The 144,179-nt window shown below is 32.6% G+C and overlaps 2 protein-coding genes across 2 annotated transcripts; one reads left to right on the forward strand and one right to left on the reverse strand.

Annotated features, from left to right (window-relative positions):
* Positions 1 to 20,890: 20,890 nt before the first annotated feature.
* On the reverse strand, positions 20,891 to 73,136 carry LOC133195026 (uncharacterized). Its single transcript, XM_061330912.1, has 5 exons — positions 73,106 to 73,136; positions 32,608 to 32,727; positions 23,614 to 23,740; positions 21,166 to 21,305; positions 20,891 to 21,042 (listed from the first exon to the last, which is right to left on the reverse strand). Exons 1-5 carry the CDS (start codon positions 73,134 to 73,136, stop codon positions 20,951 to 20,953), a joined length of 510 nt encoding a protein of 169 aa, XP_061186896.1. The 3' UTR covers positions 20,891 to 20,950.
* Positions 73,137 to 109,533: 36,397 nt separating this feature from the next.
* Positions 109,534 to 112,616, forward strand: LOC133195648 (uncharacterized). The gene is made up of 2 exons (XM_061331537.1): positions 109,534 to 112,291; positions 112,534 to 112,616. Exon 1 carries the CDS (start codon positions 109,611 to 109,613, stop codon positions 111,546 to 111,548), a length of 1,938 nt encoding a protein of 645 aa, XP_061187521.1. The 5' UTR covers positions 109,534 to 109,610; the 3' UTR covers positions 111,549 to 112,291; positions 112,534 to 112,616.
* The last annotated feature ends 31,563 nt before the right edge of the window (positions 112,617 to 144,179 follow it).

Genomic DNA, 144,179 nt, shown 5'->3' on the forward strand with positions numbered 1-144,179 from the left:
ATCTATATATATATATATAAAGACTTTTGCAGATAATCCACAATAATTTCTTCAGAGGGATTCTAAAGCAATTATCCTTTTATAAACTGATGTAATTAAAATACGTTGAAAATCTTTAAATGTTTTAAACACACTCCAAAACCTTTTTTTTTTTTTTTTTTTTTTTTTTTTTTTTTTTTTTTTTTTTTTTGCTTATAAGACAAATTCTCAAAAATTTGCCGACGACAATATGTGCTGGAAGAAACGCAGGGTAAACTTTTGAAGTGATTTAATGTTATATTTTCGAACGTATTTTCCAGTATTGTTGTCTAACATTATACCCATCTTTTATCAACAAGTAAGAACAATCTCATTTGATTTTGACCGAAAATTCATGAGTTATCGAAACTCAAATGACCTTACCCCCCAAAAGTGTAAATAAAAAAATGTCATTATCTCTTATCTCCCTCGCGCATCTGTCACAGCCTTATTTCTCCTCTGGATGGAGTTTATAAGAACATTTATCTTTCTCACAGGAATATTATTCAACCCTTTCGACAAGGCATCGCTTCGTTGGTCAGGAGTAGCTAAGGCATTCCGAGAACTTTAAATTCTACCGTCTAGTTAGTCCCACAGATGTTCGACTGGAGAAAATAGTTGTATTGTACGGAAACCATTCGAGTGGATTAATGTGAATGTCTGTGAGAAAGTCTGACTACATTAGGCCGTGGGTTCACATGCTGAAAAATTAGGCATAATGTGCACATGTGCGCAAGTGAGAGGAACGGTACATTGATGTAAAGTTAACGAGCTCACAAACCAAATGGGTTTCTTTCAGTTTTTAAATGAATGTAACGGTTATGATTGCCTACTGTAGTAAAAGTGGTTTCAGTGGTCGTAAATGACGATTGCACAGATGGCAGGATGAATAGCCCAATGTTGACGTGGCCCTGCTATGCACCAAAGTCATCGTCACGCTTGACTGGAAATGTTTCCAGCCCCTCTCTGACAACGGATAAGACGTTCTATGGTGACAAAATTCACAACAAGCTGTTCTTTCTTTTAACCTTACTCAGGCAATGCAATAGCCAAACCCCATGGATCTTCCGTCAGCTACACCATGATTACGAAAAATTCAAATTGTCTTTAAATACTGAAAAACAATTTGTATATCTACAGTGCATCAATTGGTATAACAAGATGTGTTGACAAAACTGTCATCATAAATATGCCCGTCTTTTTGGCTTTATATCATTTCCTTACTACACGTCATACATTTCACGGTTGAATAATTCTGAACACCTATTTCAGTGCACAGCTACCAAGATACCCCTTTGACCATTTTTGGTAAAATTAGGCCATGCAGTCAAAAGGTTATCTCATATTATGTTACACTGCGTTTATTTTCCTTTTCAGTATAGCTGCAAAATACACTCCTAAATAATTTTAAAGATATTCTTCTTCTAGAGGTTAATTTTTCTTTACATATATAGTAGGTGCATTCTGTATATGTCAGTCAGCCTGACTCAATGTTATTTCTTATCTGTTTTCCGTAAATTATAAAAAAAAAATGAAGTGTAGTATAATAGTGAATTGAATATAATTCACGAACAATAACTTAAAGATTTAGTTCATTGTAGATTCTATTAAATGTTCTACCAAACCTATTTCTTTGCTCCTCAGCAAAATATTAACAGTAGTGATGGAGTTACTTCATGAGTACTTATTAGATGTTATTAGATGTGGATATTTAAAAACTCAAAGAAACTTTTTTAAGTTTTGAAATCACATATTTTTACCAGTTTAATAGCATCAAAACGCACAAATTTTCAACACTTTATGCAACCATTCCCCACGATTAATTAAAAGGCCGGGAATTTTGATATCATAAACAACTTTTTTTTAATAAAATTGAAACTGTTAAATTGATATACCTTGTCAATGGTAAAATTATTTTGTTAAAAACATTCTAATTCTACACACATGTATTCCAATGTTGTTATTCAAAAATGGTTGATTTTCTGATCAACAAAATTTACTTATGTTTTGGAGATCAAATACTCTACTGGAATTCTCATGGGTCAATGCGCTTTATTTCACTATATCTATACTGTGCGTAGTTTTGCAGAATGGAAACCCCAATCGCCTCAATTTAAACATTATCAAAAAGGTTTTGAGAAATAAAATTTTTAACAAAAACGCCAATTGCTGCATGTATTGTTGCAAAAAAAAAAAAAAAAAAAAAAAAAAAAAAAAAAAAAAAAAAAAAAATAGAAAAAAGTAAACAAACAAACAAAAACGACAAATAAAGATTTGGATAATAATAAAAAAAAAATTAAAAAGATTTTCAATTAATAGAAAAATTGCTTGATAATATTTTCTAATTTCTACATCCGCATTTCAATCTTTGGATTAACACTTTCTTTTGAGTAACGTTTTGCCCTAGGATGAGCTACAGTAGCTTTGATAATGTTAATTTGCATAATTTTAAAACAAAAAATGTATGTTATTAAATAATTCGGTATCTAACCAACAGTAAGAAGCTTGCTTATTATTTAATGACATGGAGCAAAATGCTTAATCATACAATATGTACTACGTATAGAGTACTCAATATATTCTAATTAAGAATTAGTTATCGAGTAAAAAACATTTCTGAATTTAGTACCGGTATATGCTGTCGTAATGTTTAAAGATAATTTTATTGTTAGATAAAAGCAAGAGATTCAGTGGCCTAACAGTCACCTATCATAAAGCCACTTGATTTTGATAAAAATTTGCTTTCAAAACATAAAGTTTTCTAGACCATGATTTAAAAAAAATTACAGGAAAAACAAGTATGCTTCACAATTTGTGTTTACAGAACGAGGGCACATTTGATCGGCATTCACCAGGAATTTGGGCGCAATTGAAGATTTCACTGATCTGTCAAATGATAATTTAGCATTCTGTAGAAATAGGAAAAGGGAATACTTTGTTTTGATTGAAAAATATTCCTTGAAATATTGAAATAATAGACGAGTCCAGAGAAGGAGAAAAGACACAGAGACAAAAAGATATGTTTCCACCCAAAAAGTCCATTGTGTAATTGCTTTGCTTTATTATCGCTTTAAAAACCATATTAAATATGTACTGACGATAGTTCAGTGGTATTTATTACCTGTCATGACAATGAGGAATCGATAGTGTTTTGGTTCGATTGTCCAAGTGAACTTTTTAATCAAAGAATCAAGTCGTTTTTCAACTTAATTTTGTTTACTGATTTATTGAGATCAGAAAAACAAAAGTGAATGTAAATCTTTCAACCTACTGAAACTTTAATTCATTTCAATTTTACTTATACCCTATTTTCTAATAGCTGTTTATAATTTACTTGAAGTGCCACAATATTTAACTGCAAAGATAAGCAGACATAAATATTACAATTTGACAATGCATTTCAATGTATTAATGGAAATTTGCCTACGTGTATAACTTTCTAAAGTCTGTACAGCTGTGGTCAGGGAACCGAATCATCAACTTTACTGGATATTTAAACTATGAATGTTTTTTTTTTATATGATTTCTGCAGATCACACGCAAAACACGCCCATTTTAAAATTCCTATGTTAAGCAATAGAATATATACAACCACAACCCTCCTGTCAGATGCTTGTGACCCAACAAAGCCCCTTTTGTCAAGCATGTATTGGGAATATTTGAGTCTAAGTAACATGAGGATTACTGTACAAAGCTTCAAAGATCTTGTAAATTGAAAGATTGTTGAATTAAACCCTGCAACCAATATTTCTAGAATCACAAGTATAAAAATGTTTTATTCAAATAAAAGTGATGAAATGAAAATGTGTGGGTTACTCAGGACATTCAGATAATGTATATTATACCCTGCAAAAGACAGGACATATACTATTTGAGAGAAGAAGTCTACTTACTTATACATTTTTCTTCGGACGTATTCCAAAAGTAATCTGCGCAACATTTGTAACCAAATTCTCTTCAAATAAGCAAAGGAGTAATTAACATCCAACAAAAATCTTTGTCAAAACATGAGTGTCTACAAAATACTAATACGTATAACATTCTATATGAAAATATTTAAATCACTGCTTACTTTTCCTTACAAGGAGAGACGGTTATAAAAGATGACACAGTAAAAATCAACGCCGGGAAATCCATTAATTTTTGTATATTACTGAACACATCAAGGAAATGTTTCAGCTATTAACACTATTGAAATTTGTCCGTGTATAATTATATAATAGAAGACCAATCAGATTCAAGAATGAATTAAAATTTAGTGTAATTGAATTTGGTTAACAACCACATTGATGTGCTTTCCAATGCCCTTTGCATTCAGTGTATCCTGGTTGTCATTGGAAATACTACATGACAAAGATGAAAATACCTAACAGTGATCGAATCCCAAAAACCAAAAAACAATATAGATCTTTAAACAGAACTTAAATCAGGGATTATTCCAGAGGTGGGATAAGGTGCCTAGGAGGTTTAAGCATCGCCGTCGACCGGTCACACCGCCTTGAGCTCTACATGTATGCATTGATCAGGCAGAAGGAATAATCCTTAGCCAAGATTAGTATAAAACAATGGCCTAAAATTAAAATGACACATGTCAGTCAAATTAGGACCCATTGATAGGTTGTATTTCCAAACAAGGTCATTATAACAACGATAGGATTTACGAAATACTGTATTTAAACGAGATTGTTGAAATGCCTATATATCAACCTATTTGTAAGAAGCCCACCTCGGTTTAAAAATTGATCATTGATCTTACTTAGAGCATAATCTTGCGTATCGAATAAGTTTTGATACATTAACACCATACACAGGTGATAGTGGAATATAACTACAAAAATAAGAAAAGTTGACGATGGAAAAGTTGAATTAATATTGTTGTTTGTCATACAGTTTAGTTGTTCATCGCTTTTTTGGTATTATCAGTAAAAATCCAAATATGAAACGGATGTGTCATTCTCTAGACGACATATATACGGAAATAATTATTGTAAATTTAAATATATATACAACCAAAAAATTGTTGTATAAAGTGTAGCTTAGTCATAGTTTTTCTTTTTTTTTCTGACTTTTGAAAAATTTTATGATTTTTAATTTTCTAAAATAGTTTTTTTTTTGTATGTTTTTCAGATTCCACATGTGTTTAATACCACATTTCGAATATGGTATAGCGCAGTGCGTTTGAAGTTACTCCAATACAGCATTTAATATTTTTTTGTGATGAGTAAAGATAGACTTGCGTGACGCTGGAATGTATCTTTATTCTTAAAGTTTTTTCTTGTGAATTTGGAATTCTAGTTAAGGATAAATAACACAAACATACTTTTTTCTTCAAAAATTCAGATATCTTTGCTAAATCAGGTGCTTTCTCACTGTGGAAATGATATTTGTTTGTTAAACAACTTAATGTTTGGCCAAGGCACACAATTTGGCAAAAAGTTCAAAAATGCAACTTTACAGTTCAATAAATCTTTTGAAAAGTTTATAAAATGTATTCAGTTTTCTTGATTCAAAGTTTCTGGGGACATTTTCAAGGGTGTACTTTCACATTCTACATAATTAAAATTTACTAATTACTTTTCCATTGAAAGAAATTTGAAAAAATACCAGTGTAACTCTTCTGTATGGAAGATAAGAAAATTTGTTTGTGGTATGTATTCTTAAGGCAGGATAGATCGAACTCACTTTCGCTGACAAAAATGTTGGAGTTACATATTTCTAAAAGACTCAAATTTGATTATGAATAATCCCATACTGATAAAGTGAACTTTCATTATAATTTGGCTTTCCAGATGTAGAATCAAAACCAAATTCTTCTGAAATACAGCTTGAATAATGAGAATTACAAGCAAAGACGATATCCACTTACATGTACAAGCCTTGTCTAATGGCACCATAAAATATTGTTCAGGAAGTCTTCCTAATTATTTTAACACTTTTGATTTACTGAAAACGGGAGGATAGATGGTTTATATCTGGCCTTTTAACTTCCTAATAAATTTCAAAGTATTCTGAAACACATAATTCATTCCGAGAGTCTCCAGATCTTCTCCTTCATATTTGCCCATCGTTTGACATAATCTTCGTCTGAATTCATAGTAGAAATGGAGTTCTGTAGCCATTTGAAAGATCGAGGTGTCGTGTATTTAGGACCTTCTAAAATTATTGCATTTAGGTTGCCATTTTCAACTTGATTTTCATCACCAGTAATGAAGTGTCCAGCGGGATCATAGATGAAAGAAGAGTAAGAGCAAGAACACTTTAGAGGATTTTTTTAGAGGTTCAATATCTAGGCACTTTAGGGATTGTTTATAATTGAAAAGTTTGAAAGCAACAGTTTGGTAATTATTGTAAGAATTGCAGGGTGTAGACTTCAACTTAAATGTAGTGGAATGCAAGAACATTTTACTATAAATTTTACTAAATAAATGTTTGCAGACTACATTTCTCTGTTGCCAAGTTTAAGGAACCGACTGGTTGAATCGGAATTATTATCTTCCGAAGAACAGCGGCTTAAAGAGCTGTGATATGCAACATGCTATGAGCTTATATTCTGCAGTTGATGAATCCATGTATGGACTTGTTTTGACTACTTCAAATAGTCAATTAAAAAATTTTAAGGAAACCGAGTAAAGTTTAGTGCGAATGTGATGAAGACTAAGCTGTATAATTAATGGTAAACTAGACTTTGACCCGTGCGTGCACGGGTTGACTTAAGGAATAACTGTCTAATTTTTTGGATTCATGATGTGATCAATCGAGTGGTTTGCTTGATAATTTGCATAAACGCCGAAGGCGTTTATGCATAAAATTATCACGCAAGCCAATCGATTGAACATCGTCATGAATCCAAAAAATCTGACAGTTATTCCTTATATTTACATGCTACTGATTCTGCAAATTCCCGTGCTAATAGCCCCGCTTCTGTCTCTATTTGTCCCGCCCCGTACGTGATTTTTTTTAACCGCGCCTATCGATGAACCAGTAGATTTATGTAGAAATAAAGTATTTTTACAATTTGTATAAAGACATTGGAAATGTAAATATATTGTTATGATGCATCCATGTGCATATCGGACATTTACAAAATAGATACATCTACACATTCATATTGTAAGGTATTTTTGAAATAAACAAATGAATGTTAATATAATTCTGTTTTTTTTTTATTGTGTTTGTTTAGTTTTGTTTGTTTTTTTTTTTTTTTAAATTGTTGCGTAACGACGTAGCGCAGAATGGGTTTGACCACCAGTTAGCTATAAATCAAGTCTTGAGTTCGAATCACGCCGGAGCTTACATAAATTTCACCTTTCCAAACAAATTTAATAAAAGAAATTATGGATGTTCATTGAAAATATGACAACAGCAAAGAGTTGAGCACACTGCTGATACATATCAAACAAAGTAAAGAAAATGAAGAAATGTGCTAAGCTGGTATTTTTACACAATCAGTTATTAAAGTAAAGGTGTAAAAAATTTTGTAACAATTTTAACACAGCAGGTCTCAACTTTTTCAAAATATGACCTCAACAATAAAAGAGTTAAGCACTGCTAATACATATACTTTATATATACACAGGTAATAGACAGGTATATATAATCTGTAAAAGACTGTCTGTTTTGATAAAAATTAATGTAATATCCTTGAATAAGTACTTAGAAAAAGTAATGAAAATAGAAGCTTAATTGAGAAAAAATAAAAACAAATTGGTAATCTTCAAGTACCAATGATGTTTAAAATACATAAAACAAAAGACAGTATTCTTCCGATTTATCGGTATTAAAGGCCAAAAATTCGAGTCTATAATTTTTATATAGTAGTTATTGTAATTTTTGGCTGAAAAAGAATGCCTACTTCGCTAAGATGTGATTCTAACTGGAGTTGTAACACCCCCCCCCCCCTTCAGTTCCCCTCAAAAAAGCATATAAGAAAGGAAGGATAAAATAAATCGGGTAGTTACATTAATGTTGCTCCTACGATCATGAGCTTTTTGCCTCCCTTGAGATGGCCAGAAATATAAATAACATATATTAAATGTGTCTCCGAGATGGCGAATGATTACCCACGTGGCCACAATATCACATTTGTATGGATATAAACTCAGAAACGATTACGATAATACAAACATATAGACGTCAGAAGCAAATTGAAAGTGGGGTGGCTATTTGAAAGTGGAAGGGGGGGGGGGGCTAAACCAACGAAAAAAGATAAGCCCCAGTTTTCAATGCCCATATTATGCCTATCTTTGCAAAAAAAAGTGTGGGGGGGGGGGGGGGCTAAGCCTGAGTGCCGAGTAAAGGTCAAAATTTGAAGCCCTTTACCGGTATATGGTGACGTCTCTATATGAGTGAAAAATTCTCGAATGGGATGTTAAACAACATACAATCGATCAATCAATGCAACAAACTATTGTATATATAATAAATGTTGACCTTGAGAACAAAAATGAGCAAATATGTAAATAAGTCACTGTCATTAACACTATGTATATGATGGATCGTGGCCATAGCATTTTTCACACGCACTGAGATTTAATTTTTTTTTTTTTCAACATGAGCACACTCGTCACCGCAAAATATTTTCATTGGAAAATGTTTCTGGAATAGTTATTATTCTTTATCTGTTTTAATATTTTGCGGTAACGAGTGTGCTGTATGTGTAAATCAATATTAATTGTGTAAAATTAGGTATTTTCCCGGAAAACCTCGAACCACAGTGAGATTTAGAATTTAGTATGACATAATAAATATCCGGTTTTGACGAAAGTGTTGTACATGTGAAATGTGTTAATGTTCTAGGGTAAGAATTATCAAAAACATATATTCTGAAGCTCTCTTAAATTTTTCCATATTTACTAGGCCAAATAAGGCATATTGTGGGTCGTGTTCTTTAAAGGTTTAAATAAGATTTTCCAAAAATGCTTCCTAAATAAAAAATACACAACTAAAAATACATGTATTATACATGAAAACTTTGTCTGGATGTCAAGATGAAAAATATGAAATAATATTAGGGTTGCCATGGCAACGTTTTCCTCACTGGTTGGAAAAAGAGCACAAATAGTACAATATTTGTGACAAAAATAATTGAAAACTTGACTTCAATTCTTTATAGTTTTTGCTGAAAGTAAAAAAAAGGCAAAACTAACCCGTTAGACAAATAGCCCCAACATTCATGTTTTCATAAAAAGATATTTTTTTATGGTAACCAATGGAAACACCTTTTAAATTTATGTTGCTTAGCAACTAGTACATATGACCAAAATTTGAAGTTTTCCACTTTTTTAACAATAATCTTTGTTTTAACACATCATTTAGCAACTATTATTATAAAAATGTTAAATTAACATTACTATATTCAAGAAGCATATGAGTAGTGCATGAAATATTAATTGATGTTACCATGGAAACAGAAACATATGACTACAGACCTTGTTTTGAAAAGAAATGGAATTCAATAAATTTTTGTTCTTTAATAATTGTTATTTTTAGTCATTGAAATGCACATTAATAATTCAAACAAGTATTTTTGAAACATATAATTTATTTCACATTTCTGTTGCTTGGCAACCATATCAGTTAGTATGAGATAGAAACATTACAGCCCCACAATCCAAAATCTTTGAGGGAAGGGGTATGTAGAATTTTCCCTTTTGTACTTTTGTTGTGCAATGAAGTGCAATTTAGTTCGCAAGAGGTACCAGAAGTTTCTACTTGACAAAGAGGATTTTAGTGACCCAAAATGTGTAATGACCTAGACCTGAGGTAATATTGTTAAATTCAAGGTTATTTGCTAAAAAGTGTGTAAAAATTACTTCTGGTCCTCAATTTTGATATGCAGATATATCCGATATAAACATTTGCCACTTGGAGTTTGAGAGTAGCCATGACCTAGACCTTGGGTGAGGGGCAATCTTAGTCAACATTACTTTTTCAGCATACACAGTCTCTGTGGTTTTCTGATGTCGTTGTTAAGCAATGATCATCACAAATGTTAGCATGGGAATGCAGTTCGTGATTCTCAACCATCAATGAAATGGCAAGACTCTAACTGTATTCAAGTTGGTCAAAGGTTGCTGAGACCCCGTGAACTGAACATTCAGCATTATTCTTCATGAATTCCTAAAGAACGATGAAAAATTCACAACCATGATATCTATACTTTGAAGAGACAAAACTTTCTCCTATGAAAGATCGACTTGATGCAGCATGGATGCTTGGTTGGATATGTCAACACTTACCCTGTTACTGTTGTAATGCTGAGCACTAGCTACTTCTTCTTACAGTCTGATCATTAATTTACAGTCTTTGACAATGTTCAATTGCACACCTATTACAGATAGAAGAAATTGTAGTCTCTCCACTGACACACTTTCAAGCAGTTCAATGTCTTTAAAGCAACAAGGCATAGCACTGGTTGTTTGTTTAGCAGCATTTATAGATAGTTTTCTTCTGTAAGAGATCTGTAGCCAAATAGGTGGTGAAAAATGAATCTGTATACATGGTATGAATTCTGTATACCTGGTTAAGGAGTTTCCTATTCTATTGCATCACCAATTGTATGCAAGTCCTGTAATTCTGCTGTTAAATTCTGTTCTCTCCTTGCCAAGGCAAAAATGGTTTGTCACATGAATTCCATGACTTCTGAGAGGTGATGCCTTGATGCTACCATCCATTTGTCTCCAAATGTCTATAGCTGAAACAAGGCCCTGAATATGGATTTCACTTGTTCCAAAAGACAGTGCTCTGTTGTAAGCTTTTCATCTAAATAGAAATAAAGTGATGTTTTATATACAATTTATACAAGTATGAATTAAGTATATAATTCACTTCCATTTCTGTCCTTTTTCAAAAGTTGCACAAAGGAGACTTGCAAAAATACATTCCCAAGTTATCATGCTTGTTGGAGTCAAGAACAAGGTTAAAATTGTTGCCCTTCACTGTTAATTGATGTCAGATTTAGATGTGCAAAATAATCTAGGTACATGTATTAGGTTAACCCCCAGTTAGCTTACAAAAAATCTAACTGGTGATTAAGATTGTTTGTACAGACCTAGAAATTTCCTCATGAGAAACTTATTTGCTTACCTCAATCGGCATCAGCATGGTTTGCAAAAAGGAGAAATAATGATGCTCATGAGAGAGAAAATAAGATTCTTTTTATACAAGGTACACTGAAATAGATAGAGATAACGAACAGTATTAAAGCTCCATTAAACATTACAAATTAGGAGCAGAGCAAACATGGACCTCCAAAACATCAGAGGTGGGATCAGGTGCCATGGAGGAGTGAGAATCCCCTGCCGACCGGTCACACCCGCCGTGTGCTCCTTGTCATGATCAGGAAATAACGGAAAAATCTGTCGACGATTCAGTGTGTATATAATGGCCTAACAATCAGTATGAAAAACGTCAGTCAGCATTTGACTCATTGATAAATTGTATTTGCTGACAAGGTCATTGTATCGACCATAAAACTTGCGAAATGATGACTTTAAACTAGACTGCTGATATTCTTGTTTCATCAACTTGTTTGTCAATAAATTACCTCGTTTTAGAAATTGTACATACGTAGAGTATGCTCTTGCGTATCGAATCAACTGAGAGATAAAAGATACGAAAGGACCAATATCTCTCCAATGTTTGGCGATTCATTACAGACGTGTAGATTGGAATGCCCACAAATCTGAAATTGAAAATGAAACAAACCATCTTACTAGATTTACAAATCAGCACCAAAAAAAAAGACTTTTGAAAATATGCTTAAGCTAAAAGTGCATAATTTTAAGAAATTTTTGATTTAGTGTGGCCCTGCTACTCTGATTTCTTTTTTCCCTTTTCATTCTAATGTAGAACTTCGACCCCCTTTTGTAGCCGAACACTTTTTTAACGCACTATCATTTGGACAAATTTGCATCTGCACTGCCTTGGGATGTATGCATATTAATGTTATTAAACATTTTTGAAAGGATAATTTTAACAATCTTTCCTACTGATTTCCTGTTGTGAGCTCTGGGGTCATGATATGAACAAATTTGAATCTACCATATGTAAGGAAACTTTCCATCAGTTTTATCTTTTATTTATAATTTTTTGTGTCAGTTGAACACATCTTTTTCATGTTGTTATCAGTTATTCCTTGTCACCAAGCCATTTCTACAGATAATTATTTATTCCTTGTCAACAAACCATTGCAACAGGATATTGATAATTATTTCTTGTCACTTTTTTCTGTAAATATTATCCATGTTCTTTTGTATCAAAAAGTTATACTGCCCAGCTGTAAGACAGTTTGTCTAGTATACACTATAACTTCATAATTCACTTTTGTTTAGTTCTAAACATAAGTTACCTGTACACTTCTTAAACAGCAACCCTTGTTAATGTACCCATGCTGTTGGCATATGATAAAAATCAGAGCCTCTGCATGATGGTCGGTGGCAATACACATACCTGGCATTATTTCTAGGTCAGAAACATAAAAAAATCAATTGGTTTCTGGAATCTTCAACTACCTGTCTAAAAAGCACAAAAATATTTGTATTGATAGTAAAAATTGAAAAGAAGATTCATTCAAGCTACGTAGACTTGAAGATAAACAGACAGTTGACACAAAATGTCTAAATGACTTTTATTTGTTTATTTATTTTTTGGTAAAATTTGTGTACATTTTCACGCTGTCATACTCAACTATTTTGCCTTAGTTTGGTTCTTTATACAAGAATGAAGTGGATAGAATGAAAATAAGTGCATTTTTTTTACTTCCTGATTAAGAAACCAAGCTGAATGCCAGGTCTTAGGAGGAAGATATGAGTTAAACAAAAAAAAATCGGGGGTCTCTCATTACCATATCACTGTCTTCCGGATATCTGCAACTGGATGCTGACTAGCAGAGCTATCTGTACTCTGGGGCAGTAAATCTGGGAACTGCTCTGAAACAATACAACCCAAACCACTGCTTTTCAAGAAACTGAAAGTATGTTTTGGAGTGTGTATTAATCTTAATTCATCAAACTGAAAATTATCATATTGACCTGAAAAATAGTTTGGTAATTAACATGTAAAGCCCACTACCAGAGCTCCCACTGGAGCGAAAAAAATTTTTTCGCCACTTTTCGCGATGAAAGGAATCGCATTCTTACATCTCGTCTCGATAAGTATATACTGTATATATATATATATATATATATATATATGCTAAACACTCCAATAAAACCACTATTTCAATTTGTTTATATCACAGGCATTATTTTAAAATTGTAAAATTTAAGGTTGTATCCACTTACAAAACTAATATAGGAATTATTTCTACATTTATGCAATTAATTTGATACTGATATTAGACAACTCTTTACAGTAGATGTCCTCTTGTTCATAACAGTTATTTTTAGCCTAGGGATCGGGGTTAAAGACGTAGTAAATATTTATAGCAGTTTTTGAAAATGAAAAAAAATAAAATAATAAGTGAAAAATTAATCATATCAACAATTTACTGTGAAAAGAAGTAATTAAAATCAGGTTTAAAACCTGCCTTAATTTAACAACATGAACGTGTATGCATGTAAATTCATATAACTGAAATAATTCAGCCACAAAAGTATTGTTTTGTTTCCAGGTCAGTATCTCTTTCACTCTTTGTCAGTTTATGGTTTAATGAACACACTATTTTGATTTTAATCAGGTAAAATAAGCAGCCATGCTCTGCAAATTTCGTCATGATTTCCTACTTTCAGTTTTAAAAAACAATCTATATAGATCCAGATTTTATTGATTAAAATCTTTTATTAACTAACTTCATCTCCCAAAAACACTTCGTCTCTCCTTGTTTAATCCATCTTATATTATTAGGGCTTTTCACCTTTCTGTGGAAAGTCCTATTGAAATTGTTCTGTTTATTATTATATTATTTTTCTTCTGCTGATTTTTTGTTTCCCAACTAATCGAAGAGACGTATCTTTAATATTTGTCGACTGTTTAAATGATTCTCAGATTTGACCCAACGACTTCGATCGATGACCCTTCAAGAAGTTATTGCCCCTTTCGCAAGAATAACTTGTTTTCGCTACTCCTCTGAAACCATAAAGCGTTGAGATACAGAACCTTCACCAATGCTTTTGACTAATCGAGAGGGCTTTTCAGTCTTTTCATTGCGAAAAGATTCATCGAAGCCTTTTACGAATTATTGCCCCCGAAGTTTCTTGCTGTTTACGTAAACTTGAAAAAAAATTAACGCATTAACGTAGAGATATGGGGCCAACTGAAATGGATTCTTGCATTTTTGTTCTTATATTTAGGTCAAGGTCAAGGTCATCCAGAATATGAGAAATACAGAATATATGAAAGGGGGGGGGGGTTAAACCAATATAAATGTATGAAATAAACTATTCCACGCTTTCATTATCTTGTTTTCTTCTTAAAATGCATGTAGAACATTTTATTTATTATAGGTGCATTAAATATAAGCCACATGGAAGCTTGTTTCAATCAGGAATCTTCTTTCTGAACCTGCAACAATCTTAAGATCCGCAGTCTGGCTGCTTTTAGTCCAATCCATGTTTTCCCATATAACAACCTATATACTAGTGAGCCTCGAGAAAAATTTATTTCATCGGCATTTTTCTAATTAGTTTAACTTAATCAAAACATTTAACACTTCAAATTTAACCTTCGAATGCATAATGAACACAAATACAAATACGATATGTACAGTTAAACACATGCCAGGCATAGTGGGCCACTACTTTTATATATGTCAAGTGCCTGACTGATAAGAATATTTCATCTTAAAATTAATCAACCTTGTGAACATTTGTGAATAGGTTAAAACAAGTATGGTTGTTAACTTTTCTTTTCAAGAACAATATATTGTATTTATACGAAATGTTTAGCTGTGTAGTGAAAAGGGCACCTGTTTTCACATTCTATCAGGCAATATACATGTACATGACAGTAAACACTATCCCTCAAAGTGTACCTATTTATACGTGGAAAGAAACCTAAGTAAAACGATCTGTTAGATCACAAAAATATTGTCCGATATAATCATCTTTCAAAGTGGCCACAGTAAAAAGTATTTCCTTGCTGTAGTTCTCTCCAGCGTATAACATGTATCACTGTATAAAGATCTACTTTCACTTTGAATATTACTTACCCGAAATGATAGGAGTTTGATCCTTCAAACTGTTCGTCATTTTATTCTGATTTTTCAAGAAATTTTCCACTCAACAATAAATCAAGATAATCTTCTTCCTTTTCTAACAGAAAATCGCCACAATCCATTTTATATGCCGAATGTTCAGTTGTTTACCTCTCAGCAACAATGCCGTAAGCGCTTTTTTCTTCGCGCGAAAATTCAAATGTAATTGGCTTTTCATTATCGATTATGTATAGGATTTATTCAACTGACAACATTAAAAAATATACCAAATGAAAGCTACATTCTTCTACTTTTCAAAACTTAATTTACATTTTCCTATTACGCTTTCACTTTTTGTCGATACCTTTTAAAAGTCGATTGTTTATGTTTTACGCCAATACCAATTTGACCACTGCATTTTTCAATTCTCTCATTACATATCTGTGAAAAAATTATATAAATAGTTTCACAAAAGTGTCCTGATAATTAGGTAATAAGTTTTTATTCGAAACATTACTTTTGTTTTTTTCAACAACGAGGAAAGTTGTAGAAAACGCACATTAAAGAAAATCCTAATTTCGGAGTTTTTTTCCTCGCAGTTAAGTCAGAGTTAACCGTTCATTTAGATATTAAATATTTACCTTTCATAATTATTTTGTATATAATTAAATTCTACAGAGTCTCACAATTAAAATAGTACCTGATTTTTTTAAATCCGTTAATTCTATTTTTTTCAGCAACATGTAAGAAAAAAGAATGCTTATCGGTCAGATTTGACCGGTACGAACGTGAAAGGGTTAAGAAAAAAAGGGAATTAGATACGTACTTACAACTATCATTAATGCAAAAAAAAAAAAAAATGGCTTGAACCGGAGACCTCAAACACAAAAGCGGTTCAGCATACACCACTAGGCTACGCAGACTTGTAAAAAAATTTGTGTCTTTTAAGTATCTTTTATGTATATTTAGCCCCGAGTTAGAGTCTTTAGGAAAACAGGATAACTTAGGTATATAATCATTTTTCTAATACGAAGACCAAGTTTAACCATAAAGATTTTAATGTAACAGTATACTATGATATAAAAGAACAAAACCCCTTCAAGTTGTCTCTGGTTAAAGTTGGTTCAAATATATAAATCTTGTTTTTGAATGCTCACTCGATACTTCTCGATATATCCAATAAAAAATTCTGTAAATTTCGTTAGTCCTGTTCAAGATAATTATGACTATTTTTGCCAGGTACTGGTATAATTTGTATTTATTTATACCTAGATTTACTTAATATCATAAAATAATGGAATATTTTGGATGTTTTTAAATGCGCTATATTGTAGGCCATTTGGTTTTCTAAGTCTATACCTCTTTATAGTTAAGATATTACAACGATAAATTTGTAAGCATAAACAATTCTTAATTGGATATGTTAATATAGAATGACTGGTCTGCGATAAAAGTAAAATTCAAAATGATGGAGAAACACGAATACCCCTCTTATTGTCTACGAAATGGAGAACTAACAGTTGGATGGTATTTTTTTCCCTAAAATTCTAATCCTCATTGAATGGAAAAAGTGGTCAGGCGAAGTGAAATGATTTTAAAGATGTTTATTTCCTATTTAGCTCGTAACACAAGATTTGACTGGTAAGTAAGTCAAGTATAATTTCCGTACACCAGGCTAAAGCAGGGGGTAAATAAAATGACGTCACAATGTGTGTGTTTGGTTTTCTGATTTCAAAAAGCAAATAACATGACGTAACTTTGCACATTGTAGCACGTATGGTAAATTTTATCAATAGTTTAAAACACTATATAATGAATTCGTTATCCAGGTTCAATCAAGGACTTTCGGCCTTGGGGTGCATGGAATAAAACCCGGGGTAAATCCCCATACACCGTTGATTGAACCTAGATATCTAATGTGATATCTTCCATTGTTTATGTTTCGCCATGCGCTTGGCACTTTGAACTGAAAGTTGCGGGTCCTTCGGATGAGACCTTAAAAAACCGAGGCCCCGTGTCACGGCAGGCGTTGGCACGATAAAGATCCCTCACTGCTCAATGGCCCTGAGTGCTGAGTAAAGGTCAAAATTTGAAGCCCTTCACCGGTATATGGTGACGTCTTATACGAGTGAAAAATTCTCGAATGGGACGTAAAACAACATACAATCAATCAATCCATTGTTTATTTCATACCTTTGCCCCGACATTCTCTTACTGCGTTTACCTTTTGTTTCTCCAATATAAATCGTTCTAAATAAAGTACATTCAATTCCAATGACAATGTTCGAAGTTTTTAAAATATATATCTACATGTAATTAGAAGAATTTTTGAAAAAAAAAATGTCTTGAAACAATCTCTCTCAACGTACAAATATACTAAAACATATCTCTCTTAGCTTAACGTATATTTCATCATTTTGTTCTTCATATTTACATAATCTGGAATCAAGATGGCAATGAACGGGAGAAAATAATGACTTAGTTTCCATCCTGTTCAACAGTCAGCACTTTTCGAGTCATATGTCATAGTTCACTATTTGCGATTTAGAGAAACCAATACACCCATCGTTCTTATTTTTCGTTTGTTGTGTAATCGGTTAGTTTAAAAATTGAAGAGAAATTTACATTCCAATAGAAAAACAAAAACAAAACAATAACTCAGTCTAATGCTTTAATTGTGAATCTTAGGCAAATTATAAATGCAGAGCAGATTTGTATTTAAAGGTTGAATTAGGCACAAAAATTCCTGTTGCCTTCTTACATTATTACTTTTTTTCCTAAACAATATTCAAAATAGTCATAGAAGTATTTTATGTATATATTAGTTTTAAAAGCTTGAATTAATTTTGATAATCCTCGTTAAGAATTGAGTTATACTCTTCATATAAAACTCAAAATGAGTTAAAACAAATGTATTTAAACACTAAGACAGAAAAATTTGTATCAATATCAAATAGTCTGATATTTTGTTTTTTAACTTCCAAATTTATATCAATTTTGTACTCATTTATTCCCTTTCAAAATACGTGAGTCTTGTGACATTACTCATTTTATGCACTTTTATCTCTCAAAAACTATTTTTATCCTGTACTAGGAGCATGGAGTTTTAGATTTTGAACTCGAAAAAAGGGATATATTCATATTCAAAGCACTTACTGAGTGAACGCTTATACCAACTGATCAATTGGAATCCATATCTATTTTGAAAGTGCATTTTTTATCAACTTGACATTTGACTTTTAACAATATAGATATTTTTTTAGATTATTTGTTATCTACTGGTGAAGTAGGAGCTTAACAGAGCAGTACATTCCAAACATATCACCGTTCACAGTAGCTCATTCGGTACAGCGCTCGCTCTGTGATCGGAAGGTCGTGAGTTCGAATCTCAGCCGCGACCTACTTAAGGCGTCAAAAATGGGTAGCAACTGTTCCTTCGCCATGTGCTCGGCACTTTGAAGTGAAAGTTGCGGGTCCTTCGGATGAGACCTTAAAAACAGGCCCCGTGTCACGGCAGGCGTTGGCACGATAAAGATCCCTCACTGCTCAATGGTACTGAGTGCCGAGTAAAGTTCAGAATTTGAAACCCTTCACCGGTATATGATGACGTCTCTATTTGAGTGAACAAATTTCGAATGAGACGTAAAACAACATACAATCAATCAATCAAAACATATCAACTTGAATGAATCGGGATGCCTACCCACCCGTTGATCAATTCGTTAACGACTTGTAAATGTAGTATTAAAAATTGTTAAAATGCATGAATACATTCTGCAAACCGAATAAAAAAGGCGCATATTAAATAACAAGAGGCTTTTTAAATCACAACGCTCAACTTAATTTCTTTGGCAGAGCAGTATTTTTTTTTCATAATATCCCTCTTTTATTTCATAAATATTTTGACTCTATGTTGTGTACCAAAATCTAGACTTAAGGTATTTAAATTGATTCAAAGTTAAATCAACACAACATTGGGATGCTTCAATTCCAATACGATCAACATGGACCTGCTCCTTTGTTGAGGTGATTCTTGTACACATGCCTTACATAAAGAATCTCTGATTTCGGCTCAACTCTAATTTCAGGGTTCAAATGCATGATTAAAAAAAAAATCTACTACAGATCTGAATTATGTTTGCTTATTAATAAGATTAAATGTGATCTTGCAACTCTATACAAAGATTTTGTCCTATGTACTCCTTTGTAAATCACTATTTCCCTATTGTAGTCTCAACCTATTCTTCAGGGTTCTGAACTAATCAAACTTGAATCTAAACTGCTTAGCAGTATGTTTTGATTTGGTTTTCACTAGAGAAAAAAATAGATTTTTCCTTCATATTCCTATGTACATGTAAAACTTTGATCTCCTGTTGTGGCCCACCCTACAACAAGCAGAGTCATTATTTGAACATACTTGAATCTACATTCCCTGAGGAGGCTTCCATATAAATATGAATAATAATGGCTTTGCTGTTCTTGTGAAGATTTTATTCCTATATATTCTTGTGTAAAACGTTGTTCACCTATTGTTGCCCTACGCTTACCCTGGCGTTATTGATTTGAACAAAATAAAATCTATACTACCCGAGGATGCTTCCACATTAACATGACTTTACATGGCCTTGCTGTTCCTAGGACGTTCTGTAACTTTGATCTCAAAGTGCTGCCCCACCTTAGCCCATTGTTTGATTTGAATAAAATCGAATCAAACCTTTCAGAGGATATTTCCATAATAAATATGAAAAATCATGAAATTGCTGTTCTACGATTTGTTTCGAATATATTCCTATGAAAAAAAAAACATTCATTGCCCGTTGTCCAAGAACTATGATTTGAACTATGATTTGAACAACCTTTAACCTACTCTACTGTGGATGCTTCAGTATCAAAATGACTAATAATTGCTTTGTTGTACTCGAGAAGAATTTACAAAACATCTCTATATATTCCTCTGTAAGACTTTGATCGATATATTCCTCTGTAAGACTTTGATCGCCTAATGCGGTCCGTCCTATCTCTGCGTGGTCATGGTTTGTTCAAACTTGAAACTACACTAACTGAGGATGCTTCCATTGAAATATCAGTAATCATTGCTTTGTTTTTCTTGAAAAGAAGATTTTAAAACATTTCTTCCTATACATACCTTCGTAATACTTCGACACCTAATATGTCCCCACCCTAGCCCCAGGGGGTCATGATTTGAACAAATTTGAATCAATAATATGCACGGCCTTAGTAGGCTTCCATATAAATACATGTCTGAGGATGGTTCCCTATCAAGATGGCTAAACATCACTTTGTTTTTGAAAAAAGATTTTTTTTAAGATTTCCTAGATATTCCTATTAGGTAGACAGTGTGTAAAACTATGATCCGTTATTGTCGCCCGCTCTATACCCGGAGGTCATAATCTAAACTTGAATCTCATTATTAAATAAAACTTTAACATACGTTTCATCTTTCCACTTATTTTTAATTATCTCCCCTTAAAAGAGGATTTGGCCCTTTATTTGAATAAGTATCAATAAGGATGCTTTGTGGCAAGTTTTGCTGCAATTTACCTAGTGTTTTTGGAGAAGAAAACAAAAAAGCGAAAAGTTTGCAGACAACAGGCGACAAATGAAAAACGGACGCCGTATACCCTTTGATCAAAAAACCTACTTAAGCTTCGACTCAGGTAAGTTAAAAGCAACCTTTTGTGTTTTTTCTACAGTAGTATCACATGAATACTTCTCCAGAACCACTTAATAACGTTTAAGATTTGTTTCTTTTCTCTTTTCTTTAAAGCAATGTCCTCCTCACGAAACTGACTTGTCCTTCATTAACATCATTTCTTTTTCTTGCAAAGGTAGACTATCATTGTCCTGGCTAATGTTTTCAATTCCTTTCCCTGAAAATCCGAACGAGGTTATCAATACATTTATAATCAAAAAGGTAAAGATAGCATATACTCATCTATCTTTATGAATCAGTATCAAGCATGTAAGTAATGTTACCAAAAAAACCCGCATACCATTGGATTGCTTTTTCCTCTTTTTATAACACCAAAGGAAAACCAGAGTTATTGTAATAATTACAATAACTAATATTATAATTATTACTACTGCTGTTGTTGAGATATTTGCGTCTTCTTCACCAGGCGTATTACTTGTTCTGGAAAAAAAAAAATATAAGTATATCCCAAGAAATAAATACTTTTTAATCTGAATGAACCTATCTCTATCAGTTTAATCCTTGGCTTTTTAAAAATACTTAGTGGATTTTCTCCTTATTATCTTAGGCACTCAAGAACACAGCTATAAAATTTTAAGATATTGTTATGATACATCAAACATGAATGGCTATATTTCTGCAAAATAATATAATTACTAGTACGATATTTCGTGATCATATTTATGCACGTGCAAAAACATACGCTAACTTATGCAAGTATTTTTATTTTTTCTATGTGAAAATTAATTCATCTTGCATGATTATCATTAAATCTATTCAAACTGACATGATTTTTTAAAGGTCCAACAACCCGCTGATAGGAGATATAACTTCCATAGAATGTTACCCAAAAATTCTCTTCTTCAGTGTTACATATTTACCCAAATGTAAATTCATTTACTATATTTCACACCTGTTGAAGAAAAAAATTAATGACACAAACATTTACTTTTGTTATATGATTGAATGATTCGCAGTTCTCTGATTGGCTGAGATCCTACATTGTAGAAAAAAAATCACTACGTTATATGCACCTGCAGGTGACTTTCCAGTGAACATTAGGATCTATTTTTTTCTCTTTTTTACACTGGACTAAAATAGATCGAGATCTTTTGAATTGATACAGATAGTTCTGGAAAGTCATTTCACTTGTACCAGACTTCAGCTCAGGAGAACATTCAGGCACAAAGAATCGGAGTGTGTGTTGGGGGGGGGGAGTGGCCTGTCTCCTCCATTTCATTTTTTACGTATTTTTTTTTTACTATTTATTTAGTATGAAATGTTCATAGACCCCCCCCCCCCCCGTTAATGGATCTTAACATCCCCCTCAAAAATAAAAATTGTTTTGGGAATTCTCCTCTTTTTCTGGGGCTAGCAAAAATTTTATTCGGGTAAGCTGTCATTTTTTATAATGCCCCCATCCCATCCCAATTTCAGAATAGATCCTACTTGCGTGCTTGACATTTATATTTTTTTTCTACATTGCAATTTGTATAGATATATGTAATCCAAATTATGTCATCGTTAACTGCTTATGTTAAATTTTAACCCCATTTCTCTAATTGCGTTTGGCTAGGACTTCAGCAAATGTAAATAAGTAAGATGGTGTGGATAGTTTAATTAGTTTGTATCATTTAATTATTGAATCATAAAATAACATGAAAATTGTATTCCTTCAGGTGGGTAAATCATCGTATTACTGATAAACAGCAATTAAGTAGACTTTTATTTGCCAATGTTTTTTATTATTATTTATGATATTTGACTTAAACATTTTAACTCCCCTTTTTTAACTGTTACTAAATTAGAATATATTATCTTTTTTTATATAAAATGTAAAAAAAAAAGAACTTCAATAATTTATCAACTATCGTGTATAGTATTTTTTTTTTTTATTAATTACCTTTATTACAATAATAAAAATTTAAAAAAGGTGACTCTTGCTGATGGACTCATCATTTTTTACCAGCATATAAAAGAATGTGATAATCTGACTTCAACGGCATCGTTTTTTTTTTTTTTTTTTTTTTTTTTTTTTTTTTTTTTTCATGTTTTGATAAGTTACTGTTTTTTTCTTTTCACTGTGTCAAGTTTTCAACATATCAATTTCTAAGAAAGTAAGCCGCGAGTCATGCTTTAATTTTTTTCCCATTGGAAGCTAAAGCATTTGTTGTTGATGATATTAGTGTTGTTAATTCTTATTTATTTATTTATTGGGGGTGATGAAATTTGGAATAGAGGGTCATTAGGCCCTAAGTTTGGGTGCTTAAATAATATTGAATATAATCCTGTTTCAAGTGCGTTATTTAAACAGACCCTGCAACAACCACCACTTTTTAATCAGTATCCCTTTTTTGTTTATTTCATATTCAACTCAAATTACGGATAGTTTGTTACAAGAAGCGAAAACTCTTGGTAAAAATCTCACAATATGAAAGAAAATTTTATGCATTACACATAGTTCAAAAAAGGGGATAAAAGAATTTTCCATCTGATACTGCATAAACAAATCTCACAATTAAAGGACATCAATTTTATTAAGTTACCTTCTATAGGATGAAATTTGTAAAACAATAATAAAATAACATCACAAGCCGCAAATCATGTCAATCGTGATATCGAATATATTGCAAATTACGGCGAGACAAGATAGATAAATAAAATAACATACAGTATTTCAAATCTGTATGTTCCGACCATTTTATTGACAGATGTTAATAAATAAACGTTAAACATCAACACAAAATACCTGTTTTCTGGGGGTTTAGTTCTGTTTTCCAAAGGCGTAGTTCCAGTGTCCGCTGAAGGTACTGTAGTCAATTGAATAGTCGAAGCTGAGGATGATGTTGTTGATACCATATCATAACATTTACCATCTACAAAAACAAGAAAAACAAAAACAAGAAAAATAGAATGGTTATCTTAAATCTCGCATTATTAACAATTACCTGTGATTTATCGATCAAAAGAGTCTCCCTTTATGATACTAAAAACAAGGTCACATCGTAATTGAAGTATCGTAGTACACATGTAAATATACAAATGTATTTAAAGAAGATAGGCGAAAAAGAAAAGCAAAATGCCTATCGTTCGACAAATAAAAAAGTGAAAAATTAAATCTCCATTAGGACAAATTTTCTTTGATATTTCATTTAACATTAAAGTATGCTTAAATGTAGAATCTCCATAAATCGCAACAATCTCACAACAAGTGGCCCAGGGACCAAGTAATACTCACCTGGGTAACTAATGGTCCTTCTGTTCTCGATCGGATGCCTTCCCATATATTCATTCATAAAATTAAGATAATGTCATATAATACTGTGGAATCGTTTTTATTCGTGGGGTCAAAGTTCGAGGCTAAGCAAAATTGGTATTGGTATGTGGGGAGGTATTTCATGGTTAACTCGTACATGTACATAGAGAAGGAAGATTCAATGAATGAATATGTTCATGAACATTGGTCCCCCTCCCCACGAACATTGATGATTCCACAGTACATAACATATTGTGGCCCCACCCTACCCTCAGTTGTCATTATTGGAGGAAACTTGAATCTGAAGATGCTTCCAAATAGATTTAGAAGAAGAATTTTAAAGATTGTTTTTCTTTTTATTCGTATGTCAAACTTTGAGCGCCCATATTGGTCCCATCCTATCTACCCAGGGGGTCATGATTTGAACAAAATTGAATCTACACTACCTGAGGGTGCTTCCATATAAATTTGACTAATCATGACTTTGCTGTTCATTATAAGAAGAATTTTAAGGACTTTCCTACGTATCTTGTTTAAAAATATGAACACCCACAGTGGCCCCACACTATCCCCGGGGGTCATGATCTGCAAAAACTTGAATCTACACTACCTCAGGATGTTTTCATACAAATTTGACTAATAATGACTTTGCTGTTCTTCATAAGAAGATTTTTAAAGATTTTCCCTATTTATTCCTTTGTAAAATTATGATCGCCAATAGTGGCCCCACCCAACCCTCTGGGGTCATGATCTTCACAAAATTGTCTTACACTACCTCAAGAGTTTTTTATACAAATTTGATTAATAATGACTTTGCTTTACTTGAGAAGATGTTTTTTTCCCCTTTTTTGCTTTCCTATATAAATTTAATCTCCCATTGTGGCCCCAATATACTCGTACCATCGGGGTACGTCATGATTTGAACAATCATGAATCTACACTACCAAAGAAAGCTTTCACAAGAGTTTCATTTTTACTGGCCCACTGGTTCCCGAGAAGAGGATTTTTAGATTAATTCACCCAATTTTCAGTATTTCTCAATTATCTCCCCTTGGCAGAAGGTGTGACCTTTCATTTGAACAAATTTGAATCTCCTTTACCCATGACACTCTGTGCCAAGTTTGGTTGAAATAGTCCCAGTGGTTCAGAAGAAGATGATGAAAATATGAGATATTTTCAACACGCCAACGCCGACAAGGACTGAAAACGGGCAAATTTTGATCAGAAAAGCTCACGAGCCTTCATTCAGGTGAGCTAAAAATATTGAAAATATTCATCTATGAAATAGCATACATACACCAAAGAGGGCAAAATTTATCAATTCTTGATATAATAAAACACAATTCTCCCATATGAGTGGGGCTTCGCTTATTTTTTTTTTTTATTTGAAAGATTTTTTATAATTCTATACCTTTCAATGATTTATACACTTGAAGCGTTTTTTACACGCATTGTTCGCCCATCTCCTTTCGTTTTATGGAAGATTTAAATGAATTATAATTGATATATTACTTAATAGCTAAGGTTTAGATATTGCCTATGCATGATTCCACAGAGTGTTTATTCAAACAAAAATTAGGTAAATAATTTATAGAAATTTACAAGTTAAACATATAAACGATCAAGTTTCTATTCCGTTTAATGGCATTGATGTAAAACTTTAAAATCTTACAGGGTATAAAGATTTTGAAGTGTTTGGATCTCATTACTGTACCATAAGCGATGGGTCAAACTCATTGTAGTGGTAAACACTATTTCTGTTGATATACTGAATAAAAAGATTGTTTAACTAATGTTTATAAACATGAGAGATTTGTGATGAAAGATTAAGTTAAAGAGGTACACACCTGAAAGTATTTTCAGGAAGTATGTGGAACATTTCAACTGCCATATGTCGAAAACATTCATGTTGTGGTGATATTTCATCATTGCATCTGATACTTTTACATTATAAGCTAAAATTTTAACATTATTTGTTGAAACTTTAACATTATATGTTATTACTTTAACATTATATGCAGATGCTTTGACATCATACGATAATACTTTGATTTATTGTGTTGATACTTTAACATTATATGCTGATACTTTGAAGTAATATGCTGATGCTTTGACATCAATCATATTTGAACATTAAATGCCGATACTTTGATATTATATGCTGCTACTTTATTATCATATGCTAATACTTTAACTTTGCATGCTGATGCTTTAACACTTTATGATGATATTTTAACATTACAGTACCAACCAGACCCAACCTGACACCTAAGCAGTCCCAGAAAGCAGTCCCCGGGACTGCTTTGGGACTGCTCTGGGACTGCTGTGGGACTGCTCTGGGACCGCTGTGGGACTGCTCTGGGACTGCTCTAGAAAGCAGACCCAGCAGTCCCAGCAGTCCCTGGGACTGCTTTCTGGGACTGCTTTGTTCACTCATGCATGAAAAAGGTTCTGAGTGACATGATAGCTCCGCCCCTTGTGTATTCTGAATTTGCAGGCTCCCTGTTGTTGTTTTGTTTACTTTCAGCAGAGAGGTGTTTAAGATAAAGAATTAAAAAAAAAACCCAAGGATTTCTTAGAATTTTTTTAATAAGTAGAGATAGATTTACATGTAATTACTAAATGTCTTCAGGGGCTGTAAATTTACTCAATTGTAGTCTAGAATTAATTTTAAAAAATGAAAGTAGTTAAAAAGGGAAGTCAGGAGATGACTTTTATTCCTTAAATTAAACTTTGATACAGGTGTCTGAAAAAAATATCTAGGCCTATTTAATTAATTAATGCTGTCAAATTATGTACTCAATTTTTGCATTAGCACTATTTAGAAAACAAACAAACTTGCCATTACAGTAAGATATTCAGAGGGACATACTGTACTGGATTTTTTTTAAATTGAAAAGGCTAAAACCATGCTAAAAAGAGCAGGTTATTTTTTTACCGCCCTCAAATAAAGCCTAATAATTTTTTAAATGACAATGAAATAAAATTATTCTACCATTCTTTAGTCATTTAAACAATGTGAACAATTATTGGGGGATTTATTTATGAATTTGTTTTTGATTTATAAACAAGTTATTAAAAGAGTAAATTTATAAAAAAAAATAAATAAATAAATAAATAAATAAATAAATAAACATTTGAAAATATTGGGAATTGTGACTTATTTCTTATTTGTTTTGTTTGTGTTTTCCTGGCCAAATAATAAAAAGCAATACAGATGTATAAAATGGTGTCAACACCTGAGGTTTATCGCCTTGGGCATGATTAGCAGAAAGTAAATGCATGTTATTTTGGGTATCAGTGTTACACATCACTGAACACGCTGGTCAACAATGACACTATTTTCAATCTATGCACTGCAAAAATCTTTGTTTCAATAAATGTGTATAAATTTATTTCGGGATTAATTTATTTTGAACATAATCTGAGGGTTCCATTCGCGTGATTTACAGATGTACACTCGAAAGTTTATATAATAAGAGTGTTATTATTTTCTGTTACATAGAGAATCTAACGATAATAAAATTAGCAAGTCAGTGAAAATAATCATAACTGAAATATAATACTCGGCAAAATTTGACAAAGAATTTTTCAAAAGCTCCAGTACTTAAGAAAAATGCATTCAGAATATAGTATGGGAATCGGCCTTATTCTATAATTATAAGATTTATTTAAAGCTAGTTCTGATAGAAAATAAATAACTCAAGTTTAATTTTCTATAAAGAAAAAAAATAAATAAATATGGAAACCAATATCAATCACAGTAAATTAAGAAATTGATTTATTTTGGTAAATTAATTAATTTAAAAAATTAAAAATTAATATACCACATAACTGATTTTAAATATTCAGGTTATTAGTAGGTGTGAACGTCTTCTTTGTTCAATATTATTTGTTTCTATACGCCTAGTGTTATTTTTTAACAGTTCAGAAATAGTTGTAGTATGAGAATTGTAAACATTTGTTGACACTGCTCAGAAAGAAATGCATCATCAATTTCAACTGCCTTTTATAGTTACATTGTTTATTGGTAATCTCATTTCTGAGTAAGCTCCGCCCATTAAATTAATTAACCCCGCCCACTGGGACTGCTGGGACTGCTTTCTGGGACCGCTGGGACTGCTTTCTGGGACCGCTGGGACTGCTGGGACTGCTCTGGGACCGCTCTGGGACTGCTCTGGGACCGCTCTGGGACTGCTCTGGGACTGCTTTAGCAGTCCCAGAGCAGTCCCAGAAAGCAGTCCCCGGGACTGCTCTGGGACTGCTTTGTGTCAGGTTGGGTCTGGTTGGTACTGTATATGCTGATACTTTTACATTATATCATGAAATTTCATCATATGGTTTTTTTTTAAAATTTGGTTTAACATCGTAACCGTGATATGTTAAAAACGGAAGAGCGATGTAACTGAGCGAGTGTGAATACGATCATAGGAACTTTCCAGCGGAACTGTTGAAATATGTATCCGTTAAACTATAATCGAAACAAAACATAAAACTCGTCTCCATTTTGGATTCCGCTTGGGGCACTATTTGATAAGCAAAGAAAATTTCTTTCTCAAGTCGGGCTTTTCTAAGACATCGGAAGCTGTCGTTTATTAAAATAAAATCAGGTTGAAACTTGCAGAATGTTCCGTGAAATCTGAGCACTGTGCCAAGATTTTTTAATGTTTTTGAAGAAAAAGAACTATTCAAAGTAATAAAACGTGGCTGTGTTTTTGAAAAAGCAATTATGATGGTACAGAGACTTAACACAGAATAATATAATTTATGGGATGACCATTCAATTCGTTGAAAGGGGGAGGGGTTCAAATAAGACTCTCTATTTTCGTGTCAGTATGTGCAGGACAGATTATTAATTTCCCAGATGACAAGGGACAGATTATTTATTTTCTTACGCACTGAAAAAAGTCTACCAAACTCGAAAACTCTATTTCAAGGTGAAAAGGGGTGGGGCTACCACCACTCCAAAGTCAGAATATTTTCTTCGCAGCTGAGGACAGATTATTTATTTCAGGCATGGTCCTTCATTTAAACAAAATTGAATTTCCTTCATCTAAGGATACTTTGTGGCAAGTTTGGTTCAAATTGGCTTAGCGGTTCTTGAGAAGATGTCGAAAATGTGAAACGCTTACAGACGGAAAGACAGTTCGATATGCTGACAGACATACGGACAGACGGACGCCATTCAAAATGTGATCAGAAAAGCTCATTCACGGGTATGTTAAGGCTACATTCAGATATTCTACTTGCCTATACAATATGAAGTCATAGTAAGCTGCATGACGTGATCTTTAGAGATATCGATTTCTTAGTATCTTCATTCAAAGTTTTATTTCAGGTCCAAGAAATGAATAGAAACATGTAAAATATAATATAAACTAAATCTTGTAATTTTTGGATGGTATAAATAGCGAAGTAATTGAAACGGGGGTAAAATACCGAACTCATGACGTCACACCTGTTGATAAAATATGTGCTGAGTGAAAATGAAACTAGCGAGAATTCATGTTAACAAATATATGAAGTAGGAGTTTAAAAGTTTATTCCGTGAATATCATGTGTGATTCATAAGGAATTAAAGACCAAGAACCAGGTACGCTGATTTAATCTTATCAATTTTTTATAAATGAAGACAGACAGTGCTATGAAATCCCGATCAGTCTTTTCTCTGTCGTTCTTAATAACAAATATGCAAAAGTTCAAACTTAATGTTTGTTTATACCGAAAGTTTGTGATCTATATTACTTGGAAAGTGCTGCTAGAATCGTGTGATTAACATGAATTGATAAGAATTCCTCGATCGTATTTACAAAATGTACAAGTTTTTTGGTAAGGTTTCAAGCTAGACTTTGGAATAATTTTTTTCTGTGATATGATAGTAAGATTCCAGCAGCACTTTTCGTGACCCAGTGATGTTCTTACATAATATTTTTTTACAAAGAAAAATTAATTATACACGGGGTACTTTTGAACTTTTCATTTATTCATTAAGGCAACTTTTCTATTTATAGACTTCACGTGATGACGTCGTTGTGGAGTGCTTCTTTTAGCCTAAGATTCAATGACGTCTATACAATGGATGATAATAGTAAATCTTTTTATCCATGGCTTTTCCGATTTATCAACGTTACAATTTTTTTTTAAAAAAGTATAAATTCGCCGAATAACGATCTATGTGCTGCCTTAACATATCTGCGTTTGCGCCTTCGGCTCAGGTGAGTTAATAAATACTCAAAGATAATACTTATAGTTTTGGGAAAAAAAAATACTTGAAGTCTAAGATATAAATCATGACTTTTTGCACTTAAAAATAAGAAAAAATAACAGAATACAATATGTCTAATTATATTCAGATGAAGAAGTAACGACATTTTAGAATATTTTGCATGAACATTATTGATAAATCTACATTTTGTTTATCTAGAACACAAACATGATGTCACATTTCATTTCTTAAAAGTTATTGAGTTGATGAATAAATTGTAATGAAAATTGATTTTCGATTTTCATGTGTTTTTGCAAATGTAAACCTTGTCTATTTTATTGAAACACTGAATATTTCATTTTTAAATTCCAGGAGATAGATTTAATTCTCTATTGTTTTTCTGACGTTTGAAAAAAGTTGTTAATAACTTTTTCTTAATTTTAGGACATGTTTTTTGGCCACTATGAAGGTAAAATGTTAAGCAAATTTGCAAACATTTCTTGTCTGAAGTTTTCTGCTAGAAAAAAAAATAGTTCCCAAAAAAACTTATGAAACTTTTCACTTTCCATCTAATACATATAATATAATAATGTTAATCGTATATATGCGATGTATTATGAATCTGAAGATAAATATTCAACATATATATTTGAAAGAGCATTTTTGAATCCAATAGATTAATAGCTTACTTCCTTAAAAATATTAACATGACATTTTTTCTTTTATGTTTGGATTGAGTCAATATTAAATATATCATATATATATATATATATATATATATATAGAGAGAGAGAGAGAGAGAGAGAGAGAGAGAGAGGTTAAAATGATACATTTCATATTTTTTCGTCAATTCAGACGAGTAACGAAAATCAAAATCGTAATATCGTTTTTTTTCTTGCATTAGAGTGTAGATACGTGTAGTTGAAAAAAATCCAATAAAGGTATGACAACACGTTCCTTGAATATCTGTGTTTCCATCTCTTTGTAATATACTAAAATTATTTATGATTATTTACTATTATAATCTTTTGTTTTCTAAACTGTCTTCAAACAATATAGTTAACCAAACCGTGAAATCAGCAGTTCAATGATCTCCAGTATAGGATTATATAAGATATACCATCTTCCGGAATCTCAAATACATGTAAATACCTGGTAATGTACCCCAATATTCTGTGGGGAAACATCTTAAATAGTCATTTTTTTGGGGGGGGGGGGGATTATAGATGTTTGAAGAAACGTGTTGCCTGACCTTAACACACGAAATATTGGAAATAGATATACAACTGATAAGAATTCGGCTAAAATTCTTTATAAACATATTATCTGTGAAGATCATCTCCTGAAGTATATCTACATAACTTCAGCCGCTATCCATTGGTGTGTGACGAAACGCTGGAGTGCTAAAAGTCATTAATTGAAGAGACTGGATGGTCAGTCAGTAATTTAAAAAAAGAAACTGAAGAATTTAAAGTTTATTATCAAAACTCTTTGAGACAGTAGAAATAAGCTATTCAAAATGAAGTCGAACAGAAATATTGCTTCCAAATTTGCACACATACATGAAGACGACACCCCTTATATTTAAGAAATGAATTTAATTTTTGAAGATTCATGAGGACATGAACTACGACGCTTCACGACGGCATATTTCATGAAGCGCGTTAGCGCTTCATGATAAATATGCCGGCGTGAAGCGTTGTAGTTTATGTACCTCATGAATTTTTAAAAATTAAATTCATTTCTTATATTTACATTATTTTTCTGATGAGTCACCATAAATTACGCTATTCAACTATCATTTTTTAAGCAAAACAGTTTGCACTATAGTTTTGACGTCGAGTGCGGTATTATGACGTAACAATGGAGATATTCATGCTCATCCATGGTAGTTCATGAGAAAATGAACAGTCTTCTCATTTGCAAAGAATCTTAAGGAAAAATATTTGGAAATGTAAATATTTGAATTTACATGGTGAATACGTTAACGTTCATACATATAGCTTAATTTCTGCAGCTTAATTTCCGTAGTTTCATCAAACTGTTTTCTGACCATTTCTACAGGAACGGTATTGAATTGGTGAAGGGGGCGGGGGGGGGGGGGGGGGGGAGGGGGACTAAAGACACTTAAGAATTTTTTTTTTCTATGTAATATCTGAGTAGTTTTCAAAAACTTTCTTAAAAGAAAAGCTCGCTTATGCTTATTGGACGGGGTTAATAAATTAATTTAAGTTATATTACCTCACATTTTTTTTTAAAATTTGATACATGTTTATACTTACATTTGTATGCCTCGGTAGAATTGTAGGATACTGGACATGGAGGACTATCGTCTTTGCAATTAGCAAAAAAATTGGTGCGGATTTTTTGAAGCTCAGTGTTGAATTCTGCACACATGCCGGCTGTGAAAAAAAGGTATTGGTATTAAATATAACTTCTTAATTACAATCACATTTGAAGGCATGGTTGGCTTTCTTGCGCCATAAGCAGATATACACCATTCAGTCAACGGAATGATATCTGACCTCTGAAAGGTCACTGAAGGTCACTGAAAGGAGTCTGTCAGTAATAGTGTACCATTCCGTCGACTGAATGGCAATTATATTTAAGTTACCGTTCAGTTGATCTTGTTTTCTTACTTTATAATCTGCTTATTTTTTTAACTTAGCTTTTTTAGCTTACCTCGAAGTATAGCCGAGGTTATGCTATACCCCGGCGTTGGCTCGACGTCAGCGTTAGCGTCAGTGTCACCGTTAAAGTTTTCGGAGCAAGTCAGTTCTCAAGTACATGTAACAAGTCCTACCTGGACCAAATTAAACTTGTACGGATGATGCATCTAGGGATGGAAATATACAAGAATTGCTTCGAAGGCTAGATCTGACATACGTTTTCCAGATGAGTGGCCAGGTTAAAGTTTTTGGGGCAGGTCCATTTCCAAGTAAGTATAAGCCTTACCTGGACCAAACGTGTATCGGATGATGCACCTAGGAGTGAACACTACCAGACCTGCTTCGGATGCCGTTTCTTACCTGATTTTCAAGAAAAGTTAACTGATTTTAGTCTATTGGAGCAGGTCCATTCCTAAGTCCATGTAACTATAAGCCCTACCTGAAGCAAACTTGCATGATGATGCATTTGAGGAAGGAAACACCCAGACTTGCTTCAGACTCTATATCTGACCTATCTTCCAGATGAGTTAACAAGTTACAGTTTTTTGGAGCAGTTCCATTTCCAAGGAGCTATGTGCCCTACCTGGACCAAACTTGCGTGGGATGATGCATCTAGGAATAGACACTATAAGACTGGCTTCGGATGCTGGATCTGACCTATATTTTCCAGAAAGTAACAGGTTAAACTTTTTGGAGCAAGTGCATTCCCAAGTAAATAGCCCTTCTTGGACAAAACTTTCATTGATATTGCAACTAACGATGGACACTATCAAACTTGTTTAGGGTGCTGGATCTGACGTACGTTTTCCAGATGAGTGACCAGAAGTTTTAGGAGCATGCCCATTCCCAAGTAACTATAATTCTCTTGTGGGCAAAGTTAAATGGATGATACACCAAAGGGTGTACACTATTCAACCTGCTTCGGATGATAGATATGATTTATATTTTCCAGGTGAGTGAATATTAGCCAAAACTAAACCAAACTAGCATGAATGATGTATCAAGTGATGGACACTCCTAGACTTGCTTTGGATGGTGGATCTGACCTATATTTGTCACATACGTGACAAGAGTAATGTTTTATAAGTAAAAGTAAAATAAATAAGTAGCTCTATAATATATGGCTGTTATTAAACGAAGGATGATGGAACTAGGGATGGACATTACCAGACTAGCTTTTGGATTTTGGAACTGACCTACATTTTCTGGATAAGTATGAACAGGTTAAAATTTTTGAAGCAAATCCATTCCCAAAAAACTCTAAGTTCTGCTTAAACCAAACTTGCATGAATATTGATGTCACTAAGAACACTAACAAGAAATAAAATTAGTGTGAGATTCCCATTACTTATATTAAATATTCGTCGAGGTGTGCTTCGTAGTATTAGATTACCTATGGGTTTTTTTTCCACTTTTCCCTATGATAATTCAATTTATCTATTTTCCAATAAAAAAGATATATGTATCTAAATGAAAGTGAACTAGAAAAAAGCATGGAGTCGAACTGGGTACATCCCACTATATAGTCTGTAATCTTATTCATTACGCCACAAGATTTACATTAATATTTGAGGGAAAAAAATCAATATTTTTCAAAAAAATTACCTGCACCTGCTTCTTCTGAAGTCTAAGAAATGATTCGACATATATTTTCACCTTAAAGAATCTTGTAAATTCTACTTCTAAATAAATACATTTGAAGATGACATACATTTGAAATGATTTCTTTTAAGTCTAAAACATCATTTAATCAATTGATGTAACACCTGTGAAATTTTTGGGGGTTCATGTTTTATGCCCGGTTCACAGATTTGTATTATTTGTAGATTTTTTTTTAGATCGATCACTGTTCGTTATCTTCACCTTTATCATTGATTTCAACATTATGAAAACATTTAGAAAATTACATAAGAGGCATAAATAATTAATTATGTCACTCTGAGAAATTTCATAAAATCTAAATGCATAAGCTTGACTTAAAGGGGCTGTTAAAGATATAGATTTAAAGTTAATATTTTCAGTATTATATAATGACTTATGTGTTGGAGCATTTCACGCTGAAATATAACAAAACTGTATTTAGAAACTATTTGGAAATAATCAAAACTACGAATTTCAGGACGCGTTTGTATGAAACATATCCTTGACTTTCAGGAGGTTAACTTTATCCTGAATACTTAGAAAAGTAGAAATGTTGTGTATTAATGAAAAATATTAAAACTAAAACACAGAAAATTCAGAGTAAAAAATGTGAGAAAGCAAAACCAATTCAAGTATTACCTGTCTGTGCTCAGTGATGTGTACAGAGTAAACAAATGAAACATACCTTTAAAAAAAGTAAACATTGACAATTACAGAACTCGTGCCATGTTTACAAACACAGATGTTTGACGTTGTAGTAAGAAGGATGTCGTTGTCATAGAGTTCTAAGAATATTCATGTAAGTTCAATTCATTAAATTGAAGTTATTTTTGGATAAAAATAGAAAATAATTAATTTCAAATCGTTAAAAATGCAACTGTGCCCAGGCCCCTTTAAGAATAATTCAGATTAAAGAATGGATCTAAACAAATGAAATATAGTATTTTCTTGCTTAAAATATATATATATATATATTAGGGATGTCAACGAGTACCCGGTTAACCGGGTACTCGATCGAACGTCCGAGTATCGAATACTAAAAATGGTACTCGGTTACTCGGATGTGTATTTTTACTTATTTCAATTACATATTTTTATCAAAAACTAATCAAAAAATAACATAAATATGCATACGGTAATTTGTGTGTCGTCATTTACACCTGTAAAACACCCGTTATCGCCTGTGGCTGTGTATATACAGTAATTAGTGACCAATCACCCAGCTGTTCTCACCTATTGTGGTACTTAATTTTGGATGGCTTCAATGATTATTTTCAGTGAACATCGAAGGTCTATTATCTTCAAATCATTTTAAAATTATTTAGTTAATACACGGCAGTGAAATAGGACATGCATAGAAATGCCGCTACCCACTTCAAAAGTGAAGATATATTTAGAAATAACTAAAGATTCAAAAAAATGTTAAAAGTCAGTTTGCGTAGTAAGTTTAGTGTATACGGGGGAAACCATCAACGTATGAAATAATATTAGACTAGTGATCCCAACAACGGCCATACCTTCTCTTTCGCACAGGTGCTTGGGGGACGCCCTCCACCGTGTTCCGTACCCCAAGGGTTTTTTGACTTTTTTAAATAAAATATTTTTCTTTGACACATTCACAAAGTATTACAACTATAAAAAAAACATCAAAAACTTAACCTAAAACTAGCCTTTTATGAAAATTCAAACTCTCTGTTACTAAAAGAGAACAGTTCTCGGGGGGGGGGGGGGGGAGGATCCCCAAGCACCTGTGCTCTTTCGCTAGTCATGCGTAACAGATTTTCCTCCTTTTGATGAAATATGTGCTAAACAAGAACAGTAAACCATTTGTAATTTTTGATGTATTAATTGTGTCTTTTGTGTTTGATAAATGAATTTACTACCAAAAAAATCATTTCCGTTGGAATCGATGTTTATATGCATTTATAAACGTGATAAAAACAGCTTTGGGGTTTAACAGAGCTTAACGGGGCTCAATAAAATTAACACACTTGTATTTGCATTTTTTACCGAGTACCCGGGTACTCGATCGGAAAAACGTCCGAGTAACCGATTATCAAAAATTGACCGATTTGACATCCCTAATATATATATATATATATATATATATATATATATATATATATATATATATATATATATATATATATATATGTATATATATATAACGTTTGAATTTATTCATATATCAATTTTAGACTTAATAACGTCATGAAAATATTCATCAAGGATTTTACCGAAAAAAGGAGAAAAATCATTGCCATTTATAACCTTATCATAATATTTTATCTTTTAAATAATTCTCTTTTTCTAAGTGCAACGAATAAGAAATTTGAATTTTTTTTAGATTTGTATGAGTCCATATTCGTTTTAAACAGTTGAATTATAATCTTTGACATGTCTATATGACTTTGATCAGAATTTTATAATTTTAGTAAACAATTTAAACATAATTTAACATCTAGTCTTTACCAGCACAATGTACTGAATTCTACCTGAATATTAAAACCTCAATAATAATCACAGAAAAACAGGTAAAGATATGAATATAGCTAAATATTTAAGAAACGGTTATTAATAAACCAATGAAAAGCCGATGAAATGTTCTTGAATTACGATGGATAAAAAGGGGACTGAAAGACGACGGAAAGGGCACGGAAAAATTGAAGATAATGGAATTGTGCCCCTGAATGGTGATTGACATGTGCCTGAATTGTGGCAGAAATGTAACTGAATTAAGGTTCACTGAAATATATCTGCCGTTCAGTGATTGAATGTCCACTGAAAAGACACTAGAAGCTGCTCCTAAGTTTCACTGAAAATCTTATTTCTTCCTGTGTTTATTCTGTACATTTAGGAGACAAACTGTCTGCATGATTATATAGATCAAAACCTAGCAGCTGAACTTAGGACAGGGTTAGATATAAGCTGATTATTTAGAAAACCTCGAACGTGACATCATTCACATTTCACATCTTCACCTCTGTTCATCTTGAAGAAATGCAAATGTAACGAATTAATGTTCTTTCAAAAAATGAATTTTCTGTGAGAGCATCAATCAGTTCATTATGCATTGTTGCTAAGAATGCCTCACGGAAGAGGGGAAAGGAGGATCACCAATAAATATAACATAGTTATTCTGAAAAGAAATGATGCTTGTATTCTTTTTGTTTTGTGTAAACGTTAAAGGTAAAGGTTGGATCAAAGTATTCCCAAGTATTTTTCTAGGCCTATTTTTATTTTTTATTTTTTCATTCGAAAATTGATAAATTCAATAATATTAAGAAAAAATGTAATAAAATTCTTAAGTTTAAAAAAACAGATCAAAAATTAAAAGATACAAATGAAAGATAACTGAAATGCATCTGCCAATCAGTTGACGGAATGGTAACTGAAAAGGCACGGAGACTTCTTCCAGTGACTTTTCAGTAGTCATTCAGTTACGAATCCGTCGACTGAATGGTGTAATTTCAGCCTTTGTAAGTAAAAATATTTCGTTAAAGAATTAAAACATTTTTCTAAGAATCTAAATTACCGCCGATTTTAAATCCTAATGCAGACAACCAATATTTAGAAGACAGTTAACAACAGAAATTTCAAAGATTTTAGTAAGTTCAGTGATATTATCAAGCCTTAATTTCTGGGGACCATAAAACATAATGTTTTGTTTTCCAAAACAGTTGTTCAAAAATGTCTTTACGATGCCATGGAAACTCCTTTTAAGGAATCCAAAATTATCAGTATATAATACTATGATGGATGGAAACAGATACAATAACTCATCTAACTTGAACATCTAAAAATGGAAACGGTCATTCTGGGTTGTTGTTCAAATAAGAAATATCCAGCGATATTATACCATGATTCGCGAACACTCAGCATATAATGTTTTATCTGATTTTTTTTTTTCTTTATGGAAGCATATCTAGGTATTTTTGTTTTCAAGTATTCAAATTCAAATCAAACATTAAAAATTATGACTCCCACACATTCTCCGCCAAGATTGATCAAAGCTCACATAAATACAGGTTCCTGGCCTTCTATCTGTCTCTAGCGAGAATAAGAAATAAATACATGTATTTGGCAATGACTTGTTTTATCTATATAGTTTTAACTTACTTAATATGAAAACAGATGGTGCACAGACTTCAACAGTTCCATTCATCCATTCATTGAGAACACAATGATATTCGAAAGATTTGCAATTGTGACTATAGCTCTTACAATTCTTCTTTGCTGCAGCTGAGTCTCGATCAACTTTATTTCTTGGACAATCCTTTGGTAAAACAGTGGCTAATGAATCTTTGCATGCAGTTCCTTGAACACCTTGTTTAGTAAGGTTGTGCAAGATCATCAATGAAATCTGCAAAATGAAATGAGATTGTGCATCATAACAATGACTGATAATCATTTATATGAATTACAAATATGATGAAACTTCTTTGTTTAGGATAACAAAAGTGTAATAAATTCCGTTTCAAAAAAAAAAAAAAAGCAAAACAAAACTCTGACCCCAGATTGTATGAGAAAGAACCAATGGATACAAAGTGGACACAGCATTTCAAAAAATGCAGAGGAGTACCATTTCCCTGACAATATTCTTTTCTTAAAAAATCTAAGAAAGTCTTTGGAAAAAAGCAATTAGTAATGAAATCCCAACTGTTGTTGAAATAAAATGATTTTTTCCTCAATTTTTTTAGCTTTTAAAATTATTCTCGAATAAAGATTTAAGTCTAATGTCATTACAAGTGTAATAGGTGATGTAAAATGTAGGCACTTATTCGTTCTTCGAATTTGGCAGATCCTAGGGTGTTTGAACTACTACTATAATTTCTGTAATAGTTGCAAACTCATCAAAGCCATTGTTCTATCAGCTAGGTCACTTTGAAATTCAATTTCCATTCGATAAAATTCCCTTCGATAAAAATGTATCTTAACATTTCAGATACTGAACACAGCGTTTCTAGAGTTAACAAGATTTACAGCTTTTTTAAGTAGGACAGTGATCTAGTTCAAGATGCAAACATCTTGGCATTTTATGAAAAGGTCAAATAATAATCTCAATATATGGACTTAAGTGTTCAAATGTTAAAATATTTTCCCCAAATTAATTTTTTGACTATTCTTTTTCTTGTGATGTAGTAACAGGGTAAAGTTGTTAGTCCAGTAATTTTTTTTTTTTTGAAAATTCGATGACAAAAGCGATATACTTTCGAGAAATAGAAGCGAAAATATGAAACGTAAAAATGTAGGTTAAAATTCACATTGAAGATATGTTGTATTTTTACGACAGTCTTTTGACGAGCCGTATTAAAGTGTATGCTGTATGGTTGCCTTGTAGCCTTTTCATACCGCGAACACTTCTTGGACTTAATGGAAGGTTTGAGGCGACCAAAGGTAACCTGACTTTGTGTGTGTGTGTGTGTGTGTGTGTGTGTGTGTGTGTGTGTGTAAAACTATAATAGAAAAAACTCTTTACTTTTTATACCATGTGTAGCAATTAACTTCAGTGTTTGCAAATCCCTCTGTATATTTTAGGGACCCTCTAAAAATACATTCATATTACGATAAGATTATGAGGGAAAATTCGCACTTCAAAGAAAATTATAAAAATTCTATAACAGAATTTTTTGCACAAATTATAATTAATATATGATGAATAATATTATATTGGAAATTCTATATACGAAACAAAAGGCTACCCAGTCTTTCCAGAGGGGCATCTCAAAATATCAGTTTTCAAAAAAAAATATGTTTTTATAGAGTATCACAAAATATGAAAGATAAAGTCCATTGAAACGATACAGATTGTGAGTAGAGCAAATACGAACCTCGAAAACTAAACTATCGGAGGTGGGATCAGGTGCCATGGAGGAGTAAACATCCCCTGTGGGCTGATCACATCCGCCGTGTGCTCTTTGGCATCATTGCGTAAGCAGAGAAATCCGAAGTAAATTTAGTATGAAAATCGTGGACGTCCAGTTAGCATGGAAGATGTCAGTCAATAGTTGACCTAACGTGACAGATTGTGTTTGCAAACAAGGTCATAGTATCGACCATAGAATTTCAAACTATATTGTAGAAAGCTTTGTATCACCAATTTGCTTGTTTGTTTTTACAATTTTACGTACGAAGAACATGCTCTTGCATATCAAATCAACTGTGAGACAGAAAAGTCATGCAGGTGAAAACTGGTATATTGCTACAAAAATAAGGGAAATTGACAGTAGAAAAGTTGAAGTTATCATGTTTATCATGATCATTAAGTTGTTAGTTCGATATCATCTAAATTAAAGATCACAGTGACAAACGTACTTTTAATGTGCGACACATCTTCTACCCAAGATGTATTACCTGACAAAGTTTGATTGTTCTAGGCCTCATTGTATTTAAGTTAAGAGCTGGGCACGAAAAAGCTAACAAACCCACAGACAGACAGACAGACGGACGGTCATGAACGCCATTATGATACCATAATACGCCCAGTTTTAAGACGGTGTATAAAAACCGACTCTCAGTTGTGTCCCCAATTTTGCCCAAGGTTATTGATTTGATCAAACTAAAATGTACATGAAGATACTCTCATTGTGCCCTGCTGTTAAGGAGGGATTCTTCTCATATTTCTTTTATTTAAAAATTGATGAAATTTTCATAGAATCAAGAAGACATAATCAGTAAGTGATGGTATCAGTAACATTAAATTTGACCGTTTTATTTTAGAACCAAGGTCAGGTCAAGGTAATATCTTTTTCCTTCACTTTAACAATAAAGAAAATACTGTTTCCAATCATGCGATGCCTACTTTTATTTCAAAAGTTAAAATGTTTTTCTTTTTGCGTAAAAAAGATACTACCATATAGGGTCTTTTAGATGATACTACCAAATCGACATGCATAATTCAACTAAAATAGATATTGGCTAATCCGAATTTCCTCATTTTTTCTTAAATTTTTAGAATATTTTTGTCATTTTTATATGCTTCTTATATTTAGATTTTTCTTATTTTTACAGATGATAAAGCAGTCATATAAAGATACAAATTGATACAAAAACAAAAAGTTGTGACCGTTTACTAAGTGAGAAAAAACATTCTTTCACAGATTGTTTTGCTCAAATCTTTATTTAGATTGAAAGCGCTCAAATTTTTACTTAGATTGAAAGCTTTTAAAAGCTAACAAAATTGTAGTCTGTTTGTAAAATCATAATTATTTGATATATTTTAAATCTTCAGTCCATTATCATTAATTTTACTTATATTTGAATTTGTTTTAAGTCTTTGATTGTTTAAAAATTTTAATTAATTCCATTGTTCTATAGCAATTTTGAGAAGCAGAAAAGGAGATTTTTTCATACCCCGTCATTCTGCCAGAAATATAGTCCCTGCTAGATTTCAAACTCAGTTTACCATTTCAATTTAAAGTTGTACAACTATGATGAGGAAAGAAAAATATGATTTTTTAAACCACTTATATGTAAATATATAAGCAATGTACTTCGAATATTTTATCTAGTCAGAAACCAGACTCGGTGTTAAAAATGACAATCAATCATAGTTTTGTGTAAAAATTCCATGAAAGTGTTGATAAGTTTATTTTCTAGATCTATGCTTATAACAATTATATCAGTCTGTAGTCAGTTTTGGCATCTTTCAATCCTCACAATCCTGTTATGATAGTAAGATGGCCTTTCGAACAATTGCATTCTATATGTATTACATTGCAATCTCAAGGAAACAAGTCTGTTCTTTTACAGGTACATGTACACAGGTAAATTGAAAAAAAAGCGTGATAAATTTTAAGCAGATTGAATGTTAAATTAATTTTTTTTAGAAATGGAATCTGTCCAACTATAACCGACTACCTGTATCTTCATATTTCAATCACTGATTTGGAGTGAATATATCGAAAGCAAAAACAGAAATGCAAGTACAATGTTGTAGATTATGCGTCTGTCATGTAAATTTGAATATATTGAATATATGTTCAGAACAAGTTATGACGATCGATTAATACCAAAGCTTAAGAGAACCAACTCATTTCAACGAATACATGAACATAATGCTACATTTTTTTTCATATTTTTGACAGATTGATTATCTATATTTTCTCTTTTTACTGGTCAAGTTTAACGGAATTAAACCATAGATTTAATGGGAATGTAACATCATCAAATTAATGATAATGAGTATTATATGAGGGCTGTTCGGAACTTATTGAGACATTTACTTTTCTTCCATAAAGGATAGATATAAATTCATGTAAATGTGTCACAATTTTATCAAAAACAACTAAAACGAATGTGCATTTTTTTTTAATTTATAGGATAAATAGATAAGTCCTGGTGAAATTATACACATGCGTATGTCCATTGACCTGGATCAGCATCGCTAGGTCATTTTAACGTCACGTCAGCTGTATATCTTTCTCATGTTGAAACGATCAGTAAGTGTTAACTCTTCTTTCTCTGCCATCTTATATAATTATTCTAGAAATCAAACTCTCTTTTCTTAAACGATTCTATAAAGAAACGTGTGTTGTTGCTACATGTACCCTAATGTAAAATTACATGAAGAATCATGTACAGGTTAACTTGACATCATGCACTACCGACTTTTGCACTGCGGGTCAACGTTATTTAGTTCATAATAATAGATGGTCGTCCAGAGTTCGGTTGGTTTATTTGTGAGAAAAAAAAAATATACCAAATAAAATATTCCTCTAGGCATGTTTTTCTTTTATATTTTTAATGTTTTAGCAGGTCATTTAGTCTGGAAAGGAGTTCTCAACAGCGATACATAAAGTTTTAGGCATGCTTGCTGCGCCGCCTTCGTATTAAACTCCATTTTGTCGTCGTAAGCAGATTTCCTTACTGTGCTTAAATTTTATGATATCCGTTTTTCGGATCAAAGTTCTCTCAAACTTGCATAAAATGAAGTCAAAGTAAAACTGAAAAATACAGACATAATTTGAATTATTTTCGCTCTTACTATGGGTCTAACGGGGATTAAAATGTATGTGTTACATATTTTCAAGATTGATTTCGTAACTGCGCCAGGTACCCGTACCACTGACCCATAAATGTACAACGGAAAAGAAGGAATATTTTGCTTGTAAAATACTTCTTGCTTTTATTACTTCTTAGTGTTTGTTAATCGTATATGCCAACTTTCATTAAAAGATAGTCATAAGAAAGGAAAATAAACACATGTCTCAATAAAGTCCAAACAGCCCTGATTACTCTGATTATTTATTTATTAAGCACAAATCTATCATTAAGTTGGACAGATCATCTCTCTCTATCACATTCATTCATCATTACCACAAAACTAAATGTGCTTCTTTTCACTACTGGTTGGTAAGGCATATCTGAAACTGAATAAAAGAAGATTGATATATACATAAATCGTACAATAAAGCCAAACAAGTAAAGGTAAATGATACATGTAAGTTTCATTGTTAATTTATGAATTACGGTATATATGTACATCATTTTATTTAAATGCAATGTATCAGTAGCTTGTGTAGATTGTTTTTTTTTTTCAATAGCACAACCACATTTCTAAAATATGGATGTAATTTTGCAGTGATTCAGGAAAAAAGCAAGATAATGTTATTAAGGAAGACTGAAAGTTTTTTTTTTTACTAACCTAAACACAGATTTATTTGCCTGCTACGTTCGTGAAAAAAAAAAAAAAATCTGCTTGATATATTACTGTAAGTAAAAAAAAAGTGTTTTCCCAAGTTGTCGGTGTTTTCAATATATACCTAATTCTGCAACTTAGCCTCACCCTAGGGACAGAACCAAGGACTCAAGGGACGACAATTTAACAATTGAAGTGAAGGGTTATGCACTCACTGTAACCATATATAGTTTGAACACCAGATTCCTTTTGAAAAGTTAAAAGATGTAATGGATTTTTAATATGCATGCTTTTCCAACTACGTTCCACCTTGGACCTGGAATATGGCCGAGGAACTTAAATTTCATTTTTTTTTTTTTGGTAGAGGGCTTGTAGAGAGCTTTTGGCGGTTAATCATATTGTCGTTGGCGACAATTTATACAGTGTACCTACCCTCACTACAAATATTGTCGACCATCGGTACATATATTCACCGGCAACAATATATATGCCAAGAAGAGCTTTTTCTGCAGAATGGATAACAAAATGTACAGTCAAACATCGGCACATATTGTCGTCGGCGACAATATGTACTGTGAACATTTGCACATTTTGTCGCCAAAATATTGTTTTGAAGAATATTTACTATGATCTTAAAGAGAGAAAGAGAGAAAAAGAGATTGACACATACACACACACCCACATAAAGAAAGAGAGAGAGGGAGAGACAGACAGACAGACAGACAGGTAAGTAAACAGGAAATAATGTAGAGAGAAAACTTTTAGTTAAGAAAATTGTGTCCAGGATCGGTGTACACCAGTATGATATGCCAAGATACCCTAACAAAGAAATACAATAGTAAACTATAGTTAACTATAGTTTACTATAGTATCAAAGTAAAAACGTTGGAACTTTGATTTACTATAGTAAAAACTTTGGAACTTTTATTTATTATAGTGAAAACTTTGGAACTATGATTAACTAAAGTGAAAACCTTGGATCTTTGATTTACTATAGTGAAAAATTTGGAACTTTTATTAACTATAGTAAAAACTTTGGAACTTTGATTAACTATAGTAAAAAAATTAGGAACTTTGATTTACGATATCGAAAACTTTGGAACTTTGAATTACTATAGTGAAAACTTTGGAACTTAGATTTACTATAGTAAAACCTTTGGGACTTTGATTTACTATAGTGAAAACTTTGGAAATTTGATTCACTCTAGTGAAAACTTTGAAACTTGGTTTTACTATAGTAAAAACTTTGGAACTTGGATTTACTATAGTGAAAACTTTGGAACTTGGATTTACTGTAGTTAACTATAGTAAACTATTGTTAACTATAGTTAACTATAGTATTTTTTGTTAGGGTATACAGGAATTCTTGATTTTTCTGAGAAATCAGCCTTTCTCTTTTCGTTATATTCGTTATATATTTGAATATGTTTATTGTTGTGTTCAGTAGTATTAATCATCTGGATTATATTTTTGTGTTATTCTTATACATGGACCGGAATTATTGGGATCAGGTGTCGTGATTGTGTAGGTTTTCCCAATAAAGCGGCTTCTGTAGAAGTTATATACGAGGATTGTCAGAAAAGTTCGCGGAAACGTTGATTTACGGAAAATATAGAACTGCAAACTTTGAAGAATGCCGTATGTCTAATTCAATTCTTATCTTTGTTTATTAGTATGTAAAACATCAGGTCAGTTTACTAAAATTTTGAAAATATACGTTGATTTTTACTGCGCGGTCAAAGGATTCACGGAGCAATCACATGACGTTTTATGACGCTAGGTGACCTGACAACCAGATTCAAGACCCGTGAAGCTTTTTCACAGTTCTAAATATCTTTGATTTCTATAGTCTTTTTCGTATAGCAAGACATGTTATATTTTTTATATCTTTTGTGGCGTGTCGGATATTAGTGAGATCTTTAAAACAATGTCTACGCAGTTCAGCGATCAGATATGAGAAACAATGCAAAATCCATAGGCGTAACGTCCATGCGATGAGCAGGATATTGAGGTATCACAGGAGTTGATAAACAAAAACGTCCATCCTTCCATTTTTACAAAGTGCTACCACTTGAACACTTTGGTACAAGATTCGTGTGTTTTTATGCCCCCGGATCAAAAGATCCCGGGGATATATTGCTTTTGTCCTGTCTGTCTGTTTGTCTGTTTATCTGTTTGTCTGTTTGTCTGTTTGTCCGTTTGTCTGTTTGTCTGTTTGTCCGTTTGTCTGTCTGTCTGTTGTCAACTTTAACCTTCCCCATAACTTTTGATTGGTTGGAGCTATGACTTTCATATTTCACATGTGTATTTCTTGTGACAAGACCTTTCTTTGGATACCATTATATTTGACCTTTTGACCTTGACATTGGAGTTTGACCCACTTTTGCAAAATTTTATGAGACTTTAACCTTGGCCATAACTTCTGAACAGTTGGTGCTTGGGGTTTCAAACTTCACATGTGTATTCTTTATGACAAGGCCTTCCTTTGGATACCATCATATTTGACCTTTTGACCTTGACCTTGGACTTTGATCTATTTTTGAAAAACTTTAACCTTGGCCTTAACTTTTGAACAGTTGGTGCTTAGGGTTTCAAACTTCACATGTGTATTCCTTGTGACAAGATCTTCCTCTGGATATCAACCACTTTGACCCTTTGACCTTGACCTAGGAGTTTGACCTACTTTTGAAAAACTTCATAACCTTCGAATGGTTGGAGCTAGGGCTTTCATACTTCACATATGTAATCCTTATGACAAGACCTTCCTTTGAATACCAACCACTTTGACCCTTTGACCTTGACCTAGGAGTTTGACCTACTTTTGAAAAACTTTAACCTTGGCCATAACTTTTGAATGGTTGATGCTAGGGCTTTCATACTTCATATATGTAATCCTTGTGACAAGATCTTCCTTTGGATTCCAACCACTTTGACCTTGACCTTGACGTTTGACTTTTATTTAAAAAACTTTAACCTTCGCCATAACTTTTGAACAGTTGTATCTAGGTCTTTCAAATTTCACAGGTGTATTCCTCGAGACAAGATCTTTCTTTGGGTATCAACATTTTTTATCTTTTGACCTGGATTTTGACTTGCATTTGAGAAACTTTAACCTTCGCCATAAGCTGTCATACGGGGGCATCAGTGTTTCACAAACACATCTTGTTGGCTTTGTTTTTACCCATTGTTCATCTATAATTAGTGATAAAACAGTCATAACTCCTCCAATTTAATTTAAAATTTTGCCAAATGACGTTTCATGAATATCTTATCAAGAGGTGAGATGTTATAAATCTTTATGCACTACAACAGTGCAATTTTTAATGTCAAAATTATGTCTGTGAAATGTAAAAGTGCCAAAAAGTAACATGCTCCGAGAAGCATGTTTTATCTAAATAATTTCGCTGTATATTTTCTAAAGATCATCGGAAGACAATTTTTTCACATTATTTGGAAAATACGTATAGTTTTTACCTGTAGAGGTTTGCTGATCTCATGCAAAAAGCGCCCTCGCAATAGAACTTGTCCGCGAACTTTTTTAACAACCCTCGTATATGCTTAAGTGCTCCTTCAGTCATATTGTGAAATTAGGTAAAACTTCAATGCAATGGGTAGCCTTGAGAGGAAAGTGATGAAAGCTCTTTTTTAACAGAAAGTGGGTATGTGATAGCAGATTCGGAGAGACAGAGAGGGGGATAGAGATTCCTGGTCTTTTTTTTTTTTAAATTAATATCTTCACATTATTTGCAGTATTCTCCTCTTCACAGTATTACTTTTAAACATGTTTGTTATTATATACAGTGTTCATTGTAGCTGCTTCACTGGAGTTTAAAAATGACAAATAAATTGAATACAGTATTTTCGATATCATCAACATTCACTTTATTACAACACTAACAGTTGAGCGACAAATTTTACAGCCTGCTACAATATGAACCGGTGGACGACAATATGTGCAGTGAGGGTAGGTACACATTGTTGTCGGCGACAATATGCACAGGACGACAAATGTATCGTCAAAATCGCACTGAATATCCTACGAGACACGTCTGAGTAATTTACATACTAACGCATTTACAAAACTACAAAAATATCCCTTAAGCAACCTCAATTGTGGGGCAACAAAATGTGCAGTGAGGGTACGTAGGCATATACTGTTGCTAGCAACAACGTGTATATGTTTTATTTTACAGTCGGCAACAATATGTGTCGATGGGCCACAATATGTGCAGTGAGGATAGGTGCATATTGTCACCGATGAAAATATGTACAAAGCGACATATGTACTACCACGCACCTAATTAGTGTTTATCTTGTAAACAATTTCCTTACTACATGTAAAATTAGTAAGAAAAGATGTAATGTATTTTCAATTAATGACCACCCAAGCCCCATTCTTGGACCTGAACTAGGAATTAGGAATTCCACAATATTGGTAAAACATTATACATTTATTGACTTGGTTCGAGGGCAACATGCTTTGTCGCACATAAGAACCAAACTGTTTGCCCGAGACCATTAGGTTAAAGGCAAACAGTTTGGTTTGGGGGATTGACAAAACGTATTTTGCCCTTGAACACATTCAATCAATATTTTGTTACCCCTTTTACTTTATATTTTGATATATCCTGCGCTGCCTACCATGCTTGCGATGACTAATGATATATAGCTGATCCCACCTACAGTGTGACGTAAGAACATCATAGCGGTCTTATATCTTATCCATAGGTCCAATATCTCACTCAGCGTTCCAACAACGATTTGTTTGGACTGCTCAGTAAAACACAGGAAATGCTAGTCTTTTTTTAGTATAGATTGATATAAGAAACAATTTTTAAAGATATAACAACGGATATTCATTATAATTTATTCATAAAAACAGATTACCTGCTAAATAGCCATAAATAAATAAAGTTACTTTTGTCAATAAGTAAAAAATGTTGTGACAAGACATATCACATTTTTAATATTTGAATTGGTTGACTTACCCCATCCTGGACTTCTTGCTTATTATATATTCATGTAAACAGTTTGACTGATTAATTATCAGAAGTAAACAAGATTTTTAAAGTTTGTATTGACTTTTATGGTTTTGGCTACACTCCTCAGCCCAGGGATGAATTTCACAAATAATTTTATTCCCTTTACCAATTGATGCTAAATACCGAAATGGGTAAATTTGGTTAATTTAATCAGTGGTCCCAGGAAATTCAAAATTCGAGCGACGAATGTGTGACGACGAACAACGTGCAAGCAGATAGCAAAAGGTCAGCTGAGTTACTTGGGTGACTTAAAAAAATATGGTTATCTCTCATTCTTCTGATGCATCAAATTCATATAAATATTTTTATACATGTATATGTTAATAAAAATATGATAAATTAAAGTTTGCAAATTGACGTGGAGGTTCGAAGTCCTTTAAACGTAGTTTTCTATTTTACTTTGTAGGGCCCATGGGAAAGGATGAAAAAAATAGGGAATTAAAACTTTATATAAGAATATATAGAAAAACAATAAAGAAATTGATACGCAGCCATTTCTGGAATGTGCAGATTTAACTTTTTTCAAATCATATCCCCCTCGGTTTCGATGGGACCACAATAAGTTGTAAAAATGCTACCTGGGAATATGTAGGTTAAAATATTTAAAATCAAAAACAGCAGAGTCGTGATGTTATGTAAATATGCAAGCATCTTGAATTAGTGCAGACTCAAGTTTGTTCTAGTCATGGCCTAGGGATAGGATGGGGCCTTAATAGGGGATCAAAGTTTTATAGGAATATATACGATTCATGTTCATTTTTAAATGCTCTTCAAGAACAGCAGAGGGGTGATTAATGATATTCATATGCAAGTATCCTCAGGAAGTCAAAATCATTTTTTTAAATCATGCCCCCACGGCTGGGATGGGATATACGGGATTAGGTGTCTTAAGTAGAAATAAATAGGGAAAACATCTTTTGAAACTCTTCATAGGAACAGCAAGGTTCTTTTTATTAAAGGAGAGGCCTACTCATGAAAGCCGGATTTATTCGCTTTTGGTTTTAAAATTACGGTACATGTAAGTTTTACTGCTTTTGCAGAAATGCTGAAGGGGGGGGGGGGGGGGGTAATGATAAATGAGGGTATTTTTGTGCAAGAATTAAAATTCATTGAGTATGTAGCAAAAATAATTTACTCCATGCAAGAAACAAGAGTAAGGTCTAGTGCCGGATATTTCAGATGCAGTGTATATTTTTGACCATTTGACAGGAGTTATATTGGTACAATCTGAATATTTCTTATACCTTTTAGGAGAAAACTTGGCAAATAAATCAAAAATTGAATTTGCGCTAATGTCAATACTTTTCGTTTATTGCAATCGGTATGTTGAGCAGATGGGATTTTTCTACTTTCGTTTCACACACGAACTATGGATGGCGCATTAAGAAAAAATAAAAGACAGCACAGGTTGTTTAATGAGATACTTGGATTCTTAAAACATAATTCGATTATACGATTTCTGCAGATCACATGCCAAATGCGCCCATCTTTTTTTTTCCCCTCAATAACAGCAGGCCAAGTGTTATTCAGGTGAGCGTTGTTGCGCGTGGGCCTTATGTTTTTATATGTTATTACGATTTATGAAATGAATAACGTTTAACCGCTTTTTTTTATTTTTAACTGGAGCAAAACAACTCAGTCCTCTCTAGTAAAAATTCAAACTTCCATAAAAATACATATACGTAACGTAAAGAATAGTGCATTTAAAGTCGTAACAAAGCAGAAAAAATGTCTTTGTAAGACAAAATTGCTCCTGATTCAGTTATGAATTGAAACAATCAATGCGTCGTGCATACTTGTGAAGGAAAACGTGAATCTGTGGCGTAAAGTTATTACTTGTTTTGATAATAATGTAATTTTAATTGATTTATTGCAAAGAGGTTACACCGTGTACTATTTATACATACATATTGATAGATTATTATTAGATAGGTAATGTCAATAATTGGGGCGCACGATTCAACCTTGGGACTTTTTAAATCTTGTTTGAACATGTCGTATTCGTACGTATACATTCATTTAAATCCACAGGCATCTCATTGTCTCGTTTATAACATATGGTATGAAAATACATCTCATCTTGTCGTTTACTTTCTTTTGATTATGGATGTTTAACAGTCAGAATTTTCCTTCAGTTTTTGATAAAATTCAAAGAGGCGTTGGAGGCCCTGTTCAACGTAAGTATTATCAATATGCAAGTCTTTTCTCCTTTATAATGTTTACTTATATACATGACTACAAAAGACTCAGGCATTATACTTTGACTCCTTCTAAATGAGAAATGTCAACATGCGTAAAATTGCGACTTTCGTTTTTCGTTGACAATCGATACTGTTTATCAAGCCTGTGAAATATATAAACACAGCATTTAAAAAAAAAATAAATGGTTCGATGTGGAAAAAAATATACGAATTAATCTTGTTCAATGTTTATTTCTAATTCATTTCATATAAGAACAATGCCAATATGGCAGAATGGGGCTGAGTTCGAATTATATTAACAATCCCCAGAACATTTAGTATATACTACTATTTATAGAATTACCAAATGACACATTCATTAAGAAAAATTATTGAATAAAATAAATATTACAGTTCTGATTGAGGTAAATCTAAAGAATTTAAATTAAAGTACACAAAATAATAATTCTTAAATTTAAATGTTCAGGGATTACAGGAAAAAAATTACTGTGATTGATTAATAATCGATTACACAAAATTTCCCTAAGTAATCGATTATTAATCGATTACATTTTCAAGTAAATGCACCCATCCCTGACTGAGATCTTACATACCACAAACACATTTAAAACAATTTCAAAAATTAATAAAAGACATATATAGCTAATTCCAAATTTGTTAGGGAGGTTTCAATATAGAAAAGTCAGACTGTCTAACTTAAAAATTGTTATGTCCAAACATTTGTTTGATCTGAAATAATTTATAAAGTTTGCATCATCAAAAAAATATTATATGAAGGGAAATTTATTTTCAGAAAATTTTAACATGATTATTAAAGCAGATGCTTTGAATGTATATGTAAAAAAAAACTTTGATCATCATACAACCCCTGCATGATAGGAAGTTCTGTTCTAAAATCTTAAAGTTAGTGCTGTACTTCACTTATAAGTAATTTGTAAGTGACTGATACAATTGTACGCGCATAAATTATGAGAGGCTAATACACTGCACTTGACTTAAAAGTCCCTTATAAGTGCCTTATACTTGCATAAAACAAAAGTGGCCAATACTTGACCTATAAGTCAAACACCTCATTTGCATATAAATTCCTTATGAGTCACTTATCAGTCACTTATAAGTTAAAAGTATCAGTGAAGTATAAGTCCTGAATAAACAACTTATAAGTAAAAGTATTAATCTCTTATAAATCACTTGCCAGAAGTTTTTGTCAGGGTTGTGATATAAAACTTGATTAAATGAAAATAAAAAAAAAACAAATTAGCCTAACAACTATTTTGTCAATTATCTGTAATACATGTATATACAAGTGCCCTACACATTCAATACCTAAAAATGTATCTTTTCCTCAACTGCTTATACAATATACATATACAATGTTAAGTGCAAACATACAATCTTAGTAAATATTTCACAAATATTTTAAATATACAAACTATATGCAGTTTTTTAGAGTACTATTTACCATTTACTATTTTATATTACTATTTACTATTTACCAGATACATGTTTGAGTCATATGACAAAGTTTCAGTGCATCAAATTCGGTACAGATAATAGTATTTAGGCATAAATGTAATGAATCCATATATGCGTATAAATTTAAAAGGAAAAAATAATAAGCCATTTTTTCTGAGTAAGGTGTTTAAATTTCTGTGTCAATTTATGAATAACAGCATGTTAAGATACTGTCTTTTGGATCTCCAGAAAGAGACATTTTCAAACCTTTCCTGAGTGCTTGTCTTTCAGGGAGTGAAGTGTCAGGATGTGCATTAAATTTTAAAATGGTTGATTTTTGGGCCTGACTTCCAATTGTAGTCTGTATGCAAATCAAGGAAAATGTGTTTGATTAACTTCAGATGGCAAATATCATTGAAAAATAAGGAAAGAGTATTTCTATTCTTAATAAATTAAAATTCAAATATACATGTAATCAAATCATGCTACATACAATTGCCTAATCCATTTTACTGTTTTAAAACATGCTAATAATAGTTATATTATCCTTAATTCTATAAATGTGATGTTTTGTTTGTTTGTGTTTGTTTGGGGGTTTTTTAATTTTATTTTTTTTTTTTATTTTTTTATTTTTTATTTTTTTTTTATTTATTTATTTTTTTTTTTTTTGCTTGCATAGGATTGAATTATTTTGAACACATGACTTCTGTGTTCATTATTTAGACTTAGTACAAATGTACCCGTGTTCCACTTGGCCTGCACTTTGTAAACTTGCTACATGTGCTGGTAAGGGCAACATCTTAATTATGTATTACACATACATCTAGGAGCTTTGAGATACTAGTAGTACACGTGTGCTCACTGTATGCACAAAGGATTGATTGTATGTTGTTTAACGTCCCATTCGAGAATTTTTCACTCATATAGAGACGTCACCACATGCCGGCGAAGGGCTTCATATTTAGATCTATACTCGGCACTCAGGGCCATTGGGCAGTGGGGGTTCTTTATCGTGCTAACGCCTACCGTGACACGGGACCTCGGTTTTTAAGGTCTCTCCGAAAGACCCGTGACTTTCGCTTCTAGTGCGCGGAGCTTGGCGAAGGAACATTCACTACCTATATTTACGTCTTAGGTTTGACACGGCCCAGCGGACGAGAATCGAGTCTGGGCCTCTCGATCACGAAGTGAGTGCCCTACCACTAGGCTACCGTGACCGATTTATGCACAAAGGAAGAACAAGTAGTTTTTAAAAATATAGTTGTAATTAAATCAATCTAAATAATAGCTTCACAAAAATAGTAAGTACTATTATATAAATGTAGATTAAATCTGTTATAGTAGTACTTAGTTAATTCAGCAAAAATCTTTTAAAAAAATCACTTAGTCTCAAGAAATATAAATACACAGCTACCGACCAAGAATAATGTAGAAGAGGTTACTCCAGCTGCCTATCATTTTTATAATGCTTTAAATGAAAGTAAACCATATCCATCATCAAGATAAACGTTTCCTTCCTACAGTCGTCTATACAGGGGGATTTTATTGTTTTCACAATAATTAAATGATAGTAATGTACACAATGAATTTATATATTTCCACCAGTTATAATATTTACGATATTTTTTTTTATTTTATTTCTTTCATTATTTTTAAGAAGAGACATTGGCAGCAAAATGACAAGTTTTTTTTTTTTTTAGTTTTTTTTATTATTATTATTATTTTTAACTAACTACTGTAGGTTTCAAAGTAAGAAATAGTAATCTTGCATTTACCGTTTGAAATTCATTTTGCAAAACTTTGTCACGGCATAATGAGGTATTTCGCCCCTTCCCAGCATTTCGCCTACTATGAGTACTTATTACTATTAATACATTTACTTGGTGCATTGGATTCTACGTGTACATCTTTTAAAAGTTTGGTATAACTGGTATTTGTTTATAGTCAGATTTACTTAACATAAAAATATTAAAATAGTTTGAATGCTTGTAAATGCGCTATAATATCTCTTATTAGAAAGCAAAATACACTAGATATCTATCACCGATACATCTATCTGTAGAGGTCATATAAGGATGACTGCACTTAAGTACATGCAAAAATTGCGACAAAATAAACTTTCAAAACAAGCATTTTTCTTTTAATTGCTGGAATGGTCAGCATCTAATCTACAACTTTACGTAAATACTTAAAATTAAAAATAAAAGTATGTATTTACGAAATACGAAGGAAAGCATGCATTAAAACAAACAGGACTTGATGAATATAAGAAAGCTCAACAAGAACTCGACAGACGAATACGATTCTTCCGACGTAAATATAATCTGAACTTGGCTATTAATCTTGAAAACTTCTCGTCAAAAAATCTGAAACGGTTCTGGGAAAAACTTAAATCTCTCGGCTCTAAAAGGATAAATCGAATTCCGAAAGTGTGTCATACAGGTGACTGGAATATTTCTACTGAGCCTACTTATGGGCAAAATGTTTGGAAATCTGAATTCTCTAGTTATATATATGATGCCCTCATGATAGAGACGGTTTACAACGACGCTTTTCTCCAACACACTGTAGATTCAGTTAACTTTATGGAAAGTAATTGCTTGATCCTTTAAGAGAATACAACACTCAACATAATAGATCTATAGAACTTTGGGAAGTCAAAGATGTCAACCTAAATTCTTAAAACGAAAATCCCCTGGTGTGGATGAAATCCCGTACGAAGTGTTGAAATATGATCATGATTGTGTCATAGAAGTTATTTATCTATTATTTAAATTTTGTTTTGAATCTAATATTATACCCTCATAATGCCGTCAAGCTATAATATGTCCTATTCTAAAAGACTTTAAAAATGACTCGAGAGTACCGCTCAATTATCGAGGAATCAGTTTACTATCAACCATTTATAAAATGTACCGTTCGGTCTTAAACAATAAGTTGGTATCCTATCTGGAAGTAACAATCTGCAGGTTGAAACAAAACGGCTCCTGTGCAGACCACGTATTCACACTCAATAGTATTATACCGAATAGAGAAGAAACAATCGTGACATTCATAGACTTACAAAAAGCCTTTGACACAGTTGATAGTGATATTTTAAAGTTCTCACTCTTACATAACGGAATTGTCGGAGATTTCTACAATATTAATGCAATAAAGACTATTTAGGAAAATCAATATCACATATAAGGATAAATGATCTATGCACAGATTGGTTCCAAAGTACAACCGGGGTTCGACAGGGAGACAATTTATCACCAACCCTCTTTGCTCTTTTTATCAACGACCTTGCAAAATAAATTAAATTTAAGTATAATACTGTATGCTGATGATATTGCATTATAATCCGATTCTACAGAATTTATGCAAAAAATCTTGGATAGTGTGTCCACAGGGAGTAAAAAAAAAGGGTTTGTGTGTATAAATATGAAGAAAAAAAATCAGCAGTAGTGCACTTCCGTAGAAAAGATCCCGCCATGATTTTAAATTTAAGCTCAACGGTAATATTCTATATTATTATATGGCTAATAAATAGTTTATGATAAAAAAAAAAAAAAACTACTATAAGCCTAGAGAATCTTAGCGTTCAATATCTTGGCGTTTTATTAAATGCTGAGTTTTTATTATGTATGGTAATTTCTCACCAATTCGTGGTACCCATTGATTCGTGGTATTTTTCTTTTTCCCGTCATTGCGCACGCGTAATATATTTCCAAAAATTTATTTTGAGAAATCGAAAGTTTAGTTCCTTACGGAAACAAAGAGGCATAACTCATCGAAAATAATGGAGTTTTCGGTAAATAAAGCAGAAAATATACAAATTACACATAAGGTCATATTTTTCACGTTTGTGTGGTATACCTTTTCCTACAAAAATAGCTAGATAAGTACAATAAACTAGTTTAATTGATTCCAAAACAATTTCAAGGTGTTGTGTGCATGATTGACTATTTATATCAAGTTACATGTATGTTGCTAGGCATTGAAAAAAGTATGAAAAGTAACTAGTGTTATAATTCGGTAATTTTTTTTTTATCATAATAAGCAGCCAAATAACAAGTGTTTTAAAAATTATAAGCTATTTGTCCTAGGAGTTTAAGTAAGTCAATTCTATTTATACAGCATAAATTACTAAAAGACAAATTCAATTTTTACATGTACTTATGAATAATTGATATTTGTTCAATTATATTGAAAAATTATAAGCAGATAATTTATTGATAATGCGGATTATTGCATGAAGTATCTGGTTTTATATCACTGTTAAAATTTTTTAGAATTGTTTTATAATATTTTGTAAAATGTTGTTACCATTTATAAATTAATTTTGATATAATTTTCTTTTGAGAGGAAAAGATATAGGTATGATAAACCAAATCTTCACCGGTATTTTGTGTATCCAGCGGGGGAAAGTGGGGAAAGTTGCCTTCTGTCCCCGCTGGACCCATTTTAAATTGTGTACATGTATTTGTAGATGTTACAGTTCTGGAAGCCCAAAGCACATTCATTTGCCCGCACTGCAAAACTGCCAGTAATTAAAAAATCAAATTCTGTTACCATTGATGATTACTATTTTTTTTAATTATGTCTTATTAATAATATTTTACAAACATTGAATTTAATATTTAGCATTGTATAACTTTGATTATCACTATTAATTATTTTTGTTGTTTAATTTACGATTGTTTTTATTGCATATATGCAAAAGAGTTATCTAAAAATAATAAAAATCCTTATTCTATCAAATAATATAACGATTTTCGTCAATAGTTTTATTTTTGATGAAACAATTATGTACGAAATAAATATTTAATACGAATAAAAATTTATAAACGAATCAATGAGACGCTTGATTTTCCTTACTGGTGAAACTGTCAAACATTTTAAGGTGAATTTTGACAAAGATTAGCGATGAAAATACATAATTTTCAACCTAAGAAAAGATAAGACACTTTTCACATTAATCACAATGAAAATAAGCTGAAGATTTTGTTAATCGAATAAATTCAATTACGAATCGGTAAGTACCACGAATCCATGAGATACCAGGCTATATGGGTATGCCCGAAACATTCCGAATACGAGCGATCAATATCGAACGCCTCGTTGTAAAAAAAAAAACAATTGTCTGGTCAACCTTGCAAAGGCAAATTAATGATAGGGCCGGGATTTTCCACTCCATTTTGGGGATGGGGCCCAGGACCTTGGAATTGGGAATTTAACGACATTTTATCACTATTTGGGAAATTTCATTTTATGTTTTTTTTTTCTTTTTCAAGAAATAAACACTTATGATGAGTAAAATTTATCTTTTACTTAATTATTTAGAACTATTAATCAGAGAATAGTTCAGTTATAATAAAGTTTTATCCAAGTTTCCTACAGTATTGCGCACTTCTTTACTACTTGGGGGTCAAAGATTTACAACTATACCAGCACTACATGGAGAAATCGGTTAGAAGTTGCCTTTCCGTAGACAATGCTTTAGCGCTGAACGATACCACAGGTGAGTTAAGGCTAGGTATAGGCATTTCTATGCAAATAAACTAATTAAAATGCCTAAGGACCATATTTATTATACAGAGAAAGTTAAAAGGTATTGTCTAACACTTACTTGTACCCAATACATGAGATAGCCAGTACACATTATGAAGTCATATTATGAGGTAAATGTTCTTTACTACACGAGATTATAATGGACATCAACAAAAATGCTTCGGCGCAAGGGAATGGTTAATTTTCTTCAACTGAAACAAGGTATATTTAGAAGCAAAATATTCCAAAGTTTGCTGGTATTGCTGCACAAATATCAACAGCTCAGTTGTAAAATTTCTATTTGTAAAGTTTTCAACTGAATCAGGGTAAAAATGTACAGTCCACACCAGTATAAGTTTCCTCAAATTCCGATCAAATGAGAAAATTCCCCGGATTTGTGCAGCAGTTTTATTAATCCATAGAATATTCTTCTTAACATTATACAATTTTTATGTAAAATTAAATAGGGTAATCCCTTGCGCCAAAGCTGTTTTGTTGGTGAGTTGTATTGCCTTTAGTGCGTAAGAACAATGACGTCATAATCTGTACTGGCTATAACATATTGTGGGTACTAAATACACTGTAAAAAATGTGTTTAGATGGATAGACACATTTCTAAACACATTCTTGTCACACTTTTTTAATGCGTTTAAATTTTAAACATGTTGAATTTCAATACGCGTAATGGAAAGTGTTTTAAACCTACATACATATTACATGTTTAGAGTTTAAACACAATTCTAAACACTTAGATTCGCGTTTAGAAGCTAAACACTTCAATGTTTTAAACAAGGATCTGCAAGAAAACCAAAAATATAACAGGTGTGTCCGTTTCAAGTTTTATTTACTTCTAAACATCATATTAAAATGATAAAAAAGGCCTAACACACAGTAAAGTGTTCTCACGCAGTCACGGAATCATTGTTCGGTGGAATTCCTTTTACTTGTGAATGGTTTCTATTGTTTGTCACAAAGTCTTTTAGAAGTTTTGACATATAAAACTATCTGGCATCTAAAGAGTTAGTAACATCCAAGTTGTTGAATTGTCTGCATTTTGTACCAGTAGCACAATACAAAGTAAATATATATGTAAAAGACTCCAGCTATGGTGTGCTTCTTGCAGTGTGATGCAATATGGATCACTATTTCAAATCCGTCGTGGTGTAAACAAAGCAGCAGGTTATCTGGATAATCTTGAAGGTATTTTCTACGGCAGTATAATTCACATCCATTGTTCTTTCTCTCGGCTATCCAATTAAGTTAACCTGTAAGAAAGGACGTACGTTGCATAAGTAACAAATGTGCTCCTCACTGAACATGCTGAAGTTTTACATTAATTACTAAGCATATAAAAAAATGTTTAAATAAATATTATTGCAACTATAGATTCAATATTTACTCTCATTAATGAATACATGATATGACACCGAAAGACATCCTTACTTATTTACTTTGCTCATCATGTTTTTTTTATATAGAAACAAAAGCATACATACCCTAGAGCAATAACAATGAGCCTTTCACATGTTTTTCACTATTTCTGCGGTGGTTGGCACTCAAATTCTCATCAGCTTTCTTGAAAACATCGTTAACTGTTTTGTTGTGATTTTCTTTGTTTCGACAACCGTGCTTATTAACGTTCAAATATGTATCATTTCCGGGAAGATAACTCTGCACTTGACCGAATTTAAAACAAAAAACATGTTCAATATCTAAACGCGTATAGATTTTAAATACATTTAGACATAAGTGTTTTGTTTTTAAACACAATATCAAACACGTTTAGATCTAAACACGTAATAGAAGTGTTTATTTCCTAAGCACATTTTTTACAGTGTATGCATAAGAAAATAAATCAAAACTTTCACTGAATAATAAATATACCTCTTATGCGTTTTTATTAGCTCATTTGCATAGAAACGCCTATACCTAGCCTTAACTCACATGTGACTGGAACTGTTTACTGACAACGTAGGACAACCGCATAACAAAACATGTTTTCTTTTGGGAATTAAATCAATGCAATAAATAGAGCTGGACGTCCCAAATAAAATTACTAATCGAATCGGTAAATTCTGAAGATATTTATAGTAGGTTATTAGTGTTTGATTTTGTTGAATTTGAATGAAAATTCCATTACTGTTTGATATTGTTGAATTTGAACGAAAATTGCTTTTAAATTATGAGAGAGTTTGGCTAATAAAGATAAAACGACTGCCTTAATTACGTTTGTATAAAGCTTTCAAAACAGATTTATTACTGAAAACTACCTTGAAATGAATATTCCAAAATTTCAAAGATCTATTCTTGCTCAATTTAGATGTGGAATATTACCTATTAGAGTTGAATCTCCAAGATATAAAGGGGAATCATTAGGCGATAGATTAGGTAATTTTTGCTCTAAAGATGAAGTAGAAGACGAGTGCCACTTTTTTATTACATTGTACTTAATATTCGAATTTCAGAACAGATTTATTTACTAGCATTAAATACAACCCCACTTTGTCTGACCTCAAAATATTTATAGCTATCTTACAAGAAAAGGCAATCTTTGTTATACAAAACAAAAAACGCTATGCGTAATTTATGTGTATATGAGGGTTGTCCCAGGAAAATAATTTTGTTTTTCTTTGCTAAATTTCTTTTCTTTTCTTTTCATAGTAAAAAGCAACATTTTATGATAGAGATTTTCAAGTATCATGATAATAACACATTAAATAAGAAAATAATGTAAAAATGAAGGAGGCTTATAAGTGTACATCGGCTAACGAAAGCAAACGTAATTTACGTCTCTTATAACGTCATGATCATTTTTAAGTATACTATCCCGTGTGTTTAACAAGCATCTCTGAAGCTTCTCGTTATTTTTTTTTTCAAATGGAAAACCACTGGTGACTGATGGACTCAGTAAAACGCACCAATGTCCATTTTTTTTTTTTTTTTTTTTTTTTTTTTTTTTTTTTGATTCAAATTTCCGTCCTCGAAAGGTTGCCTAACATTGTACATGTAGATAGCATGGAATAAACAAAATTTGACGTCGATCGTGTCCCATAACGTTCATCACTGTCTGAATTTAACAAACAGTATTTTACATCTTATAAGCGTAACTATTTTCGGGACGGAGGTAAAAACTCTCCTAGAATCTCTTATACCATTTAAAAAAACTTATCTACTAGCGTTCTAGTGTGTTATGTCACTTCTGTATCATTTTTTCCTTCTCTGAAGTGGACAAACCACATTTGAAGCAATTTAATACATTCCCTTGCGTCTCTAGGGAGTTTTGTTTAATTTCATTAGTTACATCCCGTTTGGATTACGGAATGCTTTACTTGTCGGAACTAACAAACAACTTACAAACAAGCTTCAGCGTGTACAAAACACAGCTGTGCGCATAATAACATTGTCAAAGTCGAAATTTGACCATATAACGCCTGTCTTGATCAGTCTACACTGGCTGCCGTTAGAGTTTCGTTGCCAATTTAAGACTGTTGTTTATGCATACAAAGTACTCCACGAATTGAGCCGTACACACCTTCGCGTAACTTACGCTCAGAATCATCAAATCTTTTAGTGGTTCCGTCAACAAAGACTGTGACGTATGGGAATAGACGATTCGACAGAACTGCGTCTACCTTATGGAACTCTCTTCCTTTGTATCTGAGAAAATGTGACTCAATAGGATTTTTTATGAAAAAGCTAAAACTTTTCTTTTTAAAAAGGTATATGACCTGTGTATTTTATCCTTTTATTATATTATGCAGACTGCATTTAAATATTTATCCTATTTATCTTATATATAGTACTTTATGGATAGTGTGGACACTGAAATTGTATATATTTATCTTATAATTTCATATATGATTGCTGTAAAGTTTTAAATTTCATTGTATTATATAATATGCTTGTACAGCACCTTAGAGTTTAATATATAGGGCGCCCTATAAATGTTTAATAATAATAATTGACCACGTCATTTGCAGCAAACTTAATTCTAACAACATTTTGAAAAGAACGATACCAATCCTCTGTCAATGATGCTATTGAAGTAAAAATTTGACATAATACTAAGATTTTGCTTCCGATTTCACTGATATAAGTTTGAGTTTGATGTTTTACATATTACCAGAGAAACAAGCGCAATTGGAATAGTTACATGAGTAAATTATTCCGGATTTTGTTCGTGCGCCGACAGACCATATCGGCCTTCCTATAAATCACCATAATATTATTACTTTTAAAGATATGTATTTAAAAAGCACTTTTTTAAGGAACATTGAAGAAAATTATGGCTATGCAAAATTTGGTTAGTATTGGTTGAATGTTTACAAAGTTATAAACATTGTCTACGTCTTTTTGGGACAAACCTCCTATATATCATTTGATTGCGCCCATGACAAAAGGGTCTTATGGCAATTTTGCTAAAACAGAGAAATAACGTCATAAAGATATGACGTTGCAGACGGTGAGCGTCGACGCAGATTTTTTTATCCACGTGTTTTACGTTTTGTCACGTCTACCTTTTGTCGTTGTTCTCAACATTGAAACAATTATTTATTTTCATTTATATCTTTAATTCACGTCTTGATCTTCTAGTCCACTGATTTAGAATTTTATTCGAGACCCGTGTCCTAACTACATGTAGCTTTATATGTCTCTGTTCTAGGCTATATTCATTTCCTACATGTATAGACGCTTCAGACAAGGTGATTTTCTGGATAATTGAATATGGATGAACGAATGCGATTTTGATATATAGACAAACTGAAGTTACTTGATAGACACGGGTATATTATCAAAATATTGCAGAGGAAATCGTTTTCCTGTATAGGATCCTCTCCACCATATTCTCAACACATCGATCATGTAAACATTGAATCATTGGTGCATCGTGCATAAATTTTTGTTGTAAAATGCTTTAATTGCTAAAAATTTGAAACTGAACACACTTCTTCCAACAGAAAAGAAAAGTATTCTTTTAGGTTTTCACAAATCTAGCAAAAATACGAACGAATGACAGACGTGATATTATTTTTAAGAACTATAAATAAAAACAAGAGAGGTAACTCTGACAATGGTACCAGAGAGGGACTTTCTTTCTTTTTTTAAAACATCATTCAAACTCACCATACTCATAGAAATTCCGTAGTATAAAGAATATTTTTAAAAATCTTATTTATCAGCAGTTAAAAAAACGTTTTAATTGTAAGTATTATATTTATATTTTTTTTAAAAAGTATTTTTGAAAACTCATGGAACTAGCTGCTGTCAGAGTGAAAGAAAAAAAAATACAGAATAAGAAATAGATGCTACATTGAACCAGACTTTCATTTTTTTTTAATCTGTTACATGTGCATCTATTTATTTAACATGATATTATTTTTAAAAATAACTTGAATTTTAATTCAATTTTTTTTCCTGTAATAATGATCATAAATTTAAGTAAAATAAAATGAAACTAAAAAAAAAATTGTTTCGTCCTATTTTTGTTGTTGCCATTTCCGATGTAAGTACTTGAAAACAAACAAAACCTACCGAATGAAATAAAATTTGTCTAATTGTTCTAGCTTAAAAATAAAAAACCAAGTTTACATGTATGTATACCTGATGTGTGTGTGAGAGAGAGAGAAATAGAGAGATGTTACATTAAATCCAGTTTATTAATACATAGAAATGTGAAACTTTAATAAAAAAAGGCAAATTTTCAAAAACACAATATCGTATCATGAAAAGAAATCTCTGTCTTTTTTCTTTTGCTGACTATTTATTTTCAGTAACTCGAAAATACAATATTCTGGTACTCGTGTTGTGCATAAAAAAGTTAAAAGGTTTTAGCTTAATCTGCAGTTTTTAGTCACTTAAAGTCAAATATATGTAATCCTTGCCATTCAAAGAACCTCAGCATTGTATGTCATTACAGTTCTATTATCAATCTAAAACTCGTATTCTTATTGAAATTATAATCTCAGTTATCCGTTTGGTATAATATTGCATAACTTGCCATTGAATTATGTAAACGAACTGATTATGTTGTTTGGATTTATTGAAATAATTCTTATTAAGATCAAATTGTGTTTAAACATGCAATGGCAAATTAAATTAAATGTTAAAAATATACTGCACAAAAAAATTAAGAATATGTTTGCAATTTTTTTATTTTTGCGGCAGTGCAGGAGACCGGGGAAGGGGACCAGGGTCATTTTATATTACCGGGACCTGACTACTGTACAGTGTATCTGTAAAGCTTTACAAGGATAAGCATATCCAAGTCTCTGGAATGGGACCAGAATAGAATTCTTATATTGTAAAACTTCATACACAATAACATTAGAAAACAATAACATTAGAATTTCATACGATAAAGAAGCCGCGAGAAAGGGGGTGGGGGGATTCTACAAACACCATCACATTGCAATATTTACCTGTACCTAAATGTGTGCTACCTCGTAGAAATCTGTCATTTAAAAACTCAGCCAGCCAAGGAATATTACGAACCAATCGCATTTAACTGACTGTATATATAAAATTTTCAATTAATTTTTACACCCCCCCCCCCCCCGCCGAAAAAATTCTATTAATTAATCTGCATGATTCATAACGACATCACATATATAATTATTTATGATTTATTTCTTAGAAAAATCTATTTGATATTAATCTAAAAAATGACATATTGATTTCATTCAAAGTTCGGATAAAATTTGTTTAAATGATAATAAAATACCCGATATCTATTAATATTTAGGGTATACATGTTCTAAAACCATTTAATTTTACAAAATCAAACAAAATTTTTATTTTAGGACGCCTTTTTTCTCATAAATAACTAGATCTGATAGCAGTTAAGTTTCCAGTTACAGGCATGTGGAGCTCATGATCGCTGTTTGTTTTGAAAATGACCCTGCTCATATACATGTACGTAAGGAGAGAGTTCAAGGTGCAAAAATAAACTGTGGAATTTTTTCCAATATTATTTCAAATCTAACCAAATGGCGTATTTGGAGGTTATGAGGTTGATGGTGGGAAGGCAACCCCCCCCCCCCCCCCCCACACACACACCTAAAATTTAGGAAGGTTTTAAAATTACGACAACCTTCGTATGCTATTAAACTCATGTTATAGCTACAAGTATTGCACGTTTCTGTCATTTAACATTTAACCCCCCCCCCCCCCAACACACACACAATCCAACCACTTGTCACCCTGGATCTGTTCCTTTCCTTAATGCATGTGAATTATAATTCATCCATTTGTTTATAATTTGTCAACCTGCTTACATAAAAAGTAATTATTCAAAAATTTTCGTTGCTCTGACTGAAATAATGTGTATCATTTCAATTTAAAAAAAGAAGTTTTGTTACCACATGCAGGCAGACGTCCTTCTTAATTTTTGTTTAATGCTTTTTTTTATCGAATATTGCTTAACTTGCAGCGTATCAACTTAATGTCCTTAAATTGTTGTTTAGCATATATACGGTAACTCACTACATTTCACAAATTTTCTGTCTAATTATATTTAGAAAAAAAAAAAAACAACAAAATTCACTACCCAGTAGCATATACTTTATTGTTGTGCTGAGGATTTTTTTTTGAAATATTTTTAAACTTCACATTTTGTAAGATATATCGTTTATACTGGATTCACCCCCGAAAAAAAATTGACATCTTGTCCTATCGAGAGCTATGCTTAAAATGAGATGATTTTCGAATGAATTCTACAGGTTTCTCATATGATTATTACATGAGATAAATACTTTGGCTTTGAGAGAATAAATTGATATTGAACAGAAGCCGCTTGCTTCTCGGGTTTTCCTGACATCCCAGCATAGTGAAATGTAAAACGAACAAACACTCATAATTCTATACACCACTGCTTGATGGATAATAGTTATTGCAATTATTCATTATCATATTATACAATTAAATTTATTAAAAGAGGCAATGGCTGAAAAAATGATTCTGGAAATGCGCAGTAACATACATTCATTACCGTAGTAACATTACAGGGCAAAGTCAAAGTCATGTTCACTCTGAAAACTTTTGACGTTGGTGCGGAAGTAACATGACGTTATCGTTTACCTGTTAAAGTATTATTGATATAAATGAAGAAAAAACCTACTTAGAGTTGACGTACGACCATAAAAATTCAGATTTGGCAACTTCTAACCTTGCTCTATTAAAATCCATGAAAAACTCCAAATGTGTAAAAATTGCCATACGGGCCCTTTTCCCATGGGCACAATCATTTATGTTTGCTAAAAGTGACATAAACGTCTGATTGGCCGGGTGTTTGAATATTTATCCACAACGGACCTAATTCATTTCTGCGATGTATTTTTTTATTCAAATTTTAATGTGAGGTAAAGTGACTTTTGGTTAGTTAAAATCAATGAAAAAGTCATATGATCATCGATATACATTTTTAATGGGGAGCTTTTCAAAAGTTAGCGATGGAAATCGATAATTACTATAGGAAGTAATGGGAATCTGCCAGTGTCGGGTATAAGAGTGAACATTGAAAAAAAATTCTGCAATAGAATTTTTATTCATATTAAAGGACAATGTTAACTAGAAAATTTACCTGCAAATTATGCCAAAAAATAAATAAGTCATCGGCTAACATTTTTCAGGGGGCATATCAAGTGCAGGTGTAGGGCACTTTTTGTGGGAAATTTTCAATGAAAATACCTTGGCCAAATAAATCAATTATTTATAAAATTAACAAATGAATATAAATCGAAATATTTACAATATTTTTGAATTAAGGAAGCGATTGCAAGGCGTCACGTGATCGACTCATGTGATGTTTAAAAAAGAAGATTAACGGTAACCATTTCCGGAATAACAGCTGAATAAGGAGCGTGATTATGATTACGCCCATGGCAAAAGGTCTTCGTGGCAATATTTTTAAAACAGAGAAAGAATAAGATAAAGATGTGATTTTGCAGAGTGCTGGTGAGCGTCGACGCAGATTTTTTTTTTTTTTATCCCTGTGGTTTTTTTTTCTTTCGACACGTCTACCTTTTGCCGTAGTTCTGAACACTGAAATCTATTTCATGAATAAATTTAATTCATGTCTGGCTCTTTATGTCCTCTAGTTTTATTTAAAATATTAGAATTTTATTTGAGATCGGTTTCTTTACTGTAGGATCTACATCTATGAATAGATATTCATTTCCTAGAAGCTTAAAATTCAGACAGCGTGATTTTCTAAGTGATAATAATGAATATAGGCCTATATGGATGAACAGATAAACGTATGCGATTTTCATATATACGTGTATAGACCAGTTTGAGGTCGCATGCTTGACATGAACGTATTTTTAAAAATATCGCAGAGGAAATTGTTTTCCTCAGTAAGATCTTCTCTAGCATTTTCAACTCTTACATCGACCATGTAAATAATGAATCGTCGGCACAGATATTGCGGAAGCATTTGTTGTGGTAAAATGTTTTATGCGTCGTATTTGGTAAAAAAATTGAAACTTAACACACTTCTGATGACAGAAAAGAAAAGTTTCTTCACAAATCTAGCAAAAAATACGCGTGTAAGAATAACAGACGAAACTAAGAGAAGTTAATTCTGACAATCGAGGTACTACGGAGGTACCAGGTATACCAGAGAGAGAAAATTATTTTGAGCACATAACGTTACATTTAAAAAAAAAAAAAAAAAAAAAAAAATCATCATGCTCACAGGAATATATTTGAAAAAAAAAAATTAATTTTTTAAAATTCAGAAGGACATGAACAAAGACGCTTCACCTCAGCATATTTCATGAACCGCGTGAGCATGTTTATAAGCGCAAATTTATAAATGTCATTCAACGCGATTATTTTTGAAACAAAACAGTTTGCATTATAGTTTTGACGTCAAGTGTGGCATTATGACGTCGCAATGGAGATATGTGTAGGCTTACCTAGTTCATGAGAAAATGAATTGTTTTCTAACTTGCAATGAATCTGAAGGAAAAATATTTGCAAATGTAAATACTAAATAGCAAATCACTAAAATCTGTCAAATAAGATAATAGCTAGGATTTTTATATACGGTATATATTGCAGGTACAAGTTCTCTGAAATAACCTATTCATTCAATGTGTTCAAGTGACCCCCCGACCCCTTTCCGATTCCAAGTCACAGTGCAGAGAACTCGATGAGTGTTCAGAGCATGAACAATTTGGCCCTTGGACCACTGTGCACTGGTTTAGAATGTATATATCTATATTGATATGATAACGGAATAAATATTTTGGAGATGGGAAAATTTAAAAAAAAAAAATATGCATATTGCTTTTTGTGTACTTTCTGTTCGTATCAGGTGGTACATGATACTTTTATCATTCTGCTCTACGTATAAAATGAGCAACCACCATAAGATTTTCAGAAAAAAATATTTATTAATCTATACGTATTTTCTATAGTTTTTTAAACAGATTATGCATATTAAACGTTCAGCAACAAACCATCAGATTAAAATTTATAAAATCTTTTAATATTTTAGGAGGGGGGGGGGGTATTGAAATGCATGTAGCTTAAAAAAGAATGTGATGACCCCACTTCATATTTTAACAATAAGTCACTTATAATAATTGTTACAAAATATATTAATTTTAGGAAAATTCATTGGGCAATTTTTTTTTTCAAGACGTTGAAAACTGCTCTTGGGGTGAAAATATTACTGCAAATTTACAATGACTACTCCCCAAAGCAACTGTGGCATTACTACATCTATCAATAGTTTCCGATACAATTTTTATTTTCAATGAATATAAAGCATATTATTTAATATCTGGTGAAAATTATTTAATTTGTTTCAATTTTGATACCTGTATGGCATACTTAAAATTCCACTACATAAATATCAAAATATTGAAAAATGGTGGTTACCATGGCAACCATATCTTTCTTATAACCCTGATGACCTTGGTTGACATTTTCATATTATGATACCATTAACGTAAGGCAAATTATATGCAAAAATGAGAAAAATTCATAGAGCGGATTTTTATCATTGACCCTTGCAATCTCTTCCTTAATAGAAAACGTTTGAATATCTTTAAAAGAATTAAAAATCTATATTTTTTTATCTTTTGCAATACATAATTAAGTCAATTTGATTCAAGGCATATGCGTGGTTTTCTGCGCAGTGGTACGAAATTTTGAATTAGATCCGTCTTCCTTAATAGTATTAACTGTTCCTCATTGTATTGTATAACACATGTACTATAATAAATGATTTATTTACTTGCTTACTATACACAAGGTTACACAGTGCTACCTTTCTATATAAGTTTAACACCTCACCTTCATTGCAATTAAAACGTCGAAATATGACTGAAATATTGCCGACTCGGCGTTAAACAATAATAATCAATCATCATTGCAATTAACAGAAAATCATTAGAAAATAGTTTGCCTAAAATTTATGAGCCGACAGTTAAATCTGCATGTTCAATGATCGAGTCAATGAATTAATTGATTGGTATATATATATATATATATATATATATATATATATATATATATATATATATATATATATATATATATATATATATATATATATATATATATATATATATATATATATATACATCACTAAAATTCAACATCACTGTTTATCATAAGTGTCGGATCTACTAAGTAGATACAAGGTCACGGATTAAAATTTATATAAAACATTAAAAATGACCAACGACACGAACAGTAAAAATTGTCAAATTTTCGGGACGACCCTTCCCTTCCTCAGGACAAAGAAAAAGGTTAAGAAGTCATAAAAACAAAGGAAACAGAGAAGCAAAAACAACTAGCACTACTACTAAACTACCAAACACTAATATTTACATTTTTACGTGTTTAATTTGAAGTTTATAAGCAGTTGTGAAGAAAGAAAGAAATCCAGAGCGCTCGGAATTTGAAACCAATGTTCCGAATACATGTACTGAAAGCTTCTTTGATAAAGGACATTTGGTATATTTAAAAGAATTTTTTGAATAAAGTTAAATACCCATATATATTTGTAAACTCCAAAAACGTTTGATCAACATCCTCATTATAAAACTTTTGGAAGAAACGTATCAAAGTATATGTCAGATTTAATAAGTGGAGGACATATAATATAATTAATTTAAAAAAAATCTTTATGAATGATATTAGACATTTTTGATTATATTAGTTATAAATGGGGAAAATATGACAGAATTTTATCATTATTATTATTATTTTTATGATGATGATGATGATGATGTGAAGTATTTCGGAAGGGTAAATAAAGAGAGAGATACAGAGAATATAAAGACCATTCAAAACGAAAAAAAAAAAAAATAACAGAAAAATATCTCTTTTAATCGCTCCAATCAAAATGTTAGAAATTCCTGAGAGATGATATCAAATAGTATATTTTTATTATACTGAGACACGGCGAAAATTCAATTTGTTACCGTTTAGGGCTTAAAATGAATGTCAAAATTTATTTATTGTATTAAGTAAACCCCTCCTTTTCTAGTTTTTTTTTTTTCTCACTGAAAATATGCTATCCATCCAAACAGATTTGAAGTTATCTTTCTTGTGGCTTGCGGATAAGAACTGTAATTAGCACGACCGTCTGAGGGAACGACAACTCTGCGTTGAACAAAAATAATGCCCTTTTTGCACTTTCGCAAAAATGCAAATTGGAGATAAACATTAAATGCATGTTTTCTTAAAAGTCTAAATTATGTTATATAATTTCGTATCATTTATAATACATGATAATTAATTATAAGATTTATACATTTAATATTACATGATGTCATTTATCAAGAATCTGTGCAAAAGTGTTGTAGTGTCCCAGATCTGACTTAAAACAGGGACGTATATATGGTATGTCCCTACTTTAAACCTCTAAAATGAAATGAAGGACTTAGAGTGAAAGTCTTGGAAGTAGCATCCACAACGTAGTTATGGGACACAATTTTACTTCAATCTTTAAAAATTCTCTTTAAGGAACATATTGTATTATTTTCATGTTAATGATCATCACTATATAGATTCCTTCTCAAACATAATGTAGAGACAGTGACACATACAAGTATACATAAGTGAAATAAATTCCAACAAGCGTTAATGTTAACAAAGTCATACCCGCCTTATAAATAAAGTCATCTACGTTGCTCTAACTAAATTTAGAAATCACTCCGTGGGTATTTAAATATCCTTCTCGATAGAGGGAATAATCAGGGTATGTGTAAAACACGAAACGAGAAAAAGGAATCCGATTCAGCATAAAATAACTAATGACCTTAAAATGTCAATAAATGGAACTTGTGCTTTTGATTTCATTTTGTTAGATAACAGATGCAGTGTGAAATGAAAACATCTAACTAACAGCGACCGCACAACTATATCACAGTGAAAAACTATAAAATCTTGACAGATTTAATAAATACAATACTTTTACCTAAAGGAAATGCTTAGTCAGCTTATAACAATAAAGTTGTCATCAAATGATACCTTCAAAGATAAACTAATTGAATGAGATTCCGCTGGGATACTATACAATGGTCCAAATTTCTATGTTGAAACTTAAAGTATACCTCTGTCAAAAATGAATCAACTGTTACGGTTTATTAGCTTTTTATTGCTACAATAAATGTATTGTTCTTTGTGATTTAGTAATTCTGGTTATATTATAGGTGAAATTTATTGTCAATGTTATAATACGTTACTTACTAATAAATGTTTAAATATATTATTTCATTTTTTTTTTTTTTTTTTTTTTTTTTTTTTTTTTTTTTTTTGATTATGAACAATCAGAAAATAATTTGAGGTGATCTGTCTCCTACCAGTTAATTATTACTTTTCAGCTGTTGATATCTAATTAAATCTGTAAAGACTTTATGGGATAGCAGTGCCAGATCACTGATAAATCTAACCCAAGTTAGATGTTTTAATTTCACTCGGCATCTGTTTTCTAACAAAATTACATCATGCAAAAGCTGCCTCCTTGGCTGACATTTTGAGGTCATTGTTTATTTTTTTCTGTTGTTTTTCGTTTTTCATTTCTCGTTTCTTGTTTCTCATTTCTCGGTTTACACATTTTCTGCAACACCCTCTTTAGTGGGTAGGTATGATTACTTCACAATGTGCTGAAGTATTACAAATTAATTATCAGTAACTATTTGATCACAAACATGTATAACCCCAAAACTTTTAGACTGGGCTGAAGGAGACCCATTTTCACGAGTGTTTTTTTTTTTTTTTTTTTTTTTTTTTTTTTTTTTTTTTATTTTATTTTATTTTTTTTTTTTATGAATTGTTTTTAGTTCAGTTCAAAGTTGAAAAATATTAATGCATCAAAGTGCAATTTTTTGTACATCCTGAAAAAAATGATCATTTTAGAAATAAGTATGACTTAGTAGCTAAATAAAACCACTTTCAGTTGGTAAATAAAGCTATGTAGGTAATACCCAAGCTACTTAACTAATTGTAGTGATTTTACTTGACCTGTGTTAATCATGTTATTAAATGGGTAAAAAAAATGTTGCATTTCAATTCGACATTTCTTTGATCCTGAATCCGACAGAAGGGTATATATGTATTTCCAGTAAAAATATTACCTGGTCTGTAATCTTTCAGACACGCCGTCATTATGCGGGTAACACAAAATCCCGTAAATGCCGTAAAATTACCGAAATGCAAATAAAAACACCGAAATACACTGACATGTTCCCAACTTAAATTCTGTCTGAGCGGTTCTTTTGGGGAGTGGGGGTATTTAGGGGGATTGTTTTTTTTTTTTCTTCTTTTTCTTTTTTTTTTACCTTGTAACATGTATCTTTTATTCATTAAAGCATACCTGTGAATGAAATTATTTAATTATTTTTAAGTTTCGGCTTGAAACGTGTTGTTAAAAAAAAGGCGATAACTCGTACTGCTTATTCATCAATTTCTTCTTGGGTGTCGATCGCGTCCGTCTATAGTGTACAGTGTGTTATACTAGTCGTATAAAAATTAATTGTCAAAAATAATTGTTATTTTATTTGGAAATTGATTGTGTATCATTTCAAAAAAAAAAAATCCATGAGAGAGAGAGAGAGAGAGAGAGAGAGAGAGAGAGAGATTGGGAGAGAAAAGAACTAACATCAAGCAAACATTTTTGCTTCAACCTTACTTTTCTGTCATATTTTTCAGATTCAAATTCTTTATAATCAAATGCAAAAAAAATCATTCTTTAATTTTTAATTGTTCTGTGACACGATGATAATTTTTAGAAAGGTCTTTGAATTTCAATTTGGTGGTTGACTGCTATGTTATACTAGATATAAATAAAATAATTTTTTTTTGTTAATGCCATTTAGTATTTTTGTTTCTGAACATTAAAAATAGAGATCGAAAATGATACCAAAATATTGTTGAAAAAAGTCATGCTGAAACTACATATATACCTATAATAATTGTCCTTGGAAGTTAGTTTCAACTTCGCGTTAAAAACAATACATGTATTACTAAGTCCTTTATTTTCTAAAGAGAACCGAGAAAGCATGATTTGATTTTTTTGCAGGAAAATGACTGGAATATTTGATAAAACCCAGGAGCTTCCGGGGCTTCACGACGGCCCCAAGATCCTCAATTCTATGCTGGCTACGCGCCTGATGAATGAAAATTTCGATGACTTTTTGCCGAAATTATATTCACAGATAATGTATTTATCATCAGTGCATTGCAAACACTTTTTTTTAAATTTTTTTTTTCTTTCGAGGACGTATAAGATGCAGTTTATCAGAAAGAGTTATCCTTCTTTTGTTTAAGAAGACATCATTGTGAAGTTATACCACACTTTGAAAACCTGCTCCTGTGTGCCCTTTGTCTCCTAGCTCTGGAACTTGTTCACCCTAGTTCACACTTGTAACCGTTTGCCATTCTTTTTTCCCTTATCATAAATATCATACAAAACTAATTTTTTTTCATATTTTTACCTACATGTAGATCCCCCATTTAAAAACTTAATTTGAATGCTTACTGCAAATTTTCATCTTACTGCAAACTTTCATCTTTCGCCGTAATGACATCTACAGTTATGTATCATTTATGAAAATTCATTTATTCAACCATAGATATTTGTTTCTTTTCTTTTTTATATTCATTTAGGTATCTGCATTAATGCAATAGCGAAAAAGGTGAAGCAGTGATCGGTCTCAAAAATCTACGAACAATACAACTCTGTGAACAGGGCATAAAACACAGACCCCCGGAAACTTCGAAGTTTGGATCAGTTGCCTAGGTGGAGTAAGCACCCCATGTCTACCGGTCGTATCATTTTTAAACATGTATCTTGATGCAAATACTGTTGGTCATGTGATGAAATCTAATAAAGCCCAAATACATGTATTTACATCCCAATTTTTTTCAAAATGATACCTTATTACTTATGTTTAAATTTATGACTAATTTATAACAAATATTCACCAAATATTGTTTTAAACCCATGAAATATTTTAGTTTTCAAACCTGAACGGTATACATTGAATGTGTTGAAAACGTCGACCACTTATGACGTAACTGTGAAATTGCCTGGATCGTTTGACTTACCAATGAATTTATGGTCATGTAATGAACCTGTTTATATACAGGTTTAAATACGCCTTGCTCGAAGAGTGTTATATAAAGGAAAACATTTGCAAATGTCAGATATTGTTCAAACCGGTAATACAAGAGAGAAAGAAAATTTTTACTTATCTTTTTAATCAAAAATGTTTTTAAACTACCGAGCGTTTTAAGTTAGAGAGCTTAACAAATACTTTATTGTATAAAAGAGAGAGAGTGAGAATTAAACTTTATTTACCTAACCCCTGCATTATTAGAAAATCATATAAAATTCTTTCATTGCAATTTGATGGAATCGTGAGGTGTGACTTAAAATCTTTTGATTCCCACATTGAAACAACTGAAAATCTGTCCAGATCGATGTAATTTATCTTGAACAATGCCTCTCCAACACTTGTAATATTTGTGTTACATGCAGATTGCTAAACTTAGCATGTAAACGATTAAATATCTTAAAAAGTTAAAGCATAATCTTAAGAGAGATGCTTTGATAAAAATATATAATTTTGCTTTCGTTCGTTCTGTTCTCGAATACACAGATATTGTGCTGATAGAGATTTAAAAAAATACTTGAAGAAGTTTAAGTTGCAGCTTCACGAATAATAACAGGCCTAAGGATAAATTCATCAAAATCAATACTATATGATGATCTTGGATGAGATAGACTAGATAATAGAAGAAAAATGAATAAACTTTAAAAAAAAAAAAATAGTGTATGAATTAGCTCCCCAGTATCTGCAAAACTTACTACAACAATGTTTTTACCACATAATTCTTATCCATTAAGTAATCAGGACAATCTTTATTACATATTCCATAACCGAAAACAATTTTCATATATGAAAAGTTTTTTTTTTTCCACCTACTATGAGACTATAAAATGATTTACCATTAAATATTCGAAATCTTCCAACACTTTCATCGTTCAGAACTGCCATTAAAAATAAATATTGCTTAAAACCTAAGAAATATTACAGCTATAGAAGACGTAAAATGAAAATATTGCATTGCCTATTGGGAAATACTGCTAGTAAAAGTTGATTTATTTAATCATATTTTAAAGAAAGAGCTAAGTTGTGACAGTGAGTAAGTAGTTTCGAAAGGTCCTTTCACTTTTTATGAAGAATCCGAAATATTGTGTGCAAAGACAGACACTTATGCAAAATTTTGATACTCTGCAATTACCAATGCCTTTATCTATACATTATTTTGAATGGAGACACTATTCTTAATAACAACTCAACTGTTGAAGTATATAAATTTGTACATGAATTGAATTTATCACATAAACCAAGAGATGTGTATGATATTTTTATTCTTTTTTTTTAACTGTCAAATAAATTGTCAAGATGGAGGTCAAGGCCTTGCTTGTTGAATGAGAAGGTGTGTTTCTGAACTCTCCCGTTGTGTGTGTGTGTATGTATGTGAGGGTATGTGTGTGTGGATTTAATATTCAAAGTGGTACTTATAAAGTGAAAATTGTCAGAGATGTGTTTCTAACCTGTTTTACCTAGATGTGATGAAAGTTTCTATGTAAAAATTAGTGAAGTAGGACTTTGTATAACTTTTTTTTTTCAAAAACTTGAAAGAGAAGTCCTGAGTAGTGCTTCATTAGCGTTCATCCAAGTTCATCTATCTATGTTCAACTGTATACCTGTGTAGTGTAGGGGCGTGTTACAATGCCCACAAAGGAAATAAAGGACACAATAGCTGAAAGATCAAATACCAAACAGACAATAGACAAAGGAAAACCCTCATTATCATTTCATCAGTTTCAGCTGAAAGTAAAGGCCAATCAGTATCTAGTAAGCAGAGGAGAATTTTATCTGCAAGAGAGGATAAAAATCTAGAGATTGAAAACATCAAAATTACCTTTCCTCCATATAAAAAACACTTAAGGTCAAGATCTAGTAAATGAAGAGTGTATACAGATTTCTCAAATTTGAGAAACAAATCCCTTTTATAATCTATTACAATTATAGCTAAATAAGTAAAGGTGTATCGGGACATGATTTTTGGGTAAACTCAAAGAAAAATCATATTTAAAACTGCCTTTTTCAATGAAATATGAAAAAAACGGGTATAAAATGGGAGTTTTCTCAATCTCAGACAAAGGAAATGTGTCAATATTGCCTACAGTCTCTCAGGAAACGACTTTTCATATCTTCTTTACCTCTTCTTTAAAATGATATTAAATTGAATATAGGTATCGGGGTTCCTTTTGACATGGTTTAAATTGAATTCCATGGAAATGTGTCATTTTCTACATAATTCTGTTATAGCTGTAAAGTACGGGAAAAAGTAAGTTTAAAATCAATTATGATGTCATAATTGATCTAACACCAAAAAGACACTCTAAACTCATTTACTAGATCTTGACCTTAAACAATGGTAACCAAAGACGACATAAATGATCTAGTTAAATGTGTTATTGCGAGGTAAGGGAAGAGCTAAAGAAGGAGAACAAAGAGGAGATCAAGGAAGAGATTTACAGGAACTAAAAACAGAGATGCACCAAGACTTAGATGTGAATAAGATTCAACACTGTGAAGAATTATATAAGATGAGACAGCGACTCTCAGACAAGGTGGATATTTTAATGGTGGACAATAGAGAGGTTGAGCTTTCATACGTGTACATGTACGGGTACGTCTTGTAGGGGAATTGCCTAAATTTCTTGCGTATTATGTCATCAGATTACACCTTCCTACAACTTGTAAAAAGGCATCTACACGTAAGTGTAAACTAGTAGCTTTTTCAATAAAAACTAGTCAATTTATGCATGAAACTGATTTTATTGTTAATTATTAAGGATGTTAAGTTTCATGAACACTTATTTTAACCATGTTCTGTTCACTTACTAAAGTCAAACCAATGTCACAAAACTACTAAATTTTTGAAACAGAGACACCGATTACAGTCTACACGTTCACGTTACACGTCATTAAAATCTCAACAGACAAATTACAAAAAAACGTGTAGGTGTACGTCAAAGTTTGTGCACACGTACACGTACAAGTTTAAAATCTCAACCTCTCAAATGACACGAACATGGAAAAAACAGGAACATTAATTTTTTTGAAAAAAAAAAAACCAGTTGAAAGAAACCAATGTACTTGCCAGTACAGCCATTAGCATGGCAAGTATGAATCAACAATACTCCCAGAAAAATAATATCAAAAATCTGAATTGGCCGGAACAGCAGGGTCAGAACTTGGAAGACGAGTCAAGTGCACTAGTTGCTGAAAAAGCAGAGGTTACTTTGGATCCAGGAGACATACTGGCAATTCACAGAAATCCATCAAATGACAAGAATCATCCACAACCTGTGAATGTCAAGTTTATCAGTAGTGAGGTGAGGAGGACAGTGATCACAAAGAGAGAGCAACTAAAAGAGGACTTAATAATGATAGATCATATAACCGACATGAACAAGCAGCTACTGAGAAAACTGAGAGTTGAGGAAAGAGAAATATTGTAGACATCGCGTAGTATTATAATGTTCACATCTTTGTGTTAGATACAAATGGGAAAATACATAAGTAGGATGTTATGGACGACATTGAGACTTTTAGAGCATAGACACTTTGGAAATGTCCACAAACGGGGGGAGCTTAAAGGACAAGTGTGACACTTTCCTTAAGGTAAGTTTCAAACGTCAATAACTATCTGTGTTTTCTTTATGTTTAAGAGTTTATGCTTGTGCACTTTCAATTAATTTTAATTAATCATCATGATAGGTCTGACAGTTTATCAGCTATTAGCAATAATAATTAATAATTTATTAGTATTTTCATTTGGTTAAGAATACTAAGAATAACTACACATATCAAAGGTTGAAAGCTCAAATACTGAAGTATGAATGTTAGAATTTTTTTTTCAAATAGTCAAAAACGCAGGGTTGTATTTAACTGGGTAAGAAATGATAATGTTTCTATTATTTGTTTTCAAGAAACTCATAGAACAGAAGAGGTAGAGAAGTTACGGGAATCTTAATGGGGGTATTAGTCTGTTTTAGGTAGCTACACAAGAGGTCTGCTGGAATGGCTATATTGTTTTATAGTAACTGTGAATTTCAACTTCATTCCTTATAAAAGGATCTCCTGGGTAGATATATTAGATATTACTGCAAATAATATCAGATTTAGTTTAATTAACTTGTACGGCCGTAAAGTTTTAATGAACTAAAGGATGTGCTTGGTACTAAAATTTTTTGAAATGTTTTCATGTGATTTCAAAAATATCTTCGAAAATGAAAAAGAGAACTCATTGCTTTGAAAGAATGTAGAATTCATGAAAATATTGAACCATAAATATGTATTGCTATAAGTGTAATGTTAATCTTTTGTATCAAGTCTTGAAAGACAAGGAGTTTATAGCCCAAACTTCAAAAAAGATAAGTGGGAAAATTTATTAGATTAGATAAGTCAATCTCAGAAAAAGACTGGGAATTTTATTTTGTAAATGTACCATTATGAACAAAAGTTATTTTTTTTTTTATTTTCAATATCGAGAACTGATGAATTATATAGCTACCAACCCTTTCTTCATATAGTTAAGCTCTCAGAATAAAAGTCTGTGTACATTATGTAATAGTATAACAACGACAATTATATATTCACTAATTTTATGATTGTGTTTACGTGATTGTATTTTGTACTGATTTTGTACAAAGGTTTAATGTCAATGAAAAAATTACAAAATATCAAAAGGCATTGTTTTTATTTGGTAACATAGAAGGAATTTATTGAGGAAAAAAATCTCATATTAGTTGTAAAAACGTTTATCAATTATTCAAGATAACATAAGGTTCTAAGCCAATATTTACTGATGGAGTGAGTTTATTTAAGTATAACAGAAACACAGAAATGTGAAAACATATTTCAATGTAATGACAAAATACTTAGAAAATGGGCACTATATGATATTTTATGAAACAGGGGACACTACTTTATTATAAAGAAAGTGCACTGTGTGAGTGTGTGTAAGTGTGGTGGTGAGTGGGTGTAGATTGTTTAGTTTGTATTTGTATATATTAGATATGAACAAAGGCTTCACCAATTATATTAAGCATTAAAAAACTAAATTATCAAACCAAAGAACCAATTTTTTTATTTGTAATATATTCACATATATTTTATACCTGTATTATTTTTATCTGTCACATAAGATGTTTAACTACAAACATTTCAGTTCATTTATAACTATAACTTAACTGTTCATTCAGTATTATCATTGTGAATTCATATCTCATGTCATGATACATAAGTACTCCACTACATATAGGATTTTTTTTTCCAAGAAAATACGCAATATAAGTACACAAATGTGTAAAAAGAAAGAGATTATAAAGCATAGAATAATTCTTTTCACGGTTATTAACTGTACGCATTTTGCATCCATCATGTTCACCTCAGTTTTTAAATGTGTTATGTAACCCAACCCTCGATCGGAAGTTGTCGTGATAACCAGTATAACAGCCGCCTGCGGTCATAAACAAAACAAACATCAGTGACCAGCGTTGTAAATCCATTGTTTACACAACTGGCGTAAATAATTACTGATAGTGCCATTTTTTACTGATAATTTCTGATATTTACAGATATTTTACTGTTGTTACTGATAATTGCTGTTGGTTCTGATAATAACTGATATTTACTGTCGTTTTTACTGTGGGTTCAATAATTACTGATATTTGCAGAGAGTTACTGTTGGTACTGAGAATTGCTGATAATTACTGAGATTATTTCTCTGAACCCAGAAGATGTAAAAACACTAACACTGACTGGAAAGCAAGGGAAATTGGTTGAAAGGAAGACTGAGGAAAGAAAATCTGTTTAAAATCGTTAAGAATCGCTCTTATTTTAATTAATGATTTCAGAAAAAAACAAAAATAACTGGTAGATAAAACTTTTTCAAAGACTTTTTAAACTCTAGCTGTTTCAATAATAGTTATTATTTAAAAATAACCCTTTAAAGGTTGTCCACATTATTTTTCAATACAGTAGTTGTTACACTTAAAAAAAGTTCTGTTGAAAGCAGTTTCAGAATTTCTTGACAAGCCAAAAAAATTAAATATATAAATGCATTACTTATTATTAAACAAATAAAACCATTAAATACAAAAAGAAAAGAGAGAGAGAAAACACGAAGAAGAACAGGACGTTTTTAGAAGACACACGCATTACTGTAAATGATCGTTGATAGAAGTATTGTAGTAAAATTATTTGGACGTCACTCCCTCTTTCTCGCTTCCCATGGGCGTGTTAAACATTTTTTTAATTCAAATTCAAACAAAGAACAGAGGATGTTAATGTTTACAATTGAAATAAATATGTTTACAGACGTAAATTTAGAGAAAAAGACAACATCCCGATCTATTTCTTTTTCTGTTTGAAGATATTCAAGACTACTTACAAGTCTTAGAAAATTAATAAATACAAGTGATAAGTATTTATTTTCACTAACCACAACAGTGTCTGATGTAAATTGTGTTTAAAAAACACTGTAGAATTCTAAATTTCCTTCCAATTAGTCCATTAAATGCATAACATATGTGTGCTGGTCCCGGCGTTATTCTTAAGCTAGATGTACGTCTATATTGAGTCTATACCTTGATATGAAGTAAATATCTTAGTAATAAAACATTTCTTAGATGTAATGTTAAATTATATTAATAAGTATTTTAAAACCAAAAAAAATGTACTCCCGTCACCCCGTGATAATAAATCTTCATTTTTTAAGAATCTGCTCATTATATTCCCCCTTTTCTGCCTTAAAATGTAGAATGCACAATAACATGTACCCAACCTTGAGGAAAATAAAAGGATTAGAACCACAGAAATATGAAGTTTGACACTGCATTTTTTTGGACATCCTGGACCCTTGTTTAGATAAAAATAAATTATTTCACCTATACCCCGAATTACACTTATACAAGGATGAACATTTTTTTTTTCATTCATTTATCTATCTGTTTATATGTATTAAATTTATTTCTTCTGAAAAGAGGCATTCTTAATTATGAGTTTTACTCATCAAACTTCGCCGGAAATATAAAAATAGAAGTATTTTTTCCGTCTAGAATCTTAGTTTAAACGTTCCTGTTTACAAGCATCGTGTTGATAGCATCATATTTGGATACATTTAAATTCTTTATTTCTCATGTAATTGTTTTCCTTCTGTTCATTTCACTCAAATGAACGAATTTTTGAATCAACCTGTCACTTCGTCATTGCGTAACTGGCTGTTTGTGATATCCGGCGAGTCCCGGCCGCCGAGTGCCCCTCTCTCTCACTCGCCATGTCTTACATGTATATACATGTATACATGTATATATATATATATATATATATATATATATATATATATATATATATATATATATATATATATATATATATATATACAGACCCTGAAACGTGCTACTACCCCAAAAAAGCGTGTGACTTTCGTGCGCTTTTCGTTTCGTGCAAACCGTGTAGCGTTTCGTGTAAACCGTGTAGCGTTTCGTGTAAACCGTGCAGCGTTTCGTGTAAGCTCCAAAGCGTTTCGTGCAAACCGTGTAGCGAGCGTGCGAGAAGCGTGTGAGAAACGTGCGACTTTCGTGCAAGAATCGTGTGAGAAACGTGTACGATTCACTCGGAAGTCCTTTTATTTTAAATATGGCTATCGATGGATCAACATGTCATTCTGTGTTGTTTGTAACTAATATTATCCGGATATATAATGGTGGCATTTTAAGGGTGAAAAAAATTCGGAAACAACAAAATAAAATTACTCGGTAATGTATTACATATTTGTTTGATTTTCTTTCTTTTTTATTTCAATAAAGATGGACAGAAATGTGTTAAAAGTAATTAATTATATGCACATAAATTTTAAGGTATTTGATTCAATACATTTTTAAAGGGAGCAATACTGAACATTTTTTAAAGAAAATTCATTTGGAATCCGGTCTTGTCTTTTTCATTCATTTATTTGAATCTCTTCACCATTTTACAGTTATGGGATATAGAGATTACAAGAACATATCGGTGATCAATACAAAATAATAGATAGATATTGCAGGAGTGAAAAATAAAATGCAAAATTTAGTGCGTTGCTATAAATGTGAAGTATTGGAATTCTAGGCCGGGAGCACAGTTAATTGATTTTCTTTATAAACGAACATTATTTTCTTATATTACTAGATTGTGATACAAATAATTTTGAAACGATGAGTCATTTATAGTCTTTTTTATGCATAAAATTGGTTGATTTATAATAGTCATATAAATGAATTATAACTCACATGCATCGGCAAATACAGGGTTAAATATTTCCGGGAAGGGGGGGGGGGGGGTTATCAAATGAAAACACAAACTGAGTTTCTGTTTTAAACGAGTGTTTTATTGATATATTTTTTTTTTTTTTAAATTATTGTTTCTTTCGGGATGCGCCCGACGCATCCCTTAAAAATATAGTGGAATCTTCTTTACGCTTTCAACACTCTTCTTACGACAGTGATCAAGGTCATTTACAACAGCGATCACGGACTCCGCGTGCTGGGACTTAAACTTGTTCTGCTATTATCTCTTGTCAATCATAGCTAAGATGACACCCGACAATAACGATTGATTTTTAATTCGTGAAATTGAACGTTTTACTAGTATTTAATGGGTATAAATAAATACCCGTGGATCTTATTTCTTAAATTTATCTTATTGTCTGTAAACAGTGAATTAATTTTCCAGTGTATTCGTGGATAAAATTATAAAGAAATAAATTCTGAATAATTATATATTGGTTGTTTTATTAATCAAGCAGTTCTAGAGCATTTTTTTTCTTCAGTTTTTAGGATTGGACATGTATACATATATATTGAAGGTAATGTTAAAAGCCGCTACTATTGATTACATCATTATTGATTTTTTTTTTTTTTTTTTTTTTTTTTTTTTTTTTTTTTTTTTTGGTCTAGACGGGGTTTGAAATGGTGGTGGGTATATTGTTTTTATTTGATAAACACAATGCCTCAACAGAGAACTAAATAATTACAATTATACCTATCCCCCGGCTTTTCTACCATATAAAATTTTAATGATAAATTAAGGTTTAACTCTGTAATGAAACGATATACTTACCACTCTGAATGAATTGCACATATCGGGTCCCGCTGGATATGGCTATCCTTTTATTTTCTTAGAACGGGTACTTGTTTCTATGATAATTTTTCCCCGATGGTATACTTACTGAAACAAGTGCCTGTTATATTTAACCATGTACAGATTTGAAGATACAACAGTAAGATCTCGGTAATCTACCCCCCCCCCCTTTTCCTGCACAATGTTCCTGTTTGATACAGTTTACTTATTACCTTTGCAAATTCTAAACAGAACCTTATTTAATCAAATGAAATTTTTTTTTACTAAATAAAAAAATGTATAAATCAATCAATAATTAAAAAAAAAAGGAAAAGAAAATAAATCCGTTTACAGAAATCATACGCAATTTAATAATTTTTTTTTTTTCTTTTCAAATCAATAACTGAGTTTATTTGTCAGTAATAAAACGACATTTTAAATATCAAACTATAATTGTAAAAACAATAAATGTTGTAAAAGATTATGAATTACAAATATAATTATTTTCTCAGTGAGTAATTTAGAGTCTAGTGAGAAAAGGTTTGTACTCAGACGATGATAAGCATTTCACCGCGCGGGTCACATACTCAATGACAACTATTAATTAATTACAACTGAACATTGAGTATTTTATCTGTAAATATAGTACTGGTGTAGCGAGTTCTAATCTTAATCTGAATGATTGGAATTCTTAACTAATCTTTGATTAATCCGTAATAATTGAAATAAAGTCCGAGAGATTCCGAATAGAAAATCCAGATCGAGGCCAAAGCGTGCGAGAATCGTGTACAAAGCGTGTGAGAAACGTGTACAAAGCGTTTCGTGCAGGCTTTCGTGTAAACCGTGCAAAGCGTTTCGTGTAAGCCGTGTACCGTTTCGTGCAAACCGTGTAGCGTTTCGTGTAAACCGTGCAGCGTTTCGTGCAAACCGTGTAGCGAGCGTGTACCGTTCGTGCAGCGTGCGTGTGGGGTAGTAGCACGTTTCAGGGTCTGTATATATATATATATATATATATATATATATATATATATATATATATATATATATATATATATATATATATATATATATATATATATATATATATATATATATATATATATATATATATACAGCAGGGACACCTATTGTGTTATTTTCTCGCTACCGTACAGTGTACATCACAGCGCTTCCGTTTGTGTACAATACCCTTAAAAGTCCTAGGACCCCGTCACTGTGTTCAACAATAATCAGACAAAATATATTTGTAACATTTGGGATGAATGAAAATATTTTTTGTGGTAAATCGAACAGGATTTTTAACTTTTTAATGTAATTTTTAATATTCTGATGAATTTGATGAGCTAAGTGCAACAGGAAAATAAGTCACAGTAACTGTTAATTAGGGATAGTTTGTCAATTAAATTAGAAATAGTCCATCCTGATATCAAACATGCTGATTCTCTGTTAAATGACCTTAGTTTAAATTAACTCCAACAACACGCTAAGCTTTGTATAAAAATATTTCATATCTGTCGTTTACAAATCAACTATTTTTCTGTGTGCATTTTACTTGTACAGTATGTCCTCATTTACACATGTAAATGTTTACCCTCCTGCAAAAATCATAGAAATATTTTAGTATACTTTTTATCACTTTCACGTTTATTTATCGAGATATTATTTTTCCCATGATCTATTGATGTTAACAGTGGTAAAGGGGAGGTAGCATGTCAGGAAAAATCGTTATCAAAATCAAGTTCTTTTGAGACAGAATTATTTTCTCATAAACTTATCTTTGTATGCGAACAGAATATATTAATAAATGTAATCATACGTCTAAAAATCAGAACACCCGTAAGGTTTTACGGGTACACGCAAGCAAGAGCATGCAGTTTTTTTTAAGTACAATGTACATGCAAGTGTGCCCCAAATATACAAAATACAAAATCTCCATACTTTGTTTCTGATTATCTTAGCAAAAAAATATAGGTTAAATTGAAATCGCTTTTATTGATTTATAGCTTATTTTGAAATAATCATCGGTCCGCTAAGCTGATTATTAGTTGTTTTTTGTAACGGTCATATTGAAATCCCCCTGGCCATGATAAGGTGTCAGTAGATACATGTACCTTTTTACCTAACATCTTTTCATTGAGTGTTTTCCTTATTAGATCTGATTAACATAGATGTATTGACAGCGCTTTTTTGAACAAATGTTTGAACACAAGCATGTGTAAACGGGTAAATCCCCCCTCTCTCTCTCTAACTCTCTCTCTCTCTCTCTCTCTCTATTTCGAATTATCACAATAACACCTTGGTTTTCTCTGGTGGGTTTTCTTGCTATATGAAATTTTCTTTTAAAATCATGTACCGCCATCCGTCAAGTTCAAGTTCTGTTAATTCACACAAAATATTGGTACATGGGGTACATTAATAACATATATACATTATATACAAAACTGGTCAGAGGTACATATGCAAAACAAAAAACATGAAAATTGATTGAAAAAATAAAATAAATAAATAAATAAATAAAACGGGGGAAAATATCAAGGAGGACAAACAGCAACACTGATTTTAGGATAAACATAAATACGTCACAATGTTTTTATAACGAACGTACATTGTACACGTAGATTTCAAAGCTTCAATTATCTTATAACGCCACAGGTGTTTTTTGGTAAGTAGATCGGCTAATTGGCTGTTGCTATCTATTGCAAAGCCGGGTGGGGTATTTAAATAAACGAAATAATTTGGTTTATTTTTTTTTCTTCGTTTTTTTTTTTTTTCTATGCAAAAATGTTTTCAGTTTTGTCATGGTTTTGCCTCAGTGGTTCCCATTTCAAACTTTAGAAATAGTTATACATATTGTGAACTTTGTAGCTACGATGATGTTTTACATATACAGGAATTCTTTTTAAATGCTATGCCTACTGTCAGTAGATCAAGACACATGTAGTGTGTTTTGTGATGCTTAAGCAATGAATAATTGTTTTTGTTTTTTGAACAACAGACGTTTGTTTTACATGTACGTACACGTTATGATTGTTGATTCTGTTTAAAAACGAAATCATTTTAAATAAAAACAACCCATTCGAGTGTTTTTATTCGAATAAGTTTTTAAAGTATTTAGATATCCCACCAAGAACGACAATACTAAAGAACATTAATTATTTCCTCCAATCTGTGGGAATTCAATTCGTCGCCAAGTTCGTTATATTGCCATGATATCTATATTACAAAAGGTGGCGGTTATCAGCAATTAGAATAAGCTATAAATTAGAGCTTGTCACACGATGAAATTTACTTACTGCTAGTAAGACATTAGAGATAAATAATACATTAATATTTGACAGATCAAAGTTTGTTTGAACTTTGTTTAAACATTCACAGATTTAGACATGATCATGATGACATAAGCTTTATCGATACCTGGCAGATAGGAAAACATGAACCTGGACAAATTTTAACATATCGTATTTTGAATTTGTATGTATATATACGCACATATTCCTTTAACCCATAATATTTTTGGGGTTATAGAATGCGACAGCGTATCGACATGCACCTTGTACACTGTTTTACAAGGAGCACTTAAAAATTGAAGGCCAGCGCAGAAACTCAAAGACGCCAACATTTTTCAATATTCGAACTGGACGTAAAACATTTACACTGAATATTTCAATCAATGAGTTGAAACTAATTCATTGCAACTATGCAAGATAAGATAATTTGACTCGATGTAAGGTCAGACAGGACGTGGATGAACTTCTCCAGCAGGAAACTCACAGTAGGGAATTGCTCTTAACCAGAGTATGTCATGACCTTGACGCAAGGTCATTTTGACAAGTTCAAGGTCACTGACAGAGAAACTGTAAAATTCCTTAACAGTCTCTCGATCTACTGGTACCCTTGCAACATTTAGAATTGATACCTTATACAAAGATTGCTAATAACCTTAGAATGTGTCATGACCTTGACTAAAATTTATTATTTCCTGTCTACAGCTTTTACAGAAGACCTATTCGTTGCTTTGCAATGAGTTTTACTCTAGGTTTTTACTCTACTACTAGTGATGTCCTTAAATAATACAATCTAGTTAAAAAAATAGACCTGTTTCCACCCTATATTAACACTTCGTTGAATAATAAACAGAATGAATGATCGGTCATACATATTATTTCTTAAAGTATCTCACTAGCTTATATAGCTTGTACATTATTATACACTGTATATATTTTCAGAATCACAAGTCCAGTGTGTTAGGGAATTTTTACCTAAGCTTAAAGTAAATAAACTATGTTTACACGATAATTTTTTTTTTTTTTTTTTTTTTTTTTTTTTTTTTTTCATTTTCAAATGTTGCCACAATACAGCTAGCTGAAATTTTCTGTCAATGATTTATAGTATCTGTTAAAGAATTATGCAACCATATGATCAGAGAACAATTTCTTAAACTCAAGGCTATTTTACAAAGTATTGCAAAGAAATAATCAAAGACAATACTTATCAGTTGTTAACCAGTGAACATGTAAAAACTGATTATTACAGATTCCCTATTAATCAAACAAACAACAGATATTATTTTGCTTGTTTAATGTGGCGCTTCTGGCCGCGGTGATCAATTTGCTGGGGCTACCACAGGGCTGCCCCACAATCAACAATCAATACAACAAATGTGACGACCCAAATCGGGCGGATCATGCACTGGGTAGGTCACAAGTGCATGAACGTCACCAATTCAATTATAAATCAAGTTCAATCAATAAATCAATAATCAATCAAGTTCAATCAATCAATCATCATTCAATCAATCAATTCAATATCAATCAAGTCAACTGCTTGTCAATTACAAGCCAATGCACAAATTCAAATCCTGAATTTCAATTTACATGTGCAATAGGATAAACAATGGAATGAGCGTAAGAATATGTGTTGCACTCCTCCAGTTGCGTTGAGGTGCGACGGAATACGCAAACACACAGAATTACCACCGCGACATCGGTTGAAGTGGACGCTGTATCAAGCAGGCAGTCATCACGGAATACGTAAACACACAGAATTCACCACCTTGACATAGGCTGATGTGGACGCTGGACCAATCAGGCTGTATTTACGGAATGAGCAAACACACAAAATTCACCATCGGCACATCGGCTGATGTAGGTGCTGGACCAAGCAAGCCGTCCCTACGTACATATAATATCCGAACACACATAATCCACCACCGCGACATAGGCTGTTGTGGAAGCTGGGCGAAGCAGGCAGTCTTCAGCTACAATGACATAACAAAAAGCAGCAGTATTTGTTCTAAAAACAAGAGGAGGGTGGGTGGGTAAAATTTAAAACATTGCCACAATTTAACTCCCAAAAATTTTCCATGACCTTACCGTTTAATTGATTCTTCTAGAAAGGAGGTAGAAAAGAACTTATTATTAGACTATATACAAATGGACCTAAATTATCCGGAATGATAGCTTGTGACTAAGGGTGAAAATTTATATTTATCCGAATGTACGTAACTTATCCGGAATAGATAAATATTACTAGGGTTACTGAAATAAACTCACTTATCCGAGACCAGGCTCGTATAAGTGGTATTATTACAGATTCCCTATTAATCAAACAAACAACAGATATTATTTTGCTTGTTTAATGTGGCGCTTCTGGCCGCGGTGATCAATTTGCTGGGGCTACCACAGGGCTGCCCCACAATCAACAATCAATACAACAAATGTGACGACCCAAATCGGGCGGATCATGCACTGGGTAGGTCACAAGTGCATGAACGTCACCAATTCAATTATAAATCAAGTTCAATCAATAAATCAATAATCAATCAAGTTCAATCAATCAATCATCATTCAATCAATCAATTCAATATCAATCAAGTCAACTGCTTGTCAATTACAAGCCAATGCACAAATTCAAATCCTGAATTTCAATTTACATGTGCAATAGGATAAACAATGGAATGAGCGTAAGAATATGTGTTGCACTCCTCCAGTTGCGTTGAGGTGCGACGGAATACGCCACTTGCAAGGGCCATGAATACTCGTGTCTACCACGAGTAAGAATGGAACTGCAACCGCCACCAATGGGGGTGCCAAGAACCATGGTGACGGCGGCAGTACCTCAACGCAAATGGTCACCGTCGACCAGGGCCTGCTCATTCACCAATACAACTTATAAAACAAGTGACTTATTAGTCAATTACTATTCAATGCATTAAAACAAAATATGAATTTAAATCGTCAACGGTCATTGACCTATTCCGTTATATGTGTTGAAATGCAATTATGGACTTGTGAGAATAAAATAACTCCCGGTTTAATCTAAAATTGTGGATCCATACCTGCACTCTATTCCCTGTCCCGTTGGTTTATTTTATTGTATTACTTACCTACTAGGTTGTTACTCCTGTTACGCATTTTTATGGCTTTTATAAAAATTTAAACTATCTTTGCAAGTATTGGTTATAGTTGTACTAAAAAGTGTGGAGTGTATCAGACCCAAATTGAACAAAAACGAGATATTTACGTCATCTCTGAACTTAGAATACTTTTAAAAACAATATTTGTGTACTTAACCCCCCCCCCCCTTCTCATTTCCCCAGCTGCATAAATCATATTTCCTCTTCACAATTTATCAAACAACTATAATCCATAGTAAAATTAAAAAAAAAATAAATCATTGAAATGAAAGAAAGTAAAAATATGTGAGCCTTGTAACAACTACTTAATGGATGCCTAAACATGTACATTTTTTAGCCAGCGTTTCAAAGCTAAAATAACCCCCCTGCATGTTGGTGGCAAATGTGCTTTAGCGGTTGCTCCCCAATTGTAGTGAATGAGATTTAAATTTTGTATTCTACAAATAATAAAACATATGGGCATGATATGCCGTATCCAATTCTGACTAAACCTGCCCGAAGTTTCCCTGAAAAAAGGATAAACACCTTTTATGACTGGTCATGGAAGTACTTGCAACTACATTCGAATCGTTAAACTGTTTTAATTAAAAATAACTGCCAAGGCTTATTAATTTAATCATCACCTATTAAGTGTTTTAAAGTACGACTAATTTTAGTTTTATATAACCTCATGCCATAAGGGTAGTTTAACCTATTTCAAAAAAAAAGGAAGAATACTTTATATCGCTATTACTTAACGTAATGAAACTCTTTTGCGTTGAAGGTAGGAAACGTTGATTAATAGCTGAGGACAATGTGCTATAGCTATTGACTACACTATGAGATCGATCACTGCAGATTCTTAAGGGACATATAATATAAGAAAGAAGCCCTGGTGAAATACCTAGCTAAATGTTCGTTGCACCACGCTATGAAATTAAAATGCTAGCTCTCTTGTGTTAATTTTTTGTGGATATTTCCCGCTAAGTAGACTATTCTAATAATAAGTTTAATCATTTTCTTTCTGATAAACGTTATTTTGGAAGTCTAAATATTCCGAATACTTTGACTTGCTTTCTGAAGTGCAACCATCGGCATTACATTGTACCTTCGGCATACTTATTGTTCGTATCATTCAATTGTCACTAGCGTAAAAAATATATGTAAACAACATGTTATGCCCCGAAAATGAATGGAGATTTATAAGTTTCTTGACTTTATTGCAAAACAGCCGCAGTAAGTTATACAATTCGAGGTAATTGCGATACTAAGTGTTCTGAGCATTCAAAAAATATCTGTAAGGGAGTAGTTTTATCTCTGGGAAATTTAAGGTATAATCGTGGACCATTGTGTATTACACACAATTATACATGTATTTGGTAAAAATTAAACAGAATGATAAAATTAGTTTCAAGGCTTAAATCCCCATTAGACACTGACATAGGTGTGCAATAAAATAGATAAACACAATAAAATATCCGAGAAAACAAATTCTTGAGTACGTTGCAACTCTTTGTCCATGGGTATGTGCGGTGGAAAAAAACTGGTATACTTTATAAGGCATACTTCTGGAGATATCTTGGATATCCCTTACCAGATTAGCTTAAAATTGAATGTCAGTGTACCTTAAATAAATGGATCAATATTGTTTTGACAACACATTATTAACTCCTTGGTTTTGACTTTTCTTATGTACTAGTAAATTCAATATTGCAATTTCATATCAACCTATTAAATCTTTAAATAATAATAATAATTGATTCATATATAATTTAACTGATTATTTGACAAGCTTTGTTTCCCCGTCTCGTCGAACACATTAGCAGACTATCCATTCAAAGATAGCCTGATAAGCAACATACGGAGCAAGTACTGGGTGCTGCTTATCCTAGTGAGACTCCTGACCAATCACTTTTATTAATCTGCCTATCACAGTGCTCTAATAGCTTAACTAAATATCAGAACTAGTCCATCCGACGGAGACGAGGAACCAATTTGATTTTGACCATCTCTTTAAAAAAAATTACCAGCTTATTTGAAATATGCCCCCCCCCCCCCTTTCACACAAAGACTCGCTTAACCAAATTATACTTTTCCCTAGAATGTAATCTAATAGCTGCGATTAATTGAAGCTGGATTAGGATCTATATCATTTGCCAATTCCACTTTTATATCTAGTATTAGCACAACTGCAACATTTCCTACTTGTTTCTTTTTTGCAAATCTTTAATTACTATTCTAATGAATTACTGGGGAAGTGATAAGGTCATGCTTTGATGGAAAGGAATGTTGTGCCCATTGCAGCTGTTGACTCACTGATAAAGCTGTCTTAAAAAAATGAAATTAAAAATGTTGACCTGTTTTTGGTAATGTACCTGAAAATAAATAATTATGGTAACATACATCTGTAATCACTATCAATTACTTAAGGTTTTTTATGTACCTACTGCCTTTTGTACCAATATAATTTGCTCCTTGCTTGTGCCTGAACCCTGCAAATTTGCCTACCTATTCTAATGCATATGAAGAATACTTTTCCACAGCTTTGCTGCAGTTTGACTGCTCACTGTGAGACAAATGCTTGCAAATTTAATAAGAAATGTTTTCATCCTATTTCAATAAACTGTGATTTTGCTTTCATTAGTTGGATTTTTATGCAGAAATTGACCATGTGGACCAAATGAGCTCCCATATGTTGTGTAACATAATATACAAGTTAACTCCCATCCCATTATGTAATAGGAAAATCAGTTCATACAATATCATCCATAAAACCTTACAGCTTTGTGTTTTCTTTAAAAAAGAAAAAAAAAAAAAAAAAAAAAAAAAAAAAAAAAAAAAAAAAAAAAAAAAAAAAAAAAAAAAAAAAAAAAGGAAAAGATGACAAACAGTTCTGTTCCAAACCTTTTCAAAAGACCAACAAACAAATGAAATGATACAAGTCTGCAAATAGAGCATAACACTTACACAATTTAATAAACCTCCTCTCAGTACACACAGTACTTTGATTACTTGAAAAGTGAAAGTGCACAAATTCTCGTGAATGCTTTCTCCGATTTAACGACGATTACATTTTGTAAAATGCGAATCAATATACCTCCTTCGAGCACGATAAATCTATGTAGAAAACAAACTAAAATCCTTCTAGTAAGCCCAGCTTCTGAGAATATTCCGTGTTTTATGAAATTATCCCCCCCCCCCCCCGTTATAGCTATGATGGACTCGAAGTTTAACATTTCGCTCCTAAAAATAATAACTCAAGTTAAACAATCATTTGACCCCCAAACTGATCTTAATATATTCCTGTTACCTGTAAAGTCTCACAAAATACCACATCGCGTAAAATCAATTCAATTTACGAAAAAGTCCAATCAGGCCAAATCCAAAGTCAAACTTCGCCATCGATACGTCTAATTTGCTTTGAAACTACAAACCTCAATAGTTATACTAAAAATCAAACTTATTTGATTTAAAAAATTTAAAACATTGCCACAATTTAACTCCCAAAAATTTTCCATGACCTTACCGTTTAATTGATTCTTCTAGAAAGGAGGTAGAAAAGAACTTATTATTAGACTATATACAAATGGACCTAAATTATCCGGAATGATAGCTTGTGACTAAGGGTGAAAATTTATATTTATCCGAATGTACGTAACTTATCCGGAATAGATAAATATTACTAGGGTTACTGAAATAAACTCACTTATCCGAGACCAGGCTCGTATAAGTGGTAATATGTAAACACCTATTATAAAATCATTTGTGTAAGTTAGATTTGTCTATAAAATATAATCCTAATCAAATATGGCATTTATTGTATTATTGTACGAATATCGATACGACAGACAATAGCATAAACAAATATTGTTCCCACCACTGACTTATTAAGATTTTACTTCTGCTTTATTCTTTTTACATCAAATAATGTAAAATAAACATGTTAGAAAACAATCAATAACCTTCATAGGAACTTGATGATAACCGGTACTTCTATGGTACCAGGCCTTCACCAAAAGAGGATGATAGCCAGAAAGACGAAAATGCAAACCTTCCTTTTTATTGTCGAACATACCAACATGAATATAATTTAACAAGGTAAATACCGAATTTAGGCGTTAAACTATAAATATTAATATGTCAACAGATCTAAAAAGAAATCTTTAAAACGCGCTTACAGATATTTCTATTTTATTTTCCTTTTTTCACAGGTACATTCTATCAATCTCAATTTTCTTATATTGTTTTTAATTAGAGTCCAAACATGGTATTGAAACTAATTTATACTGAGAACTAATATTTATAAAATATAAGCATTTAACTGTGTGTTCATATCATAAATCATACGGGGTGTAGAGTAGCGAAAGGCGTGTGTACATATATCATGTGATATTATAATATGATATAAAGCACAAAGGAAATATATTTTTAAGGGCTTAAATCTTAAAACCAGAACCTAAATTGGATTTCTCTGTGCTCTATAACATAGAATTAGACATCCAATATTGTCCATGAGAATTTAAAAAAACAATTTTTAGGGAAAAACTTTATTTTGCTTTAGATTTGTCCATTAACCAAAAAGAAATATAAAAGTTATGTATGTTTTGTTTTTGGTGTGCCAAATATAAGATGACATTTGTTTAATATTTACCAATCGCATCGGAAGCATATTCATGAAACTTTATCTTCTATTTATCATTTCACCCTTTTCTTTAGTATAAATTGATGAACTCCAAAAATATTCTAGTGAGTGTGTCCAATTCTGAACGTTAACATTCACATAATGTGACGTTACGATATCTGCCTATGTAGAATGTCTTTACTACTGCATATACATGTACATGTACTTCGAAATCTAAGAAAGGATTACAATAAGAAAAGTATTTTTTTTTTTTCTCTATTATGAAAACATGGTACATAAATAATTCAAAGTCAATTGTTGAAATTCTTAGCCTTATTTTCTTTGTTAATATGTTTCAACTAATTTAAGAACTTAACTTCAACCTAACCGAAATTGTGGCACAAATCATCTCTCCCGACGTAAAAGTTCCGCAGAACAGTAGCTCATTAAAATTTTTCAAAAAAAATCATGTATGATTCACTGACATTAATATTGTATTACTCAATCAATTTCAACTGCATTGTTTGTTTGTTTGTTTGTTTCAGGCCCCTTAGAGAAATTTTTTTCTCGTTTCGAGACGCCCACCTTGCTGGTGCAGGTCTGCAAATTTAGACCTGTACTCGGCTTTTATGGCCTTTGAGCAGTGAAGGATCTTTTTCGTGTCAGCACCTACTGCGAAACGGAACCTCGGTTTTTCCGGTCTCATCGGAAGCACCATCTCCACGTCCCGCAGTGGGATTCGAATCCGTAATGTAAGGATGAACTCCTTACTCTGCGGTTCTAAAGCAAACGCTCTAACCACTGCGCCACGCGGGGGACCAACTGCATTGTTAGTCAGCCTCTATTGCAACCCCCCGACATATTTGATTTTTAACATAAATCCAAAATGAGCAAACAAATAAACAGCAACAACAACAACAACAAAATTAAAATTATTAAAATAGTTAGGTACAATTGAAACCCCACGTTTACCACGCTAATTTGGTCACTCAAGATACACGAATTTTCAATATTGCTTTTCTATTTGGGGAAAAAAAATCGGTTATATTTCCACCTTATGAGCTCTTTAAATTTTTTGGTTCCTTTCTTAGACCTCTGTGTATTCTTTGTTCAAAAGTTGAATTATTATACATTTACTGACTGGGTTAGAGGGTTTTAGGACTATTTGCCTCCAGCCGTTAGGCCGAAGGCAAACAGTTTGATTTGAGGATCGACAAAACGCATTTTGTCCCAGGACACAGTCAATAAATGTTTTGTTATATCTTCTACTTTATATTCTTTTATTTTTATTTTATCATTATTTTTTTTTTATTATTTTTTTATTTATTTATTTTTTTTTTTTTTGACATGCATGTAGCTTGTGTTGAGTTCCATGATGTAAATTTCCTTTATCTACACTGCGGAAAAACTCGATCACTTCTGTCACTGTCGAACACCAACGAATGCAAATAAGATTTAGCAGATCCCGCCCACAATCTGACGTTAGCAGTCCAGTATCTCATCGTCAGGTCCTATATCTCACTCTGCGGACAGAAATCGATTTTTTAAGACCGCTCAGAAAAACATGACAAATGTTAGACTTTTTAGTATAGATGTATATAGAAACCAATTTTTAAATGTATAACGAAAGTGAATGATTAACGATGATTTACGAGGGGATATCAAAACGTTCGTGGACTGATGCGATAAAATTAATACTATGCAAGATAAAATTAATACAATGTAACCTGTGTTTACAAAATTTATAAGAAACATAAAACAACAAATGTTTAAGAAATGTTGAAAATTTTAGCTTGATACATTGATAATTTGCCAAATTATTCTAAAATGAAAAAGGCATTATATGATCACTCGGCGCTGTCGCAGTTTAGTTTCATGACGTCCGACGACGTCATTGTTTCTCAATGTCCGCCCTCTCTCTATACCTCATCTTGATGCAATTACCTAGAGTAAAGTAAGGACTTTAGCCCGTCGTGTTTATATGACTTTACAATGTCATGAACAGCTGCTTTCAATGCATATAATATTATAAATGGATCTTTATATAGGGAAAGATCCTCACTTGATTATGCCAGAATACTTAGCTTGTTGGAAATCAATTCCTACCACACATGATCAACGTCACCTTTGGACGTGACTGGCTTTTGACACCCTGACTAGAAATCGACATTCACTGTCCATCTTTCATCTCTCTGAATCTTTTGGGGCATTTAAAAACAAGTACTTTTCTGTATAGCCCGTTTAAAAATTTCCAAGGGCTATACCAGTTTTTTTTTTCAGGAGAGAAACGTTATAGAATGTTCGAAAAAGAAACCCCTCCCCCTTTATGCCGTCATTTTCAAGCCCTTAATTGGTGGGATACTCCATATAAAATTTACAATAAAATTCCATAGGACTTACAGAATGCGGTAAAAATTGCAATTTTTGTGGAATAGTGTCGTACTACGTACTACTGCCTGAATTAACGGGATTTTTTTTATGACAAATGCTCATATCAAGAGTTTTTTTTTTTTTTTTTCAGTCACACTCATGTAGAAGAAACGTCATATTTGAGATTGCTCCGCCTTGACTTACCGTTGCATACAAAACATTAACGATTTATACGAAAATATAACATGATTTATGGTTTATTCTATAGATAGAAAAGATGATGCTAATTAAATGTGTCAAAATTCATATGTACCTAAAGTGGATTTAATTTTATGGCGCTAGTCCACGAACTTTTTGATAACCCCTCGTACATGTAATTGTGACTACATTAATATTGATATATTTTCTGTATTACTGATGCTCACTGGGTCTTTAATAAGTAAACAGCAAAGATGAAATAAAACCTATGCGAATGTTTTCTAAAGAAAAGTAGATATCTATAGAACTGTCTATGCCTTCACTTTCCTATAAACTAAATTGCATACTATGTATGTTCGAAAACATAACTGCACAATGGTCAGTATAAAGAAATATGCAGCACATTCCAAAGAACATTTTAAGCCAATACATCCTGGCAAACAATCTTTAGAAAAATAACAATTGTACTGTGGATCATCAAAGTTTTGCGACATCTCATTTGAGATATTTGGAACTTAAAAGAGGGACAAAATTTTCACGAATTATGATTATTGGTTTGTTCTTTTTTTATTTTTTTAAATTATCTACACGTATAAGAGAACTTTTAGAGCAGACCGTTTCGCGTAATTACGCGAAAAAAACTCGCAAATAAAAAAATAATTACAGTAGCATTCAATATGCAAACTTTATTTCTACAACTTGCTAAACTAACTCATGTAAAATGGTAAATCAATCATAAAGTTTTTCTCTTCAATTCTGATTGAGCTTATTTGTAAAAGAAGAAGAACACTAAAATGGAAAAAGAAATAAACCTAAATGAGGTAAATAGTAACTCAGCAATAACATAATAATGTATTATTTCTTAATTTTATCTACATGTATAATGATGTTTTAACATACCTTTCCCAACCTTAGAATTCCAGTACAATCTGCTCAGCAATATCCTTTATGTTCTTTAGTTCTCCTGCCAAACGACTGAGCTTGTTTTTTGTTAAAGCAGACAAAAACAAACAACACTGTGCAGAAATGAGAATTAACATGTCATTTATAGAAGTAAATGACGAATAGTAGTAAAAACATAGTTAACAATACAAGAAAGGGGGTCAGAAAGGGGGACTCAAAGTTTTAAATACCTTAATCGAAACATTGCATAATTTTACCTCCTGCACCATAATGACGTTGTACCATGATGTACATGGAAAAAAGGGGGGTAAATCAGACTAGAATAAGAATTCAAAACATGAGAAACTTTGACAAGGTATAGTATACATATATCTTTAGTTGACCCCCTCATAAACATAAATAATTCCAAACATACACGAAAATGCCCAAAATTGCTGCCTGCCAAAAACAAAGTGGGTAAAACAAAATAAAACACAGTCCTCTCTTTCGAAACCTTCTTTAAAAAAGACATTAAAAAGATAGTTTCCTAAATACATTTATTACATCTGTTTATTGATTTCAGTTCTACATGCACTTGTAACATTAAGAATCAAAGCTAAAAATATGATAACAGTTCCTGATTCTGAATACTTTAAAATTCTTCGTTGAAAACAAGAAAAGATTCATTTACCTCATTGAAATGTCTTTTTTCTTCAATGTATCGTTCTGGGCTGGCTTGGATACTGCAATAACGGATGTTAACTGTACAACCACCCCCTTCCCCCAAATCGTTCTAATTGTTAAGTTGTTGGTGCAAGATTTCTTTGAAAGTCTAGCAACTTTCAACAATGCTTATATTATACTATAAGCAATAGATCTACAAGTATCGCCGTACACAGAATCGCCGAATCAGAGAAGGATTCACGATTCATCGATCCTTGAATTATTTTATAGTACAATAAATCTCCAAACAGATTGTCACAAATATTTTAAAAGACGCAGCAGATATCATTCTAATATTTCATATTTTGTATCTACAAATATCTTTCTTTTGGCATGTCAAAGTCAGTAAAGTTATGTCATCAGTTTACACATCATCGATTTTGAAATTTATTGGGGTATCTCAAAGTATTGTTAAAAATCAAAATCGTGTGAGATAAATAGAACATCTATATTTGAAAGCTTGTAATTCGCTCGGCAAGCCTCGCAAAATGTACACCATCTCAACTCTTTGGATAAAGCAAATATAAAATCACAAATATAGATATCCTCTATGCATCTAATAAAATGAGGAATTTTAATTTTAATGTTGCCAAGGTCGATGAACATATGCGTTATACTACAAATGAATTATTATATAAACCTCACATTATTTCTTGTGAATTCTTCTTGTCTACAAAGGCCTTTGATTTTAATAACCTTATAATTACTGTGTAAAAAGCATTAAACAATTCATGTTTTAGGCATAGAGTAATACCAAATGAAAAATCCTTGATTCGATCTTGTAACGTAATTACAATACAATATTTTCACTCTTTTTTGAAAATTTTAAAATTATTTAAATGTACACTGGCGATCTTTCATAACAAATTGCTCAACTAAGGACACATCTCTCTCCTAGCTTACTTTCACTGGGCAACAGTACAAACATCATTTTTAAACATCTCCCTTTCTTCTTTAAAACAATCAATCCAATTGGTGATTGAACTTCTGGCGAGTATTTTGTCTTCATAAATCTTGTACAAATTATTATATGTTACTGCAAAGGAATTTCCAAGATATACGAAAAACTTTACAGCCGTTCGTTGCTCGAGTACGACTGAGCCAACCATTTTTTGTCACAAGTCATCTACATATAGACGTCATTTTCACATTGTGACGTCACAAACACGAAGCAAAACATCACATTACACCTGCTATTTATAGAACAATTGTACGAGTATATGTGTGCCAAATTTCATTTAAGAAATAAGATATCATTTTTAGAGTTTCATTTGAGTATGACATGAAGTCGGTCACGAGATCAAATCCTATAACTCCCCTATAATGATCACATGATCAAATCCTATAACGCCCCTATAATGACTCGTGCAGTTTGCTTTCCAAACGCAAGAAAGTCTGAACATGTGACCAATTGCATGTCATTAAAAATTGAATTTCAATTTAATAAGTATTGTTATGTAAGGAAATACATTGGTAAATGTAAATATTCCGCTCTGAATTGTGGTTTTGTAAATATAGAGATAGTTTGCGAATATCTATCTATCTATCTATCTATCTATCTATCTATCTATCTATCTATCTATCTATCTATCTATCTATCTATCTATATATATATATATATATATATATATATATATATATATATATATATATATATATATATATATATAGATTTATTTCAGGTTCTGTTATGTTTAATTTCCTTTTCGCTTTCATGGAAGTCATATACGAAAGCGGTTCAAAAAACAGACGTCAAATACTGGTGAAATTTTGCAAAAATATGTTTTATAAAGAATCTGGTAAATTATTGTTTTTTTTTTTTTTAATCTTAATTAAGTTCTTCTAAAATTACTGCTGTTTTGATATCGCTGATGGTGATTTGCGGAGCACGAAACATTTTGGAAAACGAACGTGCGGAAGCCAAAATTTTACTCTTTTTTTATATAGTTTTAGATTTTATGCAGCATTTTTCTCTAAAGTTTCTTTGTATTGTTCTTTTATTATGTATTTAGATTTTTGACGCAATATTTGAAGTACTTGCAGATATATTTTGATTTATTTAAAAAATGACATCTAGCGATTTGATGGAGAGGGCACTTTGATCAAAATATGTGTAATGCTCGAGGAAATGACAACGCAGACCCAAAATTTGCTCGATGATACATGTATTCTCGACATCTTTCTACAAACAGCAAGAAAATTTTAGACGGCTAAAACTCAGTAAAAGACAAGATAATCCGGGTGGGGACGGAAGAAGATCATCGACGAAAACTTGAGCTGTTAAGAAGGTGATTGAGAGCGACCGACGTCACACACTATTTCAGAAATATCGACAGTTTTGGGGTTTAAAACAAACAATAACATATTGTTCTAGTTTTATAGTTTTTAACCTGAACCAGAAATGGTATATGGACGTTTATGCTGGGTGGATAAGGTAACCCAAGCTTTACAGTATCAGACACTAAGGAGAAATGTTTAGAAAATAGAAGCTCACATTTTTTTTATAATGCCTATGATGTCAAAGATTTTACTGCACCGTGACTTCATGATATGTCCTGTTAAATCAACCAGGATTGGTATCAATTTACAACATTTTAATGACCATATAAGTTAGGATTGATATAATGTGTGACTTTTTTCTTGATAATGTCGTCAAATATTTTTTTTCTTTGCAACAAGTTCACATTAATTTTGAATGGCCCTCGTAATTATCCATAAACTACACTCTAGTCAATTTTCCATATGAACTTAACTAGACTTTCTGTTTTGAAAAAGAAAACCAATCAATGTTTTGAAACAGCTCATTCTTTCTCCTTGCCGCCTCAAATTTTTTTTTTTTTTTTAATTCTACTCCGTAATCATTTATCTTGATACGAATCATATAGATAAGGATTTTTTTAAAATAATCTTTTACATTATTTTACAGGATAATCAGAATTTTATTTAAAATGTATTATGTATAAACAGTCGTAAGATAACAAATGTAATCTTAAATTAAAGAAAAAGATTAGAAATAACATCATCAGTAAATTGGGCATAATACTTAAATTTCTTCACTAAACAGAGAAATTTGTAAAAAGGTCTTCCTGTGGTTTTGGAAAGTGCATTCATGTACAAACAAATTAACTTTTTTACAAAATTTGTTGGGAAAAAAACACTTTAAAATTGGTTCTGCTCTGCTTTGTATTATTTTACTGGATTGTGGGCTTGTTTGTTTTCTTTCAGTTTTCATTGCATGCATTAATTTTATGATTTTAGATGAGCAGAAAATTACATGGGGATAATGTTTACTTTATAAATTTATGCTACCTTCACATTCTCCATCGACTTTATTGCAACTGATGCAAGCTGATGAACATTTCTGATGACACGCTGGCCCATAATGACCATAATGACCATCAGAACACTCCAAAGAACAATTTAACCCAAAGAATCCAGGCATACACACTACGAAATACCATTATGAGTATTTGTATGTTATAATAATTCTTAAGTATATACGAGGGTTGGTAGAAAAGTTCGCGGACACATTGATTTATGGAAAATTTATTGTATACTATGAAGAATGACGTTATTCTTCTGTTTACAGAAAGTATATAAAAAAAAAATCAGATCCATTTACTGTCATTTTGAAAATATACAATGATTTTACTGTGCTGTCAAAGGATTCACGAAGCAATTACTTGACGTTTTCCGACGTTAGAAGACGGGACAGCCTAATTCCTATGCTGTCAATCTTCATCACAGTTTAAAATATCTTTCATTTCTATCGACTTTTCATGTCTTTTTACCACTTTAAAATCAAATAACTATATCAAGACATGCTACTTTTTTCCCCTAAAATATCTTTTCTGGCGTATCGGATATTAGTGAGATCCTAAAATTAATATCGATCAATTAAGCAATCAGGTATGGAAACAATGCAAAAAACCATAGGTGCAATGTCCGTGCGATATGTTGGGTTTGGGGTATCACAGGAGTTGATCATCAAAAATGTCAATCCTTCCATTCTTACAGAGGAACTTCCTTTAGAACACTTTGGTGCTAGGCAATCCCCAGCAGATCTAAAAAAAAAATTTGTCTTTTTTTGGGCATTTCCTGTTTGCACACATAATTTTTCAATAGCTCGATGCTCTAAAACGTTCATTGACGTTACCATTTTTGGCTTTGTTTTTACGCACCTGATCATCTATAATTAGCGATAAAACAGTCAAATCTTCTCCAATTCAATTCACAATTTCACTAAATGACGTTTCATGAATATTACAGCGACAGGTGAGATATATCATAAATCTTTCAAATCTACAAACTGCAATTTTAATTTCAAAAAAATGTCTATGTAATGTAAACGTGAAGCATATTTTATCTGAATAATAAAGCTGTTTATTTCTTAAGAATCATCGGAAAACAAGAAATCTTTGCATATTTATTGAAAAAATAAATAATAGTTTTTATCTTCAGAGATTTACTGGTTTCATGCAAATAGCGCGCTCACAATAGAACTTGTCAGCGAACTTTTCTAACAGCCTTCGTACATTTTAAGATTATTTGGAAACATACATGTACGAACAACAAGGAACCAAATCTGATTTTATATATAATATAACTGGTAAATCTTCCATCAACTTTAAGACTAAGTATTAATTTACAAAACTAAATGCATAACCTGATATGTAACATCTTGGCTCTTGACGGAAAGATTAAATGAGACGGTTGGAGTGTAAAGTGTAAAGAGATCTATTCATAACTTGTTTCTTAACACCAATTTCGGTTTTGTTTGTGTTAATATCTTTGTAACAGAAGCATGTTCGAAATGAATTTGCTAAGCTTTTGCCTTTAAAATATTCTTAATTTCATTTTACTCACTAAAACATTTTTCTTCGATCGAGTTCCAGTAATAGTCTGCACAACAGATGTACCCAAATTCTCTTCAAAGAAAATGGTAAATAGACACAATCATATATCACAGACATCAGAACAAGGCTATTTATTTCTCGGAGAGATAGGCGTTTAAATGGATACTGTATATCTTTAAGAAACATTTCAAAGTAAGATTTGACTACATACTTACTTTTCCTTACATGCAATGACAGTTGTTATAAAGGATGTAATGAAAATTACACTTATTAAATCCATGGATTTGTATGAAACTGATCGAAACGTAGAGAAAAAACCGCTCATGGTTACGCGTATTAATCACCTGTGAAGTGTGTTCATCCGGTTTGATAATTTCATGAATTTGATGCTATCGAGATGCTATCGAGTATAAAAAGAGTTTATTAAACATTTCAGAATGAAATTACACCAGGAAAAAGTGATAGATTCGGCCTGTTTTGAGAGATGTATTTGAAAAATAGGACTTCACACTATAAATATCAGAAATGAAATGACATCTACCATACTAGGGAAAATATGTCTCACAACTTCTTTTAGGTTAGTATCTACTGCCTAAAATTATCCACTACCCGTTGTGACCTGCTTTTTCAGATCGTTTTCATCATTTAAAATATTAGCAAATAGCAAACGTCTTTTCTGATTCAAAACGAAAATAGTTAAGGAAAGATGATACAAACAAACTTTTTCAAGAATTTTAAAAATAACAACTTAGGTTATGTTCAGATGAGTAAAATGAATAACTTTAATCGCATAGATTTTCATTTTTTTTATTCAAAGTTTCACAATAATTGGATTTAAAGTGACGAAAAGTTGTATAGATTAATAAGGAAGGTTGCAGAAAGGTAGAATTTTGAACATCATTGTAGTGGAACGAGTTATCTATTTTTGTAATTCTACATACTGAGTTAGAGTTATCGTTCGTTGTGTGGAAATGGCGCAAAGAATGCACGCTTGTTTTTGTTCCAACATGTGATTGAGCACACTGCGTCGGAGAAAGTTGGTCAAGCACCTTGTTGTAAGTGTATAATCATGTTACTTATTGTTTGCTAAAGTTACGCATATTGATATGAGATGCCTACGCAAAGTTGATTATTTTAAAGCCTGTATTCGTAGTCATTTCGAATTTCCTCAGCCTTTGTTTTGGTATTTTCTGTAGTTTGTAACTCTGAGCCTCGCCACATAAATCAATTATTGAGTCTGTGTGTGTTAGTGTATGTGTGAATGCTAGTGCTTATTAGCGTTTCTTGTTTGTTGTAGTTCTTACGGCGATCTTATTGATGAAAATAAAGTCCGTTAACTAGCTGCCGAGTTTTGTGGTCATTACGGGGGCAGTACAGTAAGAAAACAAGTCGACGGTTTCAAGATGCAGAATCTCGAAGATGTCCAAAAGGAAGGAACAGTCAGTCCTACCACAGGAAAGAGAACACGGGTACTCACAGAGAGAGGACAGGAAAACCACACAACACAAGTAAGGAAGTTCGAGAGAACTTTAAAGGAAGTGAAATACATGATAGAAGAAGAAACATTAATATTTCAAGAGGTAGAAGACAAGAGTGATGTGATTACTCTTCACCAGTGCCTAAGGAGAACTGAGTCAGCCTTATCAAGATACTCAAAGATTTCGCAGGACTTCATAGACTATCTTGACAGAACGAACACTGAGGAGACACTAACACAAGCATCAACAGAACGTTTCATTAGAGAAACCGTGATTACAAGAACTGAAATCCTATTGCAGCATATTCAGGAAACAATATCGAAGACTAAACGACTGCACCCTCCAACACCTGAAAACCCAGAATTTGCTATCTCACAACTAGAAACCATACCAAGTGTAAAACCCAAAATTGAACCCCAGTCAACGATGACGGATCCTGAATCGCACTTAGTGACGACATCTAAGGTTAAGGCTCCAGGATCAGCAGCAAAGTCTTTACGTTCCAAACGCAGCTCAAGCATTTTCAGTTCTTTGTCATCTTCTGGCTTGATAATGCAACAAAAGGCAAAGGCTGAGGCAGCAAAGGCCAAACTCAAATTTGTCAACCAAGAAGCGAACTTACAAAGGGAGCTCCTGGTTCTCACGGCCCAGAAAGAAGCAGCTATAGCTGAAGCAGAACTGAATGCCATGCTTGAAGAGGTTGAAGGATCCAGCGTTGAAGATCTGAGTGAAATTCAACTAGAGAGAACAAAGAACTTTATCAACGAACAGAATCATGCACTTCGTTCAAGTGAGCATACTCCAAGCCAAAATACACCTGCTATGCCAGAACACATTGAATCGCTTGAGCCTCAGCAAGGCCAAGTTGACATGAAAGGGCCTCTACCAGGCCAGTTTAGTTTCGCTAGTATGCCTATCCCAGGTCATGTTGACATCTCGCCTCCTCCTCCAGAACAAGGATTTAAACTGTATAAATCTACTCCAATGAATCCTCATGCACCTTCTTTCATGCCAGAACTGCCACCATCTAGACTCATCCACGAACCTGCACAGAGCAATTATCAAAATCATGGGATGGCCAGTGAATTAACCAAGTTTTTGTTGAAAAAAGATCTACTTACGTCCAGATTCTCCAACTTCAATGACCGACCTGAAAATTATTCTCTCTGGAAAACCTCCTTCAAAGCTGTGACTTCTGAGTTAGAAGCTACCCCTCTGGAAGAGTCAGATCTACTAGTTAAGTGGTTAGGACCGGAGTCGTCCAAATTTGCACAAAGCATAAGAATATCAAACATAGGGGATCCTAGGAGGGCATTAGCGAAAATATGGGAGAGATTAGAAGAGAGGTATGGGGCTGCCGAGATGGTAGAGATGTCATTAAAGACTAAGGTTGGTAACTTTCCTAAAATAACAGTAAAGGATAGCAAGAAGTTATATGATCTCTATGATGTGCTGATGGAAATAGAAGCAGTGAAGCAAGATCCAAAATACAAACAACTTCTGAGTTATTATGATTCGTCAGCTGGTATCATCCCAATAGTACACAAATTACCTGCCCATCTACAAGGAAAGTGGAGCGACAGGGCAACGAAATATAAGAGGGCACACGATGTAGGGTTTCCACCATTCAATGTGTTTTGTGATTTCATCAAAGATATGAGTTTGATGTTAAATGATCCAGGCCTTACATTTTGTACGGAGAGTTCTAGTTCGTCAAGAACAACCAGACCACTCACTGAAATCCGCAAACAGTCTACAGTGTACATCAGGAAAACAGAAGTGCAGGGAGATTTGGAACAAGGGCGATTACTGAAGTGTCCCATTCATCATTCCAACCATTCTTTGAACAAATGTAGAGAATTCCTCAAAAAACCATTCAGAGACAGAAAGAAGATCATACGTGACAAGAACATCTGTTTCAAATGTTGTCTGACCACAACTCATACAGCAAAGGACTGCCAAGCCTCTGTTCGCTGCGAAGACTGTGGAAGTCAGCGTCATGCAACAGCACTTCATATGGTTGAGAGCAACAAAGGAAGTCAAGTGCCGAGTACAGCAGTCAAAGAGTCTTTACATGTCACACCCGAGAAAGAGCATGGCGGGGAGCCTGCCAATGATCTTGTCTCCAAATGCACCCAGCTGTGTGGTCAGAACTTTAATGGACGATCCTGCGCTAAGACTGTGTTAGTACAAATCTTTCCAAAAGGACATCCTAACAAGGCAGTGAAAGTATATGCCATCCTAGATGACCAAAGCAACAAGACTCTTGGTACTTCAGCTCTTTTTGATACGCTGGGTGTTGCTGATGACAAGTTCGAATACTCGCTGTCTTCCTGTGCTGGAAAGGTTCTGTTGTCGGCACGACGAGCTAATGATCTCTGTATCCAGCCTTGTGATGGTGGAGAGACATTTGATTTGCCGCCAGTGATCGAGTGTGACAATATGCCCAATGATCGATCAGAAATCCCAACACCAGAAATAGCCAGATATTATGAGCATCTGCATCATATTGCATGCCATATACCAGAACTGGATCAGTCAGCAGAAATTAGCCTCCTTGTTGGTCGAGATCTGCCCGAGGTTCATCATGTAAAGAGTCAGGCAATTGGCCCCAGGCAAACACCATTCGCACAAGAATTACCTTTGGGATGGGTGATAATTGGTGAAGTGTGCCTTGGACGATTTCATTCATCCAGAACCATCCAAGTGTCCAAAACATTTCTGTCTAAGGATAGAAGACAAACTATTCTACAACCTTGTGAAAACACACTGAATATCAAGGAATTCCATGGCGGTGTGTCCAAAGAGCATTTTGGTACAAATAGCGGTATATTTGTCAAAACCAAGGATGATGACAAGTTAGGCTTGTCTGTAGATGATAGAGAGTTCTTGACATTCATGGACAAATCCTTCAAGAAGAACAGCAATGGTCATTGGACAGCGCCCTTACCATTCAAGGAGCAACGACCTGTCTTACCTAACAACAAAGTCCTAGCCTTGAAACGAGCCCATTCCTTGGATGTTAGCCTGAAGAAGAATCCCACTAAGCGAGACCATATGGTTACCTTCATGAAAGGCGTTATAGATAGAGGAGCAGCAGAAGTCGCACCACCGATTTCAGAAGGCAGAGAATGCTGGTATCTGCCCTTATTTGGGGTATATCACCCCAGAAAACCTGATAAAATTCGAGGCGTTTTTGACTCTTCAGTGGTGTACCAAGGAATGTCACTCAATAGCGTCTTGTTGACAGGCCCTAACTTAACGAATAGTCTGCTTGGAGTCTTGCTGCGTTTCCGCAGAGATCAGACAGCAGTGATAGCCGATATAGAACAAATGTTCTATTCATTCTATGTAAATGAAGAGCACCGCGATCTCCTGAGATTCTTATGGTATCGCAACAACAACCCAGAGGATGAGCTGATAGACTACCGCATGCGAGTGCATGTGTTCGGCAACACTCCATCACCAGCTGTAGCTACGTATGGATTACGTAAGGCTGTTAAAAACAGTGATAAAGATGTTAGGGATTTTGTTGAAAGGAACTTCTATGTTGATGATGGGCTGGTTTCTGTTCCAACCACAGAGGAAGCTATTGAACTAGTGAAGAAAACACAACAAGTATTGAAGGACCAAGGGAGCATTAGATTACACAAAATCGCATCTAATAGTGTAACAGTTGAATGCATTTCCCACTCAGGACTTGGAGAAGAGCTTATCCCAAGTCAACATTGGATCGGATGCGTTACCAGCACAGCAAAGCCTCGGCCTGTCATGGGATCTCAACTCGGACACCTTTACCTTTAACAACCAATTAGAAGATAAACCATTCACCCAAAGAGGACTCCTTTCTACCCTAAATAGTTTATTCGACCCGATGGGTTTCATAGCACCCCTAGTCATCACAGGGAGAATTTTGGCCAGGAACATTTGCAGTACAAACGCTGCATGGGACGATGACTTACCTGATACTTACCGGCAGGAGTGGGAGAATTGGAAACAATCTCTGCATGGCCTTAGTCACTTTAGTATCCCTCGGATGTTCATGCTCGATTCTCTCAGCAAGGCAGACAAACCTGAGATACATATCTATTCAGATGCCTCTGAGAAGGCAATAGCAGCGGTTGCCTTTGTTAAGGATTCTGAAAGTGGAAAATATGGCTTCATCTTAGGTAAAGCAAAGCTTGCACCTCAACTTGGACACACAATACCGCGCCTTGAGTTATGTGCCGCAGTCCTGGCAACAGAGATAGGAGACATCATTGGACAGAACTTAGATGTTCCAATGGAGAACATAAATTACTTCACAGACAGTAAAGTTGTTTTAGGGTACTTGAACAACAATACCAGGCGTTTCTATACCTATGTAAGCAATAGAGTCGCAATCATTCATGGGCGCTCTCAGCCCCAACAGTGGAAGTACATCTCAACTTCTCGGAACCCTGCTGATGTTGGGACAAGAGGCGTCTCCTGCGTTAAGGAACTAGCGGAAGGTATTTGGATTCGAGGACCTCCTCTTAGCGAAAATGATGACGACCATCAATGCGCAAGGTCAGATACTTACCAGCTTTTTGATCCAGACAACGATTGTGAAGTAAGACCATGTGTCAAAACCACAAAGACTTCCACAGAGGAGTTACCAAGTCAGATATTATCTAAGTTTGAAAAATTCTCCAGCTGGCAGAGGTTAGTAATTGCTGTCACTGTGTTAAAGAGAGCAGGAAGGATCTTCAAGGAGAAAATCAGACTTTCCTCAAAGAAAATGTGGGAGCAATCGAGAGATTTTATCATTACAGTGGTTCAGAGAGATGCATACTCAATGGAAATGCAGTGTCTACAACATCACAGACCACTACCCAAAGGAAGTCCTCTTATGCACCTTAACCCATATCTGGATAATTCTGGGTTATTGCGAGTCGGTGGACGACTCAACCAAAGCGACCTTCCAGAGGGAACGAAAAATCCAGTTCTACTCCCAAAGAAATCCTTTTTGTCAAGGCTTCTGGTCTCACATTATCACGAAGAGGTTAAACACCAGGGGAGGCTGTTCACAGAGGCAGCCATTAGAAGTAATGGCTACTGGATCACGGGAGCCAAACGACTGGTTTCCTCAGTCATCAACCACTGCATTACATGCAGACGACTGCGTGGAAAATTCCAAGAACAGATAATGAGCAACCTTCCTCTGGAACGCACTTCCACGGGACCACCATTTTCCATTGTCGGTGTTGATACATTCGGACCATGGGAGGTAGTAGCTCGTAAGACGAGAGGTGGTCTTGCTCATAGTAAAAGATGGGCCATCCTGTTCACCTGCATGGCTATACGAGCAGTGCACATTGAGCTCGTAGAGGAGATAACCAGCTCCGCCTTTATAAACGCTTTACGCCGTTTTGTGTGTATACGAGGATCTGTAAAGGAATTCTGTTCCGACCGTGGAACTAACTTTGTTGGAGCTTTAGACGCTCTGAGAGTGGATGGTGTGTTTGTAGAACAAGGACCAGTACAGGATTTTCTTCATAAGTCAGGAATAATCTGGAAGTTCAACCCTCCTCATGCTTCACATATAGGGGGTTCTTGGGAAAGGATGATAGGTATGGCCCGCAAGATCCTGGACACAATGCTTTTTCAACACAAGGGCCAACTTACCCATGAAATCCTTCACACATTCATGTACGAAGTGTCAGCCATAATAAACTCTCGGCCAGTGACTCCAATTTCAACTGATCCCGACAATCCAATCATCATCAGTCCAGTCATGCTGCTGACTCAAAAAACCGGTTTGACCCTGTACCTGATTTGGACGATGACGTAAAGAACCTTTACAAGACAGGGTGGAAACGTGTTTGTATGTTGTCCAACATGTTCTGGAAACGATGGAAGGGAGAATACCTGAGTGGTCTCCAAACTCGCAGAAAGTGGAACCAACAACGAGAAAATTTGAAACCAGGAGATGTAGTTCTAGTACGTGATTCCACAACTTGTCGAAATCAGTGGCCCTTGGCTCTAATCCTTCAGGTCTTTCCTTCCAAGGGTGATGGTAATGTTCGCACAGTGGAAATTCGCATGTCCAAGGATGGGAAACCGACAACTCTAGTACGTCCTATATCCGAACTCATTAGCTTAGTGAATTGACTGTGTATCTAGTCTACAACTTACAATTCTAGTCAGTTGTCATTTACTATTTTTTACATTTTGTTCCTAGTCTAGAGATGATAGTGTATTTGTATTCTAGTCATTTCATTGTTAGTATGTAATCTGGTTGTTTTGTCAAACTGGAATGAGTCGCGCGTGCAAGTTGTCTGTATATGACCTTTTACACTAGTTCTGTGTGATTGCACAATGACTGATTTACTTGTGAATTTGTGTGAAAATGGAGATATTTTACAATATCTGGCGAGGAGTGTAGTGGAACGAGTTATCTATTTTTGTAATTCTACATCCTGAGTTAGAGTTATCGTTCGTTGTGTGGAAATGGCGCAAAGAATGCACGCTTGTTTTTGTTCCAACATGTGATTGAGCACACTGCGTCGGAGAAAGTTGGTCAAGCACCTTGTTGTAAGTGTATAATCATGTTACTTATTGTTTGCTAAAGTTACGCATATTGATATGAGATGCCTACGCAAAGTTGATTATTTTAAAGCCTGTATTCGTAGTCATTTCGAATTTCCTCAGCCTTTGTTTTGGTATTTTCTGTAGTTTGTAACTCTGAGCCTCGCCACATAAATCAATTATTGAGTCTGTGTGTGTTAGTGTATGTGTGAATGCTAGTGCTTATTAGCGTTTCTTGTTTGTTGTAGTTCTTACGGCGATCTTATTGATGAAAATAAAGTCCGTTAACTAGCTGCCGAGTTTTGTGGTCATTACGGGGGCAGTACAATCATAGGAAGTTTACAATTTCTTAATATTTTAGAAATTTATTATTCGCATCATTTACAACCAAAATAGGTCCAAATATATATACCAATCCAGGCATCCATTTTTTTTTTTTTTTTTTTTTTTTTTTTTTTTTGGTACATGTATCATCTGCCCTTAATCAATATATTAAGGACATATAAGACATGTACAAACAAAAAAATCAGACATGTTATTGTGAACCCCAAATAAAATGCTTTAATGTAGATAACAGAGTCTTTCGAGCTTATGTGACAAAATCCTTTATAACTGATTCAGTGCATTATATTTTTATACAATAAATGTATTTTCATTGAATCGTTACAAGCTAAAAGTGAAGAACTTTTCTGTCCTACGACATTAGACCATGACAGTTTATCGCCAATTCGTTGTCTTGCCAGTATCAGTTGTGACACAAAAGGGACTGTTCTAGTATATCACTTAATTTGTTCGTGAATTACACATTTCACACAGTTGTCTGACAAAGGACAGTGATCAGTGCCTAATTCCAGGTGAGACCCTTTGAAAGTGGAACTCAGGGTATGGGAAATAAAAAAAAAATCATCTCCATATTACATCAAGTTTACAGGAGTTGGAAAGTGATGTTATTAGTCCCCTACCAGTGAAACCGGAGGAGACTATATGTTTCCTTTAAGTCTTTCCGTCCGTCTGTCTAGCTATCCGTCTGTCTGTCTGTCAGTCTGTCCCACTTGATATTCCGCACATTTTCTAAACACTTGCAGATATTGAGCTGATTTCTGGTATATGAGTGTATCTTGATGAGTTGCAGATCAAGTTTGCTTTTGGTTCCACTTTAATGATTTTTGACATAATTACGACCTTTCAATTTTTCAGGGTTTTCCGCATTTTTTTTTCTAAACGCTTGCAGAAATTGAGCTGATTTTTGGTATGTGACTTTACCTTGATGAATTATAGATCAAGTTTTCATTTCGTTCCACTTCATTGATTTTGGACGGAATTATGGCATTTTCAATTTTTAACGGAAACCAGATTACACTTGCCGGTAGGGGACTAGTATTGCTAATGCAATATTCTCACAATGCTTGTTTATATAACATCATGTATAAATAATAATTGATCTGAGGTTGTTGAATTCAGACATGTTTCGATCTATTCTTTTTAGAAATAATGAATTAAACATGGCATTGAAATTAAAGTTTCGTGTCGTATCATATTAAATTTAAAGATGTTTACAAGTTACAGGTAAGCCGTTTTCAAAGGGTAGAACGCAGATTCTTTCTGTAGTTGCTCTCGGTCTTCCAGTTCTTCATGGGCCGTTCAGAATATATTTTGTAAAAAACAGATTTGAGGATTGAAAAAAAAGATAACTGCACTTCATTTTCTCGTGTAATCAATGAGTAATATGCTCATTTATAGATATACAGATTAACAACTTCCCAAAAATAAAATTAAAAGAAAATTATTCTGCATATTTTAGTCCACTGTTTTCCATCTAAGGTTCTGTCATTGTACTATTATTTATTATGATTATTTATAATCATTCCTATTCCTAATTATTATTATCATCATCATCATCATCATCATTATTATTAAGGTCTTCCGTCTTCAGCGGAAGACCTTCTTGTTATTCTTCGGTTTCTTTTCCACTGTTTTTCTTATTAAGGTCTTCCGTCTTCACGGAAGACCTTATAGTGATTCTACTGTTTCTTATTAAGGTCTTCCGTCTCCACGGAAGACCTTATAGTGATTCTATTGTTTCTTATTATTATTATTATTATTCTTTTTTTTTTAGACAAAATTTTGTGCACGCGATTTCTCGAAAACTATTCAATGAATTTCTTTGAAATTTTCAGGGATGAAAGGTCTTTATATGAATTTTATATAAAATTCCGTTTTTTGGTAAATTCGGTTCCAGTGCCAAGTTATGGACAATTTCCTGATTTTAAAATGCAATTTTGTCCTTGAGTGTTCTCAAGAATGGCTCAAGATATGAACTGGAGACTTGTTAGAGATGATAGAACATGATTTCTAGATTGGAGAGGGCACCTTTTCGTTCGTCGTCAGCACTTCCGGTCGCTTACGGAAGTGATCAAAGAAATCGTTAAATTTCAACTTTCTTTTTTTTATCAATACTTACATCACATTATTGCATCACTTTTGTAGTTCTGAAATATGTTCGTCCCACCGGAAACAAAAACGTCAACTTCCGGTTATAAGAGAAAAACTACATAATTTGAGTATTTTTCTTTCCCATTAATATCTTTTGTAGATAAAGTATTTGGAATGATTTTTAAATATGTTATTCAGACATCAAATGTCTAGAGTAAGCTTAAATATCTTTCAAAAATTCACTTCCGGTCGCGTGTTTTTCTGTCCTCAAAATGAGAAGTTGTCTGAGCAAGATCTCGGAAACGGTAAGGGATTAAGACACCAGACTTATATGAGCAACAGACCTTAAGATGTAGCCAAAACCATTTGGGTTCAGAGCGTCAGCCGTCACTTCCGGTCGTCACAGGAAGTGATCAAAGAAATCCAAAATTTCAACTTTTCTTTTTTTTATTTAAGAATTGTATCACTTTATTGCATCTTTTTTGCAGATTCGAAAGATGTTGGTCCCACCGGAAACAAAAACGACAACTTCCGGTTATAAGAGAAAAACTACAAAATTTCGTATTTTACTTTCCTATAAATATTCTTTATAGATAATGTATTTGAAATGAATTTTAAATATGTTATTCAGACTGCAAAGGTCTAGAGTAACCTCAAATATCTTTCAAAAATTCACTTCCGGTCGCGTGTTTTTCTGTCCTCTAAATGAGAAATTGTCTGAGCGAGATCTCAAAAACAGGTAAAAGATTAAAACACCAGACTTAATGAGCAGCAGACCTTGAGGAGTATGCAAAACCATTTTGGTTAAGCGCGTCCGTCGTAACTTCCGGTCGTCACAGGAAGTGATCAAAGAAATAAAAAAATTAAACTTTTCTTTTTAAAATTAAAGTTTGCATCACTTTATTGCATCTCTTTCGCTGTTTTGAAATATGTTAGTTTCTACTGGAAACAAAAACGTCAACTTCCGATTTTAGGTGATAAACTACGTTATTTCGATATTTAACTTTCTCATAAATATTGCTTATCGATAAAGTACTTGAAATGTTTTTATGCATTTTGTAGATACTGCAAATGTATAGAGAAACGTCACTTCCGTAAACGTTACTTCCGGTCGTGACAGGAAGTGATGCAAAAAAGTGAATGGTTAATGGTTAGCACGTTGGATTTTCACGCTGACAACCAGGGTTAAATCTCCAGAGTGTCTAAATTCCTTTTATCACCTTTTCAGCTTGAATTTACATTTTTATTTTCAAAATCGGACGGAAGACCTCTCATTGCTCGCAATGAGTTTCTAGTTATTATTATTATTATTATTATTTTTCATTTTTATTTTTCTGACCTTTTCAAATCGCGATATCTCAAAAACTATTCAATCATTTTCAACCAAATTTTCAGGAATGATGTGTTATCTCATGCCATTTTGAAATATTGAAAAAGTTTGGAAAAATTCACTTCCGGTCAGGAATTATTACGATTTTTCACTTTTTCCACTAAAAATCTAGTCCGTGAATGTTCTCGGAAACTGTTCAAGGTAGGAGTCTGAAACTTTCAGGTATGATAGAAGGTGATTTGTAGATGTGTGATGGAAACATTTCGTGTGTCGTCGCCACTTCCGGTCGTCACAGGAAGTGATTTAAAAAGGGTAGTTTTTTGAACTTTTTTGTTTTTCATTATTTTTTTATGATATTTATAGGATAAATAGAGAATCTTATCAGAATGCTAAATATGTAATTTATTCAAAAATGGAATAACCCGTACTCTAGATATTTATTGCTTGCTACTTTGATACGATGGTCTTTGATAGCGTAATGGTAAGCATGTTGATTTTCACGCGGGCAACTCATATTCAGTCCCCAGAATGTCCAAATTTTTTCACACTATTGTTTGGGCTCAAATGTAATATTTTATTCATATTTAAAGGGGGGGGGGGGGCTATGTCGTTCAACGTCAGAGCAATGGTGTTTGACTTCATAATGGCACTGTGTCTTTTTACTCCTTCATAAAGAGTTTGCAGTTAAATTTTGCACTATCTATTCAATCCCCAAAATGTCCGATTTTTTTCACACTGTTGTTTGGGCTCAAATGTAATATTTTATCTTTAAAGGGGGGGGGGGGGGGAGGCTATGTCATCAACGTCAGAGCAATGGTGTTTGACTTCACAATGGTACTTTGTCTTTTTACTTCTTCATAAAGAGTTTGCAGTTGAATTTTGCACTAATTAATGTGCATATGTGTGTGATATGACAAAATAAGGTAAAAATGTTAATGTAGCTAGCTAGGTACCTATGAAATTGAATCACAAATCGGAGATTTGTCAAATTATACTTTGAAAGTAGAATTTATTATTTTCTCATCTTCATTGAATAAAAACAGCAATTTCAAATGAGAGGGAATTTCAATGACATTTAGTTTAGAGCAAGATCCGCCATAATTAAGAGCTCAAAGCGACTTTGCGGATAAAGGTATGGTTAATTAATGGTATACAGTGTATTAACACAATGAAACACATAAAAATCTGTATACTTGAAACAGTATGTGAAAAAATATGCTTTCACGTGAAGTGTCAATCATTTTGTTATGTGTGTGTGGTGCTGACCCAGGGAGGGGGGGGGGGGAACCTGAAATGCATGAAATCGGGTAAAATAAAACAAAATATTGTAGATACATGTAGATCTTAAATTAAAAAAAATATTTAACATAATTTTATATTTTGTACAATTAAGTGTGAGAATCTCAAAAATTTTAAAAAAAAATTCACACAAAGATGTTTTGGAACATAGGTCCTTCCCCCTCCTAAAATGATATCTCGTATTTTTTTTTTGTTCCAGTTTTGCAATATTTTCAAAATATAAACGTTTAATTATATTTTATGTATGATTGATTGATTGATTGATTGATTGACTGTATGTTGTTTTAAGTCCCATTCGAGAATTTTTCACTCATATAGAGACGTGACCACCGGTGAAGGACATCAAATTTAGACTTTTACTCGGCACTCAGGGCCATTGAGCAGTGAGGGATCTTTATCGTGCCAAAACCTGCTGTGACATGGGGCCTCGGTTTTTAAGGTCTCATCCAAAATATCCGCAACTTTAACTTCAAAGTGCCGAGCGCATGGCGAAGGAACTATTTTTCGTATTAAGGTGTGACAGGGAATGCACAACATAACAAGTTGTTTAAAGAGGAATCAACATCTATGAAGACAGAAAAGGGACGGAAGACCTTCTTGTTGCCATGGCAACAAGGTTTCTAGTTATTTTTTTTCTTACCGATTTTGTGCACGCAATTTCTCGAAAACGGTTCGCTCGATTTTCATGAAACTTTCAGGTCTGATAGAACATTAAAAAATCTTGATACATATTTTTTTTATTTTGATGACGTCACTTCCGGTCCGAAGATTTTTGCGATTTAGTGATTTTGGAGGGTCAGTTTGTCCGCAGGTTTTCTAAGAAAGCACTCATCAAAGGAACATGAATATTTTAGGGAAGACAGAGCAATATATGTAGATCTGTAATACGTAGTTAACTTTCACCGGAAGTGCCACACGTCGACGCTCGCTATGGCCTGAAAAAGGTCGTATCGAAAGTTTCAAAATTTCGAACACTTTCTGTACGATATCTTTTTACTTGGAAATATTTTGTTAAAACATATATAACAAAATTTGTGCAGAATTACAAGATCTTTTAAATGATATCTTGAATAAAGGGCTGGCCCCTAAAATAAGGAATCTAAAGGGGCCAAAATATTTTTTCTGATATCTCAAAAAGTATTTAGAATTTGTAATACTTCAAAGAAGCAAAGTTGTTCAACATGACAAGTAGCAGCTTGCGAGATCATCAAAATACGTCGAATGACGTCACTTCGATTCCGGCTAAACAGGAAGTAGTAGAAAATAGCTTATTTTCACAGATATTGGTACAGTGCTGCTATCCCACAAGTTGACATGGGATGGAATTGAATAGGATTCAGGATTGAGGATTCACGATAGAAACATATACTAATTAATCCAATCCAATCCTATCCTATCCTATCCTGTATCGTACAGCCTTCAGATTGGAGTAAAGGTTAATTCATATTTCAAAATAAATTACAGAAACGCAAAAGGACATAGAACGTTTACAAAAGAAATATTTATAAAATCACAAAAGAAAATAAACATTTTTTTTTTTCTTAACACACATTTATTCTATTACCTTCGAGTAATATGGCGTACGATCTAACCGTGAACGATCACCGGAAGAAGTTTCGGATGTAAACAAAGAAGAGATCGGACATCAAAAGATCGTATTTCTTCAGCATGTTTGGATGATTAATTCGATTCCTACTTGTGTTACAGTTCAATAACATGTTTCTCTGTTAAATGTGCTCTGTTTGTCTGGATAATTCCACGAACCGTCAGCGGTGGACTATAACAGATCATAATCGCAGTTGTTTGGTGCAAGACGATGTAAGTATACTACACACTGTTAATGTGTGCATGTTTATACATATCTCTCCCTTTAAGCAATGTTTTAATGACTTGAACTATTAAAATTTTATTCTATTGTAATATACACAGAAATCGGATGCGGAAAAAAGAGGTTGTGTAGAAAAGGGACAGGTAGGGGGGTTAAATATTTACAAATACTTTGTCACATGATCAGACGTATTACACCTTTTTCGGTTTGTTATTGCTATATAATCATTTCCCTACTGTTGTTAAAAAAATATTTTTTCTTATCTGATTGCAATTTAAAATAATTAAATGCAGAATCATCATGATCATTTCTTATGCTACTGTCAGCAGGTCCAGCACAATCTCTTGATTAAGCTATATAGCTTGAAATAGCTATATAGCGTTATTAAGCTATTCAAAATAGCTTGATAAAGCTATTTATATGCAGGTTTTCACAAAAATGTCATATGTACAAAATAGACAAAAAGTCGCAAGTATTTGACTATTCATTATAATATGGGTTATCAAATCAACAACCCAAATCAAAGATAGTTCTAACATTGCAGCATTTGAATACTTTCAAGCAAAAGATGAATTTCCATTGTTTGGGTAACTGTACACTACCTTGTGTGCGGTAAGGCATGGATAAGTAAGATTGCTTCTCATTGTAATGAATTATTACCAATCAATTATCTTGTTGACCATAATTGGCCTCCTTTATAATTTCATTGAAGAAGTAACTGTATCAATTGCTTTATATAGCCCCAAATCTTTTAGAACTTTGAGTACAAAGTCTCTTTAGGAGATGCAATTTGATGAGTGATTTTTACATGCATTATTTTCATAAGAGTTCAAGGTTGAATATCATCACTGCACCAAGGTGCGACTTTCTGTGCATACTTGGAAAATAACACATTTGAGAAAAAAGTGTGATAAAATAGCTAAATCAAGCTATTCTGAATAGGTTAATAAAGCTATATAGCTAAATCAAGCTATATAGCTTAATCAAGAGATTGTGCTGGACCTGGTCAGGTCTGGTACAATCACTAGATTTAGCTACTTAGCTTGAATTACCTACATAGCTTTATTTACCTACCTGAAGTAGCTTTATTTAGCTACTAAATCAAACTTATTTCTTAAAGAAAAAATTTTCCCAGAAAGTGCAAAAAAATTGCACTTTGATGCAGTGATAATTTTCAACTTTGAACTCATCTGAAAACAATTCATGAAAAAATCCCTCTTGGAGATGTCTTTTTTGTGCAATTGCAAACAAAGTTCTAAAAGTTTTGGGGCTACATACAACAGTTAATTTGTGACTTCTTGAGTGTAGAAACAAAGAAAACCAGTTTTGGATAGCATGAGCACAATGTGAAGTTATCATACTTATCCACACATCATCGTGCACAAGGTGTGTACAGTTACTCAAACAATAGGAATACATATTTTCCTTAAAAGTGATCAAACGCAGCAATGTTAAAACTATCTCTGCTTTAGATTGCTTTCTAAATGATACCTAGAATAAATATTAGTAGATATTTTCTTGCGACTTTTTGTCTTTTTTAAAATAAGAAGCAAAATTGTGCAAAGTTGCCTTGAAATAGCTAAATAAAGCTACCTGAGGTAGGTAAATAAAGCTACGGTAGGTAATTTTAGCTATGTAGCTAAATGTACTGATTGTACTGGACCTGAATGTGTATAATAAGCTCACTCAGCACTTGCATGTACATTGTACATGTATGTATGACCTATTGTGAGTTAAACATAAAACATGTAACATAAATTAATCATTTATTATTCTTCTTCATTCTAGAGAATGGTACCCAATTTTGACTGCCCTCATCAGTCATCACAATATAAAGGATTTTACATTTAGAAGTAGGTACGATTAGATTTTTTTGTGTGTGTTTATGCATGTATCATTAAATTACATAAAAATCATTATCTAAGTTGAGATGAAGTGTCTGCAGATTTTATGAATAAGTGATTTTCTTCTTTTTAAAATGTTGACAGTAAAACTGAAATCAAAATATAATTGTTCTGGTCATCATGGTCATGTTATATGTATTTTCATTTTTTTTTATATTCAAATTTCAAGCAAGAAATGAAAAAACATTAACAACATATTAAATAGATTAATACAAGCAGAAAATAGAGAAAAAAAAAACATCCAAACATGTACTCATATTAGTTAGCAAGTCGACGAGATGAAATGAATTATAATCTACAAGTAAATTATGTAAATTATGATTGTTTAATTAAGATATGAGTTATGACTATGAAGTTGCAGTATAAGATTTGATTTTGCTTGATTTCTTTAAAATTAATGCATTACTCTGGGAGAGAAAAAGGTGAAATTAAGACAATTGTACATGAAATGAGAAAGTTAATCACAATCAAATACAGTATTAATGTATAATGTATATGACAAAATTTACAACATACATGCATATAATGTGTGGTGTTTTTTTTTTCAGGACAATCCTGCAAATTTGCAGCTGTACAAATTGCACTTATCTCATCTGCTGCTGGAATAAATAATGAAAGATTTTCAAACCAGTGTCCAAGAGCCCCCTAGAGTTTGAAATGAAGGTGTTCTTTATTAAGGAGATCAGTGTGTGATGTATTTGTTTTCTGTGAATTGATGACATTTGTGAAACTGGTTGGTTACTTTATGACCATCTCTCTGACAACTACTTTGACATTTGAAATTCAATTTGAGCAACGGACAAGCAGACCAAATAATATGCATGCAAAACATTATGCAATTGTAATAAGGCATTGATAAACTTCAATTTAAACAAACTAGATGTACATGTATCTTTGAGCTTGGTATTGAAATACATGTATACTTTACATGGACACTTTAATGAATTTGTCTCATGATATGAACATTCAGTTGTTATACATTGTAAATATAAATTGTAGATAATATGTATTTGGTCCAATATATATAATTATATTTATGGAATTACCCTGAATAAATATTGTGAACTTGGTCATTTTTTTATTCCTCATTTAGATACTGAATAACATTCAAGATCAAATGTCAAGGTCAAAAACAAGATTTACTTAAATTTGGGTTATAAATACTGTAACAACTGTGGACTCTTATGCATGATTTATAAGATCCTAAGGAATATGTTTGAGCTGACTACAAAAATTATTGCTGTCAACCTGTCTGACTATGAAGATTTAGGAAAATGTTTTCTGTTAAACATAAATTGATTAAATTCTCACACATAAGTATTTTTTTTAATTAAGATACACTTGTACGGCACTGAACTGACCATAAATTGAGAACAAACTGAAGCGAAATAAGAAATTTTAACATTTTGAATATCTTGATTTTTATTTAGCAAACATGATGAAAATGTTGCATGTTTCTAAATATTCACATACAAATGAGAAACTGAACATTTCAAACAAGAATAACTTCAATAATAAATAAAACAAATTTTTATCATACATTTAAAATTGAATATAATAAGACAATTTTAACTTATTTAATAAATGAATGTCAACATATTCTAGATCTAAATTTTGACTTGTCTGTTCTCGGTTTATGGTCTTGTCATATCTTGAAGTTCTTATTTAGATTTACATCAAAAGTAAAATCTAATAAACAGCTGATATAGGTGCAGTTAGATCTATATGTTCATGATGCCCAGTTAAGGGAAAAATAAAGTTTTGCATAAATTTTACATGAACAGATGAAACATACACTTGTTAAAACATCAAACAAATCCTACTTTTGTCATTATTTAGTATGTGTAGACATGATAGAGAAATTGTTTCTTCAATGGGTACGGTTATAATTCAGTGTACCTACCCCACATGAAAGAGTTGGTATTCGTGGTCTGATTCTTATAAAGAGTTTGAATTTTGTTCCTTTTGTCTACTTTATCATAACATTAGAAAAGTATCTGCAATCTTTATTATTTTCTACCTTTTTCTATCTTTTCGTAGAGAACAAATTCGAAAAGAAATCACAAATACTTCGACGCCTCCCGATCATTGTTAGTATGTAAAATTAAACACAAATAAAGTTTAATTATATTTTTTCTTCAATTCTTCTGAATTCCAATTTCTTCACGTGTTTGCTAGATCAAAACTTGCCTGCGTTTTATTACAATCCTTTTGTTTACATATTAACTGGTTACTCACAAATTAATCTGTGAGAGGTGTCGGAAATTAATGAACGTCGATCTCAATTATTTTTTCTCCATGAAAATTTATTACATTTAAATTAATTACACAACTATAACTGATTTTTATTTGATGGTCATTTTATAATTTTTTTTTTCATTTTGTCAAATTAACTTTTTAATATTAAAAAAAACAAAAAAAACTGAGAGCAGCAGGATAGGATACGATAGGATTAGACTAAAATCACAGGATAGGATTGTAGATGCAGGATTCACGATAGGATAGGATAGGATAGGATTGTCAACTTATAGGATAGCAGCACTGTATTGAATTGAGTTATGCATGTCACAGAGGATGTCTGATTGTATTTCCTGTCGAATATCGTCTCTTTTGTCAACTTCCGGCTAAACCGGAAGTGACTATAAATGACGTATTTCTGCAGATATCAACATAAAATCAAATGATTAAATTCATCCAAGACTTTTGACCCAATTTTCTATAGATTGGGGTCACTTCCGGTCAAACCGGAAATAGTCGTGATTTGCTTTATTTAACGGAAATCAGCCATAAAAATCATAAAAAACTAAATACAGATCGACATAATTTTTGATCTGGAGGCCTTCATTTTAACGAATACTTTACTTTCATTTATACATCTTACAAGCAGGGCTTCTGAAAATCGGACGGAAGACCTACTCGTTGCTTTGCAACGAGCTTTGCTCTAGTTATTATTATTATTATTATTATTATTATTAAATATTTAGTGAGCGCCTTATGTATTAAACTCTAAGGCGCTGTACAAGCATATTATGTAAAACAAATAAAATTTAAAAATTTACAGCAGTCATGTATGAAATTATGAGATAAGTATATAAATATTCAGTGTCCATTATATCAATAAAAGTACTAAATAAAAGATGAATATGATAAATATTTAAAATGCAGTATCCATAATATACTGAAAGGAAAAAGAAACGCAGTGTAAACTTTTGAAGTAGTTTTATGCTATTTTCTCTAACACACATTCCAGTATTGTAATCTTACATTTAGACTCATCTTTACTCAACAAGTAACCAAAATCTCATATGATTCTGACTGATAATTCATGAGTTATTGAATCTGATATGACGGTAGCCCCCCCCCCCCCCCCCCCTAAAAGTGAAAATTAAAATTACCTATGCCTCGTGCATTTTTCACAGCCTCGTTTCTCCTAAACATTGAGTTCACCAGTACATTCATCTTTCTCAAACAAATATTATTCAATCACTCCGACAATATAGCCCTAAGCTGCTGGAGAGTCGCTTCTGCTATTCGAAGCCTGTAAGCTCTACCATCGAATAGTCCAACAGATTTTCAATTGGAGAAAAAATGAACTTAACGAAGGCCAGTCGAGCTGGTTAATGTGACCGTTTGACAGAAAGTATTTACTATTTCTGGCTGCATTTGGCCGGGGGTAAACATGCTGAAAAATTAGACATACGAAGCAAGTGTGTACGAGTCGAAAAGAACACCGACGTAAAGTTGACGAGCTCTCAAACCAAAATTGAGGAACGAGTTTCTTTCAGTTTATGGGTGAATGTAATGAATATTATTGTCTTCTTTATTAATAGAGATTTCAGTGGTAATGAGTTGGCAATCACACGGGATGAAGGATGAATATACCAATCTTTACGTGACGTTGGTACGCGCCAACGTCATCGTCATGGTTTGTTGGAAACCCTTCAAGTTCCTCTGTAAGTATGAATATGACGTTATATAGTGGAAACATTCCACACAAACTGCACAGTAACATATTTGTGCCCTTTTCTTGACTTATGCAATAGCCATACGTCATGGAACTTCCGTCAAGTCTACCACGATTGGAAGAAATTTAAATTGTCTGTAAATATCGAAAAACGATGTGCATATATCATTTGCATCAAATCGTATTATACGGTGTCTTGAAAAACCTGTCATCATTAATATGCTCGTGTTTTTAGCTTTGTACCTTTTCTCCTTACATGACGCCATACATTACACGGTTGAGTAATTCTGAAAACTGATTTTAGTGCATAATAGGCAAGATACCTCTCCTACCAGTTTTCTTATTTTTTGACCAGATACTCAAAAAATATTCGCACATTATGTTACCCTGCGTTTCTTTTTCCTTTCAGTATGTAATAAGAAGATTAAATACACAGTCCATTTACAAGTCATATCCCTTTTTCAATTTTTTTTTTTTTTTTTTTTTTTTTTTTTTTTTTTTTTTTTTGAGCTTTTTCTTGAAAATTCCCATTGAGTCACATTTTCTCAAGTATAAAGGAAGAGAGTTTCATAAGGTAGACGCAGCTTTGTCGAATCGTCTATTTCCATATGTCACAGTCCTTGTTGACGGAACCACTAAAAGATTTGATGATATTGAGCGTAGGCTACGCGAAGGTGTGTACGGTTCAATTGGTTCGCTAATATAATTATGTTGGAGCTTGTCCGTGGAGTGCTTTGTACGCATAAACAGGAGTCTAAAATTGCGCATGTAAAGTAATTTCTTTTATCTCGGAAAGAAATACATAATGAGCCTGTTTTGGCAATTATAGATTGTTGTGTATTCCTTGATTAAAAGTGGAAAATATAGATGAATGTTAGACAATAAAGTACCGATACCCGGTATTTATTCTTCTTTTATTTTATTTGATTGCTTTTACGTATATGATTTAATAGATGAAGCTATTTCTCTGTTTTACAAAATCTGAAAGAAAACGTGCTCCAAGCAATTTTACTTATGAGGACATCTCTTTCATGAAATCCCAGAATTAGTTAGTACACCTTTTATAACTCACGCATCTTTAGACAAAATAAGCAAACATTTTCACACGCATAATAACGCTGTTTTCAGTTCTAACGCTTCATATTAAAGACAGCAAGTGTTACAGAACACAAGATTCCCGCTCTCTATTTTAGATTTAAACTTACTTTTCTTTGCATACTAAGGCAGTAGTTAGAAGGGATGTGATGGTACATATTGTCGTTTTGTACATATTGTCGTCGACAATATGTACCTACCCTCACTGCACATATTGTCGTCCATTGGTACATATTGTTACCGGCGACAATATGTACCGAGACGAGCCTTATTTTTCCCCTGCATAATGGACGACAAAATGTACAGTCAAGCACCAGCACATATTCTCGTCGGCGACAATAAGTACAGTCAAGGTCGCCATAGATTGTCGTCGATATATTGTTTTGACGAATATTTACTTGAGAAAGGAAAGAGAGATTGACAAACACACACAAACATTGGTGTTGGGGTTGACATTTGACGACCACACACACAATCACAGAGGGAGACAGGCAGCATTACTCGCAATACTGTATGGAAAAAAGTTTTGGGTCAGACTTTTCTGACAATTTCTGACCAAATTCTGACAATTTGGTCAGAAAATTGTGTCCAAGATTGGTGTACCTCACTATGAAATGTCAAGATAACGTTATTCTTCAGATATCTGATAAATCAGCCTATTCTTTTTTTCTTGCAATATATACTTGGAGATTGAATACATGTATTACGTTTTTTTTGTTCAGTATTAATGATTACTTGGAAATCATTTTTTGGGTTATTCTTATATAAAATCATGTGCCGATATAATTGGTGTTGGGGATGACATTTTTAGATCACCTAAACTGGAAGTTCAATTGAGCTTTTCTGATCACATTATGTCTGCCAGCCTCCTCTGTAAACTTTTTACAATTTTAGCTTCTCAAGAATTACTTGGTCAATTGCCACAAAGCATCCGTGGATAAAGGGAATTCAAGTTTGTTCAAATGAAGGACCATGCCCTTTTTCAAGGGAAGTAGTAAAGAATTACTGAAAATTTAGTGACATCTTGTAAAAGTCTTCTCAAAGACCACTGTGTCAGAAAATTTAAAACTTATGTGAAAGCTTCATTATGAAGTGTAGATTCATTTTTTTTTTTCGGATCATGTCCCTCGGGAGAACAGTGTGGCTATAATAGGTGATCAAAGTTTTTCATAGAATATTTAGAAAAAAATTCTTTCAAAATCTTTTTTTTCAAGAACTACTGGGTCAGAGGAGATGATACTTATGTGAAAGCTTCATTACATAGCGTACGTTCAATTTGTAAGTGCTGGCACGAAAAAGATCCTTCACTGCTCAATGACCCTGAGTGCCAAGTATAGGTCTAAATTTGCAGCCCTCCGCGTGGTGAAAAATTCTCGAGATTGACATTATAACAACAAACAAACAAAATCAAAAGTAATTTTGTTCAAATCATGACCCCAGGGAAAAGGTTGGGCCACAAGAGGTGATCGAAGTTTTACATAGGAATATATGGGAAAATTCTTTAAAAATTATCTTTTCAAAAACAGCAAAGCAATGATTAGTCATTATATGGAGCATTGCCGTGCATTGTCACGCGACATGTTCTGATGGATGACAATATGCGCAATGAGGGTAGGTACACATTGTCGCCAGCGACAATATGAACAGGACGACAAAATGTACCGTCACAGTCACGCTGCATGAAAAAGCATACGAGAAACGTCAGTGTGATTTACACACCAATTACATTCACAAAACTACAAAAAAGCAACGAAAGAAATCTTTAAGCAAAAATATCTGTGGGCGACAATACGTACCGTGAGGGTGAGGCACATAATGTCGCCAGCGACAATATGTACATGTGTAACTTTTCAGCCGGCGATAATATGTACCGATGGACGACAATATCTGCAGTGAGAGTAGGTACATATTGTCGCCGACAACAATATGTTCAAAACGACAATATGTACCGTCACAAGGGATAAAACGAAACGATCGTAATCAGGTACATGAATTGTTTTGTTACTAGCACATGTACATCCACTTTAAAATACATGTTTTGCAACTACAGGAATGAAATAAATTTATGATAAGATCTATATAGAGATCTCCATGTAATAAAGACAAAATCAACTGCTTTAGTTTATCAATTGTAACACATAGCTAAATTATGCCTAATTGTAAGTGTGGTGAAACCGTATTTTTGGCAAAGTCATTGTAGATAACAATACATTTATTTCTACATTTAAAAACAAATGATTTTAATAGATCCTAAACATTATTTTTGCGAGTATTTCTCCTCATTTACAAAAATCTTTTGAACTGAAGTAGGAACTTATATAATTTCCTGTGCTATTGTTGCATAATAAGATTTTTTCTTTATTTTCTAGAAACGTTCAGGAACATTCCAAAGGGCAATAAAACATGAAAGTGTTTTGAACGACGTACTCATAAACACTTACACTACAAAAGAAGGAAGAAATGAAGTTCTATTTAAGTATCAGACTGAAAGCCTGGTTGAAAAAGAATCCAATCTGTAGCCAACAATCGATAATATCATCGAAGGATACAGAAACATATATGGCGAAATATAAAGATAACGCATGGTACTTTTATGGAGAGACACCAAACGAAGAGTTCTTGATTCTACACAATTGATAACATGACAACCTTTTAAAACCTTCTTTTTTTTTTTTTTTTTTTTTTTTTTTTTTCTTTCCTTTTTTTAAAAATTTAAAGAATTTTACAACTTCTTCTTTTTTCCAAAAGTACTTTTCTCGAAAGTATTCAGAATTATATTGAACAGTATATTTATACATTCAAAGCTATACCATCACAATAAAATATATAAAATTTTTAAGAAACTTTTTATATTATGCATTTCATTCATTTTGTCACATCAAGAATGCTTTATACTTTACACAAATGAAAGATTCATTAGTCATCGAAATCACTTTTTTAACAAAAAGATACATTTCAACAACCGATAGAAAGGCCTTGTGTATCCTTACGCTGGAGAAAAATGTATGATTATATATCTTTTTTTTTCTTGATCGTAATAACAATACATATCGGTACACTTCATATCAGTTTATTATGTTTTTTGATATAAATTTTGATATTTTGATGTAGATATGTTTACTCTTAATATTTTGTTCTGGGGGAGAAATTGCTGTATCATTCTAATTATTTCAGCCTAAATAAGAACCACAAAAAATTGCTTTTAGAAGACCTCTGTTCCTTTCCTTATTAGTTGAAATATATGTGACCATGTTATAAGGAGAAGAGGCTAGCTAGCTTGTTTCTTAGTCTAGCAATTTATTTTCCCAACAGTTATACAACAAATAACTGCAACAGATATAGGTTTAGTATTTGCAATTTGATTTGAAATCATCCTTATATCTTTTTTTAAATCCCATTTTTGACAAAGTATGAGAAGTAAAAGAAACAAACGTAAAGAGGTATCCATACTAAGAGAGAACCATAGACATTTCGATTTTCTAATACTACAGTTTTTTTTTCCTATATAATAGATTAAAAATTTCGTTTGTAAAATAACACATACATTTACACGCACTAAAATTACAACTTGTCGAAGTAAAATATCTGATGTACCATTATTGTATTACTGAGGTAAATACATGGTGTTTGCAAAAAAGGCAAGAACCTAGGTACAAAATGAAATGCATATTTTTTTTATCATTCACAATTAATATAGTAGTCAGATCACTTATAAACCATGTAAGCTTAGTCTCATTTTAAAATAATTTCAAATAATCAAACTGGTAGTCATAAACAGAGGGAATTTTGAAAACAACTTACTAATCATAATTGATGCGTCAGACATGCCCATTGTTTACACAATATAGTCTAAATAGTAAAAACAATTCAGTAGTGTGCAGACCTTTGCAATTTTTCGTTTTAAGACGGATTCTCCTAAAAAAAAAAATTCAAAATTTTCCATATGCATATTTACATGAGGAAGAAAATAAGCAGATAAAAATATATGAATCAGAAGTACTGAATGGAGTTAGCAGTCTTAAAAATACATCTTTCGATTCTCTTATCGTCATCACATGACAAACCTGCATTTGATTCCATGACAAAAGGAAGAAAGAATGAGAAGAACGCATGGTATCCTGATCTGGCAGTTGCAAGGGCTTTTTTTTTTTTTGGTATGTTACATATAAGGAATGCATTTTAGAAAAAAAAGTTTTTCATCAAAATTTGGTGAATGAAGAAAAACGTTCTGTAATCTTTCGTCTCTTTCCGAAAAGCAAGATTTCTTTATTCTTGATATTCCAAACTATGTGTTTAAAGGTTTTCTTTCGTATCATTTTTATGAAAATTGATCAATTCTTCTCTGTTTAACTGAATGGTGTAATGCATAATTATCAGTGCTTTTTATTTCATTTTTATTACTATTTTGTGAAAAGCTTAATTCCCAATTATCATGCGATATATACTAACATTATTGTTAAAAAGTCTAGTCTATGTTCTGGTAAGCGGTTAAAAATATCAAACATTCTCAAATGGTTCAAGTGAAGCTTTCCTTAAAAAAATACATGATGTTCATAACGAGTTGAACAAACCTAAATATGAGTTAAATTGATCGCAATTCAGGTAGATACATCGGTCATAAAATCTAATGTTCTATCCAGCGCTTAGCACAATGGCCAGAGAGTGCTCAAACTTGGGTCTCAGGCACAAAAAACAATTTGGCAGAATTAGACAAGAAATGGCGGGAATCCATTCAGCAAAACGAATTTCTCTGTGTGGTTCCTGCTGGAGATCCATGTTCTAAGGAAAAAGAGCTTGAGTTCAGATTATCTTTCTCTTTATTGGAGGTCAAATGTTTTGATAAACTTTCTCCTTGGCTACGCAAGATGTACGGTTTGATTTGATATATCTATAAGACAGTAATTGAAGAAATAGATTTACTGGATTCTTATCACATAAAATCGTTGATCTTTTCTATGCTAAATGAAACAGATGTAAATGTTTGGAGTTCTTGCGATCGACTGGCTCTGCTCTCGATTTTTTGTAACAACGTAAAAGAAGCTAGTATGAAACAATACGTCCCACACATTTTTGTACAAGAATGTAACATTTTTCCATTTCATAAAAGTTGCATAATTCAAAAGATAGAAAAAATGCAACGTCTACCGACTGACAATGAAGGTTTTGCTTATTAGAGATTTGAAAATGGAAAAAAAATAATGCATCGTGGTTGCATAAAGCAGAAAAAAGGTTGATGGAACTTGAAAAAGTGAAATAAAAATTAGTTTATATTAATGGATATATGACGAGATTGCTTATCTTAATTACCTTTTCTCTGTATGAAAACAAAGAGCAAAATGCCCTTGGGCAAGCAATAGATAGGATATGTTAATTGTTTGAAACTAACTCAGAGGACAAGCATATTTGGCGAATGATACCTATGGTGAATGCTACTATGGTGAATGGTCGTGTCAGGTAAACATTTTGCAATTCCACTTCATTATTGGTCATCATTTAGATTTGATGACCAAACATTTGCAGACAAAGTCAGGGATAACTTCGCTGGGCATTTGAAGCTTATATACACCAAGAGTTAACGAAATTTTACAAGAAGGTATTTTTCAAAGGTTTATCCCTCACTCCACTGGTATATCAGTCACTAGCTTTCACGAAGCATTTCCTCTAGATAAGCCACTACAATATGTAATAACCACACTGAAAAACAGGTCTACAAAGAAGAAATGTCCAAGGTTCTATCTAAACTCATTCTTATTAGCAATGCACCACAGAAAACAGATATAAATATTATTTGTAGTCTTGGACTGACATTGCTAGATCTACGAGTAGTGTCATTACAGAAGTTCAAAGCCCATATGTCTCGGAAGAGCAGTGTCCTTTTCTCCTAGCAAAAAGCTACGTCAAAGCAGATGGTTTTAAAGTCTTTGTGGCTTCCGAGAGCTTTTTTGGTCTTTCCAATTAAGGAGTGATTCGTATCAGCCTGTCATTGTCTTTAGGTTGTCGTGTGTTGTCTGTAAGCTTTTCAAATTTTCAACTTCTCCTGAACCACTAGAGCAATTCATCCAATATTGTCGCAAAGCATTCTTGAGTGAAGTAAATTTAGATTTCTTTAATACAAGGACCACAAATTCCTTCAAGGTTAGATAACTAAGAACTATTTTTTTTTAAATTATACCATTTTTCGAAAATATTCTTAGAAACCTTGCATGGTCAGAAAAAAAGATTTTGGGAAAGCTAATTATATGATATATATATATATATATATATATATATATATATATATATATATATATATATATATATATATATATATATATATATATATATATATATATATATATATATATATTTAATTGTTCCAATCCTGCCTGCATGCCCCCGTTGGTCGGGTGTGACGAAAAAAGGAATGAAAGTTTATCATTGGGACATATGGAGAAAATTTTTGCTAAGGTTTTAAGGTCATTGTAAATCCTATTAATATGGAATGAAATTTGAAGATAACAACAGGTATCATGCTCAAAATTCTAATTAAACAATACTAGTAGTGAGCAAGTAAACAAGGTCCCCTGAAATCGTCAGAAGCGGGATCAGGCACCATGGCGGAAAGTACCTTACTTGAGGGCATCTTTTGAAAAAAAAAGTTCTTTTTGAGCAAATTTTATACTTGATTGTATTCATTTTTTGTGCAAAACTTTCATAATAAACATTTTTCACTTTTAACAATTACTATCAAAAACCACAGAATGACATTGCGTGAATTGCGTAAAATTGATTTTCCAACAATTTAACAAGAATATCAGTACTGACGCTCGAAGCATCTTCGTTTAACAGAATATTTTCTAAAAGTCTGAAAAATCACAACTTCTCTAGTTTACTGAAAAAGTCTATGGTTTAATATTCTTTAACAGCTTACAAAGACACTTTTTTTAACTTGTGTATAAAATATGATGATATATAGGATATATGAAGATGTGATGAGCAAGTACATGTAGATTAGCCGTGCCATTTTAAGAAGAAAGTGTATCTAGCTCGTTCTGTCTGTTCACCTCTCTTGACCTTACATCAAACTCCACTTAAAAATGCATTGACTTTTAATATAGCACATGAAAATGTGTATTCCTAAACTTCCAATATTTCAGAACAATATTCAAAACATTCTTCAGTTTTGTAAAGGACATGGAGATAAAGAACAGTAATCAAGCTAAAAAAAATCCATTGAAACAAAACAGATCGGGAGAAGAGCAAACACGGACATCTAAAAAAAAACATCAGAGGTGGGATCAGGTACCATGGAGGAGTAAACATCCCATGTCGACTGTTTACATCCGCCGTATGCTCTTTGTCATGATCAGGCAAACGGAAAACCCCGAAGACAATTCAGTGTTTAGATACTGTATACAGGGTTAATATCGCCCCGGGTTATTTTCGCCCTTTCACACTTGGAAACAATTTTGCATCGCTTTAAATTTGCCCAGTCACAGTTCTGTTTAAGAAGTACTACTGTCGTCAATGAATTAACCCCGTCTTAAATTCGCCCACTTCTGTCTACGACGAAAGGAGCGAAAATAAAACGGAGGCGAAAATGTTCCTGTATACAGTAATGGCCTAAAAATTTGTTCAATTCCCTATCAGTAGTGAATAAACCTTTGTAATTTTCTTTTTTATGAGGGATTCTCCTGGTGCTTTTAAAAAAATTTCCATGTTTACTTGTAAACGGAAATAAGCAGATAAATATATGTATCAGGAGTACAGAATGGAGATATCGATTGTATAAATACAGGTGACTCTCGATGGCTCAAACTCCGATTTCTCGAAGTGAACGACCGGTCCCGTTTTTTTTTCTCTATATAACTAAGCAATTTTACTCCTGATCTCTCGATCTCCCGATCTCTCGAAGTTCTCTATCTCTCGAACCAAGACCTGGGTCCTATTACACATATTTCATTGTTTTTTACTCTCTATCTCTCGACGTTTTGATTGCGCATGTATTCACGTCAAAATTCAGCTTGGACTTATCTGGATAACAGTGAACGCCTTGGACTGATATGGACGTGTTAATTGGGTGTTTACATAGATGATACTACACCTGTGAATCGTCCGAGTGTTGATATAACTAATTGGTTAATTGGTAAATTATAAACAAATTGCTTCACAACTTATTTTGACTGGACGAGACAATAATTTTGAGAAAATAATTTAGGGAGTCCGACGTGTCAGTAATTTTCCATAGATTATGAACTTTAATATTATTAGAGTCTACACAATCCCAGTTTGGCAAACATTGCACAAGAAATCCTATCTCAAGAATTGCACACCGATTACGAGCAATCTTGTGAAAGACCGATCAAGCCCGCACCCTGGGGTTAGCAAAATCGACAATTGCTATTCAGGTTTCATGTAATCATGAAATGAGAATAAATAAATATTGAAACTTAAATTAATCATTTAATTTATTCAAAACACGATCAATGTTGTTGAAATCAAGTGAATTACCTAAAAAATACGAATGAAAATGTGTAATCAGTAATGAACTGTAATGACATTATCAACATATACTTCCGGTATGTATAATAGCAGAACAATGATGATCGGAACTGAAAATTCCGGATTTTATTCACTTTCTATCTCTCGAACCCCCCGATCTCTCGAACTTTTCTTGCGGTCCCTTGAACTTCGAGAGATCGAGAGTCACCTGTACATCTTCGGAGTCTCGTATCGCATCGCATGATAAACCTGCATTGGATTCCATGGCACAAGGAAGAAAGAATAAGAAGAGTACATGGTATCCTGATCTGGCAGTACAGGGAAGGTTTTTTTTTTTATCTTACATATGGAGAATGCGTTCTAGATTAAGATTTCTTTATTGTTAAAGTTCCAAATTCTGTTTAAAAGTTTTCAAATCTTTTTTATAGAAAATGTTCAAATCTTGTTGTTTAACTAAATGATATAGTGCATAATTATCAGTGCTTTTTATTTCATTTCACTCAAAAAAGAATGATTCTCAATTAACATGCAATATATATTAACATTTTTTAAATAGATGTACATTTACCCATCCAGTCGAAAGTCTAGTCCATATTCTGGTAAGCGTAAAATATCAAACATTCTTATGTGGTTCAGATGAAACTTTCCTTTCAAAAATTATATGATGTCTATTCTATATTCTTGTAAGCGTAAAATATCAAACATTCTTAAATGGTTCATTTAATAGCATCTATTTGTGTATATAAAATAGATGCCTTTATTTTACGAGAAAAGTAAATTTGCAGGGACCTATATACTAGTATATAGGTCCCTTGTACGTTGGCTTTTAAGAGTCGGGCTTGGATGACACAGCAAGTGGTGTCTATATAAAGGACCGGGTTTGTTCTTCACATTCCCTTCTGCTGAACCTTTTAAAGGTAAAGACACATAACAAATGCTTGCAAAGAATACATCTAATTTTTGCTTTGTAATTTTAAAAAATCGTTTAATTTTCCATTTATAAATTGTTTTTCAACCATTTTAAAGCTTTTATTACTGTTGATGTTTATTAAATAAGGGGATGATGTTGGATTCAAAAGCAGACGACGCACACGCGGTTATGCCAAAAAATAATTAATTTACCTTTGTATTGTTATTAAATGATCAAATATTGGTTATCAACATTAATTATTGTCTTTTTGTTTCATACTGCGTCGAAATCGGAAAATGCAAACCCAGAATAGGGGAACAACAATATGGAAACTCGGTCGGACCTTTTTGTGGACACTGTGAGGATGGGTCCAAATATAAGTCAAAGAAAAGAATAGCAAATAATCTGTGAACAAGTTGGAAAATCAGACATTGAATATATGTATCATCACAATCCAATATATCAGGTACATCCACCACCGTTGAAATACATAAATCAGTTGGATGTGTATACTTGATTAATCTTTGCCATTGTAGAATGAGACCAAAATATAAGCAATAGTCTGCTTATACAGTGTATAGATATTGCTTCTAAAAAATCATTGCTAAAGTCTAGTCCATATTCTGGTAAGCGTAAAATATCAAACATTCTTATGTGGTTCAAATGAAACTTTCCTTTCAAAAATTATATGATGTCTAGTCTATATTCTGGTAAGCGTAAAATATCAATCATTCTTAAATGGTTCAAATAAAACTTTCCTTTCAAGAATTATATGATGTTAAAAACGAGTTGGACGAATCTAAATATGATATGAGTTAAGTTGATTGTAAATCCATATATATAATAATATTTATTCAGGAAAAGATATATCTGTCATAAAATCTGATGTTCTATCCACCAAACTTCCACATGATGTTCCTCATATATAAAAATGTTTCACATGTATAAAGAGGCACAAGCCCCTAAAACGTTTTAACGTAGAAAAACACAAATTGTATATTTTATTTCCTTAGTCTGGTAATCGACGGTTTCCTACAAAATTTTTATGTTCTAAATTAAAATTCGTTCCATACCACATAATATATACATGTATTTTGAATCACGACTCAATGTCAAATGTCATTTAAACATAGTTTTAGGGTAAAATTTATTTTTATTCAATGAACTGTATAGAAAAAAAAACCAAAAATATCAAGATTTTTTGTACGGATACAGAAATACAAATAACTCCAGAGAGGTTACAAGTCTTTAAAACCCTATTTCAAGAGTTAATTTATAAATACTTTTAAAGACAATAAATGTGATATATCATCGGGTTATGATTTTGGATAACATATAGCCGGCATTATTTTCAGAAATGATATGTTTTGACTTTAAAAGCACTAGAAAATTCAATAAGAAATGACAGTGGATTCTGGGACAAAGAAGCCGTCCTGAATGTATAAATACACATTTCTTTTAAGGTATAAAATACAAATTTAACAGTGCATTCTAATATATATCGTTAAAATATTGCTGTGACGTCATGCTTTTCAAGGAATCCAGCGTAATTCCTTTTGTAAAATTTCCTTTGTTACAGAGAAAATAGCGGAGTCGAAGCGGAGATGGGAAAGAATTTAGTAAACACCAAGGAATTTTTAATGATTCTCAAGTTTAAATCAGTACTAAAATACATTATACGCTGAAACATTTATTTTTGTGTTAATTGGACTCATTTGGAGATGTGTCATTTTTGCTTTTTTCGCTTGTGTGAGTATATTGTAATATATAATGTGTTCTTCAGCCATTTAAATTATGTATAATATACATATGTAATTATGTTTATTGGACTGTATCTCTTGATACAAGAAATAAAAGAACTGAATTGAACTTGGACGCAACAAAAATGACTTCTGTTTGCTTTGCCAAAAAAAGTTTCCAAATATATTCGATATCAATTGCACAGGTCAATGTGAAAAAGTGAAATAAACACAAATGCACGTTCAATGAAATAAAACGTAAACAAAAACAATGTAAGACATACATGCACCACTTGCAGCAGCGACAAGGTAAAACAATCAGGTGTAACGAATGCGAATGGTTTATATTCCCCAGTGCTGATATAAGAGAAAGGAAAATAATATGGCATATGCCTATTTACGAGTCATGTTCAGCTTTAACATATCGATAAGTGATTTTATGTACAAAGAGTCTAAAAAGTAATCACAGCTAGGATTAAATTGTTTTATTGTAAATGATTTACTAATACATGCGTGTACTGGTAATTTATTTCTGCTAAAATAATTTTTTCTAGTGTCTATGATGAATATTTCTGATAAAATTGGGAATGTGGAAAGATTAGAACTTTTCTTATTATACAGTTAAAATGAATATACCAGATTTACGTAGCATTAAATTCAGCAAAGTCAAGATGTTCACTTCATACTCGTATGTAGTGTTGTTACTTCTTGAAAATATTTACTTAGATGAACTCATATCATATATGCAGTCAGCAATAAAATTGCTCGACTATCCTATTGAATAAATTTAAACAGTTGTGAGTACAGAAGTACTTGTCACATCCCCATCCCTAAATAGCAATGGATGATTACTATAAGTGGTTCAATTTCTGTTTAGACTAAATTTTAAAAAATGTAAGAACAGAATCTTCCAAAAGAAAAAGAGAAAAAAAGTAACAAAAGCTAAAAAGTATACTTCTTATGAGGAAAATCTTGCTTTTACTACTCTTGGACGCCTCACCTTCAAGCTGACACTAAAACTGATACATTTTCGTTTTTAAAATTTGGCAATTGTTCCACATACCTTTATACTTTACATGCAGTTAAAATGCGACAGTATGTGAGTAAATTTGCAAAAATCTCACTTTTATTAAACCAGTTACAAAAATAATGCAGCCCAGATCCCCCTTCCCCAACCCCGTCTTTTTTTTTTTTTTTTTTCATGCGAGCATTTCGATTATATGTATGTAAGTGTACAATATTCAATATTTTTCTTATTTCTCGCAAATAATTTTTTAGAACAGGATATACCTTAAAGACTGCTAATGTGTGAAAAACCTTAGATTAAAGCCGAGGCTATTCACATAAAAAAATGATGGATTTAACTATATGTGCATTTTTTTAAAAGTAAAATTTCGCCTCAAAAAGACTACTATCAACTTTTAACTGTTATAAGATCCAGAAATTAAAGATTGTTTTGTTTGCAATGAGATATTTTATTAAGCTAAAAATTTGTTATTTATTGTTTGCACGAAATAAATATTTTATCAAATACCTTCTTGAATCAAGAAATAAAACAGATGTTTTAATTAAAAAGATCCTCAAAGACTTGAAAAACATTTGTAATTTAAATATATATATATGAGTCTATGGATAAAGTCTATATATAAAATCACTTTTAAAAATGTCACTTTCTGAAAAGAAATATGACAGAAATATTTTCATGATAAATAAAATGAAAACTGTTTTTTTCATTTGCTTGTCAAGGAATTTTTGGTAATTGATATGGAATTCCATATACAACAGCCAACTGCTTGCTGCCAACTGCTCACAGCTTACTGCCAACTGCTCACTGCTTACTGCCAACTGCTTACTGCCAACTGCCAGCTGCTTACTGCCAACTGCTGCTGTTTATAGATGATTTTACCTGATTTTTTATCTTTAATATCTTAAATACGCATGTCTTGATAAATCATACACAAGAAAAGAACGGTAAATATGGAATTCCATATACGACAGCCAACTGCTTACTGCCAACTGCTCCCGGCTTACTGCCAACTGCCACTACTCATAGATGATATTGCCTATATTGTTATCTTACATAAATATATATATTTAATAGGCATGCTGAATTGAATAAACCCTATGATAACAATAATATTAAGGTTCATTGATACCCTGATAAGAGAAACAACTCTTAGTGATATAAATGTCTATTCCTTTATAATCTTGTCAAGTTGAAGTGCTTTATTGTCCACTCTTGCCCCGCAAGCTATGCTATAATTGTTTGTATTTTACTTAAAAATACATTTCTTTTGGAAAATCCTAAGAGTTAAAGAAACATTTTATATGAGTGGGCAGAGGGTTTATGAACCTTAATTACAAAACAAATTAATTTTTAAACAGTGAAGGCAAGGAAGGAATAAATAGGAGGAATGAGTATTCCCTCTAAAATACAAAACATCTAATTCCCACATTTCCTTGCAGACAAATAATTCAAAAGATTTTTTGACGGGGGAGGGTGGTATTAAAGGCTTATATATACGTCAGAAGAAAGGGGGGTGGCAAAATTTTTGTAGGATCTTGGGTAATATTTGTTGGTATATGCATTAATATCAGAAATACTAATAAAAAATCATAAAGGCCTTTTACTCTGTATAAAAACAGTTGATCTCAGGCAAGGAAAATCAATTTCAGTGCCGGGGATGGGGGGGGGGGGGGGCACAACCAAACATTTGTCCCTTGACAAAAAATAAAAAAAGTCACAGCGTCTTTATTGAGGGAGCACTACTGTATAGTAAATGTATTGTTGGAAATTTAGTGGGTACGCCCACCCCCACCACCACCACGAATGTTTTTACAGATCTAGCATTAGCCATTAAAACGATTTACATAAGACACATATAAAAAGAAGAAGGTACAGTTTTGGCTTTATTGTGCCCTAAAATTTAATGTTTTCAAAAAGTTTTGAAACTGGCTCAAATATCAGTTGAGTATATGACTGTGATAAATCAGGAAAGAATATAGCATGAAGGAGTACCATTTTTGGAAATATGACGTCATTAATTTGATGCATTTCTCCATTTTAAACAGAAAAAGCCTCAAACTGACCCATTTCAAGGGTTATTTTCCTTAAGAAAATAGTGTCCACAGTCGTCGCCCACTGTAATTTTCAGATATGTGGTGTAAAATTCTTTGAAAAATCATATATTTCGAAATCTTTGTGGGCAATGCCTGTGGACAATATTATCTGAAAGAAAATTCCATTGAAAATTGGTGTCTTCTGCAACTTTTTAAGAAAATACGAGAAAATGTACAAGTTTATGACATCACAATTAGCATTTAGAAGGTCATGTGAGAAAAATGATTTGAATGATCTTTCTACATGGAATTTCATTGATTCAGGAAGCATGAGTTTTAATTTTTTAACATAACTTTCATTTTTAAGAAAAAACACAGGGCAAGATTTGTATTGAAATCGTACCTTGTTCTTCCTAAAATAGAGGTACTTCTCCTAGGGTAAAAAGAAACACCGAAAGATATTGCTAGATATTTTACACTAGGCAAAAGTTTTGTTATTACAATTTTCAGTTTTATTTCTAGTATAAATACACATACCAACAAATATTACTCAAGACCCTTCTTTAAGTTTGTTCTTTCGTCGTATGTGAACCCACCCATCCCCTTTCTCGCGTCAAAAAAGCTACCAAATTATTTGCCTGCAAGGAAATGCAGATATTAAATGTTTTGTTTTTTAAGAGGAAATACTCCTTCTTCCGATTTACTCCTTCCTCGCCTTTGCAAATTCCTAAATCCGCCAAATTTTGTTATTATTGTAAGAACTATGCACGCTAACTCTCGATTCCCGCCTACATTTTCCATCCATTTTAATCAATATAAATGGCAGTTTGGACATTAAAACATGTTTGAATGCAAAGAAAAGTTCATTAGAACTAAGTACTAATTTTGAAAACCAGTGACAAAATGTTAATTACTCTTATTTTAACTCCTTTCATAAGGGGGTAGCAATTGAAATCAGGCTGAAAACATCACCAGATTTTCAAATACTCATGGAAATGGATAAATGACACTTAAATCTCGCCGTATGTTTAACTTATGTAAAATTCAGCATACGAGATTGATAAAGTGATAAAATACATTATTTTTTTTTATTTGTTATCTCATTTAAAATGGGTAATAAACTGATTATTTTCCTGTTTTTAATCCCCCCCGTGAGACAACAAAACCTTTGGAATTAATTTGTGAAATAACGTTTTCAATTCATAAAAACTGAAAAAAGATTTTTTTGTTTCGCGGGGAAAGATGTTTTGAAGACCAATCTCCATTTTCCGTTAAAATCTATAGTGAAAAATTTTCTCAAATTAAAGACTTATGTCTCTTTCTTTTCCCAAATAAGTTATGTTTTACATGCGCGATACTCGGGGGCAGGGGGAGGGGGGGGGGAGTCCGGACCACCACCACCACCACCCCCCACCACCCCCGAATATGTAGAGTTATTTAATGCATATTTTAAATCAACTAAAAGTGACCTTGGAGCCCCCCCCCCCCTTCCCTTAGAGAACTCGGATCCGTGTTAAGTTGGTATGAAAAGTCATAGATATGAAAATATGAAGCATAAGAAGCCACCACCACCACCACCATGAAATAGCGCAGCACAGTTAAGGCTGCAGTAAGGAGGCGGGGCCTAATTTATACGGGAAATGCTTACTATGACATCACACAAAAATGTAAGATCTTCAAATTATCACAAAATGAAATGATTTGCTATTTTAAACTTATGGATAGCTTTAAACTACATCAATACTAACTATTGCATGCATTATTGTCGTTGGTTAGATCCCACACAGCAATATATAAACAATTCACTGATCGCAATGCACTTGTCAATGTGACGTCATATTGGAAAATTTGACGCAGTTTGTATGCGATGAGAGGCGGATCAAGTTATATTCATACAATGAAAAATGTATTTTTTAATTAAATAAAATATAAATTGCAGATATATAAGAGGCCATTAACTTGGATGCGATGTCTGTTTATTGATTTTATTCATATACTTCCCGTACATTCCCTAGACAAGCGATACTGTCGTATATTTGTATGCAGATTCATTGAAGGGTAATAGAAGGGTCGTAATAAATCGATATATTGCAAGGGCATACCCTCAATGAATTATGACAAGCTTTGACACATAAACTCAAGAAGTATGAAGATATTTGAAAAGTGCTGCGAACCTGTTGAAATCTTGCAAATGAATTAATTATATCTATATTTAATGTACTTGACCAGCAAAATATTCAACATACGGTCTAACAAATGTAATTTTAGCAATTAGATAGTAGAATCTATATAGGTTTGCAGCACTTTTCACAAACTACAAAGAGTGTTGAAAATAATTATATGTTAAACTTAGATTTTTAACTTGGTAATGCCCTTGCAATATTAGAATTTATAGATGACCTCAATACTTCAGGAATATTTGCTAAAATCACGTGACTAAAAAATTCTCCCTTATTTCCATTTGGCACCTTATCTGTGCTGCGAGGTTTCTTCACGTTTTGGAAAGGAGTTTACGGGTTTTTGTTTTTTTTTAAAGATATTTCTGGGTTGGATTTTTTTTTACTGGGGTGGACCCCTCCTGGAAAAAAAAATCCTGGATCCGTGCCTGGTTTTATGAAAATTCAAATAAATATCAATATAGATATGAAAATTTATTCAAATATATGTGGCAGTTGGCAGTTAGCCGTGAACAGTTGGCAGTAATCAGTGAGCAGTTTGCAGTAAGCAGTTGGCTGTCGTATATGGAATTCCATAGGTAAACGATAAAATTGTTCTGCCTACAACCTTCAAGTTCAATTTTCAAAACTAACACATTTGAATGATTTTTATATTTATATAGACATTTGTAGGAGTTGTCATAAACTAATTTGGGAAAACAAAGAGAGATAAAGTTTGGCAAAACTTGTGGTTTTCACAAAAGAAAACGCAAAACGGAAATTTATTTTTAACCCCCCCCCCCTTTCCCCTTCATGAAACAACAATTTCTCTCTACAGGTATTTCACAAATTCATATCCAAAGGTTTTGTTGTTCCACGGGGGGGGGGGGGGGGGGATACCGACTAAAACAGGAAAACAGGACATTTTATTTCCAATTTAAAATGAGATAACAAATAAATTTAAATGTACTTTATCAATCTGATATGTTGAAGTATTTGAAAATCTGGTGTGTTTTAAAGCCTGATTTCAATTGATAAAATTTTCTACCCCTTATGAAAGGAGTTACAAATAAGAGCAATTAACTTTTTGACACTGATTTTCAAAATTATTAATCCATTATTAATAAACTTTTCTCTGCATTGAAACAAGTTTAAATGGCCAAATTGCCATCTATATTTAAGATTTAGAAATTCTTTAACTGTGAGGTCAAGGAATGAGTAAATTGGAAGAAGGAATATATCCAAACAAAACATTTAATTCCCACATTTCCTTGCAGGCTAATAATTCAGTAGTTTTTTTTTTGTTTGTTTGTTTTTTTTTTTTTTTTTTTTTTTTTTTGACGCAGAGGGGGGGGGGGGGTATCTAGCACTATCTTTTAGTATTTCTTTTTACCTATGAAAAGTACCTGTATTTGTGAATTTGTGAATTTTTATATGTGTCTTATTTAAAGCGATCTTATGGATAATGTCAAAACATTGGTGGTGGGGGGGGGGGGGGAGCTAGTCCCCAGTAAATTGCCAAAATATACTATACAGTAGTATACCATCAATAATGACACCTGTGACTTATTTTTATTAATTGTCAGGGGACTTCTGATGTGTTGTGCCCCCCTCCCCCGCGTATTTTTTCTCTTTTTGATTTTCTTTCATTACTTACAATGTGTATTCTTTCTTTTCTCTCCTTATGTTATGATT

Source organism: Saccostrea echinata, unplaced genomic scaffold (genome assembly GCF_033153115.1).
Source record: "Saccostrea echinata isolate AGI-Se365-2 ecotype Australia unplaced genomic scaffold, CSIRO_AGI_Sech_v1 ptg000029l, whole genome shotgun sequence".
NCBI classification, from domain to species: Eukaryota; Metazoa; Mollusca; class Bivalvia; order Ostreida; family Ostreidae; genus Saccostrea; species Saccostrea echinata.

Bases quoted from the DNA above. Each gene is read 5' to 3' on its own strand.
- LOC133195026 (XM_061330912.1), bottom strand. From the start codon at position 73,136: ATGACGGCGTGTCTGAAAGATTACAGACCAG. The intron at 32,728-73,105 runs GTAATATTTTTA...TTTTTTTCACAG, and splicing joins TCTGAAAGATTACAGACCAG to CCGGCATGTGTGCAGAATTC. The intron at 23,741-32,607 runs GTAAGTATAAAC...TTGTTTTTGTAG, and splicing joins TTCTACCGAGGCATACAAAT to ATGGTAAATGTTATGATATG.
- LOC133195648 (XM_061331537.1), top strand. From the start codon at position 109,611: ATGGGTTTCATAGCACCCCTAGTCATCACAGGGAGAATTTTGGCCAGG.